This window comes from Panthera tigris, chromosome A1, assembly GCF_018350195.1.
Source record: "Panthera tigris isolate Pti1 chromosome A1, P.tigris_Pti1_mat1.1, whole genome shotgun sequence".
NCBI lineage: Eukaryota > Metazoa > Chordata > Mammalia > Carnivora > Felidae > Panthera > Panthera tigris.
In genome coordinates, this window is record NC_056660.1 from 52,836,319 (window position 1) to 52,980,497 (window position 144,179).

Consider the following 144,179-nt stretch of genomic DNA (forward strand, 5'->3'; position numbering starts at 1 on the left):
AAAACACACACAAAAAGGACCAAAAAAAGTAGATGTTTTACTTGTTCTGAAGCAGCAACCCCTGAAAGAATTAGCAACAATCTTAAAATTTATCCTGTTTGGTGGCAATACATTTCACTATAATATTTCTTCTAAAAGAAATGTTGACATGTTGAGTTCATGATGCGTTAGAGTTCTAGATTTATTTTTACTAGTAATGTTTTGGAGGGCCGTTTCTTGTTGGATGTGGTAGGAACAGTCAATGGGGTATTTTTTAATGTTTTATAAATTACCACATTTGAACTAAGCTGGAAGTGGAGTGGTAGTTTCACAGATAATCACTTCAAGGCACATTTACCCCTCTCAGCCTTAGTTTCGATATCTCCAAAATGAAGGTTTTGGAATAGGTGACAAGGAAGATCCCCTGAAATGCTAAAATTTTATTAATCCATGAAAACACACATTTCTCTCTTTTTCAGACATTTGGGCTCTAAGGAAATTTCAGTGACCTGTGAGCCAAATCATCTGTTGTGTTCAAACTGAAGGAATTAAATTTGATTTTCTATTCTATGTGCTATATTTGTAAGTACACATGTGTTTTTCGTAACATTTATGCTTTTGTTTTTTTTTTTTAATTTTTAAATGTTTTATTATTTTTAAGACAGAGGGAGACAGAGCATGAGTGGGGATGGGGCAGAGAGAGAGGGAGACACAGAATCTGAAGCAGGCTCCAGGCTCTGAGCTGTCAGCACAGAGCCCAACGCAGGGCTTGAACTCACAAACTGTGAGATCATGACCTGAGCTGAAGTCGGACGCTCAACAGACTGAGCCACCCAGGCGCCCCTATGCTTTTGTTTTTAAAAGTCAGTATCTGGATGCTATCTTCTGAATGTTTGTATCTCTCCCCTCCCCCCTCCCCAAATTCAAATGTTGAAAATCTAATGCTGAAGTTGATGGTATTAGGAAGTGGATCTTTAGGAGGTGATTAGGTCCAGAGGCATTGGATTAATGTCCTTTTAGTCCCTAGATAGATCCCTCAGGACCCCTTCTGCCATGTGAGGATACAATGAGAAGCTGGCAGGATGAAACCTGCATGGGGTCCCTCACTAGAACCCAACCATGCTGGTATTTTGGCCTCCCAGCCTTGAGAGCTGTGAGAAATAAATTTCTGTTTATAAGCCACCCAGTCTATGGTATTTTGTTACAGCAGTCTAAACACACTAAGACACTGGATAAAGAAGATTTGAGCTTGATGTCTTTATTGGGGAAATCATGCCAGATTTCTCAGTGATCATTCTTCGTAAGGAGAATTTATAGACATTTCATGGGAGCTTCACATATTTTTGACAGGTGAAGTGGAATAGTATAAATATTTTATTTTTTCTATGATATCTAGCATATATAAAACAACTCCTTTTTTTCATTATCTTGACTTACTTAGGCTCTATAAGGCCACTAAGTTTGTTTGTTTGTTTTTCCCTATTTGAATCTTAAGGCCAGGAAACGGGTATGAATTTCTTCTTAATTATGGAAAGGCAGCATCTTGTAAGTCACTCTGTCTCAATACTGTCATCATTTTGTCCCTTCAGATATTGAATGCCCTTTATCCTCACTACTGAAACGAGGCACCTTTATCATACGGCAACCTTATTGGTAATGTTGTACAATGTTGTTAATAGCGAAGTGGCATTCTGACATCAGATGATTTAACAAATGAGGCCTGGTTCCTGTTACAGAAGGAGAGCAAACAATGTCTTAGATGTTACGAAAATCTTGATATATAAGAGACATTTGTCTCTCCTAGTATTTTATATACACACACACACACACACACACACACACACCCCTACATGCACACAAACATAGTATTTGTCTTCTTCCATGATCATCTTGGAGGTAGTTAGTCAAGAGAAACCTGTCATAATAGGCAATGTACTCAGTGCCAATTCTGTTCTTCTATGATGAAAGTGATTATCAGGCTTGCAGAGAAAACAGGAGACAAATAACACATAAAATCCTGCCTTAAAATGGTCAAAGAACAGCCTTCTGTACTCAAGGTAAAGCAAAGAACATTTTAATAATTTATGAATTAGCCCAATTTTAAATACGTAATCCCTAAGGCAAAATGGCTGTTGATTTGATTTGCTCATGACTAAACAAAAATGAAAATGATAAATAAAAGTAGTGTTAGGACAGCTTATCAAAATTCAAATATTTTCTAATTGTTGCCTGGTGATGCCTCCATATATATAACAGTATGTATTTAAAATAAAGCTGATAGGAAATACTTATTATGGAAATTTATTTTAATCTCTAAGCTAACTCTCTGTACTTCTTTCTCTCTTCTGTTTCTCTCTCTCTCTATTTTATAGAGACAGTTTCAGCTTGTAGTATTTAATAAACATGGGATAGCCAGTTTTCTGTGTCAGCTTGGTTAGGTTATAGCTCCAATTAAAACTCAAACACTAATCTAGGCGTTGCTGTGAAGGTACTTCTAGATACTATGATCAAAGTCCAAGATCAGTTGACTTTAAGGAGATTATCTTCTATAATCTGGGTGGGCTTGATTTAATTTGTTGAAAGGTCAAGAGCAGAACTGAGGCTTCCCTGAGGAAGAAGAAATTCTGCCTGTAGATAGCAGCTTCTAGAATCTTCTAGAGTTCCAGTGGCCTATACTATGGATTTTGGATATTTAGCCAGCCCTCACAACAGTTTAAGACAATTCCTCACAATAAATCTCTTCATATATATCGTCTATTGGTTCTTTTTCTTAGGTTGAGTCCTGACTTATAAAAAACATGAGCTGTATTTTAGATTCTTCCTATATTCTTACTATATTGATATTCAACATAGTGTATGAGAATAAAGAGAGAGACAGGAAGTAGATACCTGATTGTCAAATTGCTCACTCAGATTTCCTCTCTTAAATTATAGAGCTGAACAGATGACAGGAATCTCAGAACCAGTTAAATAAGGAACACTATGTGAAGCTAAATTGAGATACAAGCCTCCAAACTGCTAAAAGATCCACGTACATGGTAATAGAGGTAAAACTTTGGAGTAATAATTATGCTCATTTTCATTTACCAAAATGACACAATAGTTTCTTGTATTTTCTAAAATCTACTTCAGAATTTAGTGAGCAGAAAATAATGGCTACTGAATTTTTTTAGGTAGAGTTAGAAATCTTCAGACAGAGAATGCAATTTTACCTCTTTTTAATCATTCTCTAGATAAATATACAAAATCATACATATTCCAAATGCAATTAACCATTAGGATCTATGGTCACACTAACCATCAGCAGCTACTTGGGGAGTAGTTTTATGTTGTATGTTCTATGTTGTAGTGGAAGTGATAAAAAACTAGAAGTCAAGAAGTAAGGAAAATTTGGAGCATTTGCCTACCTATGATTTAGGCCTGTGTAGAAAGCCATGTGCTGGCAAGGGCACGTCTGTCCACTGCTCTTTAACTGGTGAGAATAACAACAAAGAATCCTGGCACATGTACATGCAGTTTAGCATATCTGGTTTGAACTAGGAGGAGGGTATGGAGGATGATAAGAAATCAGTTTATCTCTAAAGGGAATGGCTTTGCTTCTGGGAAGGTAGGAGGGATTCCCAGTGGGAAGTATATCCCAGGAAAAGGGGTCTCTATGACTAGATAGCATCACTTTACAGAACTTCAAAGTCATTCTTGGTGGGATGACTGTAGATACATTATGCCCACATGAGAAAATGGTAAAAATGGAGGGTAACGGGGGCGGGGGGGGGGGATTATTCTGGGGATGACGCATCAATTAATGTGAAAAGACTATTGTCACTTCATACAATTTTGATATTAACCATGTTTTATCACTTTATGTCTTGGCACGTGTTTAGTTTGGGTTCTCTAGGAAGCAGATGCTGATATGAAGTTATGAGTACAAGAGATTTGTTGGGGAGTTAACATCTGTGAAAAAGAAAAGGATTGGTCAGGGAGAGTCATCACAATATACTACAAAGCTAACAAAGTCTCTGCCAGGTTAGCAGGGAGTTCGGAAGCAAAGATTGCCTCTTAAAAGGATGTCAGGCAAAAGTGGCTCCACCTGTACCACCACCAGTTGATGGCCAGATGCCACCCTGAAAATAATACAACCACAGGTTGAAAACCGAAGGAAAACCGGGCAGAACAGCTGGAGGTTGTTAGTTAATCACACTCCTTATAACTAGTCACAGAGTATTTTCTTGATAGGGAATTCAGGCAGTTTATCTCCATGTCTGCCCCAGTATTGCAATGTGGCTCTGGTAAAATTTTGGGTGGCTGAGTATTTGAAAATGAAAATTGATCAGGCCACAATAAGAGGTGTTCGTGAAGGGCATTAACATTCTAAAATTCCACCTGAAGTATTTATAGTGGTACACTACCATCAATTCCTTAGGTGACTAGAGTTGTCACCACCAAAACATTAGGGGTTGAATACATCAGATGTTGTTAAAAACATCTAAAATGATAAGAATATTGTTTCTCCCATTTCATGCTCCCAGTGGGACAACTCAGGGCTTCTGATTGTGATGGCCTGTTACAGGTCACACTGGCTTAGTTGTGAAATGGGCAAAAGGAGCTCAGAGTGGCTCTTTTTGGGATGGTAAGAAAGCATCATTCATTTCATATAGATCAAAAAGGTGGGATTTAAGAAATTCAGATTGGCTCTTTGTGATGCATCACTATGGGGGAGGGGTATTTTATAGCATAGTGCTTAATATAGTGGAGACTCTGGAGTCTGTGGCCACCTGCTAGTGATTTGGCTTTGGACAAGTTTCTGAACCTCTTGGTGCCTTAGTTTCCTGACTTGTTAAACAAGGATTATAGTTGTGCCTACATCATGGAGTTGCTGTGAGGTTAAAATCACGTAACATATGCAACGCCTGGCTGGGGAAAGGCTCAATATCCATTAGCTGTTATTCTACTTCTTTCCTCTTTTTCTCTTCCTTTTCTTCACTGAAAAAAAACACTTTCTGTTGAATTTTGTTGTCTGCTGTCTAGATTAGCAAAATGTTCACAAAGCTTGGGAGGAGGGTAAAATTGAAAGAATCTGTTACTTTAACAGGATTCAGAATGTTTGCTTTTGGTCTTTGCTTTTCACCATTATGTTCTCAGTACTGTTCTGGGTATGCTAGGTGCAAAAAATGGCCACTGCGCTGAGCAGTAGTCTATTTGAAAAATAACAAATGGGCATATAAATGATTAATGAAAACACAAGCACATATAAAATTAAGTTCTAAAGGAACAGTACAGACCATAAGTGATGTAGGAATCACATTTTTCTGTTTCAACACTGTGTGTTGTTTTGGTTATTTAAAGGTGGTATCATTTGGGGTGAAACTGTGAAGGTGACCTCTTGTACAATAATACAATAAAATGTCCTATGTTTATTGTCTTCGAATCCAAAATACATGAATTTATATTAAAAGAAAACAAGTTTAAAGACATTTCAGTATGTTATTGCCTCCTTTTATTGTTAGTCTATTCATAGTCTCTACCATTAGATGTGTTGAGATGGTAAAAATAGGAAGAACTGGTCAATGCTTTGAATAAAACTATCAACAAAGCTTAAATGTTTTTAGCTGATTATTTCTCAGTGAGTTTGTCTTTACTGTATTTTTGCTATCTTAACTAGCCTATCAGACTCACTCAGTGGCTTTTTTTTATTCCAGGACTGTCCTTTGGAAATTCAGAAAGGAAGTAAAAAGTAAAGGAGATCGCTGGGCCAGCTTATGTGAGATCATAGTTTTTACGGTATAGAAAGGTTAAAAGATACTTTACTTTGTCCCATCATACTCTTCTACTCCGTAGAAAAACATGCTTTGTGGCCTTTGGGAGATACTCTCACATAGTAGGTCACGTATGCCTAATCGGACACTAAGACTGTCTTACAATGTTGCACACCAAGTGATTTCTTACTGTTATTGCCTTTGGCATTACTGAAGTGAGTACGATGACAAAATAGTCCTATCGTACTTCCCTATTTTCTTGTACCCTTCCAGTAACCTAGGGCTCTAGAGGCCTCCTTCCTTGGCGAGACGTGAGTATGGTTGAAGAGTCCCTGTTAAATTCTTAAATCTCATACTACCAAGAAGGGGACAAAACAGTATTTAAAAAGATATCCTTTACCTCACTAATGATTTTGAACGAGCGTTTTAGGAACGTCTTAGAGACGGATCTCCCCGCATTGTCCTAGCCTGGGTGAGCTATAAGAGGAAGTGTTGGGTAAACGGATGACCCATCCTGAGGTGTTCTAGGAATGCGTTCCCTTCCTCCTCGACTCCGGTGTCTGCGTGGTGTGATTGTGTACCCGCCTGTGCCGGCGCCGAAACCCGTCCAATAGAAAAGACCTATCAAGGACGGTGATTTTTTTTTTCCGTCCCTTTTGCCACCGCCCACTCCCGGCAAGCAGACAACCTAGACAGTTCCCCGGACTTGTCTTACTTTTCCATTTCCTCCCACCCAGCCAAACCCCCCCGCTCGCGACGCGAACGGACGCCGGAAGACCCCACGAGCATGCGCGACCACTGCGAGCATGCTCAGTAGCTCGCGCGGCGTTCTGGAGCTTCGCCGCGCGGTGGCCGACGCGGAGGTTTCCGCGACTGCTGCGGGAGCGACAGGAAGTGAAGCGGCCCGGCCGGGCGACCGCGGCGGCAGAAACAGCAGCGGAAGGGGCGCTGCGGCCAGGACGTCGTCGACGGGGGTGGACGAGGGGTCCGAGAGCCGAGAGGACTCGCCCGCTCGGAAGCCGGATCCCGAGCCGGGCAGGATGGATCATCACCAGCCAGGGACTGGTCGTTACCAGGTGGTGAGTTCCTGCGTCCCGGCCCCGGCCTTCTGCGCTGCCCAGGACCCCAGAGCTGCCTCCCGCCGTGGACCCGGGAGTCCCCTTCCTCCGGCTAAAAACTGCCTAATTCTTCTTTTTTTTCTTCACACCTTTCCTTGTGGAGCTTGTCTCTGACTCCTTCGAGACCCTTTCCTCTCAACCCAAGGCTCCTCCTGCCTCCCCATCCCTCACCCGCACCCTGTATTTGGCTGTAAGATACCCTTCTCCCTCCCCCTTCCTAAAACTTCTGTTTGTTTTACTTCTCACCTTCTTGGTCATTCCTTATTTCCTGACCCAGTCACTTCTGAGATATTTCCAGTGGATTGTCTGCTGGAAATGGTGCTGAGTTCACATACCTGCTGGGAAGAGGATCGCCGTCAAAAATGGAGCGGGTAGGGGGGGGAAGGAGATGTAAGCACGATGTAGGGTGGGATGTGGATTCGGTGAAAAATGTGGGTTGAAAAATTGTGTAACTACGGAGTATAGTGGTGCTGATCTGTGTCTTCAGCTCTAGTTAACCTTGCCATTTTGTCCTGTTCCATTTTGTTAGTATTCAGATTTTATTTCTGTTCTCACTTGGGGGGCGGGGGGAGGCAGGAGAGGAAACAGGTTTTGCTAGAAAAAATGCAAATCCTGTTTGAAAATTATTTTTCACTAAATTTTTCACAGGGTTTTCCAGTTCAACCACACAAATCTTTGTATGTTAAATGAGTGAAAAGTGTCCCTCTACATTTTCAGTGTCAGTTTCTCTAATGTAGTTTTTCCTGTAGTCTTAATTCTGGTAGTGTCGTTGGAGATTTCTCTTCTAAACCCTCTTTAAAAAATGGACTCAGCAATAGTTGACTGGTTGTAGCTAGGTAGCATGTTATAAACTTTCATGTGGTAATTAAACCTTTTCACTAAGGAAGAATAGGAAAGCATTAATATGTAGCATTGATGGTGCAATTAATAGTGCTGTTTGTGAAATTTTGCAGATGTAGATATATTAGTGCAGATTTCACCTCTCAAATATGTATTTGCAAATGTGAGACTTAGTTACGAACAAAGAATTCCTATCAATAAGTGCATTTTGACGAATATGAACGAAGGCTACTGAAAGATGAAATTCCAACGTATGCAGTTGTGCATTTGTCTAAGATACAAGCTCATGATGCTTCCATTTCATCTGGTTTACATCCTGTAAACCTTCAAATGATCTATGTTGAATTTTGTGAAAATTTATCTATTTTCAGAACGGTTTAGAAAATGTTGCTGCCACTGTGGAAGGCATTTTTCTTTTCTTTTCTTTTCTTTTCAATGTTTATACTTTTGAGAGAGAGAGGGATGGAGGGAGGAAGGGGGAGGGGCAGAGAAAGCAGGAGACACAAAATCCAAAGCAGGCTCCAGGCTCTGAGCTGTCAGCACAGAGCCTGACACGGGGCTTGAACCCACAAACCATAAGATCATGACCTGAGCTGAAGCGGGATGCTTAACCGACTGAGCCACCAAGGCGCACCCCTGGGTAGTTTTTTTAAAAAAGACCTTTTTTTGCAGATGTTAGCTAAAATAAAATGCAGAAAATATTGAGTACTCTTTCCAGTGTCTTTTTTCTAATCCCTTTCTTTTCTTATTTCTATTTGTTCCCTTAATGGCATTAGCTTTATTTGAATTCTTTCTCTTTGGGGTTTTGTGTGTCAGAATCAACTGTGTTCTCATACACAAGTCACTACTCAAAACATTTTTAACTGATGTAGCTGTGTCTTAAAATAATTTGTTACAGTTGCTTTCAGTAATTATGACTAGTTGAGATTTGACTTAATTATTACTAAAAAAATGTTTTTCTGACATCAGTGTATTGAAATTTACTTACCCAGTTTTAAGATATTTTTCTTTTTTTCTACAACTCCTTTTGCAACAAATGGGTATTTGCAACAAATGGGTATTGCATACCTCCCCCACCCCCCCCACGCCCAACTGGAGATGTGTCCTACATAAACTTTGAAATAGACTTTGAATGGGTGGAAGCATTCCTTCAGAGCAGAGGGCAAAAATTGGTTCTTGTAAAGATACTACTCATGGTAGGATATCAGTTGTTTTCTTTGTAAGGCAAAATGTTTGAGAATCTTAGCATAGTTTAAATTTGGATTTTAATTCCTGTTGCTTTGTAATTACATAGCTATTTCATCTGTCTAGTGTAACTCTGGGTTTTATTGAGGATGGCCTGATGAATAACTATATCTAGGTATTCTGAAGAAGCAGCTGAATTGTTGACTATTAGACTATTTGGGGACAAGTCTGCAGCTCTGGATTATATGATGAACACAACTGCTGTGTAGTTGTCTTTACTCAGTTTTTTTGAAAACTGTGGAATGATTAATAAATTATTGATCAATAAGTAATTTCAGTTGTTAAATGTTAAGAGCTAAGTAGGAGACAGGCAGATATGTTTAGGAGTACAATCGTCTGTAATGTTAATTTATCTCTTATTGATAGAGTTAAAATTTAGGTTTCCATATTGGAAAGTTAGTGGTGATGACCGTCAGAATGACTCATGACCATAAACCAGTGTAAAAGTTTAATGTGGAAACAGCTTTTTCTGTGATGTCTTCTTCCCTTCCATTGTTATAGGAGTCTGAATTTTGTTAAGTAAAGCAGTGGATAATAATGTAGAGCTACAAAAAGCCTGAATTATTACCCTTCTAATTTTAGAAAAAGCTAGATATGCTATATGGTTTCCTTGTGTTACGGGATTAAGTTTTGTTTGGTAGAAAATGAGCAATGTTGCCAAACTATGTAGTTGATTTAGCTTGGAGTTGTTAGGCCACATTCTAACTTTGATGTTTTCTATTGTAAAGGATTATGTACCTATACCAAGCTGACTACTAAGGTTTCAGAGATGTTCTGTATACAGGTTAAGTTAGCACTGTTGATTGTAGCAGTAGTTTCCCAAACTGTTTTCCAGAATGATGGTAATAGATGGTCTTAGAAGATTTATGGCATATATTAGCATGTTAAAACATATATTTGCATATTAAAACAATGAGAGATTCTGCAGTGAAGACAATGGTTTAGATATTTAGTCTAGCTCTTCCTAAATTTTGATCACAGATTTTTAAAGAAAATTTTGAGATTATATTAACATTTCCAAAATGTTAGTTTTCTGTGAACCTAATGAAGTATTCATATGGTAAAGATCTAGATACTTTGGCCTTGTATCTGGAGAATTAGAGTTGTCCTTGATAAATCAGGGAAGGGGATTAACTGTTGATGGTTAAAAAAAAAAAACATGTTTTAAAGTCATCTTGGCTTATATTTAGGTTGTGCTGCTTACAATTTGTGAACTCTTACCTTAGTTAATTTATTTAGCATTTTGAAGCCTCAGTTTTGTCATATCAGTACCTACCTCATAAGGATTATTATGAGAATTATACGTTGTAATATACGTAAAAGGTGTAATACAGAGATTGTTACGTGGTAAATATTATGAATAACATAAGGTATGTAAACTGTAAAGTATTATATATCAGTTTTTGTTTGTGACCACTTTTGTATTTTTTTTTTATACAGCAACAGGAATATCAACTACTTCTTTCTTGTTCATGTCAAGTACTGTGAAAAGTCTTAAGATTTGATTTTATCCTATTTACAGGCTAAGAAGTTAGTTTGCTAATGTTTCATGGTTACTACCAGATGAGAAACAAATAGCATTCTTACTCATAGCACAGCGAGCTGCATGAATGTCAACATATTTGGGTACATTTTCCTTTCACCCACATCCCATTATGGTGATGGGTCTAGATAGATGCACTTGGTGGGTCACAGCACAGGAACTCAGGACCAAGGCTCTAGCACTTTAGCAAGCAACAAACAACAAGCTAGTTAACCTCTCCCTAGGAGTACAGTTATGTGCTGTGGTAACCTTGACCTTCTTTGTTGCCTAGGTGACTTATTACAAGAATCCACTCAGTACCAGGAAATAGATAAGTTTTGCAGACTTTAACACTCAGCAAGAATGTGCACAGACACTTAGGCCCATGGCAGACTGCCATACCCAATAAATAGTACATGTTCTGGGTGAGATAATAGATGGGAATTTTTAGGTGTAGTTATTTACTTTTGTTTTCCATGTTAAGGAAATATTGCAGTCTTTTACCCTATGTTGCTGTCTAGTTTTGCCTTCTTTTCTTGGCCCACCTCTGTTCCTTTGATCCTTAATTGTTTGTTTCCTTTGAATTTATCAGGATTCTTTGGTTTATATTCTTACCACACCACTTTTACATCATCAGAGTTGCCCATTGCTTAATCCAATAGATACTTTTCAGTTCTCATCTTACTTGATTTCTGTTACATTGACCCTGGGAACCTTCTTATTCCTGAGAGGAAGAAGCTTTCTACTCTTTACTTCTCTGACTTCTCTTTGTAACTCATTTTGTACTTACTCCTTAAATGTTAATACTTTCTAAGGCATCAACTATTGTAATAGCTTACTTACTACTTTCTTCCTTCATCCGACCATTCTTCAGAATGTCTTTTGCACTGTGTGAGTCCTATTTGTAGAACCTAAATTTTATTTTCATTTCTCTGCTCAAAAATCTTCAGTGGCCTCTTAATTGAATGACCTGTTCCCCACATTTAATATTAAAACTTTCAAATACATGTATAGAAATGTTGAAAAATTATACTGTTACCCCCATATACCAAATATCAATTGTAGGATCTACAGTTGCCAGCAGTTAATTTTTTGTGTTGTATACCTGTCCATCTTCTTATTTTTTGATGCTTTCAAACTTGCAGATACCTTGCAGTGTACCTCACTGCAAACCACATGCTTATCATTAGCCTAGAGTTTGATATTTCATGGTTCTCTTTCTTTGAGGTTAACATTAACATAGAGTGAAATGCATAAATCTTATGTGCTTTATTGGATGAGTTGTGACAAATGCATACACCTGGTAACTCAAGTCACTTTCAAAATACAGACCAGGGATCACAAACTATGTTCCAAGTACTGTTTTGTAAATAAAGTTTTATGGTAACAGCCATGTCTATTCATTTACAATGGCAGAATCGAATATTTGAAACAGGGCTACTGAAGTATTTATCATTCTGCCCTATAATATAGAAAATGTTTATAGAAAATGTTTATTGACCCCCTGATAGAAAACATTACTATTACCCTAGAAAGTTCCCTCATGACTCTTCCCTGTTGATTCCTATTCTCTAGTTGATCGCTGTTCTGATTTTTTTGACTTCAAATTAGTTTTGCTTATTCTAGAATCATAGAGCATATAGTCAGCAAAACTTCTTTCACTCTCTATGGAGTTTTGGAGATTGATCTGTGTTATTGTGTATATCAGTAACTCATCCTTTTTATTGGGGAATAGTTTTTCATTGTATAAATTGAATGAATACACTAAAGTTTGTTCATCCATTGCTCTGTTGTTGGACATTTGGGTTGTTTACAGTTTTTGGCTATTATGGATAAAGCTGGTAGGAATTTTGTACAAATCTTTTTATGGACATATGTCTTCATTTGTCTTGGGTGGAATTACTGAGTAATAGGGTAGGTGTATGTTTACTTTTATAAGAAACCATCAGACTTTTTTGAGTAGTTGTACTATTTTACACTTCTACCAACAATGTATGAAATTTTGGTTGCTCCACCAACTTCCAAAATTTTGGTGTTGTCAGTCTTTTTAATTTTAGCCGTTCTGGTTGACTGGAATTTTGAAGTATAAATTTCTGTTTTTAATGTACAGACAGAATGGATGGGTCTTCCCATACCTGTACAATGCAATATCTTAGCAGTTCCCCCTCTTAATTTTTATGCACTAACTGCTGTTGTCCAGCAGTACTACTTATTATTAGTTCTGTAGCCATAATGTATTCTCTCTTTTACTTCCTTGATTCTACATGTTTGTTTATCGTCTGACATTCTGTACCACACCCCTCTGATTTGTTTGCCTCGTAAAATACTGTTCTTAAATGTGAAAACTACGAAACCATAATTGAAAGGTAGGGCAAGTTACTTGTGTCTGTCATCTACATCAAGGCAGAGAAAAGTTGAAAATCACAGTATAGTTATAATGAATCACGTTTTTGTATGTCTTTCTGCTTTCTAGACTGGTGTATTTCAGAGGTGCATCAGGGTTCCTGTGAATGTCTGATTTTTATCTCTTTAAAATAGGTTTTAAACTTATAAAAACTGTAATTAAGGAAATTCGCACTCAAATGTATTTTATATCACGTTTCTACAGCTTGAAGATTAGTATTACGTTATTGTGTGTTGTCAGGGTAATTTGTTTTTGAATGGAGGGCGTAATTAGTTTCTTTGGCTATTTCTGTGCTTGTAGTGATATTTACTGTAAGTGGGTTACTGATTTGATTAGAGCAGCTCTTTTTTTTTTTTTTTTTTAATTGTACAAATGAACAAGAAACAAGTTTTGGTGAGGACGTGGAGAAATAGGAACCCTCGTGCACCGTTGGTGGGAATGCAAACTGGTGCAGTTAGTGGAAAACATTATGGAAATTCCTCAGAAAGTTTAAATAGAACTATCGTACAATTCAGTAATCACACTACTAGGTGTTTATCCTCAAAATACGAAACACTACTTCAGAGGGATGCATGAGTCCCTATGCTTATTGCAGCATTATTTACAGTGGTCAAGTTATGGAAGCAGCCCAAGTGTCCATCGATAGATGAATGGATACAGAAGATGTGGGATATGTGTGTGTGTGTGTGTGTGTGTGTGTGTGTGTTTATGTAAATATAAATCAGCCATAAGAAAGAATGAAATATTGCTATTTGCAATAACATGGATGGAGTTAGAGAGTATAGTGCCAAATGAAATAAGTCAGAGAAAGGCAAATACCATATGATTTCACTCATGTGGAATTTAAGAAACAAAACAAACACACTAAAGAAAAAAAAGACAAACCAAGAATTAGATTCTTAACTATAAAGAATAAGCTGATAGATAGTTACTAGAGGGAGGTGGGGGTGTGTGAAATAGCTGATAGGGATTAAAGAGTACACTTAAGATGAGTACTGAGTAATGTATAGAATTGTTGAATCACTATATTGTACATCTGAAACTAATATAACACTGTAAGTTAACTGTACTGGAATTTAAAAAGCTTAAAATACTCTATTAAAAAATTATACAAATGAGTATACTGTATTAGCAGACGTAATTGGAGGTTGAATCAAATGCTAGTCATTACTTAGGGCGTATTTGTTCATTACATGAACTAGTAATTGTAAAAGATTTGTGCAGTAACAAGTAAATGCACTGGAATTGTATCATGAAAATATCACATTGTAGCTTATATGCTTATTTTATGTTTTGAGTGCCTCTTGTCAGATTTACACTTAAGGTATGGGAACAGTGTTAGGTATCATTATTGATTATGAAAAAGAGGTCCTATAACTTATTTATTCAATATATAATTTATGAAGTATCTCTGCCAAATTCTGTTTTAAGTGCTGGTGAACAAAACAGTTAAGTTCTTGTCCTATGGCTTATACTTTGGTGGAGGAGGTAGAACTAGGTAGTTTAAAGAAAATGAAGCAGGCTTGTGGGATAAATAATACATTTCATCAATACTAAAATAGCAGTAAGAGAACAGTAATGACTTTGCATTATGTCAGGAATATGCTGAGAACTCTGCCAAGTGCTTTATGCATATGAGCACATTTAATCCTTGGACCACTTCTATGAAATAATGTCATGATCCTCACTTTGCAGATGAGAAAAAATGAGACATAAAGAGGTTAAATAATAGGCCCAGCTGTGATAGATCTTGTATTCAGATTTAGTTTTAGTTTGTTTTTTTTTTTAATGTTTATTTATTTTTGAGAGAGAGAGAGAGAGAGTGTGTGAGCAGGGGAGGAGCAGAGAGAGGGAGACACAGAATCCGAAGCAGGCTCCAGGCTCTGAGCTTGTCAGTACAGAGCCCAGTGCGGGACTCGAACCCATGGACTATGAGATCATGACCTGAGCTGAAGTTGGACACTTAACCTACTGAGTCACCCAGGTGCCCCTGTTTTAGTTTTATATTACTTTGTAGCAAACTACTCCATACACAAGCATTTTATTATGTTTCAGGATCCCATGGGTTGGCTCTTATCAACAGAGTGGTTTTTCTGCTCCATGCGATGTTAGCAGGGTCTGCAGCCATTTTGTGGCTTTTTTGGATTGAACACTCACTTGGCTAGCAGTTGATGCTGACTGTTGATTGGGATCCCAGCTGACACTGTTGACGGACTCATTTCAGTTCTCTTGTGTATTAAAAGTTAAAGCAGTCATAGGTCCAGCCGAGATTCAAAGGGAGAGGAAATGAACTCCATCTTTCAGTGAAGGAGAGGTATGCATGTACATGGTGGTAATAAATTAGTAGTGACCATCTTTGGAGATGTCACACCAGTTGGTCTGACCCCTTGGTTGATTGGAATCAGGATAATAGAGAACTGTATCCATTCTGAAGGTATGACAGTTAGGATGAGACTTGATTGAACTGTTGTAGTTGGTGAGTATTTCAGGTGTGGTAGTGGCCTATGGTGGAAATGAATTTATTTAAGAAATATGAAGAAAACTGTGGTAGAGCAAGATGAAGGGATTTGGCTCATAGTGCAATGGGACAAACCATAGTAATTTCATGAATTTGATTGAAGAATGGAACTTTCACTTACAACTTCAGTTTATAATTTTTGTTTTATGAAAACAGTGAAGTCTAGCTACATAATTTGCAAGGTCCAATGCCAAATGAAAATGTGGTGTCCTGCCCTGGGGCAGTCCCTTTCTGTAGGTCTGCTGTCTCAACCCACAGCAGATGGACAACTCCCAATGGATTGCATCCTCCATGCTAGGACTTGCTCCATACATGAATCAGCAATAGGAGAAGACCTTGCTGGTTTGCCTGTGAATGTGTCATGGTGATACCAGCCTGGGATGGGGTGCTATCTACTTCGCCCCTCTACTCATGGGGCAAAGGTGGGGAGATCAAGCTGAGCCAGAGAGTTCAGCTGACTGAGAATTCTTCCTTGGGAGGCGGGCTGCTTATGAACCAAGGTTCTAAGCCCCTGGCACATGGTCTGTTGTCCCTTTGGAGTTCACTTATAAAACAGAAGACCATGGGGGAGGGGAAGGGGAAAAAAAAAGTTGCAGAGAGGGAAGGAGGCAAACCATAAGAGACTCTTAAAAACTAAGAATAAACTGAGGGTTGATGGGGGGTGGGAGGGAGGGGAAAGTGGGTGATGGGCAGTGAGGAGGGCACCTGTTGGCATGAGCACTGGGTGTTGTATGGAAACCAATTTGACAATAAATTTCATATTTAAAAAAAACTCAGATTCAAAGATAAAATTATTAAGAATTTTAAGATGGTGACCACAAAGCATTAAACCCCAAGCATGGGGCCTTTTTGAGGCAGGATTCTGTGTGACTACACTGGTCATGTGCTCATGAAGATGTCCCTGAAAGTGGTCTTACTATGAAGGGGTGGTGATGATGATGATGATTATGATGATGATCTAGACCAGGTGTTGTCAAACTTTCTGTAAAGGGCCGAATAGTGAATATTTTAGGCTTTCCAGGGTAATGTGGTCTCTGTCATAACTTCTCCAATCTGCCGTTGTAGTGCAAAAGTATCCATACTTAATATGTAAACAAATTGATGTGGCTCAAAAGCAGTGGGCTGGATTAGACCTGCTGGCTGTAATTTGTCCACCCCTGTTGTAAATGATTTGGGAATGTACCTCAATCAGTCCTGAATTTGGGGCCCTTTGCCAGATGCTTTTGCCAAATTATTTATTTCACCCAGTCTCCAAAACAAACCCTTAGGAATGTGGTAAGGTTGTTTTGTGTCACTTACTTGTAATCGGGCAGCTACCTAGTCTGTCACTAGAATGGGGGTAGAGATGAATGGATAGTGGAATAGAGTATAACATTTTTCTGTGAGAATGGCAAAGACCGGTTTCTCATGTCTGGTAGAATCTTCATTCTGTTGGAGTGGTCACGTCATTGAAGCCATTCTTGGCCCTCTTATTTGAAATAACTACACTTTCTTTACAGTACTCCTAATTCTACTTTCTCAGTTTTTCCCATAGTACTTATCACCAACTGATACTCTAAATATTTTGCATATTTAATTCCTACCTCCTCCTTTCACCACAGGTGTAATCTTCATAAGGACAGGGATTTTGTCTGTTTAGTTCACTGCTGTATCTTTCAGTACCTCGTATATGGGAGGCCCTTAGAAGTATTTGATGAGAACGAATAAACAAATGATGCTAGCTCCAGACCAATTTCGTGCACTCAAAACCTTGCTTATGTTATTTTATTCTATTTTTATATTTGCTTTTCATTGTTACTGACACGTGGGATCTCTAAGGTTGTTGTGGTGGTGTGTGTTTATGTTACCTTCCAACTTAACATGTATTGCCTTGTCTTTCTGTGTATACATGATTGACACCCCCTAGAGTTGTTTATTAACCCATGAAGCCATTTGCAGTGGCCCGGCTTAGTATCTTCATTAACTATGGAACTGTGAGTACTCCTTTGGTTTTCTCATCTGTTTTATATTGGTTACTTAACGACTATTTTCTTTTTATTCTTCCCTTAACGTCAGACTTACATTCTAAAACATTGTCTGATTATGTGTGTATTAATAATATTTCAGAATTTTGTATATATTTTATGTTTATAGGCCTGACAAGTTTAAATAACTATAGAATACATTCTATTCTGCTGATGTTTATTAAATGTAAATTTACTGACAAGATCCTTGTAATTTGGACTAGCCTACCTAGCATGTGATCATAATCCATCCTGTGTCTGTGTTTTCATGTCTTGTTGTTACGGTTTCTTCCAGAGTTTGATTACATAGCTGGAATTAAGGTGTGGATAAAATTCTTGTTAAAGACATGCCAAATGCAAGTTGGGAAATGCTGCAGTAGTCTAAGATTTACTATCAGATTATTTCAACTTGCTTACTTTTAAGATTTGTTTGAACATGAACAATTTAATATTTTAAAGTTAGGAATGTGCTGTCATTTAGTTTGTGATGTTTCTCCAGTATTACCAGTTACATTATATAAAGAGACTGCTGTTTAGCATAGGCTTTGAAAATCAGGAAATAAACTGGGTGGTTTTACCTTTTTACTAATTTTGAGGTGCTTAGGACTTATAGACTTTAGATGTTGGACTGAAGAAATCCAGTAGTGACAGTTTTTATAGAACATTGTTTTCACTTAGAGCTTTCATTTATATCAGGGTAACTTCTGTGTGATTTCCCCAAAAGAGGAAGGGCCTTGAAATAAATCTTGACCCTTTTTGAGTTTTTGTTTAGAGAACAACATGAGCCTCTGCTTGATTTGTTATTGCGCTGTGCACTAAAGATATTTTGAACTCTTTTTACTTTTGTTCTCTTGCTCTGTTCTCTCTAACCACCACTCCGAAGCATGCTCTCTTGCTTTTTGGCTTTTGAACATATTATCCCCCCTTTTTCTTATGTCCCTCCTTCCTCAGGATTAATTTCTGTTCTTTATTCAGATCTGTTTAGATGTGCTTTCCTCCAGAAAATCTTCTCTCACTGTCTGCTTCCTCCCTCCCCCATTTCCCACCCTTTACTACCTACCAAGTTCTGTGTGTTATTTTAATACTGTGCATGGATCCCTATCATAGTTCTTGTTCTTTGGTATGTATTTTGTAAACCCAATGGGAAGTAAAGCTTAGGTCTGTCTTGTTTGTGATAGTGTATATCATAGTTCTGAACCCATTATAGATGCATAGTGCATACTTATTGAAGAAATAGATCAGGCCTTTCTGAATGATTTCAGGTGTATGCATGAGTTACTGGTGTATTATCTTTTATTTGTAAAGTGAACAGTTTTCCAAAGACCGTTACGACCAAAAAACCCAACAACGATGTTTTGCCTAGCCTATACAATGTTGATATTCTTGATGTCCATAATTAGGGTAGGTACTTTCTTTTAGAATAGTGCTGAGGAATCTGTTTAGATGAATTCTGCAATTTTTACATAATTCTTCATCTGACTGGTGGCTTGTATTTGCAAGATAGTGAACCATGGTTAGGTTATTTGATCTACTTATGGAAAGAAGGAGAATAAACTGTTTCCATTTATTGTGGAAGTTAGCTAGTGATCATTTTCTTCAATCTTCTCATTTTATAGATTAACTGAAGGAGGAGGGTCTGTTCCAGGTTGTGCAGCAAAGGTGGGAGGACAGATGTTACTTTATTACTTGTAAACATATCAGTTAAGTTAAAATATATTACATTTTATAATATATGTTACAGTAGTAGATATTAATATTAATGTCAAATACTGAGAAATAGTCCCCTTTTCCATTCTTTGTCCTCTAAGCCATTCTCCTCAAAAAAAAAAAAAAATCTTTTTTAGCTGCTTTAACTCTGCATTTTTAACATATATGTATATTCATTTACTTATTGATTAATTCTACAGTTGATCCTTGGACAACGTAGGTATAACTTGATGTTACATGTATTATATACTGTATTCTTATAATAAAGTGTTCTAGAGAAAAGAAAATCTTTTTTTATTAACTTATTTATTTTTATTAGAAAGTGCACAAACGGGGGAAAGGAGAGAGAGGCAGAAGGAGAGCTAGAGGGAGTGGGGGGTAGAGAGAGAGAGAGAGAGGGAGAGAGAGAGGGAGAGAGAGAGAGAGAGAGAGAGAGAGAGAGAGAGAGAGAGAGAGAGAAAATCTTACGCAGGCTCCATGCTCTGCGCATAGCCCAACATGGGGTTTGATCCCATGACCCTGGAATCGTGATCTGAGCTAAAATCAAGAGTTAGACGCTTAACTGACTGAGCCGCCCAGGAGGCGCCCCTCATTATAATTTTCTTAAGATTTTCTTTCCTCGGGGCACCTGGGTCCCTCAGTTGGGAGTGTCTGACTCTTGATTTCAACTCAGGTCATGATCTCTTGGTTGTGAGATTGAGCCCTGCATGGGGCTCCGTGCTGGGTGCGAGCCTCCTTAAGATTCTTTCTCTCCCTCCATCTCTCTCCAAAACAAAACAAAACAAAACAACACAAAACAAAACCCAAGAAAGTTATAATGGAAATACAATTACAGTACTGTATTTATTGAAAAAGAATCCGCATGTAAGTGGACCCACACAGTTCAAACCCATGTTGTTAAAGGGTCAACAGTATTTTCTTACATGTCCTGCTTTCCCCTTTCAGATCATGATCTTTGTAGTCTCACCTCTAGCGTTCAAATCTTGGCTGCTCACTATAGGCACTGTAACCTTGGGCCAGTTACTTAACCTCTCTATGCTATAACTTCCTCATCTATAAAGTAAGGGCAGTACAAATGCAGGACCTACTTCATAAGATTATTGTGAGGATTAAATATATGAAAGGTACATAATTTTTAAATCAGTAATAGTGTTTACATTTTATGACATGAAAATATTGCTCGTTACTGAGTCAGGTGGTGTATTCTGTGGAACTTTTTAATATTTTTAATAGAGATGCCTAATTTTTATTTCTTTATTTTTCTCTGTATCTGAGTTAATTCTTTGCATACCCAATGGTGGTTTTTCAGAATTTGGTCTTCAGCTGTATTCTTTGTATCAGATAATTATTATTTTGTTCTTTGAAGATAGTCTTTCTAGAGCCCTTCTTCCTCCTTTTTCCATTTGTACTGTTTTCTAGGCTTAGTACAGAGCTATCATACTGAGACTTCTTTGTGTAATACTTTGCTATGTTGGATCCTGTTTCTTGAATTACAAGTCTTACTCTGATTTTGATTTATTCTTTTATTTCATTGTGACATGTTTTCTGGCAGGTTCCTAAGAAAAGATGCTTGGAGGTAAAATTCACTCAAAAATTTTATTGCTGTTTTTTTTCCTGTTTTTCTGCTCAGATTCTCTGTCATTTCATTGATTTCAAGGTAATTTTGCTTTACTTCCTGGAACATAATTATAATAGCTGCTTTAAAATGCTTGCATGGTGACTATAATCTGAGTCATCTTGGAATTGGCATCTCTTGATTGCCCTTTTCCTGGAGAATGTTTTATATTTTCTAGTATTTTTTATTTCTAGTAATTTTGGATTTTATCCTGGATCTTCTGAGTTTTGCTGTGGTCCTCTGGAGAATATAGCTGTTTTGTTTTAAGAGCCATCCTCTCAGCTTTAGATTTTAAGTACTGCTTCACACTATGTGTGCAGTGGTTCAGATATGATATTAAATTTTAGGCCTTTACTAATCTATTTTGGGTTAGTCTTACACCTACATGGTTCCAAAGGTAGTGATGTTTCTGTACTTTCTGGCCGGTTTGGCTGCATTCCATGCTTCTTTTGGCCAGGAATAGGATTTCTATTGGGGTTTTAGTAGCCCAAGCCACAGTGGTTTTCCACAACTGTGGTTCTACCTCAGAGCAAAGCTGCAAAAAGAAATAAAAGGCGGGTGGTGGTGGGGTGCTGGTATTTTGTGCAGGTTGTTTCATCAAGTTTTAACTTTCCTCTACATCCCTATTTTCTTTAGTGTTCAGAGTGCTCAGGCAGTTGGGTTGCTTTGTATGTTGTCCCAAGTTTTTAGTTGCTATCAGTGGGAGGGTTTGACTTTAGGGGGCCTATACTGCCATGCTGGAACTAGATCCAACTGTAGATTAGTGAGATTTTTTATTTTCTACTCCCTACGTTAACTTTCTTTTTAATATTTTTGTTTTGTTTTTCTTTCATGTTGGAGATTTTCTTTAAATTGGGTACTCCTCTAAAGGAGATATTTTTCTAAAAAGATTTGTGTTTTATAAGATGTGTTTATGTGTTCTTGACTTACATAGGTGGGCTTCAGTGTTGTATTATTTCTTGGTGAACCAACCAAGAATTAACAAATGTTAGTGTCTGCAATTTAGTTAGGAAGCTATGGCAATAGTTTAGGTAAGAGATAGTGGTGGCTTGGATTAGAGGAGTGGCACTGAAGGGAAGTAGATGGGTGGATTCAAAGATGGGGTGTGTGTGCGTGCGTGCGTGTGTGTGTGTGTGTGTGTGTGTGTTCGTACTTGAATCAGCATAAGAAGTACTCAAAAAGGTCATTTTGTGGCAGAATGGATTACTACCCCTGATTTTTTTATTGGAGGCATTTTGAATTAGAAAGAGTCTGAATTTAGAGACAGTACAATCTGTATTTGAATCTTGGACTCTGCTTCTAACTAGGTGTGTCAGTTTAATTCATACTTGTTCCACCGAGCTCATTTTAACTCAGCCATACTCAGAGGGTTATCGTAGAGACAAAAGTGGGTGATATATGTAAAGTGGCTTTGTCTTGTTTTTTTAAACTAACACTTATTGGAGTTTTACTGTGTCAGGCATTATTCTAAGTGTTTACAGGTGTTAATTTTATAATTCTTACAGAAACCCTGTGAGTAACCATTTTGTGTTTAAGATGATAAAACTGAAGCCCAGGTAGATCACAAGAATTAGTAAGTGCTGGAGCCTAGATTTGAATCTAGAAAAGTTGATTCCAACCCCGTTGTGTTTAAACCCAGTATGCTTCTTATTTTTAGCCCAATTCAGGTGATTGAGGATGGGCTCAGAACTGTTTGTGCTAGTATTTTATTTCATTTGTCTATACGTAATATATGCCTACACAGTGCTATTCATTGACTCTAGTTAAAAGCAAAATTACTGTATAATGAAATATGTACTTTCAAGTCTTTCACTGTTTTACTTACGCTAACTAAAGATTTCTTTTGAAAGCAAAATTCAGTTTTGCAGAGAGTAAAGCATTTAGATTACCAGGTTTCCCCCTCCCCCCCCCCCCCCCCCGAAAAACCTATTTGGTAAATTTGTTTTATTATGTGTGCTGAGATTTGCTGACAGTTGGAATTTGAGTAACATAGAGAACCACCTACTCAGCTTCTCTCTGGGAAGTAATTTTGCTCTGGTTTCTTCAGAGGCACAAGTTATAACATGTTTTTGTCTTGTGCATCTTTGCTCCTAGGGCAAATCAATACAGTAATGGAATTCACGTGTGTAAATTTTTATTAGAAAATGCCAGCAGTCACATCAAGTTGTGTGGAAAACCTAGGCATAATGGTGTTTCTGTATTGACCATGCCTTTAGAAATGTGGCAATATAGTGATCACTATAGCATGAGAATAACTAATATTTATATGGGAGTAAAGAAATATATAGTGTGAGTCAGTGTAGAAACACATGATTTTTTGAAAGGAACAGAGAGAATGTGTGTGTGTTTGGCTTCTGATATTGTGAAGTTATTGAGATTATGTATTTCATTTATCAGCCAACTTTTGAAGGTTTGCTTTTGCATGTAACACTGATGGATGAGTCCTTTGACTTTTGCCTGTAGTGGCATCTTGGCATTTGCTATCCTTCCTGGATGAATCATTAACAGCTTGTCTCATAATTGTTATTACTGTATTTAGTCTTGCTTGAGGATTCTGTTCATAGCTTCTCTGTGTTTGCTGAGGGAAAATTGATGTTTCAGGCCTGGGTCCTTGCTGGTCTTGGCTCTCTGGTTTATCTGTGATAGACGATACAGACTCCTGTTTTCCTTTATTCTCTCTGTTGTAGCCCTAGTTATACTGTATCATGGCCTTGCCTAGAGCTCCTAGTTGTTAGAAGCTAGAAGTTCTAGGGATTGATGGTTTGGAATTTATACCCATTTCTTGCACCCAGTCTGGTACCTAGAACATATTAGGCACTTAGTAGATGTTAGATAACTGACTACCGAATGAAAATGAATGATTCACAGAAAGAAGATGAAGCCCAAAGACCAGTGAAGATTATGCAGTTAGGAGGGGTAGGAAATTTAGATCTTCTGATATCAGGTTATCTTCTTTTCTAGTTTATTCATTAGCAGCTACGCAGCCATCTAAGAGAATGTAAAATCAGAAGACAGTACACTGTGCTATTTTTTTAAATGATGAATGCTTGTAATAGCAACTTCAGCATTGTTACATGGGGTTAGTTGCTTATGCCCTTGGTAAATGAAACTAAATCATATCAATTACACACTATCCAGCTTCAGTCCAGTCTGTGTCTTCGAGGCAGTCTCCACAGCTCTTGATTCAGTTTTAGCTAAGACTTTTTAAAGTTGGCAGAGTAAAATAAGGACCCCTGCAAAAGAAACAAAATGAGTAGTCAGAGGTAGGAGGAAAACCAGAAGGAAATAGTTCTGTGGAGGCTAAAGAAAAACCAATTAGAAGTACACTCAATCGAGTTGAATGTATTAAAGATTTTCTTATAATGAGGACTGAAAAAAAGGCTTTTGGATTTAACAATTAGGAGGTAGGTGTTCCTAGCAAGAGCTCTTTGAGTGAAAGCCAGTTGGTGATGGATTGAGAGGAAATGAGAATTAGAAGTGCACAGAGTAAGAATAGATCTCTGTCTCTCTCTCTCTCTCTCTTTATAGGGTGTTTGTCACTGAAGGAAGGAAAGAAAGGCAAGATGGAAATACTTCAAAAAGCACAGGGGAAAAAAAACTTTATTTTTAGCTGATGGCAGTTTTTCTCTTTTAACTATGGCATGAATAGAATATACATGTGGGTAGAGAGGCAGAAATTAGTGGAGAAAGGAAGGAGAGACATAATTTAAAGAGAAAATGATCCTTTGGGAGGCAGGATCTTCTCTGTGCAGTTGTCTGGCATTTAGGAGTAAAGAATATGTTAGGATGGATGCCATAATGCTAAATTTAGAGATGCAGGGGAGAGAAGTTGAAGGAATTTTTGCTTGAAAACCTGTTTTCCTCTGTGAAGTAGGAAGCAAAGATTTTGACTGAGCTCCAAGGTCGGAAGTGGAGGATAGGAGGTTGACAGAGCTGAAACACCTGTCGTGGTGAGGACTATTCTGATGGCCCTGCTGAGATGAGAAACTAAATTTGTGTGGCACAATTGTGTGATTTGTTTTCCTCTTTCTACCTGGAGAATAGCAGAGAGACTCATTCCAGATTGGATCTCAGTAGTGTACATGTAGCAGAGGATATAGGAGCTAGAAAATTGAGTGTGTCATGTAAATTTTTCACTTTATAATCCTGGCTGCATGGGATAGAAAGTAAAACCAAGTGGCAGTGAATGGAGGGCCCAAAGAATAGACTTAGTGGAAGTAAGGAAGTGAGAAAGGCAAATGCCAGGAGTTTGTGAACCAACTACTAGATGTAGAAATCTTTTTTATAGAAGCAGGAATAGATGACTGTCAGGTCAGGAAAAGTGGTGAACTGAGGTAGTCTCTGGATAACTCAACTCTGAATATCATCACTTCCTGTTTTATAGCTGGGGTGTTAAGTTGGTTTAGTGATCCTGTAACATAGTAGGACTTAAGGCAGAGGGGATGTTGGGGGTAGAGAGCTGGCTTGTAAGGCTTAACTGGGGAATGATTTTTGACCCTTGTGAATAGTAATAATAAGATGTAAGTGGGTCTAACAAGCTGTATAGATAGTGTAAACTTTGAGAGCCTCTTGATCTAGATCTGGCAATATCCAAGAAAATGTTCCTTTTCTTCTTGTTCCCGGATAAGGAGGAGCTGTGGGAGGATTGACATATTTGTTTGAGAGGCCTTTGAGGGTTGTAATGCCATCCGGGGAAGTTGGATTTTGATTAAATGTGGAGAAACCATTTTCTAAAGTGACTGAAGGTGTGGAGGTTTTTCATGATCTTATAGGATTTCTAATGCTGGAATGGAAATTGTTAGAAGCCAGATTGTAGAGTTTAAGTTAATCTGTTGGTTTTTGTACAACATATTGTTCTATTTTCTTATTGTATAGCATTTTGTTTTTTAACTTTTATTTTAAAATAATTTTAGACTTATAAAAAGTGTGGAAAAAGATTCCAAAGAATCCTGTATACCATGTATACAGTTTCTTCAAATGTTGATTTTTTTATTATATTTGCTTTGTGATATTCCCGTTATATTGTATGTGTATATACAAACATACACTGTTTCCCCCCCCCGCCCCCCCCAAGCATTTTTGAAAGTAAATAGCAGACATGCTGTACTTTTACATCTAAATATCTCTGTGTATATTTTGTAAAATCAAAGGCATTGTCTTATAAACTTATAGTGCAAATTATCAAAATCAGTAGCATTGATATAATAATATAATCTGCAAAGTTCACTAGTTTCCCTAAGATCTTTTATAGCAAAAGAAAAATATCAGGATGTAGCTCTTTATTAAATATTGTGCTTCTGTTAGTCTCTTTTAATCTGGAACAGTTGTCTAATTTTTTAAGTCTTTCATGACAATGTTTTGGAAAGATTCACATCTGCTATTTTGTAGTATACTCCACAAATGTCCATTTTTTTCCTAACAATACTTTCACCAACTGGCTTTAGAATTTACTGGTTATTATTGCCTGAAATAGTTATACCTATGGTAGTCGTCATGGTAATTTTCTAGTTCTTTCATTTCTTCTACATTTATTTAGAGTTGTACAAGGAAACATTTCCTTGCCTCCAGTTTATTTATTCATTTATATCAGTATGAATTAATGGATTCTTATTTTATTCTACTGATTATAATTTGGTACTGTTATCATTTATTATGAGGCTCAGCTCCTCCCAGATTTGACCAGTGGTTGCCTCTTTCATCTCCCATGTCCTTTGATATGTCCCCATCATGTTTGCACTTTCCTACCACACAGAATCTAGATAATGTGAAATATCTGATTTCTAGAGTTTAGTTTGGATTGAGGAAGTACTGTTTACACTTAAACATAGGGCTGTAGTGGAAGCAAACTGACCAGCACAACAGTCACTGCCATAGTAGCTTACTATTGCTCTACTGGGTGCTTACTGAGCATTTTCTCACAGAGTTGTTTGTGGAAAGTTTGCAGAGTCGTTTATTAACTGAGTTGTTGAATAAAACAGAATATTGGCGGCATGTTGCTGATGATGTAAGTGTGCCATAAGGATGGAGTACTAAGGACTAGATAGTGTTCCTGTGCAAACAGAATGACTTTGTAGATGATGTACATGAATATGTAATGTGATTAACAAAGGCAAAGGGACCCCATAAAGCAAACTCTGCTATAGATGGATAAGAGACCAAGAAAAAGCCCTTATGAGTAATTTTGGCCTCTAAAGTGTGTTTTATTAGAAAATCATCACACAAAAATGGGTACATATTGGTATTACTTTATGTATTAGTGCTATTAATACATAATTGTATTAAAAATTGATGGAAAATAAAGATGATCATATCAGTTTATATACCTGACTTTCTTTTCTTGTAAAGATAATGGTTATAAAAGGTTATTGGATGTATGTAGAGTATGTGGTGATTTTTTTTTTAATTTGGTAATGGAGAAATTTTAGTGTCTGTTTTCTAGCTTACAGAAACTTCTTTCTTTAAGCATAGATGGAAATGTCTTTAATATATCACTTTGTGTCTTAAGAATAAAAACGAATGTTTCTTACTTTCTTCTCAGTTCTAGAGAACTTGGAGAAAATAGAAAAGTAAAAAACAAAGAAACATAAAGTACAACTTGCAAGCGCTCATGCTGCCCATTTTGTCACCTGTCAGTTTGAAACATTTTTTCTTATTTAAACATAGAATAATATATAATTTATCCACACAATTTTGTCAGTTTTTTAATACTATATCATGATCATTTCCTTATGTCATTAAGTATCCTGTTAGAAACACCATCTTAAATGGCTCCATTCTTTTGATACTCCTATATTATTTTGGATGAATAGATTGTTTCCAGTTTTCCATTACTGTAAAACTGTGATGAACAGCTTTATAAAGAAGTCTTGTTTTAAGTTTCTGATTAGTTTGTTTGGGTGTAGTCTTAAAGTAAGAATTACTAAAGTGTGTTTTTGTAATGACCTTTTTAATTTTTCTAAAAAGTTATGTATACTTATTTTTAAAAATGTAGGCAGTAAGAGTACAAAGAAAGAAGCAATATAGGCATCCATACCTTAGCAACCAGAAATAACTTATGTTAGCATTTGGTGCGCATAATTTCATTTGTGCTTATAGAAAGGAATAATGTTATAAAAATAGGATAATGCCATTTATGCTATTTTAAAAAACGAAAACATGAAATATGATTTTGTTTGAATTCAACACCAGGGGAACAAAATCTAAATGAACAGCTGAATTCTAGATAAAGGTTTAACACAGAGCTGTTCGGTTATGTAAGATTTCACCAAAATTAAGAAAAAATACAAAAACCAGTAGGGAATTAGGATAATTAAAAAAAACTGCATGTTTTAATTTTAGGTATTAGAGATTAAATCCCAGCTGTGATAGATGAGATAAATGATACTTTCTCTCATCTCTTTTTTTCCTCAGTCCCTCATTTCTATGTTACGTATATTTTTACTTTTTCAGGTTATGTAATGTTTGCTTTTTGGGTTTTTTTGTTAAAGTTTTTTTTTTTTTTAATGTTTATTGATTTATTTTAAGAATGAGAGAGGGGTGGGGAGCATGTGCAAGCAGGGGAGGGGCAGAGAGAGAGAGGGAGAGGGAATCCCAAGCAGGCTGTCAGTGCAGAGCCCAAGTATTCACAAACCATGAGATCATGTGAGCTGAAATCAAGAGTTGGATACGTAACTATTAACTAACTGAGCCACCTAGGCGCTCCAGGTTTTTGTTTTTGTTTTGTTTTGTTTTAAGTTTATTTGTTTATCTTAAGAATGAGAGAGAAAGAGCGTGAGCAGGGGAGGAGCAGAGAGAGAGGAGAGAGAGAATCCCAAGCAGACTTAGCACTATCAGTGCAGAGCCCAGTGTGGGACTCCATCCCACGAACTGGGCAGTCATAACCTGAGCCAAGGTCAAGAGTTGGACACTTAACTGACTGAGCCACCCAGGCGCCCCACCCAGGCGCCCCTGATTTCTGCCAGCAGCTTAGACTTTAGCTCTATGTTTAGCATTAGTTCTGTATTTAAGAGGATTCAGTGCTAACCACCATATCTTTTCCTAATACTTTTCTCTTTGCTTGGTATTTGACTCATTTTCTGATTGCCTGTTTTTCATTGTGGATTAATTTTTTTTTAAGGAGTCGTGGGTGCTATAAATATACATGGAAGACAACTTGGCCAGCTCAACTTTTTGTTTTAAATGTAAATACTAAAATTATGAAACATTTCAAACATAAAAGTACAGAAAATAATATACAAGATAGTTTTATATCCACTGTGGAGATAATGGCAAATGGAGATAATAGCATTTTGTCATATTTGTTTCAAGTTTTGAACTTTTTTTTCCTTTTTTTAAGGAAAGGTATGCTTAAAGCCTTGCATTCATGCCTCCCCCTTCTTCCTCATATGCTGTCTTGAAGTTGATGTATATGATTTCTATGGATGTTTTTACTATATAAAATAGATAGGTTTTAGATTTATGTGAAAATGTACTTATTACAGTTTTTTGCTGTTTTATACTTTTGCAGCTTGCTTTTTCACCTGGAATGTTTTAAAGATTTATCTATGATGATTCATATTGATCGAATTCATCAATTTAAAGTGTTGAATTGTGTTATAAAATCATGAAATAATATTCGTTTCCTGCTGGCAGACTGTTGTTTTCAGTATCTTACTATTACAGATAGTACTGCTGAGAGCAATCTTGTACATGTATTTTTATGTCCTAGTGAGTTTTCTAGTGTTGACATCTGGAAGTAGAATGATTGTATCCTACACACCTTCAGCTTTCATAGGAATTGCCAAATTGCTCTTCAAGGTAGTTCAGTGAATTTATACTCTTACTAGTTTGAGTCCCAACACTATCCTTCCTAACAGTTTGTGCTCTTTTAATTATTAGGAATATTTTCTTTTTTTTTCATTAATAATTTATATTCCTTCTATGTGATGCTGTTTTGTTTCTTATGTCCAGTAAAATTTGTTTTCTTAGAGTTTTCATTTCTACTAACTTTTATCAAAAGATCACCCCTTTTATGACCTGTTTTTGGTTTTGTACTTATATTCTTTCATAGTAAACTATTTTTTGATGAGTAAAAATCCTGTGTATGAACTTTCGTTACTTCTCTGTGCTCTGAGTCCCTGATGCTTCTTCTATCTGTACGTACAGTCTCAGGTAGTTTGTCTGTAATCCAGTGACCCTTACCCTTGCCAACTCATTGATTTGCTTATGGGAGAGGATAGCTGCATGTGATTTTTGTGACTTTCTTTGTTGTTGGTTGTCTTGTCTAGCTGTGGTAAGAAAGGCTGACTCTAGTGTAGTTTTTCTGAAGACTTGGGTGATGTGGGGTTGGAATTTATTTTCTTGTTTAATGTAATTCAGAGATTTTTTTCTGAAAATATGGTTTAATTTTAGTAAGCTTAATAACAAACATTTTCTTATTAACTAATAATAACTGCCCACAAAAGTTGAATGACTAAATATTTCAGGTGTCTGCTATATGTAGAGCACCGAGGAAATCCTAGAAATATATGAAATATGATTCTTGATCTTGAAATGTTAAGTGCATCTATTACTTGACTAAACTCCCTCCCCCATTTTGGTAAAAAAACTCTGGGAGGCTTAGACGACTGTATTTTATGTGAAGCCTACTCAAGCTCTACACTCAGCTACCTGTTTTAGGGTATACCAGGATGGATAAAGCATACCTTATAAATTTCTGAAGGTTATGATCTGATCGGGAAAGTAGAAACATTCCCAAATCTAATTAGAGGTTGTCAGGGTCCCTAAGCCCCCACAGGGCATCATGAAGCACAGTACAGACTTGCAAGTGGTAGTTTGCTGGAAGGAAATGGTTGCAATTAGAATTGACTAGATCTTGTTTTTCATTCTTGTGCCTAAATAGTTTTGATTTTAAAACCTCTTGAATGTTCAAATTCTGATTGCTGAATTAGGGGCTTATTTCATGTGTGGTGACATTTATTTTCATAGTTTCACTCTATTTTAATGTCTGAGATCTCAGTTCTTTTTTTCAGTTGACGTGTTGGAAGCAGACAATAGCAGTTTTGAAATGAAACCAAAACCCTTATTTGTTTAAGAGAAAACTAAGATGTGCCTTGATAAAATACCTGATGACACTTTTTTTTGTTGTTAAGTTTATGTATTTATTTTTCTGTAAGAAAGTGTGAGCAGGGGAGAGTCAGAGAGAGAGAGAGAGAAAATCTTAAGCAGGCTTAGCACTGTCAGTGCAGAGTCCAATGTGGGGCTTGAACTTAAAGTCATGAAGCATGAGATCATGACCTGAGCTGAAATCAAGAGTCAGACACTTACCCAATTTAGCCATCCAGGTGCCCCGACACTTGGTTTTAAATAGTTATTTTGCAGCCTTGTTCAGGTGATGGAGCATCTAGCACTCATGGTACCGTTTGTGGAGCACTATGAAATAATGATACTCTTTCATGCTAAGAAGAAAGGTTTTACTAGCAGAAATATGTTTATATTATGAAATATAAAACAACTAAAATTCTGTACTTTCAAGAGAAGAAGCTGAAAATTAAGCATGATTTGCCAACTGACAGTTTTTTATTAATATTCATTCATTGCTTATACATTCTTTCCTAATTGTTTATATTTTTGCTTTATCATAAGCTAGCTCTCATTAGTGGATAAATGTCCAGAGACAGGAAAGTTTTAGCGAAGAAAAAACACCCTAACATTAAGACAGTTCTGTTACTTTGCTTCATAGTATATTTATATATATAAGGAAGACTGCTATAATTTAGTTTTATTGGTAGAAAATCTAACTTCATATACCAGGCAGCGGTGCTTTGTGGGAACCTGTGTTCCACGCTATTGGTTTAGATCGCTTGTGCTGTCTGCAGGGATTTCGTAGCTCCTGCTATTATCACCTTATCCCTAGAGGCATAGATAAGGTAGCTCATTTTCTTCTTGGGTGATTAAAATGAGTAGCTGGATTCTACCAGTTGATTTTATTGCAACTCTAATCTGTTTTCTCCTCTAATTGAGGTGTTAAGGCAACATAGAATGATAGAGACTACCATAGGTTTTTGCTAGAGTCATGTTATCTTATAGCAGCCTTTGCCATCTATTAATATTATATAAAGGGCAAGAATCCCATTATATGTAGGTTGACTATTGAATTGACCATTCAGTTTTCTTGAGAATGAAAGGGGTGGAGAAAATGCTAAGTTGAATGGAGCCCTGCAATAGTAGATATAAAAAGTAGGATTCTTCTGGGAAAAACAGCTATATGGTGTGCAGCCTTGCCAGAGAATCATCCAAAATCTGCCTGAAAGTGTTGCCCTTCAGAAAAGCTAGCATTCTAATAATTTAAAAGACCTAATTAAGCAATTTTAAAGGTTTTTTATTGAGGTAAAATTTATCTCCTTGCATCTACGAACTCTTCTTCCCAGTTTTGTTTTGTGCTAAAATTAAATGTAAGAATAGGTAGTATACAAAATATACATTAGTTCTTCACGTACTTTTTTCCCCCCAATAACTTACAGTTTTTTTTTTCTCTTTCAAACACTGTTCACTGAACACTTCATAGTACATCCATACGTTCTCATCTTGGTATGTTTAGAAAACATTCATTAGGTTTCTGGCTTCTCAGAAGCAAAGCTCACAGTTATTACGTTAATCTTTTATCACCTTAAGATAGAGTGAAGTGCCATAGCATAGGAGAGCTTAAAGGAAAATAAATAATAGTTTACACATGAGAAGACTGGACGGCAAGGTAGAGTTAATCATAATGGTTAAGGTTGTCTTATCATTAAAAATACTCAGCATACATCAGTAAGGATTAGCTACAGGTATGTTGAAGATAGCCCTCTTGTTATCCTAGTATCCTTCAGGCTAAAAAACTGTGGCTCCCTGTGCAACTTTTCATCACCCTGGTTACTATATAAAAGACATGTTTTAGTTTTCATGTGCTATTTTTTAAAAAAATTTATTTATTTTGAGAGAGAGCACATGAGCGAGCCAGGGGCGGGTAGAGAGAGAGGGAGATAAAGACTCCTATATGGAGGGCGCCTGGGTGGCTCGGTCGGTTAAGCGGCCGACTTCGGCTCAGGTCATGATCTCGCAGTCCTTGAGTTCGAGCCCCGCGTCGGGCTCTGTGCTCACAGCTCAGAGCCTGGAGCCTGCTTCTGAGTCTGTGTCTCCCTCTCTCTGACCCTCCCCCATTCATGCTCTGTCTCTCTCTGTCTCAAAAATAAATAAATGTCAAAAAAAAAAAATTAAAAAAAAAAAAAAAAAGACTCCTATATGGAAGCTCAGTATCACAACCATATCATGACCTGAGCTGAAATCAAGGATCAGAGGCTTAACTGACTGAGCCACCCAGGTGCCCCTTCCTGTGCCCATGTTTTTTTTCAGGAGACTTATAAATAGGATAAGCTAGGAAGATAACTTTGGAGGTGCCTTGTTCATTATTGTATATATGTAGGTCCTACCCTATTTATCCCTGTCTCTTTTTTTGCTGTTTATGGTAATCCTTACAGAATGTAAAATAGAACCATTGCACAGCATGATTAAGGAAAAATTTCCACAAATGACACTGTCTGGTTTGATAAATGTGATTTGGTTTGAGCCCTTGAATGGACTTAGTTAAAAGGCACTCAAAGTAGGTCAATTTACAGAGGCACCAAAGAGATCAAATAAAAAAATTGTATTTTGGAAGTTCTCTGCTACAGTGGATAGACATTATTGACTGAGTTATTGGGTTTTACTATTGATACATGGCAAATGTTCACTGTACGTTATAATTTTTTTTAAAAATAAAACTGGAACTGTAGGGCATTTGAAATAATTTAGGGTATGTTTTACAAGTTCCGAGCTCTACTTCTGAGATCATATATAAAAATATCTGTAGTTAACTCTTTTTATTGCAGTTATTTAAGTACATTTTGATAGGTTTTAAAAATGAGCTGGTCATTCTGGGGAACACATTTATGTATTTGATACGGTAAGGAGTGTTTCTTAGGAACCAGAGGAGAGCTGTTTTGTCATAAGGCGTTTTCTTTAGTATAGTTCACCCACATTTGCATTGTTAATGGTAGCGGTGGAGCAGTGGTTTCATTTTTTGACAGCATCGCTGTTAATTGTTTAGTTGTGAATGTTAGTATATATCCGTACTTCACTTTTATTTGCCTCAATTTGCTCGTCTAACATTTTTGCTTTTCAAAATATGATCAGAGATGACTAAGTTAGGTGTTCCCCTGTGTAACTTGTACTAGGAAACATGGAAGATGCTTTGTGACTCTGAGGCAGTGTTGCTAGTCAGGAGGGTGGTCGTGTAGTGCCTGCTTGGAAAACTGCAGGTAAATACAAAGCTCATGCAAAATTCACTTTATGATTATTTGACCTTACAGTTCAGTTTCTGTGAGTGAATTCTGTCACATAAACCTTGGTGTTATGGAGAAAAAAACTGTCTTAGTAACTTGAGAAGTGATTTTAGGTATGTTTATGGCAGTTCTGTTAAAATTTATGAACTCAACAAAAGTATTGTGTTAGTGAGATCACTTACCAAGACACATGCTAACAGCAGTGAAGTAAATTTTACTTTGCACATATATATTTTTAATTTTTTTACAGGCATATGAATGACTATTGGACTGGTAGCACCGAATTATTTCAGGTCACAGAATAAAGTATATTAAAGGGGAAGAAGGAGGAAACTAGTATTTATTAAATGCCTTCTGTGTGTTAGATGTTAATGTTGGGTGCCTTCCAAATATTATTTTACAATCCTATGAGGATTTTGGCTGCATTTAGAACTTAAACTTGGAGACACTGAGGCACAGAGAAGAGGTTTCTCAAAGCTCCTAAAAGGTAGAGAAAGAATTTGCATGCTCTTTTTAAACTCCAAGTGCATGTTCATTTCACCACATCACAACACTCAGATTTGTGTTTATACAGTTTTGCTCTGTGACAAAATTTGGGGGATTTTTAACATTGAATTTCTTTACAAGAATAAATTAAGATGTGAAAATTGAGTAATATTGAAGACCTGTAGTTTCTTTTCAAAACAAGATTCTAATAGATTTAAAAGTATCTTAAAATATTTCATAAGAGAAGGGGAAATAATAGTTACAAATAGAGGGAGGGAGGCAAACCATAAGAGACTCTTAAATACAGAGAACAAACTGAGGGTTGATGGGGGGGCATTGGAGGGAGGGGAAAATGGGTGATGGGCATTGAGGAGGGCACTTGTTGGGATGAGCACTGCGTGTTGTATGTAGGCAAAGAATCTTGGGATTCTACCCCCAAAACCAAGAGCACACTGTATATACTGTAAGCTAACTTGACAATAAATTATATTAAAATTCTTTTAAATAGTTAATAAGAACTCTTTTGCAAATATAAGGATCAATTATAGTACCTTTTTGGTGAGTCACTTTTTAGATACTGATGCTTTTGGTTGACCTCGAATTAGTTTGTATGTCATTACCATCACCTCCTAACAAATTTAAAGTTTTTAAAAGACTTTTTAAAAGGTTACTTGTAAATGAAGTAAGAAGTCTGCAGCCCTGCTGCTCAGGTTTGAGTCCTGGCCTTACCCGTCCTGGCTGTTGTGATGTCTAGCAAGTTACTCTAGCCCTTTCAGTGTTGTTCCCTTCCCCCATTTTAATCTGTCAAATGGGGATAATACTATTTCATAGATATGTGGTGAGGATTAAATGAGTTAAATACAGATCCAACGTATTATTTTGCAATTCTGAGCTTTTAGTACGTTTGTTGTGTTGAGGAGCGTCTTCCAAGATTTTATATACACATTGGTTCATATTGCTTGATAAGTAATTCTTCTGGTACTTGAGAAGACCTCCTTAGAGTATTCTGCATTTTTGAAATGTTTATATATTATTATTTCATTTTATTAATTCAGGTTACATTTCAGTTATCCTAGATGCTAGTGTAATAGAAATGGTATTGTGGTTGTATTAGTTGTTTTCTTTGTAGCGATTAATACATGGTAGATGATATTAACTGTAGGATTGAATGGATTTGAATGTATTTTAGTCATGATTTTTTTTCTTTACAAATGCTTAATTTGAACCTCAATTTTATTGTAAAGAAACTACCAAAAATACAATTTTTTAATGACTGCTTAGATCTCTTACAAATTTTGTTCATCTTTTTAAATGCTATTTTTCTTTGTTTTTAGCTAAAAAGTGATCCTTTGCCTAAAACAGTCTTTGAAAATCAGCTTAAATTTTTTAAAAATAATAATGAGAATTACATTATTGTTTTCTTTTTCCTTGTTCTCTTAGCTTCACAATGAAGAGGATAATTCAGAGTCGTCTGCTGTAGAGCAACCATCGACTTCAAACTCAACACCGCAGACTGCTCCTTCTGCATCAGTACTTGAAACTGACTCTTCTCCTCCACCTTATAGCAGTATTACTGTGGAAGTACCTACAACTTCAGGTATTGTTTCTAGTTTGAAACGACAAGTAATATTTTTAATATCTCTCTCTTTTTTTTTAACCAGTATGGTTTTGTGTAATTATCGAGTCTATTAAGAGGCTTCCTGGTTTTATGATTTTTTAAAAAAAGGTTTTCCCAAGGATAGTTTGTAAAATTTTTACTCATATATTACTTGCCTCATATTCTTGTTGTTTTCAAAAAAATTATAAGTATAAACCTGCTTATGCTTATTACTATTTCCAACAGAGTAGCATATTGCTTTTGGAAGAAATAAATACATTGTATGTACACAACATATTTTTATATATTTGTGTTTGTGTATATCTACTTACATAGTTGTAAAACAAGGTACTATTGATGCTGAGTGTGAGCAGGAATGTGGTATGTGTGAACGGAGGTGAAGGGTGCACATAATGTTATCACATACATATGGTAGTAATTCCTGGGCATACGACAGTGGTTCCTGCTTCTTACTGTTCATCTTATCTTTTCAGGTCATTCTAAAGAAATACCCTCCTCAGTTTCTCCGGCCACAATTTGTATTTTCCCAGTAATGCTAAGCTAATCATTATATAATTTATTTTTTATTCTTTACTTTTATTCCAGTACAGTTAACATACAGTGTTATATTAGTTTCAGGTGTACAATAATTTAGCAGTTCTGTACATTTCAGTGCTCATCATGATAAGTGTACTCTTAATCCCCTTCACCTATTTCACTCATCCCTTTGCTCATGTCCTTCCGATAACCATTTGTTTGTTGTCTCTGGTTAATAGTCTCATTTTTGGTTTGTCTCTGTTTTCTTTCCTTTGCTCATTTGTTTTGTTTCTTAAATTCCACATATGAGTAAAGTCATATGGTATTTGTGTTTCCCTGACTTATTTCACTTAGCATTATACTCTCTAGCTCCATCCATGTTGTTGCAAATGGCAAGATTTCATTCTTTTTTTAAAAAGCTGAATAATACTCCACTATATACATACACACCATATCTTTTGTATCCTTTCATCTACCAGTGGACACTAGGGCTTCTTCCATAATTTGGCTATTTGGCTATTGTAAATAGTGCTACAATAAATACAGGGGTGCATATATCCTTTCAGATTAATGTTTTCATGTTCTTTGGGTAAATACCCAGTAGTGTGCGATTACTTGATCATAGGGTAGTTCTATTTTTGACTTAAAAAAATGTTTTTTTAATGTTTATTTAGTTTTTAGAGAGAAAGTGAGAGAGCACGCATGAGAGTTGGGAAGGGACAGAGAGAGACGGAGACACAGAATCGGAAGCAGGCTCCAGGCTCTGAGCTGTCAGCACAGAGGCCGATGCAGGGCTCCAACCCACAAGCCATGAGATCATGACCTGAGCCAAAGTCAGACACTTAACCGACTGAGCCACCCGGGCACCCCCTATTTTTGACTTTTTAAACTTCCATACTGTTTTTCACAGTGGCTGCACCAGTTTGCATTCCTATAGCAGTGCATGAGAGTTTATTTTTCTGCACATCCTTGCAAACATTTGTTGTTTCTTGGAGTTAATCATTATATAATTGAAAAAATTTTAGGGGCGTCTGGGTAGCTCAGTTGGTTGAGCGTCCAACTTTGGCTCAGGTCATGATCTCACAGTTTGTGAGTTCGAGCCCTGCATGGAGCTCCCTGCTGTCAGTGCAGAGCTTGTTTGGATCCTTTATCCTCTTCTTTCTCTGCCCCTCCCCTGCTTGCACTCTCTCAAAAATAAATATTTAAATTTTTAAATATGCTTTCGTATACGATTGTAAATAACCTCTACGTATTTTATGTATTCTTTAGGAAACACTTTTTAAATCTATTATAAGAAACATTTTAATATTAGAAGACCCTTCACTAGAGTATTTCATCTTTCTTGTCTCTTATTCTGTAATCAATATCAATACTTCTCAAACTTCTGCCAACTTTATCTTGTTACCATTTCTGCTTCTACAAATTTTATCTAGACCATATGGGTGTGTAAAAAGATCATACCATTTACTTTTTCCATTTACAATTTTATGCAATTGCTGAAAATGATTTTCTTATGAAGGTATTCTCACTAATTTACTAAAGAAGTAAATGCTTACTCCTTTTATTTGTATATAATGTTTATTTGATCAGTGTGCTTGTTTAGTGCCCAGTTTGATGGACAGTTTTTATATTGATTTATGTCAGTTTTATGTGTCTTTGGCCATAGGATTTAACAGCTGGATTGGTGCTAGCTAAAATTTATTTTGGGCTAATTTTTTTTTGATTATTCTACGAGTTTCCAGAATATAGTGCAGTGAATTTGCTATTCTAGTCTAGGTAAAAGAAAAACAAATCTATTTAATGGTAGTCTTGAAGAAAGAAAAGGAGTTATTTTCCTGATGCTTTGCCTGTGTTTGAATGATGGACAATGCTAAGATTGAAATTATAGGTTTTTTTCTTGTGGCCACCATTGCCTGGCTGTATAACAAGCTACCACAAACCAAACAGAGTAAAGTAGCAGTCATTTAGTGTTATCAGTTCTCATGGTTTTTGGGGTGGGCTAGACTCAGTTATGCGATTGTCTCCCAGGATCTCATGTGATTATTATCTTTTGGTGACCTGGAGCTGGAGTCATCTTGAGGCTTCCTTATTTACATATTTGGCAGCTGATGCAAGCTTCCGCTGGGGCCTCCGCTGAGACTGTTGGCTAGAACACCTGTACGTGACCTCTTGTGGCCTGGGCTTCCTCACTGAATGGAGGCTGAGTTCCAAGAACAAGCCAAATAGAATCTGTGTCACCTGTTGTGGCATTACCACTCAAGTCACACAGTGTCACGTCTGCCACATTTGATTTGTTAGAAGTGAATATCTGGGGTTAGTCTTTATTCAAGACAATTAGTCTCCACCTCTTGATGGGAAGAGTTTGAAAGGATAAAGGAGGTTTCAGTACCTTTAAAACTGTCAATGGCTTCTTCCTCCATCACTGAACCTTTTCCTTGTCAGTCGTCTTCACTTCGGTAAATGGCTCCACTAGGCCAGAAACCTTGAAGTCATCTTTTTGGGTCTTTATCACAGAATTATGTTTTTTTCTCCTTTAATTTTTGACATAATGAAATATGTTATTACTAGATTTCTTTTTAAGCCAATTCATTTCTGCATTCATAGACTAAATTGTTACCATATTCTAATCCATTCTGGATTTATATTTGTTAATGTTTTTTTTCCCAAAAGTTTTGCAATTTTATTAGTGGGATCTTTAACCCTTGTACTGTCTTTGTGGTTTTAGTATTAATATTATGTATGGAAGCAACATAGCATGAATTGAGAAGTTTCTCATTCTTCTATGCTCTAGAATAGTTTTGATAATGGAGCATGTCATTTTTTTTTTTAATTTTTATGTATTTTGAGAGAGAGACAGTGTTAGTGGGGAAGAGGCAGAGAGAGAGAGAGAGAGAGAGAGAGAGAGAGAGAGGGAGAAAGAATCCCAAGCAGGTTTCACACTTAGTGTGGAGCCTGACATGGGGCTTGATCTCACAGCCATGAGATCATGACCTGAGCCAAAAATTAAGAGTCAGATGCTTAACCAGCTAAGCCACCCAGGTGCCACACAGATCATGTCATTTTTAGAGATTGGATAAATTTCCATTGTAAGACAGGTTGTCCTTGCTACCTAGGTATTCAGTTATTCTTATAATCTGTATGACTACTGGTCTCTTATTTTTACACTTGTACTAAAAGGCCATTCATGACTGTAATTGAGCACAAGAACTGAGTAATTCTAGAAGTTTGCTTCTCTTTAATGAAAAACATCAATAGTGTTTTTCTTCAGCCTTTTACTGTTAAATTTTAAGCATGGACAGTACGAGTTTTCTGTGGAGATTATGTTCTTCAGTAGGTCACTTTATGACTGGTTTTATAGATCTGAGCACCATCAATAATAATAGTTGACATTTGTATAATGCTTTACAGTTTACAGAGTCCTCTTGACTACTCTTAAATCCTGTCATATAACAGCAAGTAACAGCCTTGCTGAGTCAGTTTTATGGATGAGAAAGTAGAGCTTCATAAAGTGCTTAAGTGATTTGCTTGAGGTCACACAACTTAAGACGAGCAGCTAGGATTGGAGCTCTCCAGACTTTAAATTTTCTGGTTGAGAACTGCCGCCTTAAAGGGCAGATAAAAAATAAGTAAAATTAACCAGTGAAAGTTAAAACTATAGCAGTGCTTTTTCCCAGTTTACATTGCATTTGTTAGTTTCATTTTGCCTTTCACGGGAGTTAAAACTTTTCAAAAATTACATATCTGTTGTTAATGTAAAAGATCTCATCCTCTTGGGTAATGTATGTCATTGTTCCAGTTTTTAAATTTATAATTTTAATGTTACTGCCTTAAAATTTATAACATTGCTTTCACTTAAATTTTGCTTCTATTCGAGGCTTCAGAACTAAAGAAATCTATTTTCCTGACTGTGTGTGGTGTTTTTACATCTGAATAAGAAGTCATTTCTAAGGATTTATGACCCTTGTACCATTTTGGTGGTGCTCAGTGTTCTGCTGCTACTAGCATTACCTGTCATTGGATTAAAAATTGCCTAGCTTCATATCCTTAGCTCTTATTGATAGCATTTAAAAAACTTCTTTTAAAACGAGTATACATTAAAATACAAAAGGAAAAGAATTGCTAGAGTGAAATGTGTTTTCATGTGGAAATGCAAGAAATTCTGATAGAGAAAATTATAAACCGATATAGAAAATGTGCAAATACTGTATTTATAATCGAGGAAATCACGAAAGTGATGTCAGACATTGGGGTGTGGACAGCTTTGAGAGTCTGATTTTCTTGGCAGTGATGCTAGCATGAGTCTAATCAGTATATCAACCTGTATGTATCGCTTTACCTGTACTGCTGAAGTTGGTGATAAGTGATGCAGGTTTTTTTTTTCTAAATTAGCACTCTTTGGGGCTCCTGGGTGGCTCATTTGCTTAAGCGTCCAACTCTTGGTTTCAGCTCAGGTCATGATCTCACAGGTTCGTGAGTTCGAGCCCCGCATCAGGTTCTGTGCTGACAGTGTGGAGTCTGCTTGGGATTCTCCTTCTCTCTCTCTCTGCTCTGTCTCTGTCCCAACTTGCTCTGTCTCTGTCACTCTCCAAATAGATAAATAAACTTAAAAAAAAAAGTAAAATTAGCACCCTCCCCTTGCTATTGTGTTATATTTCTAAAGATCATATTTTAAAAATCATCTAAAAATTGGGGATGGAAAAATTCTTCATAAAAAGAAACTCTGAAAAACTAGGTAGATATGGAAAAAAATGAGAAGAGGGGGAGAGGAGTAAAAAAGAACTAAAAATCACCAGTCTTTTTTAGGAAAGAGAAATGTTGAGTTTGCTGAAGAGATTTGGACAGTTGCTAAAACTGACATGTAAAAAAAAAAATGAACCTCACATGTTATGAGAGCAAATATTGGTAATTAGGAAATCCCTGGACTCTGCCACTTGTTGGTTGTGTAATACTGGGCAAATTCCTTAAGTTTTCTGAACTTGAGAGTTGCTAGGATTAATGTCTTTAGAAGTGGCATATTAAATAATGAGTACTATACAAGTGTTATTATTCCTGATACTTCTACTTTTAGGCTATGAGATTATGAGCAAGTAAATTAAATTCTTTGAGCATAGCAGTAGGTAGAATGGATGCTCATATGTGATGACTTTCTCACCTCCCTTGTCTTGTACAGATTTTCAGATTTCATTCTTGATATTTTTGTTTTTTGTAATAGCCTTTAGATGATATTTATGAGTCTTTTCCCTTTATAATAGATATGGGACTAAACTAACACATAGGATTGAATTAGTAACTTACATACTACCTAGCTTTATAAAATAAGACTACAAATAGCAGTAATAGTCTTTAGTAGCCTGTTGTAAATTATTAAATTATGTTTTTGACTATAAAAATTTTATTAAATAGTTTGTTTTAATGGTTGTCCTTTTTTAATCCCTTTCTTCAGATTCAGAAGTTTATAGTGAGTTTTATCCCGTGCCACCTCCCTACAGTGTTGCTACCTCCCTTCCTACATACGATGAAGCCGAGAAGGCCAAGGCTGCTGCCATGGCGGCTGCAGCAGCAGAAACAGCTCAGAGAGTAAGGCGGTCTGATTGCTTCCTTTTGAGAATATCGTTTAATAATTCTGAGTACATTCAGTCTGTCAGAAATAGTTCTCTAAGAGTGTTTGTGCATGTAGATTGTTTTTTAGTATTTTCTCTACTACTACTTATGTGTGTTGTCATGCTATGGTGAAATTGGCACTCTCCTAGTTAAATCCACCTTCTCCACCGTTTCTGTTTCTGTTTATTTCTATATCAGTCTTCCTCCTACACTCCATCTTAGTTTGTGGACATCCTAGTCCCTACAGTATGTTTACCAGTATGTTTCTTAAGTCTTGATTTGTCTTCCCTCACGTGCTGACTTTTACCCCCCTCACTCTAGTTACTGCATCCCATTGACCTCTTCACTGTTGATATCCTTATTTCCTTCTTTATATAATTTGGATTTTGTGGTCCTTAACTACAATCATAAAGCATCTTTTTTTTCCCTACTCAATTGTGTATATTAGTATAGCCAGTCTAGTGACTCTGAATGAACTCAGTGTAGGTTAAAAAACACAGAGAAATAACATCACAAGGCCTCCAAATTATGTTTGTCAACCAACTTTTTAATATTTTTTGGTGTTTTAACACATCCCACACTAGAATTTTAGAATGATGGTCAAGGATTCCACCTGCCCCTTCTCCCCTTACTGTCTCAGTAGGAGAGCCAGTGATACATATGGATGCTACTTCCTTTTTCTGGTAAAGGAGTGACTATCTCAGTAGTGGACAGTCAACAAGATGCATGTGTGCTATTTTACAGTCCAGTAAAAGATGGAAGTTATTTCATTTCAGCATGGCTGCAAGCCGGGCTAGAGTTTGTTGCCCTTTTTTCTTGCTTTAGACGTTAGAGATGAGTACCATTTCAGAGTCCTAGATTCATCCCATTTTTTTTCAGGAAAAGACACCCAAATTTATGTTTACACAGAAAGCTAGAATGAGGTGAGGCATAAAGGGAGAGAAAGGAGTTTTTGTGTACAGCGTTCTCCTGCCATCAGGCCAGAGCCCAGCAAGTAGAGTATTTGATAGGTGAGTGTTTTCTCCTGGATGGGTTTCTTTTATCAGTACAGCACTTTCCATGCCTGCTCCCACTCCTGTACTCCAACACACAGTTAAATGTCAACATAAATAGCTTTGGGCACATAAGTAAAAACAGCAAGCCTCAAATTTATTATTTATGCCTTTTCCCTCTGAGGGGGAAAGCAAGTCTTTGTTAAGACCGTGGCATAAATACAGCTCAGTCAATAAGGGTTTTTTGATGCTTGGAGGAGAGAATCATAGAGAAGGAGCATAGATCTGTATAGAGTGTGGAGTTTCTATCAAAATCAACTCTAGGTTGCCTGGCACATATGTGGTTGTCCATGCATTGTATACATGCATGCACTCTCCGTGAACCAGAAGGACTCCTTTTCTCAGGGAGTGTCTCTCTAGAGACGTTGGAAATGGCAGAGGTCCTTAAAAGGATGTTAAGCAAGTTTGGGACCTCTATTGCCCTAACTTGCACACAGTAGGGTAGAACTCTCCAAAGAAAGAAGCAAGCCTTGTCTTGCTCTCTGTGAGGAAAAGCTTTTAGAACATGGCTTGTTCACCAGGTAGTCTTATCTTACAACCTAATAGTGAGCAGTGTTTGGTTTTTTGTACCTTATTTTAAAGTTTGTCAGTAACTTGTCTTTTGACACAAAAACTAACACTTTATAAATTGTGAGCAACTCCAGGACGAGGACCTCGTGGTTACATTTCTAGCACCTCGCTATTATCTGGCACATACTTGGTATTTAATAAATTACAGTTTATTAAGTTGAATACTTTTTAAAAATTAGCAATGAAGAGAAAAATTAGGAAGAAGAAAATACCACACTTGTTCTCTTACAGCTTTTCATTTTAAAATATATTGGTGTCTTTTACCAGTTTTGGGATTTATAAAGCTGTGTTTAATGTAGTTGAAATTATCACAGAGTTTCTTTTATTTTTTAAGCATTTTATATAAATGTTTCTCTGTTATTTTAGTGGTTGAGTGAAATTCCATGGAATCAATTATGCTACTGTAATTTAGTGGTCATTCCTCTCTGGTAAAGTTATCAGATTATTTTGAAATGTGTGTTGATGTGTCTATGTTTTACATTGTTAATGTCGTAAAGGTATCTTTGCATATATGTTTTCTTTTTACAAATGATGTGTGATAAAAATATCTGGACTGATATTTAGAAAAAATATGAAATGTTTATATTCTTGCTATCATACTGACTGGTTTGGAGGGGCTTACACTGGGTTTTAATGCTTATTTCTTGAATTCACTTGAAATTATACAAAATCTTACTGTGTGTTTAGTCATTGCCAATCACTGAATTTTCTACGATATATGATTGCAGAGTACTTAAGGGATCTTTTGGCCCAAATAATGAGCAATATGGTTCTGAAAGTCTTTTTCTTTTGGCAGTGTATGTAGTGAGACTGCCATGAATATATTAGCATTTTCTTGACCAGTCTCCTGAGCCTCAGTTCCCACTAAGAAACACAGAGAGGACCGGGTAATGTTTCCACACACAGTGTTGAACCTTGGGTTTAGTGAACCTGATGTATTTTTAATGGTCACTAAACATGCCCACATCTCTGCCCTAGGGAATGACACGCTCTCTCTTCCAAAGCTGTCTGCAATATAAACAGCCTTGAAAAGATAGTACAGAAGAAGGGCAGCCATTGCCTCCACCTGGAAGACAATCAGAAACATGAAGGACTCATCAAGAATTGTCTCCTGACAAGAGTCCACTGTTGGTGGGCGTTTAGATTGTATCTGATCTTTTGCTCTTATTAACACTGCTGCAACAAATTATCTTTAATACATGATTTCTTATAAGTGGGAATATAATAAGTAAATTTGTACAGAGTATTTCAAGAAGTGGAATGCTGGGTCAAAGGGTGTGTGGGTAAATTTTTTTTTCTTTTTTAAGAGTTTTTATTTCAGTTCCAGTTAACATACAGTGTGATATTAGTTTCAGGTATACAGTTTAGTGATTCAACACTTACATATGACACCCAGTGCTCATCACAAGTGCAGTCCTTGATCCCTATCGCCTTTTTGACCCATCCCCAGCCCCTCTGGTAACCATCAGTTCTCTATAGTTAAGTCTGTTTCTTGGTTTCTCTCTTTCTCCCTATGATCCTTTGTTTTGTTTCTTAAATTTCACATATGTGAAATCATGTGGTATTTGTTTTTGACTGACTGCGCTTAGCAAAATACTGTCTTTAGCTCCACATCACATCCACATCATTGCAAATGGCAAGGTTTCATTCTTTTTTATGGCCAAGTAATATTTCATTGTATGTATGTACCATGTCTTCTTTATCCATTCATCAATCAGCAGACACTTGGGCTGTTTTCATAATATGGCTATTGTAGATAATGCTAGTATAAACACTGAGGTGCGTGTCTCCCTTTGAATTAGTATATTTGTATTCTTTGGGTAAATACCTAGCAGGGCAGTTGCTGGATCATAAGAGTTATTTCTGTTTTAACTTTTTGAGGAACCTTCCTCCATTCTGTTTTCCGGAGTAGCTGCACCAGTTTACATTCCACCAACACTGCAGGAGGGTTCTGTTTTTGCCACATCCTCACCAACACCTGTTGTTTCTTGTGTTTTTGATTTTAGCCATTCTGACAGGTGTGAGGTGGTATCTCATTGTAGTTTTCATTTGCATTTCCCTGATGTTGAAGTATGGTGAGTACTTTCTTGTGTCTGTTGGCCATCTAGATGTCTTCTTTGGAAAAAAAATCTATTCATGCCTTCTGCCCACCTTTTAATTGGATTATTCATTTTTTGGGTGTTGAGTTTTATAAGTTCTTCATACATTTTGGATACTAACCCTTTTTTAGATATGTCTTTTGCAGATATCTTCTCCATTCCATAGTTTGCCTTTTAGTTTTGTTTCCTTCACTGTGCAGAAGCTGTTTGTTTGTTTATTTATTTATTTACTTATTTATTTTTGAGAGAGAGAGAGAGAGAGCGCAAGCAGGGGAGAGGGGGAGAGAGAGGGAGACACAGAATCCGAAGCAGGCTTCAGGCTCCAAGCTGTCAGCACAGAGCTGGATGTGGGGCTTGAACTTATGAGCCACAAGATCATGACCCGAGCCAAAGTGGGATGCTAAACTGACTGAGCCACCTAGCCGCCCCTATTTACTTACTTAAAAAAATTTTTTTAATGTTTATTTTTGAGAGAGAGACAGAATATGAGTGGGGGAGGGGCAGAGAGAGGGAGACACAGAATTCGAAACAGGCTCCAGGCTCTGAGCTGTCAGCACAGAGCCTTACCTGGGGCTCGAACTCATGAACTGTGAGATCATGACCGGAGCCGACATCAGATGCTTAACGGACTGAGCCACCCAGGTGCCCCAGAAGCTTTTTATTTTGATCAAGTCCCAATAGTTTATTTTCTCTTTTGTTTCCCTTGCCTCCGGAGAGATGTATCTAGTAAGAAGTTGCTACGGCTAATGTCAAAGAGGTTACTGCCTGGATTTTCCTCTAGGATTTTAATGATTTTGGGTCTCATATTTAGGTCTTTCATCCATTTTGAATTATTGTTGTGTATGGTATAGGAAAGTGGTCCAGTTTCATTCTTCTGCATGTTGCTGTCCAGTTTTCCCAACAGCATTTGTTAAAGAGACTGTCTTTTTGCCACTGGATATTCTTTCCTGTTTTGTTGAAGATTAATTGACCATATAGTTGTAGGTTACATTTTTATTTTTGATAAATATTGCCAAGTTGCCACCCATAGAGGTCATATAATTTAGACTCCACCAATGATCATGAAAATTCCTCTTTCCCATTGGATGCAAATGCACAGTGTCAGTCACATCTTTCTTCGCATCATTTTCATTAATCCAGTGTTTAGTTTTTATCTTTTTTGTTTAACCCTTTTTAAGGGTGCCCATGAAAAATTAATTCTTGCTAATGTTTTTGATTACTTTGTGCCAGATATTGTATTCTCTGTATCATTTTGTCTATACAACAAATTGAGGACATTTGATTTTATTTAAATTTTTATCTTTATACTTAAGATAATAAAGTTGTAATTGGTTTTTAGTGTGCTATTCTAATGTTACATGTTTTACAGATTCAGGAGGAAGAGTGTCAACCAAGAGATGACTTTAGTGATGCAGACCAGCTCCGAGTGGGTAATGATGGAATTTTTATGCTGGCGTTTTTCAGTAAGTGATTTTTCATTTCCACATTGTTTCTTTGGGTATACTGGCTACATGTGTATTTAAAGTAACATAGATAGTGAAGAAAGGCAAATACTGTTAAAGTGTGTCTAATTAGTGTAAAATATAAATTGTTTCTGATATGTGATCATGTGAGACCATAAAAATCCTAGAATTTATTAAACACAACTGTGTATTGCAATCATTATGCTAGATACTGACTGTATAGAGTTATATAAGCATATTTAAGCTAAATATGTTTTTGCATGAAAAATGTTGCATGTCCATGCAGTGATGTAGGACCAGGCAGAATGAAACTATTAACTTCTGCTTGTGGGGCAAAGGACTTCCATTTGAGCGTCTTTATAAGGCACGAAAGAAGGGTTGGAAAAGGAAATATTTTGGGCAACTGGAATAATGTGATTTGAGACACAAAAGAAAGCAAGTATGTCTTCTTTGGGGGAATGGTAAGTGATTAGAAGACCAGAAACCTAAGTAAGATTTTTTTTTAACATGTTGCAGAATTCTTAGTTTAATATCTGAACTTATAAAGTATACTTTATACTTTGAGGGAAGACTGTGTTATAGTTATTATTTAAATTCCTAATACAGGGATTGGCATATAGTATACTCAGTACATAATGTTATGACACCTGAATTGTTTAATTGCTAAAATTAAGTTTTAGAAACCCAATATGCATGTAAGTAAATTTCTTAGACTAGGATATGGTGAATTTCTGCCCTCAACCTGGTTAAATGACCAAGCTTTCACAGAATGCTTATTTCATTCATTTTAAGTATAATGTTTATTTTGATAATAAAACTGAGGAATATTTTACTTATTTAAAGTATCACATTCAAATTTAAAAATAGAAAATTCTTCTTGAGTTACTTTTGAGTCTGGGAAATCACTAATCTTCCATTTTGAAATGGTTTCTTGCTTGCTTGCTTTCATTTCACCTGCTGAAGAATAGAAGTAGATAACCACTCAGAAATGGTAGGTGAGTGGGAAGATAGTTACGTTTTCTCTTCAAATTTAGTACCTTATGTTCTGCTTCACAGCCAGCTAATGTATATGCAATATTTAAATCTTGTGGTTTTAGTTAAAGTTTGTAATTAGATACAATGTTGGGTATAGTAGAAAGGAACACTTTGGCTACAGATAACTACTGTCTTGTGCTGTCAGTCTAGTAAACTGGCTTTTTTCTTAGTTTTAGTTTAACTAGTAAGCCTTTATTATCAAGTCTTCCACATATTTTGCTAAGAGCGTAAATATTAATTCCTCTAATGGTTATAGCTTTTAAAAATCTTAATTGAAAAAGAGAATTTAAATTAATTGCGCTATTTTTAGTATAAAGACCTGTTTCTTAGGAATAAAAATGTGATTTAATACCATCTAGTTATTTGACCCCGAGCTTGTGATTATTTCTCTATTTCTCAATTTCACTTAACCCTGCTGTCTTTTTAACCTTTATTTTTTTTTAGATTTGAAAACATTTTTTTTGATTAAACAGTGTTGTGTTTGGTAACCTAGACACGTGGTTGACCTTATTTGGCCTGTGGTGGTATATAATTTAATATAAATATATTTAATGTATTTAGTGTAAATCACCTACTTTTACTGCATTTTTACTAATGCCTCTACACCTTATTTTTTTATGCATCCCATTCTATAAGTACTGCACCAATATTATAAGAGTAAAAATATATATTATTTTCAGACTTCATTTCCTAATATATTTTTTTGTGGTAGACTGTAGGCCAGTGTTTGAGTTTATTTGCTTTGATGAGCATAGATTTATTTGTGATCACTACCATCTAGTGGCTGTTCTTCAAATTGCAACTTGGTATATTTTTCATGCTTCCACTATCTAATAGTAGCTATTGTCTAGATTCTGTTCTATTTTCTATTTCTGTGGTTCAGAAATAGATTTTTTTTAATTTTTAAAAATTTTTCATTTTAATTTCAGTACAGTTAACATAGTGTTATAATAGTTTCAAGTGTACAATATAGTGATTCAGCAGTTCTGTATATTTTCAGTATTCATCATAAGTATCTTCTTTAATTCCCATCACTTATTTCACCCATTCCCCTCCCCCACCGCCTCCTGTCTGGTAACCATCAGCTTGTTCTCTATAGTTAAGAGTCTGTTTCTTGGTTTGTTTCTCTCTCTTTTTTTTTTGTTTGCTTGCCTTTGTTTCCTAAATTCCACATGAGCGTAATCATATGATATTTGTCTTTCTCTTATTTCACCTAGCATTATACTCTCTAGCTCCATCCTTGTTGTTGCAAATGGCAATATTTCTTTTTTTTTTTTTAGTTTTTTTTTACGTTTATTCAGTTTTGAGAAACAGAGAGAGTGCAAGCAGGGGAGGGGCAGAAAGTGAAGAAGACACAGAATCCGAAGCAGGCTTCAGGCTCTGAGCTGTTGTCACAGAGCCCAATGCAGGGCTCAAACCCATAAACTGTGAGATCATGACCTGAGGCAAAGTCGAACATTCAACTGACTGAGCCACCCAGGTGCCCTGAGATTTCATTTTTTTTTAATGGCTGAATAATATTACTCTGTGTGTGTGTGTGTGTGTGTGTGTGTGTGTGTGTGTGTGTGTATACACATCACATCTTCATTCATCTATCGGTAGACACTTGGGCTGTTTTTCATAATTTGGCTATTGTAAATAATGCTGAAATAAACATAGGGGTGCATATATCCTTTTGAATTAGTGTTTTTATATTCTTTGGGTACGTACTCAGTAGTGTGATTACTGGATCATAGGATACTTCAGTTCTCACTTTCTGAGGGACTTCCGTAGAGTTTTCTACAGTGGCTGCACCAGTTTGCATTCCTACCAGCAGTGTGTGATGGTTCCTTTTTTTCCACATCCTCACCACACTTGTTGGTTGTCAGAAATAGATTTTCTTTAATATGGTTTATAGCTTAAGCATTTCAGGTAATAAAAGTTGTGTGAATACAAACTACGGTGAATATCAGTAAGAATATTTCAGTTAAAACTCTTTGGTGGCTTAATTCTTGCCTATTCTGTTTCAACATCCATTTTTCAGTCTCTTACCATAGGTAATCCTAAAAAAAGTTTACACATAAATTTGTAAAATAATTGAATGTTTATGTTCAGAAAATGTAGAGAAAGAAATGTATGTATCCCTTGATAATTTTTGCTTTTCATAATCCCTTGAAGTGTCACAGCAAAATGTCTCATACATGCCTAACTTGCTTGTTTAACAGACTTCTTAAGACAATGGAATGAAAGTCAGTCATTAGTTAAAAGCTAGAAATTATTGATTGAATTCATTGGATAATTGATAGTCTGGAAATGACCTTGAACTTTAGTGCTTAAAAATGGAATGGACTCTGTTTAGAAAACTTTACTTCTAGGGTTTATTCCTACCTTTTATACTTACTGTAGTGATCTCTGTGGTGTGAACATTTTGTAACTTTACTAAATGAGAGCTTGTTACTACATGGAAAGAGCTTTGAAAACAAAAAATCGAGTTTGGGTCTTACTTATATCAGTGTTCTAACTTTAAATTTTAAATAATTTTGAGCATTAGTTTCTTCATAATGGGCTGGTAACAGCTGCGTTTCATGATTTTTGTGAGGCTTAGAAGTGATATGATTAAAGCATTTGCCCAGTTGCTACACAAATACCATAGATATGATGTGTCCTTCTCAGTGCATCGTATCAGGAGGCAGTGATCCAGTTATGTCTTTTTACTGGTGATGTCAGTTCTCATCAGGTTAAGGTGGTATCTGCTAGCTTTCTTCACTGTTTTTTCCTTTTGTAATTAATAAGTGTCTTGTGGCTTTTGAAAATTTTAAAGTAAAGTCTTATTAATGGATAACTGTAGTGTACAATATTGCTTTCTAGGCTGTTCTGCTACCCTCTTTCTGTAGATGGGAGGTATATGTAAGAAAGAGATCACTGCATAGAAGACATGAAAGGCTTGGATGTGCCTATCCTACCTATACCTCTTACTTGCTTTGTGAGTTTATGTGGCACTTTGCTGTTCTAGGTCTCAATTTGTCCTTCTGTAGAATGGAATTAATTCTGACTTTGCCCTTCTTAAAAGGCTAATGAGAAGATCAAATAAGTTAAAATATGTGAAATGTCATAAATTATAGAGTGCTGTTGGGTGAAGGTAGTTCGTAGTAATGTTCTCCTTCCACATCCTTAATTGAGAATTCACCTTTTACATGATTTAAACTAATTGGCAGCCTTCTTTCAAATGTCATTAACCTGTCTGACTCACTTTCATAGAAAGAAGGCACTGTGAACGTGACTGTGGAGAATGTAATTGGAGCAACACTTGGCATTCTTTACCAACTTTTCTTAATTGCCCTGCTTTGCAGCTGCTCGCTCCCCCCAGTTTTATTTTTTCTAAGGAATATAGGTTTTGGAAGTCTGTTCCTTCTTTGGATTCCATGTTGGGCCTTGACTGTGTGGCAACTAGGTGCCCTATGCCTTTTAAGCTTTGTCCTAAGTTTCCAGGGAAACATGGCACAAATGAAGTAAAGCTGAAAGAAAAGTGTTCCTGTCTTTTTCCCTAGGCATATTACATTCACCTGCCTCTACTACATGTTTCTTTTATGGATTTTACACACTTAAGGTTTAGCATACATTTATTTTCTTTTTTGCCAATTCAGACATGTCATAGAGGATTCAGAATTCAATGCTTCTGCCCTTTCTGTGTTTTAAGACCTGTTCAGCTTTACTTGCTATCTTATAGGCCAAGGCCATAAAAGGTGAATCTGTTGGGGCCCCTGGGTGGCCCAGTTGGTTAAGCATCCCACTTCAGCTCAGGTCATGATCCTGTGGTTCGTGAGTTCAAGCCCTGCGTCGGGCTTTCTACTGTCAGCACGGAGCCCTCTATAGATCCTCTGTCTTTGCCTCTCTCTGCCCCTACCCTGCTTATGCTCTCTCTGTCTCAAAAATAAAATAAACATTCAAAAATTTTTTTTAAAAAGTGAATCTGTCTACACTCAAGTAGTCACCAACTTTGTTTTTTTCCTAGTGCTTAAATCATTTACAGATGGATAAAGTTATGTATTAGTCTCTTAGAGCTAATACCACCATCTGGGTGGCTTAAACAGTGGAAATTTATTTTCTCACAGTTCTGGAGGCTAGAAGTCCAAGATCAAAGTGCTGGAAATTTTGGTTTCTGGTGAGGGGTCCTCTTCTTGGCTGTGGACGGCTGTCTTGCTGTGTCTCACATGGTCTCTTTTCTACATGTGGGTGGAGAGAGAGCTCCCTTAGTGCTCTTCCTCTTCCTATAAGGTCACCAATCCTAGTGGATTAGGGCTCTACCTTTATATCCTTAATTATCTCCATAAAGGCCCTATCTCTAAATTCAGTCACACTGGGGAGTTAGGGTTTTAAGGAGACACAGTTCAGTCCATAATACGTTATATTGCACGAGCATAGCTTGTAGGAATCCCTGCTGCTGGCAGAGTGCAGAAAAAGAAAACATGATGACTCAATAGGTACTTTTTTGTTTTTTGGATCTTATTTCTGGTGTGGGTACAGTGGTATGTGTACTAGATACCAGTAGATCTGATTTTGAAGAAAACAGTGTTGAATTTTCCCCTGAACTAAACATGCTCAGAGGTGAAAATGCACTTTTGGAATATTTCGCTGTTTTGTATTTTCCCCATCAGTGCTTCCTGTGTTTTAACCATGTGACATGCTTGTAAAATGATAGACTGAGGCATCACTGGGATAAAGTAATAAGTTGCTCATGGCTGCTGGCAGTCTGTCCTCTGCCCCAGACCTCACCCACCTGCTGAGGAGGAGGAGAGTAACTGTCTCAGCCAGTCACAGCACACGTATGGCACATAGGTTGGGAATCTTTACTGCTATTTATTAATGTAAATTCTTTATTTTAAATAGACAGGAAGATATTACATAAAGCTGTTGCATGGTTTCTCCACAGATAACACAAATATTAACCCATTGGATGTAGAACAGCTATGTCTAATAGTATATTCTATGATGCTGGAAATATTCTGTATCTCTGCTGTCCAATATGGTAGCTACAAGCCAGATGTGACCATTGAGCACTTGACATGTGGCTAGTGTGACTGAGGGACTAAATTTTAAATTTCCTGTCATTTTAATTAATTGAAGTGTAAATATCCTGCTTTGTAGAGCAGGGTAGGTTCCTGGAGCAAGTGGAAGAAGCAGTGTGGCTGGGGGGCACTGGATAACAGATGCAGAGGACATCGAAGTACTGATCAGTATCTGGGTTTACAAAAAAGAACATGTGGAGTGTAAACAAGTTTTATTTCCAGTAGTGTCACCTGAATTTTTTTTTTTTTTTTTTTTTTTTTTTTAAAGATACAACCTATTCTGTAAAGAGATCATCTTGTATGGGTAGTAATAATGGCTACCATTTCTTTAGGGATCACCATGTGCCAGATTCTATACCATGTTAAACTCTTTAAATTGATTATCTCACTTAATCCCCTTATCAGCCTTGTGAAGTAGTACTACAGATCAGAGAACTGTGGCTCACCAGAGTCAGCAGTGAGTCCAAGGTCATTTATCTAGTGAGTACACTTTGACTCAAACACAGGTCTCTTATTTCAAAATTCATTCTCCTGACTGTTGCACCATATAACATAGCTTACCATAGATGATCAGGAAAGCATTTGGAGAAAGAAATTATAGAAGACATTGGGAAGGAAGAAATTACAGGAGTAGGGAAATTGCTTTGAAGAAACAGCTATTTCATTTAAATTTATCCTAAAATGTTTCCTCTCTGTCTTCAGAATTCTGAAAAAGTCAGCATTTCTCTAGGTAATTTACTTTGTTTACCCTGAGAGTTGGGTGGAGATATTTGGGGTATGAGGATGGGCAGTGAACAGGACAAAGTTCTGTTCAAATTGATCTTCGGTTTTACTATTGTTACTGTTATTATTTGATAATGTTACTCTCTTGGACACAGGGCACTCTGATTATATCTCAAGGACCTGTGTCAGAATGGTTTCTGCTACAAGTAATAGAAAACCCTCATTCAACTATTTTAAATAATTAGGAGATTATCTCACAAAACAGAAAATCCATGAACAAGCAGATCCCAGCCGTAGCAAGTATCAGTGCTATAGCTCTGCTCCTCCTGGATTTCCTTCCTTCTCTAGCCTGTTTGGAGTTACAGTTTAATCCTCAGGCTGATAGCAAGATCCCTGCAGTGGTTCCAGATATCACATCCAAACTAGACATCTGGGGGAAAGCAGTATTTAAAAAAAAAAAATGTATGTATACACACACACACACACACACACACACATACACACATTTAGTAGAAATTCATAAACTAGGCAAGAGTGTAATAAACTTCTATGTATTTATCACTCAGATTCAACAGTGATTAATTTAGAGCCACTGTTATTTAACCTATATTCCATTCTCCATCTCCTTGATGTGTTTTTAAGAACTGAAGAATGGTTTTCAGAAATCCTATTTCAAAAAAAAAATTGGCAGGGAGTTTTGGCCTCCTGTGATTTTTTTCCCCCCCAGACTACTCAGGATTCACCTTTTGGAGTTAAGTATGGAGTCCAGACTTCCCTAAAATAAAGACTTTATAGGTAGGTGGATTCTTCAGGAGGGGGAAAAACAGGTTTTGTTAAGTAGGAGGAAGAGGCAATGAACAGTATCTTCTCTGGAAATACTTTATAATTTATGTGACTCATCTTTAATATTGCTTTTTAAAAAATCCAGTTTGGTTGGCTGATTGCTTAGGCTGGGTTTATTGGGTGGGATCACAAGGGAGCTACCCTGTGACTTGGTTTATTATTAGCTGGTTTATTATTATTACTATTATTATTATTATTATTAGCTGGTTTAAAAATGCAGTTTAACCTAGTGGTGACACATTTTAAGGAATTGATTCCTCTTGGCCATACTGACAAGAAACCAAGCGTACCTGTTTGTTAATGTGTAGTTAATAACTAATACATTTGCAAAAGGTAAACTACAGTCTATAAAGAAGACTTAATTGGTACAGAGTCAAAAGAAAGGGGAGTGTTATTTCCATTGTGCAGTAAAGTAGTGTTAATATTATGTCTTTGTTACTTTGTTTCCGAAGTGTGATCTTTAAAAGAACTTTTTACTTCTCTTGCTTTTAGTGGCATTTATTTTCAACTGGCTTGGGTTTTGTTTATCCTTCTGTATCACCAATACCATAGCTGGAAGATATGGTGCCATATGTGGATTTGGACTTTCATTGATCAAATGGATCCTTATCGTTAGGGTGAGTGTTTTGATAGCGTCTATTACTCTTATCTCTAAAATTAAAATGTATGAAAATCTGTCTGTGGTTCATGAATGTTCATTTTATGTCTAGGAGTTCAATTATTTTGAGACTTATTCTTACCTGTTATTATTGTAGTGATCTCTGTGGGATGAACATTTTAAATGAGAGCTTGTTTACTACGTGGAAAGAGCTTTGAAAACAGAAAAAATTGAGTTTGAGTCTTATTTATATCAGTGTTCTAACCTTAAATTTTTAATTTTTCCTGAGCATTAGTTTCTTCATAATGGGTTGGTAATAGCTGCCTTTCAAGATTTTTGTGAGTCTTAGAGGTGATAGAATTAAAGTATTCACCCAGTTGCTCCACAAATGTGCTCAGTAAACTGTGTCTATGACTATTGTGATCAGTCAAAACATAAAAATTTCTATCAGTTAGTAAATTGTCACAGATTTAGTTATTTTCCCACTCTTTTGGCGGGGGGGGGGGTAGCATTAAGAACTCAAAAGTAAACTAAGGCCCCTGAGGTGGCTATCAGAACTCACCTTTTTTCCTTTATGTTCCTTCTCAGCCTTTCTTCTCATTTCTCTGTTGTTCCTGGGATTCACCCTCTGTCTACTTCTTATCACTTACGAGATGGTGTGTTGGGAGATAATGCCAAGTCCTCTTCTTTCTCCCATCTCAAAGCTTGTCCCATAATAAATTTCTGTGTCCATTCCACCAGCAGTAGTGTTGTTAGCATAGCTTTCCCCCAGCTCTTTGCCTTTTGAAGGCCCCCTTTGGCTCCTTTTTATGAAGCCTTTTCCCTGGTTTCTTTAGGGTAAGGCCTAGGAGAATGATTAGGAGTGCCTTTATTTATTGTTTTAATAAGTTTTCTTACAAGTAACCTATACATTTAAATGCTATTCTACAGTTGATAAAATGCATAATTTCAACAAGTCGTATTTACTTAAACATTGATTTCTAATTGAATGAATGCTCAAATGCTCCTAAAATATTCGGTACAGTCACATAGTAAAATGTCAGCTTCCCTTACGTGCTTCAGACACTTGTTATGCACCTATATTATCAAATTGATTTAAAATAAAAAATTAAAACTGGATTTAATGTGTTTTTGCTTTATTTTTAAACTTACTGCCTCCCAGAGTTTCAGTAATCTTATCAGACCTTGTCTGTGTTCAGACCAGATTAAGGTTTTGGCTATTAATCAGTTGATTCTTGGGTGAGACCTTATTGCATGGCTTCTAAGATGATTAAAACTAGAGCCATTATAAGAATAGCCCCCTGGCAGATTCTTTTTATAATTTCATTTCAGAAGTTGTGGAGTGGATTCCCACGATGAGCAGAAATCTGTTAAGGTGTTATGGACCATACAAATATAAAGAGATGATATAGGAGTAGATGATGTAGAAGTTACTACTAGAGAACCTCAAAAGAGTTGAAGTTAGATATGTCCATTGGTTATGGTTATATTAGTAATAGAACTAATTACTGTTATTCAAATAGGATTTCTCATCTTAGTCACAGAACACAAAATGAGTTGAGGACTGTTTTTTCAGTTCTCCTAAGCTTAATAAATGTGTGTATTCTAAATTTATAAAAAAGAAGGTAGTCTAGTCCATTATATGCAGCCTATGCCCTAGGGGTATTAGCTCCTAATTCTCCCATAGTAGCCCTAGTTGGGAGGGGGTTGATTAGTAATTAACTCCAGTTAATGTGATAAGGTGGGGAACTTAAATTCAAAGACTGCAGGTGCTCAGAGCTTTATAAGGTATATACTAGCATCAAGTTTGATCACCAGGACTATTTAGTTTCCCTTTATAATAGCGCTACTGAAGGGTACCTGACTGGCTCAGTCAGAAGAGCATGTGACTCTTGATCTCAGGGTCGTGGGTTCGAGCTTCACATAGGTGTGGAGATTACTAAAAAAAATAAACTAAAAAAAAAACAAAACCCAAAAACCATAAAATGTGCCTTTAAAAAAAATAAAGTACTCCTACTGAGTTAAGGTTAATGTCATGCCTTTAGTGTATACTGAGAATTGATACAAGAAAAGGATTTTTAAAGATCTTTTGTATAAAGTAATAATGGCAGCCATTCATTGAGTACTTACTATGTTCCAAGCAGAATTCGTTACCAACATCAAATTCTTGACCCCCTACCTGTATCAGTGATGCTCATGACAATGCAGCCATTATATTGATGATGAAGCTAAGAATAAAAAAAAGTCTAGTAACTTGCTCCACATCCCATAGTTTGTATGTGAATTAGAAACTAGCTTGGTCCCAGTTCAGTGCATGTTCTCTTGGTTCTGTACTGCCTCTATGACACTGCATTTTGACTTTTATTATAATGCTCCAAACAATAAATTCCCTGTGGAGCTCAGTGCTGAGAGAAAGGGTTTCTCCTAAAAACCTGTTTTATTTTATTAGACAATAAGTAATTTATAAATCATACTGCAGCTTTTCTTTTTGTTTCTGAGTTGCCATGAACCTCAGATTTAATGTAAATATCTTTAGCCAATTCTGGTATTATTTCTGTCTACGGCTTTTGATCTTTTTATTATTTGTTTGAAAATGCATATGTGTTTTGTTAAAAACTAACAACTCTTTTTGAAAGTAGACAGGATGTAAACAATAAAATGCTGGTGTTACATTAATAAAATAAAATTAGATAAACTCCTATTGTCAGTTAATTTATTTTTCAAAATTTGATTTTTGCATCCTGTGATTGGCCAGTCAACATGATGGATTTATTCATTAAAAAACCCAACTTGGCTCAGCCCTGCGACTGTTGGTATTTTAAACATTTTTGCTCACTCAGTAATGAGTTCAAAAGCTTATTAGTTTATCCTTTTTACGTAGTGGACTTTACAAAGTCTCTCTTCGATTTCAAGGTGAAGGTAATTATATTTTTTACCCAGAAGTAAATAAAAACTAACTTTGGTAAATATTTTTGGTGAAGAATGATGATGTTCTTTTCTGGTTGTCTCTTGCCTGTTAGTATTATTTATTAAATATATTCTACAATATATTTAAATATTAGTTAAATGTATTGCTTTGCTTCTTTATTTCTTTTCGTTCTTATAGACTCTAAAACCCATATGAAAATCTTTTATTTATAATTAGTAATCACTTGATTAAAAAATATAGTGCAGTCCTACTTTTACAAGCTATGTTTTCCTAATTTTTTAGCTCTCCCTTGTACTTATTTTAATGATGTAGGAGTCTGGAATTTGCGTCTATAATGGCACTTTAAAAATTTTAATCTCTGAAATTTTTGAAACTCTAAGCTGAGAATTTAGATTATAGTTGATTTATTAATTATAAATACTTCCTATGGAAATATTTAAGGTTTTAAAAATAGATTTAGATAATCTTTAGTACATATGCATCCTCAGTAGTGATATTTTTATTACAGTTTATAAGCATTTTGGTTATTACCAAACCTATAGGATTTTTAAAAATGCTTCTGTGGAAAATACCAACGGATAGTTGGAAATAATTATCAAAAAAAGTTGGAGATAGATACTTTTAATTTCAGACTTGAGGGCAAGTCTCCATTTGATAAAATCATTTTTAGTTAAGTCAGATTCAGTTTGGAGACCAATGGAAACAGAGTAGATAAAACGACGTAATTTTTAATAGTTTTAGACTAGGTTATATTACTTTCAGCAAACAACTATTTGCAACACTGTTTAATGCTAAAGGGTCATAGAGAAGAATTATCTGAAGTAACTCTGAAGACAATTAGTTTGACTTTTTACAAAAATTTTTTCAGTAATTAAAATCATGACGTCCAGAGTCTAATCAAGGAAAAGATAGCCGTGTTCATTGTCATCAAACTCTCCCTTCCCATCTGCCTGTTCATATTCTCATTTTACAGAACATATAAAACTGTCTACCGTGGTCACTAATAGGAACTGTTGAAATGCCACTTCAAGGTTCATTTAGCTGTTCTCAGCTCACTGTTGAGAGCTGAATACTGGAGCATCTAGTTTGAAAATAAAAAGAGTCTAATGAGTTGGGGGTCTTTATGTGCCTAGTATTCTTGGCAGTGATTAACAGTAGGGGGTGTACAGAAGGTCAAAAGCTCTTCTTTTTAGAGGTCAGCCGAACATCCCCATCTGATAAGATTAAACTAATGTGGCTTTTGGTGTTAATATCTAAAGCAGCGGGTTGCTGTAGTGTGTTTGGGATGGTAGTTGTGGCTTTTAGAGATTATGAAGAAAGAACCGACATGTGAACTCTTTAATGAGAAAGTTGGATTCAGATACAGAGAATTTACCTTTCTTTCTTACAAGCATCTTGAAACTGATTTTTGTTTCTAAAATACTTTGTATAAGTTTGTTAGCTATTGTATAAAAGATTTTAAAGAGTTTTTTCTCAAGTAACTATGTATATATTACATAATGTATTAAGTAATTATGTATGTATTACATAATGTATTAGGCATTTTGTTTTCTCTTTGTGTTAAGTGCTAGAGATTATTTGAGGTACATGATTCTGAAATTGAGGCTGATCTTTCATTTTCAAATTCAGGTACATAAATATGGTTAATATATTTATGTTCACTCCATAGTTTTCTGATTATTTTACTGGATATTTCAATGGACAGTATTGGCTTTGGTGGATATTTCTTGTACTTGGTAAGTTTATTCTTAATTAAATTTCAGTTTAATTTACATTTAGTTTAACTTTGATATTTCCCCAAATTGTAAGATGTAAACCCATTGTGTTGGAACTTAGGTGGTGATAATTTTTCTGTTGTAAAGTTCTCCTGTCCTAGCACTTAAATCATCTAAGCTATTTGGGTAATTATACATAGTACTCTAGATTTTGGATTTAAAAACCAGAGCCTTTCGATTTAAAAAATCAGTGGTTGGATGATAATTAAATATATAAAACTTGAACACCCTAAAGTGATTTTAAAAAATGTCTTCGGCATTTATCTTGGAAAATATACATGCATAATTTCTTTTAACGATCCTAGGAGATGTTGAGAGTAGGATAGTTGTTCTATGCATTTTACTTATTTTTGGAACATTGAAACGTTCTTTATACTTTTGATACATACCCTGCATTAATCATTAATCAGCCAGGCAGAAGACTTCATGCCTAACAACCCCAGTACTTCTGTTGAGTTTTCTTCTTACAAGGCATGTCTTTTTATTAATATTGATGAATTTTATGGATTTCCAATTTTTGTTGCCTGGTGATTTTCACTTTAGATATATGATAAGTTAATCTTAAAATCACATGATGCCTTTAATCCACATTTCAAATTTATTTACTGGCGTGAAGAATATACTGAAGTTTAAAAGCCCACATTTCTCTAGGAACATTATTGTACCAGAAAATAATAGCATTTCAGTAGGTGGCAGTGTTCTCATTGAGTTTTTGTTTAGTCCTGCTATTGGATCTTTAGGATCTTTATGGAAACAAATTCTTGCGATCAGATAAGGTCACTAAAGATCCTGTATTCTTTCTTTAATAATTATAGTGAAATTATTCTGCTGTTGTGATTTTGTTAGGGAGCCAGACTCTTATGAGGGTTTAGGCAGTTTTTTTGCATTGTTAATTGTGTTCTGACTGCCTGAATTCTGTGATCGTTATTGAGCTACTTATTTAACAGTGAAAAAAATATACAGTCTATTAGATGTTTAAGCATATTAGGTGAGTATAGTTGCTTCTGAATATATTATTAACGATTGGACCTTACTATAGGCCTGAGTGGAATGCAGAGGATGACCTCATTTCCACATCAGAACCATAATCTATCTAGCATTTAGGGAAATATGGAAATTTAATCCATGATGAAAATGTTGCTCTCACATATACTCAGAAGAATGTTGAGTACATTGTAGAACACTGAGAAACGATAGCTGCTGAATGATTGATTGGTTTCTAGGTATGAATTGGCTTATTTTAGAAAATGGTTGAGCAGAATAAAATATGTCTTAGAAACAGCAGTTTTCATAGACAAAAGGAGGGATTTCACAAATAATTTTGGTTTACATTATTCAATAATGCTTTTACATTTGGATCACAATAGCATTATCTTTGAACAGCATCTGCAAGAGCACGAGGGTGGAATTCAGAGTGGGAGTCACAAATGGAAGGAGTTAGGATATGGGAAGCAGATGTGATCAGATTTAGCTGAAATTTATACCACTTGTTTAAGTCATTATTTGTGTATCTTCTATCTTTTTCGTTTATTACAACCATGCTCTTTTTTAGTACTTTGGTTACTGTCTTGCATTTGGGGTACGAATTTAGTTTGGGACTTTGCATTTGTATATATTTGCTATATGTATATATATCTTCTGTTTTTGTTTTGCATCCCCTCCCATTACTAGTTAAATATTTACTGAAGTTAGTAAATGTTTCCCTTAGAATTCTATGCGTAATATCAGAGAATTTACTAATAATGCTAATGCTTTTTGTGGTTAACTAATATTTTTCATCTGAAACTTTGAAGCGTTTCACAGGCAATGCTTGCTCTCCTTCAATTACTAAGGAGACCTGTTAGCAAATGGCTGTTATTTAAAATTCCTATTACAGAGAATACTAAATAGATATAGTAAGACCTATCCCAAATCATTTAAGAAATCACTAGAGTGGTTGCTTCATAAGTCTTTCCTGATTCTTCTTATGTAAATTTGTATTATAAATTAGTCTTTTATTATTACTTGAAAATAAGAAGTAATAATTAAAATTATTTATGTAACACACATGTCTTCAAATACAGATTTAACAGATGACAGGCACTTGATATTGCTAGACAGGCTTCTTGGTTTTATCCCACGGTTGTTAGCAAATTACATGCATATATTCCTTCTTGAATACTTTATATTAGCAAATATGTCTTAAGTTTGCTTAGTAGTTGTATTAATTGAAAAGTTTTATATGGGGGTGCCTGAGTGGCTCAGTCAGTCAATCTGACTTCAGCTAGGTCATGATCTCATGTATCTTGAATTCAAGCCCCGTATCAGGCTCCGTACTGACCATGACAGCCTTTTTGGGATTCTCTCTCTCTCTCCCTCTCTCTTGCTTGCTCTCTCTCAAAATAAATAAATAAACTTAAAAACTCAGAAATTTCTTTAAAAACAAAAAAAAGAAAAGTTTCATATAAAAATGGGATTTCTCTGAGTTGAATCACATTAAATGCATTAGGTAACTTTTCTATTTAAAGAAATGGAATGAATGTATATATTTTTTATAATTCTGGATTTTCATGGCTGGATTTGCTTTACTTTAATTTAGATACATCTGGACTTAACAAATTGAAAGAATTTTTGGGAGGCAGTAAACTTTTATTAAATTTTCCCAAGATGACATTATCATTATAATGTAAAATAGGTTATGGAATGAATGGAATTTTACAGATTAAATTCTTTAAGCCGAGAGGATCTTGTTTATAATTGTCTATTTTAAATTTGTGGTACCCCCTCTGTATAAGAACATAATGTATCTGTGATTTTAACCTCTCAGGCCTGCTTCTTTTCTTCAGAGGATTTGTTAATTATCTAAAAGTCAGAAACATGTCTGAAAGTATGGCAGCTGCTCATAGAACAAGGTATTTCTTCTTATTATAGAGGTAAGAAATCTTAACATATTAACTGTTCCCTTCATGTATTCATATTCACCAGATGCATATAATGTGCACTCATATTGTTTGTTTAAATTTAGCATATTTAATATATTGATATACTGTTAATCAACTAATGAAAATTTAATAAGTTGTGAACTTTTTAAAGTAGATTTTAAAAATTGAATTTCTTTGGAAATTTTAATTTTTTAAAAATACAATGAATAAGCAAACTTTAAGTCAGACTTTTTACACTTCTTTTTTAAAGATTAACCACAGGATGTAACCATTAGCACAAAATTTAAAAGGTTGAAAAAATAGGACAAGGCACTTACACAGAAGGGATGGGCACTTTGTATAAAACAATGTGAAAGTCACACATGTGTTGAAGAAAACAAGAAACAAATTTGTGATTGAAAAGTAATTTTCTGTGCACTGATCTTAACAAACAAGATCGGAGAGTTAAAAGCTGTGTGAAGAAAATAGGAGTTCTGATATTGTTTACTTGAAGTGTGTCAGTTTATACTAATAATGAAGGCTTCAACTTGAATAAACAGGAATAAAGAAACGAGCAGGGATTTCTTACTACTTATCCAGTGAGTTTCTGGAGGCTGTGTGTAACCAGTAGTATCTTCACCTGAAGGGACCTTGTATCTCTATTTTCTATAATAGATTCTTTTTTATTGAAATACAGGTAACATACAATATTATATTTGTATTATAATATAATTTGTAATATAATATATTATATTATATTTGTATATATGTGTATAATACAGTGATTTGACATTTGTATATTTTGTGAACTGGTCATCACAGTAAGTCTAGTTATCATCTGCCACCATACAAAGTTAATACAGTATTATTGACTGTATTCCCCATGCTGTAAATTACTTCCCCATGACTTACTTGTTTTGTAACTGGAAGTTTGTACCTCTTGATCCACTTCACTCATTTTGCCCCCCTCACTCCAAAACTCCTTCCCCTTTGATAGTTATCACTCTGTTCTCAGTATCTATGAGTCTGGATGTTGTTTTATTGTGTTTGTTTGTTTGTTTGTTTGTTTGTTTTTTGGTTGCATTTATAAGTGAAATCATGCAGCATTTGTCTTTCTTTGACTTATTTCACTTAGCATAATACCCTCACGGTCCATCCATGTTGTCACAAATGGCAGTATCTTTTTTGTGGCTGAGTAGTATTACATTTTACACACACACACACACACACACACACACACACACACACACCCCACATCTTCTTTATCCATTCATCTATTGATGGGCACTTAGTTCCCATATCTAGGCTATTGTAAATAATGCTACAGTTAGCAGAGGGGTCCATATATCTTTTTGAATTACTCTTTTCATTTTCTTCACACAGATAGCCAGAAGTGGAATTGCTGGATCATAGGGTAGTTCTACTTTTAATTTTTTGAAGAAGTTCCATGCTGTTTTCCAGCATGGTTGCCTTAATTTACTTTCCCACCAACGGTTCACAAGGTTTCCCTTTTCTTCATGTCCTTGTTAACACTTGTTTCTTATCTTTTTGATTATAGCCATGCTGACAGGCATGCGGTGATAATCTCATTGTGATTTTCATATGCGTTTCCCTGATGTATAGTGATGTCGGGCATCTTTTTCGTGTGCTTGATGGCCATCTGTATGTCTTTGGAAAAATGTCTATTCAGACCCTCTGTTCATTTTTTGATTGGATTGTTTGGTTTTTCAGTTATTAAGTTATACGAGTTCTTTATTTTGGATATTAACTCCTTATTGAATATATGGCTTACAAATATCTTTTCCCTCTATACTATTTTTAAAACAAGCACCATATACTTCATGTCTATAATTGATTTGAACTTTTAAAGTATTTGAACTCCATAAGCAAAATGTCTGCTAAAACACTTAACTTTTGTATCTGTCTACAAGTACAAAATGTTCCAAAGTTACTATAACTAAATATCCTTTTTATAAATAAATTGTATGGTTTTTTTATTTGAGCGCTTAAACTTTATAACATGAGTTTTACATTATCTAATATAATTTATTTATTTCTGCTGAAGAGTAGAGTGAATGTAGTTGTATTTCTGGATAATATTAAAGTATACTTTTAAATGTTGTTTTACCTCGGGGCGCCTGGGTGGCCCAGTTGGTTAAGTGTCTGACTTAGGCTCAGGTCATGATCTCACAGTTCGTGGGTTCAAGTCCTGCATCGGGCTCTGTGCTGACAGCTTGGAGCCTGGAGCCTGCTTCAGATTCTGTGTCTCCTCCTCTTTCTGCCCCTCTCCCGCTTGTGCGCACACGCGCTCTCCCTTTCTCTCTCAAAAATAAGCCAGCATTTTTAAAGAATGTTCTTTTACCTCTACCTAGAAGAGGTCAATTTTCTCTTTAGCCACTAAAATGTCTTTGCAAGAAATAACATTGAGTGTATTGTGATTATCTTGTTTGCATTTTCAAGAGTCTATACTATACATATTTTCTAGATGGTTTTCTATAGAAGCTTAAATGTTGGAATATATTCTGATATATGCTGTTTTATGTCATCTTTACCAAAAGAGCATTATATACTTGATGTACTACTGCTATAAAATGGGTTTTTGTACTATCATTTAGATACTTGCATTTTAATATGCTTTAAGACTAATTCTTTCTTTGTCCCTAGACTACATCGACCAGACATTCTTTTCTTATATCAATGTGAAATTTCCAGATCATCTGTAAACCTACAACTTTAATAGAATAGAAGACTACTAAAAGCAGAAGAAAAATTAGTGAAGAAAAGATAGATCTTCAAGATTGAATGGCAGGGTGGTTTATGCTTAAAGGCCAATTCTGTTCATTCTCTTAAATATTTATATTTCATTGGTTTTGCACATTTGCATATGTGCCCATTTAAAAGATTTGCGTATACTTGAAAGAGACCGTAAAGTTGTATCAGTAAAGTCCAGTCATATTTGGTCAGTCGGTGTTTGGTATAATTGAAAGAGCTGAGTAAAAAACAGTCTTCCAGCATGTAAATGCCATTGACTTTTGACCTGACATTTAGTATAATAAAATGAAATTATTAACCATGTCAAATGCTTTATAGTTTCTGGCTTCTAGATTCATCTAGTAACTCTACACATGGAACATCCTTTGTTATATATAGGTTTTTGAAACCTGCAGTGCTGATTATAGAAAAGCTTTGTCAGATTTGTGAACATGATATTTACATTATTATTTAGCATATTCTTTCTGTAAATAACCATGCATAAATTACTTTCTGCTTTGTTTTAGAAACTGTCTGGATATCTTTTAATTTAAAATTAAGTGAACTTAATATATAGAGAAAATTTGGGTGTTAAAGATAGTTTGTTTTAGGACAAATTTTAAGCAAATGTGGGTATTCCACATGTCCTTTATAAAAAAAAAAATCTTCCTGTTTTTTTTTTCTTTTTAAGGGACATGCCAGTTTTAGGGACTCTTAATTGAGAAGCTTGGTTTTTAGCATTGCCATCTTAGAGATTCTTGGAGGAAGAGATTGTATTAGATGTTCTATTTATTTCATTTAAGACGTTTTTGAAAGTTAATTTTTTGAATAAGATACTCTCATTTGCATTTGTCTTTTAAAAAGCCAATAAAAGTATCTTTCAATTATGATTGTAATAATTTTTTCTTTAGAGGTTTAGTTTGTTAAACGAAGCAAATCAGAACTTGTACTAGTAGCTTCTTGCTTTGATTATAGGATTAACCTATAAAAATCCTATCTTGAATTGAGATATGCAGAATAATCTGTCTTCAAGTTATGGAAACGTGTGGAATATGGGGGTGTGGTGTGTGTGTGTGTGTGTGTGTGTGTGTGTGTGTTGCAAGAATATGTGTGTCTGTGACCATTATTACAACTGGAATCTACATTCATAAGCTACTGCCATTTTGCAAATCATTTTATGTCTCATCTGTTTTCTTTTTAGTTATGTTTTTGCTTTTGAATGCCAACATCAAAAATGATGGAAATTATATCCTCTTTTCAACTTAAAAATCATTTAATACGGATATATAGAACATATAAAATTGGTTGCTCGTTTATTATTTGACGCTGACTACTAAAAAATACATCTAAAAGTATTCAGGGACATTTTTCCATTTCTGAAAAAATAAGTTATACTTTATAACTTCTTTTGTATTTCTCTGTATTTTCTGATTTATTTCATTGTCTTTGATAAATAAAACATGCAGTTTTGTTTTGCTAATTGAGCCTGTTGTTTTTCCTCATTCATTCTCCCTGCATGGAATTTCTTACTGTTGATTGAGGTACCTGTGTTACCCCCTTGAGGTCAAACAGTAGCATGGGGTAAAGAAAACAAAATATTTAATTTAGTTGCCTGATTTGCAAATTAAAGTTAGAATGTACTTATAAGAAATATGATCTAATACTAGATCTCTTCTTTATCTCATATTAAGTTCCTGTACACCTGTACTTGTTTTTTTGTGGTAATTTTCAAATGAAATTAAGCTTTCATACATGGTAATTTTAGATTACTAGATCACCTATCACATCACTTTATTAAAATGTAGTATTTTAGTCCTTGTGGTATTTATACTTGGTTTCTGATTATGGATGTGTCACTTTTGGTCCAACATCAAAAACTTCATTTTCTGTTTGGATTTTTTTTTTTTTTTTTTTTTTTTTCCCCTTTCAAATCTATAAGGTTCAAGTGTGCATGTTGCCGGATGCTTTCTAAGTGGTACAATTCAATGGTAGCCTTAAATCTCATTAGTCAGGGGCATCAGAATATTAGTTTTAAAAACTTAACATTCTCTTCTGGATCTGTGAAATCCTGCACACTTCCCTTCATTTGCTGTGAGCTGGGGTAGAGCAGCTGCTGTTGTGCTTGGGGGATTCTGAACCACCTTTGCACTCCGTCCTGAAGTTCACAAATCGGAATCTTTGTTAGGATGTCTAAATAATTTTTGAATGAATATGAATCGGGGCTTGGAAGTTGATGTGAATATTTATTAAATTATATTGATTATATTTGAATAAGCTAGTTATGGCCAGGATAATCCATTTTTATGTATTTATGAAATCAGCTGAATTTAAGGTGAAAATACATTTTTCCGTACAGTGTGTTCAGGATCGAATTAGAAATTTGAAATTAAAAGATCTTATACTCAGTTAAAATAAAAATCTCCATTTAACAGAGAAAAAAAATACTAATGTCTAGCCTTTTGAGACCGTGAGATACCTCCCTTGCCTTTGAGGTTGTTCATAAATTTTAACCTGTTAGGACAGTAATCACTAATTCCCAGCAAAACCTTTCGTCACAGGAAAAGTGAAATCCAAAAAGTCCAATTGGAGAAAAAAAAAATCAGGGTTTCTTAATTTAACATTTCTTTTTCAACTGGTCCTTTCTGTCCCCCAAAGCACAAACATAACAGTGGTGAATGTGATACTGTATTTAACTGGAGTGACATGTCCTGAGCTTGCTCAGAAACAGTCGTGATTATTTGTTTTCTCAGCTTAAATAGTGCCTCTTCTCTGAAAAGTGTCCTAAAAAGGAGAAAAAGTTATATGAACACAGTGTCTATATAGCTGTACCTTTCACTGCGAAGTGACTGCCTAAGCCCACTGCCCTTTGGGAGAAGGAGCTGGCGTATTAGGTCAGGAGTTAATTGTTGTCACAGCCTTTCCTAGCCAGTGCATTTGTCTGGCCTGTAGAATATGCACAGTATCTTTTTTTTTTTTCTTCCTTTTTTCTTTTTAAATAGAAATTGTATTGGAATGACTCCAGCTTATAGTAAAGAGTAAACAATGAGCTTTTATATTTTAAGACTGCTGTTAAATGTTATGTTAATTGTTTATTAGTTATATAATTCCTCCGACATATGAAATGTTAGTGTATTCTTTTAAAAAATCTCATTCAGGATAAAGTTCAACTGTTAGATGATGATGTGCCAATTATTGTAAGAATATCCTTGCCCATATATAAAACATGCTGACATGTGTTTTACTTGTTAATAAAGTTCTATAGATGTGGAAATGTGAACCTGTGCATCCTTTTGAAAATCAGTTTAAGACTGACAACATATTATTGCCACCTTGGCCTCACAAAATGGTTATATGGTAGACGTCATTTAAGATGAAAACACCTGGCATGGAATTAGGTTAGAGTGGGGAACAACATTTAACTTGTCACAGTAATTTGTTGGGAGGTGATTGTAGTTTAATTTTAATAAATGCAAAAAACCAGCTTTATGGAAATAATTTATGTTCATTGCTACTTTGCAAAATATCAGTGGTAACCATGGGCCAGACCTGCCTGTGTTATGGGCTTGTATTTTCATTTGGGACATAAGACCTAAAGTGCAAAAAACTTCAAGTTACTTAGAAAAAAAGAAACCAAAAAGCTCATTCCATACTTCATAAAAGTTTTTAAAAATGTTTATTTTGAACTCCACATGTTTGCATTAACTTTTCTTTCTTGAAGTTTTCAGCTTAGCTTTCATTCTTTGATTTTGGTTTTGAGAGATTGAGCTACCAGCTTTTAAAAACCCACTTGATTTTCATGAAAACCGTAAAAAAATTCAGTAGAGTATTACTGTTTTAGCAGTTGAGGTTATGGCAAGCGAACGTCATACACTCCTGGTTTACAGAAACTTACAGGTGGCTTTCCTATCTCTCACACTTGCAAAATGAGTCACCTCATTATTTTCCCACTCCTTGTGTGTTTGTTTTACTTAAAATCAACATTTTACCTTCAGTGACACAAGAAGGGGTATAGGCTATCCTTACAGCATACTTTCCTCTTTTAGCTTTGTCAGAAGCATAGCAAAGTCAAGAAACATTAAGTTTACTCAAAGCTCCAAAGAAATTTGGAAGAGCCTCTGCCCTCAGCATATGAAAAGTAGCAGATAACCTTGTTGGAAAGTATGAACTCAGAGATTCAAGAACAGTTCTTGTACATAAATCCCCTGTGTGGAAATACATTTATCATTCCTTTCCCATCAAACTTACTTTATCAGCCATCTGAATTCCTGCTTAGTGATTTGGTTTGGCTATGAAATCTATGTATGGGATTTGGGCTCTACAATTTTAATTTTCATCTTATTCAGAGATAAGACCTAAAGACTCTAATTGCTAACAAGCATTGGTGATGGCATAAATGGGAAATATCACTTCCTAAATCCAGCTTTTAAAATGGCCAGCAGATAATGGAAAAGAACATCAGTTCATTGAGAGGTATGAACTTTTAAAAGATAAATGAGTCTTAACATTTCCCTAATCGAGTGGCATCTCCAGGGGTGAATTCTTGATTGAATGATTCTTAGGACCTCTCTTTAGAGCTGTGTATGGTGCATTATAATCACCTGGAAGTTTGGGTAAATTAACATTCCAGCTTCAACTTCCAGAGGGTCCAGTGCAATATACCTGCCCAGTGGACAGCACATTTCCTTCCCATAGTTTGAAGTTCCGGGATTTGGGTCTGATAGTACTGCTGATTCCTTTTTCACCATTGTGTGCTCTCTCTAGCTAGCTCCTAGTACACAGGTGATTAGTTAACAATGTTAGGATCAATGGAAGACTTCTTGCGGGGAAAGGGAAAAGGCACATAAAACAGATCTTAAAGAGTTAATGAGCATTTCTTGAGTTCTTGCTTTATGACCTCTCTGAATGAGAGCCCTTCTGGTTTTCGTGCCTTTATACACACAGCGAGGCTCTGCAGGGCTGTATCAACAGGGCAGTGTGGGAGCGTTGTGGCAGAATAGAACTGTTTGTGCTGAGAAGGCAGTTGTTTTCTCCATAATCCTGTAAAGTGAGCAGAATTGGATTAATTTTCAGACAGTTGATTTTGCCTCAAATAACGTAACTACTTTTCCACTAGCACCTTCCCTTCTCTATCCTTGAGGAGCCTATGGATTATTAAGAGAAGCAGCTTTATGTAACAAAGACTGGGTTTGGGAGCCAGGTTAACAAAACCTGAGCTCAAATATCAACTTCCATGCAAGCTGAGGCAATTTGCTTAACCAAAGCCTCAGTTTCCTCACCCGTTTGTTGAGGGGCACAACATGTACCTGAAGATTAGGGGAGGTTTAAGCAAAAGAAAAAGGTGGGCAATATTATGTCTTTGCTCAGTGTTTCCTGACCAAGACTGCCTGTTAGTGTCAGCAGATGCCTCAAGGATTTGAAACAAGCCCGACCCTTGCCTGATGTGGGCATTGCACCTGCCAAAAAGGGTGATTATAATATCCTGTTGATCTAATGTTTGTTCCTTGTATCTTCTTTGCAGCAAGTGGAATCAAAACAAAATTTCTTAGGTGACAATTGACTTTAAAGGACACAATCATGCCAAGGGGAAGGAAGTTGCCTGTTTGATGAGCAATAAAGCACTCTAGCTGGTGGGGAGAGAAGAAGCTCACACAGATCTTTCCAGGCCAAAGCGTGGAGGCCCCCAAACCAGTCCCTCCAAGCTTTGCTGTTGAATTGGAATGAGGTTACTTTTTTTTTTTTTTTGTATTGATGTTATTTTTTTATAAGTATCCCCTGCTTTTTGAAAGTCTGCAGTATGCCACTTCACTTCTGTGAAAACCTATGTTCTCGTTTTTGCTAACTGAAAGAAATCCGAAGAGGATTTTAGCTTTAATGAAGAAAGGTGAAAAGCAAAAATAGCATTCAGCATTTGTTTTGCAGCAAGCTGTTAAAGGAGCAGCGTGCACCCCAGGTGGCCAGCGTGGCCCCGTCAAGCTGCTTCCCATGACCGGCTCCTAGTATCTCAGCATCAGGCCGCCAGAGCTCTGAACTGTGTCTGTGAGCATCTGTGACTTATCATGGTTGGTTTTGTGCATTTGTTAGCAAGATGTCTCCTAAGGTACCAGAAAAGCCTGAGAGAGATGATTTTTTGGATCCAGGAATACTCAAAAATTAATGGTAATAAATTTAATGGTAATTGCTTTCATATAAATCTATGGTAATTGCCGCTTTATACATTTTGGCTTACAAAAGGTTTCATAGGAATGCTCTACTTTTGGATAGCGGGGGAAACCTGTAATTGGTGACATATTGCTTTAGCTCAGGGGACCCGTGTGCTGAAATCCTGGTTAAGAAGCAATCGGAAGATAGTTTGTGGGCAGGTTGTTTCTGATTCTAGGAATTTTAGGACTCACCAGCTTTCTCTTATGATTATGGTTTCTTAATCTTCAATTTATTTTCGAAAATGTCTATTACGTTGGAAGGGAAATACTTGGATGGGAGTTAAGTCCCCTCCCTAGACTCTACCCTGATTATAATTGGGGTCAACTAAATATTTTTGAATGCTGAAGGGCTGGTGCTGTTGCCTTCACATGAAATCCATCTACCCTATTCATTTTTCCACCTTCTTTAAAAAGAGCTTTTGGGAAGGCCATTCTCTCTCACCATCTCACTCTGATTCTGGTCCTCTTGGTTTTCATAGCCATGTGTATTATTTCTGTCAAGGCACTTAGGACACCGCATTATCATTACTGACTTTCGTGTTTCTATCCTCAGTTGCAGATACTAAATCTTATTCAACTTTGCCTGCCTCCCCAACACCCAGCACAGCTCAGAAAATGGCTGGATGGGATGGCTGCTAGTGCCAAGCTGTGTGTGCATCAGGATACGGGAAATACTTTCTGCCCTTTAACTCAGGGTCCAGTGGAGGAAGATTTATAAACAGAAAAATGTGCTAATATGAGGTAGGGACAGAAATCATGGATCTGAACTGACCTCTGGGAGAACCAGGGCTCCCCTCACTACGGAGGTGACACTGGAACTAGATTTAGAGAAAACAGATGTGCAAGTATGTTTACATGTATTACAAACATTTCATAGTTTGCCGTGTCTTCCATGATGCTCTGCCTTCCTTGGTCCTCCTCAGAAGGAAATAAGCGTTCTTCCAAACCTCATGACACTTCATCTCACTTCATGAGCCCCGTTATTATCAATCTGCTTTCTGCTGTGTGGCAGTCATTTGCATTCATGCCTCATCTCTCCTGCTGGAGGCTGGGCCCATGCCTGCTGTAGCTTCCTAGCCTCCGATGTGCCCGGCACAGAGGAAGCGCTTGCAAAACCAACCTGAGGTTCTCCACATGACCCTGCGAACCACTCGCTTTGCCACTGCAGCTACTACTGGCCTCAGAAGTTAATGATGGTACAGGCACCCTCTTCTCTAATTACACTGGTACAAGACGTATTAGAATAAACTGTGATCTCTCCTTTTCACATACCTTCCAATGTTCTCTCCCTTTCCAGAAGCAATCACTGTTAACTATTACAGAATCCTACAGACTTTTTCCACATACTTTTTTTTTTTTTTTTTTTTTTTTTTTAACTAGGACGGCCCTGTCTTCTATGATGTCAGCAGAACTGGTTTCACATGAAGGTGAGCTGATCCGAGGTACAACGTCTGAGACAATGTGCCTTTTTCTCTGTATCCCAGGAGACCACTCTCAGGGGGAGATTACTGTTTATTCCTGCAAATGTACTTTGTTTCTCCTGAGAAACCAAGGTTTATTTTCTTGGTTCTTTAGTCTCTAGATGAGGCATGACATGTGACTTCAGGGCCTTTGGGAGCTGGGCTATTCCAGGATCTGATATCTGCAGCATTTAGATGTCCTGCTTTGTGATCTTTTGATAGGTCTATTTTTGGTGAGAAGTTCTCTGGAACGAGGTTATAAGGAGGAAAGGGGTCGGAGTCAACAAAATACCCAGGCTGGGTAGGTTTAGGGAAGACCAAAATGATTCTGGGTTTCAAACTAATTCCCCTTGTTTCAGGACCAAAATTGTGTTCCAGGATGTGGCAGTCACTATTCTCTGGCTAAACCAACAAACGTTGGCAACCCCTCACTCACTTTTTCCCAGTTTTTCCTTTCTTGAGCTCAAGTGTGACATCTTGAGCTGAAGCAACTATTGTGCCATTGAAGCAACAGTTGATAGACTTAAGTATGACAGCAGTAAGAAAGGAGGAGCCTTGATTTTGCTGACATCACAGAGCACTGCATGAGCCCTGGACCTGCCTACCTTCCAACTTTCTGCTCAAAGAAAAATAATTGCTTAGGTATTGTTACTCAGGTTTTTGTTACAGATATTTAAGAACAATTCAGACTGATACAGGTGTAACCATCCATTTCCCCAAAGCCACCCATTTTCCCAGAAGAGCAGCTCAAGGTCATCAGAAGCCACCAACATGAGCCTGCCCACAGGATCACTGACCATCCAGTCTCCTTGCACTTGATTTATTGATTGTCAGTCAACTCAATACAGTGGCAGTGTAAGCAGCGGGTTTACATCTGCTTTGCTCACCCCTTCATTCTCTTTTTTTTTCTCTAATTGGGAGTCCCATGGAGCGACTAACTTCCCAACAACTGCTAACAGATAGGCTTAGTGAAAATATCAGTAGCCATAATTCAGCCCCCATCGCAGAGACCATTCAGTGCTATCCACACTTCCTGTCAACAAATTTTGCTAGGGGAAGCAGGTGCCATTTTTAAATTATTGCTTGGTGGAACAACCAATGAGAATGGTTCAGGTGAATTAGGCAAACTCTTTTTACAGTAATCTAGCTCCCAAATTATGATTTTGGTTTGTATATTCAGAAATGAAATCAAGTCTGATCCTTTGGAGCCAAGTAGCTTTCTAGATAGAGACCCTGCTGCCCAAATAGGCCCCCCAAAACACCATCTCCGCTCTCACCTGCCTTGAGTTCTGCCCTCTGACCAGTACAGGAGATATGACTCTGAGACTCATTGGCTGTCCCCACCAGGGAAGTCTGTGCAGACACTTCCCTAATAGTGTATTTGCAATGATTATGTACAGTTTGGAGCTTTGCTTTGCCTTCCCCCTCAATGTTAGCTGGAAATCCATATTTTCTCACTCCAAACTATTCCCCAGAAAAAAACCTATTTTCTCAAAGAGTTAAAGAAAGAATGTGTAATGAAGCCCTATAGAAATACATACCTCTTGCTTGTTAACGTTCCAGATTCTGAAATTGATTTCCCTCTCAACTCTGTGTAGCACAATGCAGAGGAGATGTAGAGAAAGAAGTCTGGCACTGTTTATACCTACTTGTTAACAGCGGTTGCCCTTCCCCTCTTTTGTTTCTACCTCCCTCACTTCCTGCCTTTTCTCCCTTTTCTGCCTTTTCCTTCAATTACCATTTTTTTTTGCTAACATAAACCTAGTTTGTCATTGTCTGAAGTCAAGAGTAAAGGCCAAATATTAAAAATTCTGAATGAGAAATTACTTGTAATGTGAGCTCCATCCTGTGTATTAACTTCAGCCATTTGTCTACATTTGGCAAATCTCTGGGACCTCAAATTCTAGGGAAATGTTTCTAATAATGCTAATATTTTACAATTTGTGAACTAGAGGTGTTTGTTTGTTTGTTTGTTTTTAAGATTTAATGTACTGTTGGAAGATGGGGGGATGTTCCTCCACCACTTTTGATGTTTCTTCCTTGTGGATGAAATGTAATTAGTATAACTTCTGACCTGCCTTTTTATTAGGTCTTCCTCTGGGGAGTAATTTATTGGATAAATTTGAAATGTAAACACCTAGGCATGTTCTGCTCAGCTTCTCTTCTTCCTCTGGGGAGCTAGCAGCTCACAGGGGTTGCAGTTGTGCTCTGTTCTTCAGGGCAAGCTCTGTTCTGCTCCTGCCCAGGGAAGTCTCACATGACCTGGGTAGGGTACATCTGCCTAATTCTGGAATTCTTTTAACTAAACTATACCCTCCAATCTAGTTTTATCAGCAATAAAGTTAGTATTTTAATTCTCCATGTTCCACTCTTTTGTTGTATTGCTTATATGTATATAACCCACGTGGGAAAGAGAAGTGCTTTACTGGGACTGTCAGAAACTCACAATACACATCCCATTAGATTGCTGTTGACTAGATGTCTCATTAGCCATCTTCAATATACATGAGTCAAATGCAAGACTATCTGAATTCTTAAATTTGAAATCTTTCAGAGGAGGATTTTTGGACAGATCCAACAGACAAAATCAGTAAGGATATGCTGAACTCATCACCATCAATGAACTGGATATAATTGATATCTACAGACTACTTCATCTAACAAGACACATTATTCATTCACCAAAGTAGACTACGTTCTTGGCCACAAGGTAGAGCTTAATAAATTTAAAAGAATAGAGATGACACTATGTCTGCTCTCAGATCACAATGGAATTAAGTATCAATAACAGAAAGATAACTGGAAAATCCCCAAATTTGTGAAGATTTTAAATAACACACTTCTAAATAACACATGGGTCAAATAAGAAATCTCAAGAGAAATTTAAAAATATTTAGAACTAAATGAAAATGAAAACATAACTTATTGGGGTGCCTGGGTGGCTCAGTTGGTTAAGTGACTGACTTCATTTCAGCTTGGGTCACGAACTCATGGTTCATGAGTTTGAGTCATGCATTGGGCTCCACAGCTGGCAGTGTGGAGCTTGCTTGGGATTCTCCCTCTTTCCCTCTCTGCCCCTCCCCAGCTCATGCTGTTTCTGTCTCTCTCAAGATAAATAAACTTAAAAAAAAAAAAAAAAAAAGACAACTTAGCAAAATTGGTGGTGAAAGCAGTGCATAGAGGGAACTTTATAACAGTGCATACATTAGAAAAGAAGAAAGCTAAAATCAATAATTCAAGTTTCTACCTTATGAAACTAGAAAAAGAGTGAATTAAATCCAAAGTAAGCAGGAGAAAGAATTAGAGCAGAAATCAGTGATATTGAAAACAGGATTTCAATAGACAGAGTCAAGGAAACCAAAAGCTAGGTCTTTGAAAAGATAAAGAAAATTAATAAACCTATATAAAGCCAGGCTAAAAAAATAGAGGACACAAATTAGAAATGAAATATCAGAAATGAAAAAGGGGCATCATCATTACAAATCCCAAAGGATAATAAAGGAATATGAGTAATACCTCTATACCCCCAAATTTAATAACCTAGATGAAATGGACCAACTCCTTGGAAAACACAATTTGCCAAAATTCACGCAAGAAGAAACAGATGATCTGAATAGGCCTATCTCTATTAAATAAATCAAATCAGCAATTAATAACCTTCTAAAATACAAAGCACCAAGCCAGGTGGGTTCACTGGTGAGTTCTACCAAACATTTAAAAAATTATACCAATTTTCTACAATTTCTTTCAGAAGACAGAAGCAGAAGGAATGCTTCCTAACTCATTCTATGGGGCTGGCAATACCCTAATACCAAAACCAAAGCCATTACAAGAAAAGTAAACTAGACCAGTTGTTCCCATGACCATAGACACAAAAATCCTCATTACAAATCCAGATTAGTAAATCAAATCCGACAGTCAGTGCATAAAAAGTAAGATTTATCACCAGATATGCAAGGTTGGTTCAACATTTAAAAATCAATGTAATCCATTACATCAACAAACTAAAAATGAAAAATCACATAAATATATCAATAGATGCAGAAAAAACATCAGACAAAATTCATCATCTATTCATGATAAAAGCATTCAGTAAACTAGGAATAGAGGGGAACTTCCTCAACTTGATCAAGACTGTCTCCAAAACCCTAGCGCTAACATCATCCTTAATGGTGAGAAACTCCAAATTTTCCCACTAAGATCAGGTACAAAGCAAGAATTTCCCATTTCACGACCTCTTTTAAAAATTGTACAGAAAGTCCATGCTAATGTAATAATGCAAGGAAAGGATATTAAAGCTATACAGATTGGGAAAGAAGAAATAAAACTGTCTTTCTTCACATTTGAGATGAATAGACAAATTCCTGGAACCAACAGGCAATTATAGCAAGGTTAAAGGATACAAGGTTAATATAAAAAAAAAAAATCAATTGCTTTCCTTTATATCAGCAATGAACAGGTGGAATTTGAAATTAAAAACATAGTACCATTTACATTAGCACCCCCCCCAAATGAAATACTTAGGTATAAATCTAACAAAATATGTATAAGATCTATATGAAGAAAATTATAAAAGTGATAAATAAAATTAAAGAAGTAAATGGAGAGATAGTCTATATTCATGGATAGAAAGACTCAGTATTGTCAAGATGTCAGTTCTTCCCAGTTTGACCTATAGATTTAATGCAATTCCAGTCAAAATCCCAGCAAGTTATTTGGTGGATATCAAGCACCTGATTCTAAAGTTTATATGGAGAGGCAAAAGAGCCAGAATAGCCAACGCATTATTGAAGAACAAAGTTGAAGAACTGACCTGACCTGACTTCATCACTTACTACAAAGCTATAGAAATCAAGAAAGTATTGTCTTTTCTTGGTGAAAGAAGGGACAAATAGATCAATGGAACAGAATAGCCCAGAAATAGACCTAAATAAATACTGTCAACTGATCTCTTACAAAGGAGCACTGGCCATACCATGAAGCAAAAGTAGTCTTTTGAACACATGGTGCTGGAACAACTGGCCATCCACATGCAAAAGATGAATCTAGACACAGACCTTACACCTTTCACAAAAATTAACTCAAAATAGATGACAGACCTACGTGGAAAATGCAAATCTATAAAAATCTTAGAAGATAATACAGGAGAAAACCTAGATGGCCTTGGGTATGGTGATGACTCTTAAGATGCAACACCAAAGGCACAATCCATGAATGAAATAATTGATAAGCTGGACTTCACGAAAACCAAAAACTCAATCTCTGTGAAAGACAGTGTGAAGAGAATGAGAAGACAAGTCACAGAGTGGAATACAATATTTGCAAGAGACATCTGATAAAGGACTATGATCCAAAATATACAAACAACTCTTAAAATCCAACAATAAGAAAACAAACAACCTGATTAAAAAATGTGCGAAAGAGGGCCCTTGGCTGGCTTGGTTGGTAGAGTGTGTGACTCTTGATCTCATGTTGGGTGTGGAGCCTGCTTAAAAATACATAAATTAATAAAGGGCGAAAGACCTTCACATCTCACCAAAGAAGATACACGTAGATAGCAGCTAAGCATATGAAAAGGTATTCCACATCCCATGTTATCAGGGAAATTCAAATGAAACCACTACAAACCTATTAACATGGCCAAAATCTGGAACACAGACAACACCAAATTCTGGAGAGGATGCAGACCAACAGAAATTCTCATTCATTGCTGGTTATTATGCAAAGTGACACAGTCACTTTGGAAGACAGTTTGGCAGTTTCTCACAAAGCTAAACATACTCCAGGATCCAGCAATTGCACTCCTTGGTATTTACCTAAAGGAGTTGGAAACTTATGAACACACAAAAACCAGTGCATGGATGTTTCTAGAAGCTTTATTCATAATTGCTAAAACTTGGACGTAATGAAAATGTACTTCAGTAGGTGAATGAATAAATAAACTGTAGTATCAGACAATGGAATATTCAGTGCTAAAAAGAGGGTTTTGCTTTTTGTAAGATTGAACAGACGTCACTGGGATTGTATACAGAAAGCTCAGAAAACATTAGAATTATCCTCTTAAAAATAAGCTATTGTCCCCTCCAATAATTTAACCATTTTCCTGGTTGTATGATTTCTGCACCGTCATCTGGATTTAGGAATCCCAGTAGTCAGTAAATTACACAGTGCCCGTTTTCAGTCTGTTGTTTATGCCAGACACGCCCTAACAGTCTTTGGTGTGAGCAGTAACGTGACTTAGCAAAAGGAAATTTGAGTTGGTATCTATCTCCTTTGAGCTTCCATAGCTGTTGGACCTTCTTTTATAAGATGCTGTGTTTTCTTTTTGTTTTTGTTTGTTTGTTTCTTTCTTTTTTTTTAACCACATGATATGGTCATTTCTGGTTTTAACTTGTCGTCTTTGATGGCAACTTCTTTTGGCAACACTTGGCCAGTTGTATGTCCTTTGTATTCCCAAACTGTGTAATATTTCTCAAATTTCAATAATTATGTTGAAGAACAGAAGAGAAAGTGGGCAAAGAACACAGAAGGAAAGCTAGGAGGGAGAGTGGAAGGAAAGAAGGTAAATACGTAGATGAGAGCTAGGGCATTAGGGTCGCATGGCTATAGACAAGAAGGCAACTACATAGGAAGGGAACGTATGTTGTGCCAATAATTCAGGCTGTGCAGTGACTCTAGCAGCCATGGTAGATGTTTCCTGTCATGGTCCATACGGAGAGCTGCAGCAGCAGGACCAGAGGTCCGTGGTCATCCAAACTCCACAAGTAGACACTCCTGTTGCAAAGCTCAGAAATCTACGCGAGAAAGTTATTAGAGGGATATAGGGATATTGGGACTCAGGAAACCTAAGGGCATGAAATGTGGCTTATATGCAAAACGACCTGAAACTGGGCACTGGACAGTGAGCAGGGGCCAAGTCAGAAACACATTCACACAAATCTTCTCTGGAACCCCATGGTTTCTTGTCTCTTCTCCCTGTGTGTCTGCTTTGTTATTATTTTTTTCTTTCTACAGACTGATTTCTTCAGTTTTTCCTTCTTGTGCCTAACTCATAACAGTCATCTCCAAGTGCCTGCCTCAGCCCTTTACTTGACCTGACCTTGAACTTAACAGAAGTTAGCTTATGAAATCTGTGTCCCAACCTCAAACTCTCTGGAGATGGAATTTCATGTGCCTCTCTCCCAGGCGCCCTGGATTCTGTCAGTCTGTGGTACTCACCCACAGCGTCACCCGGCAGGAGGGAAGGACAGGGTCACAGCTGCTTTCATCTGAAGCCGTGGCAGGGGCGGATTCTTGCATAGAAATGAGAAGGCAATTATTGCATCTTTAGTATACTGCGTACCCCTAGAAATATGATCAAGGTGGAGGATCCCCCAGCCTAGGATGAAATTTCATCTTAGGTCAGAACTGATTTGGGCTTAAACTTAATGGAGTTTGAGTGAAAGTTGTCTTCCTGTCAAAATGGTACAGCTTTTCCAGATTTTGTTCTGGGCAAAATAAGATTGTTAAAGGATTTTTTCTGAGGACCTCTGCTTCTAGAAAGATGGAGCGGACATGCTTTTCTATTCTACCCACTGAGTATAACTAAAAACCTTGAACATTATATAAAACAGATCTACCAAAAAAGGTGGAGAGAGGAAGGCAGACCAGCTAGGGACCTTGGGATTCGAAAACAACACTGGGGTGAATTCCTTGAGCTTTCCTTTGCCTTGTATATCCCAGACATGGAGCCAAAGAAGCCAGCAACTGGAAACACCAAAGGCCACAGACACAAAAAGTGCCCAGCAAAACCGTGGTCTCTCTACCCACAGGACCAGAGAAGGGGCAACCTAACAGGACAGAAAACTTTTGGACAACAGCTACTCTACAGCAACCAACACCACAGAAACAAATTGTGTTCTCCTCCAACCTTGACCAACAAAGCGTGGCGTCCAGACTTCAACGCTCACCAGGTAGTCACGAGGCACTCCACCCTCCACCGGGAGTCAGGACTTTGGTCTTCCAGTGGTAATAGGACCACCCCAGTGTCACCATGTGGGGAGCTGGAACACCCTTCCTGCCAGAGAAAGCCAGCTAAAACAGGTTTCAAGAAGATCCAGAGTCTCATAACACAATATGAAATGTCCAGGTTTCATTAGAAAATCATGCATCAACAAAAGGGTTTCAATGGTACAGTAACTAAAATCTAAACCAGGAAATAAAGGCCAAGAAATGCTCATGTGACTGTTAAAGTATTTAATCTTTTTTAAGAAAATGTTTATTTATTTTGAGAGAGAGAGAGAGAGATAGTGAGCAGGGGAAGGGCAGAAAGAGAGGGAGACTGGATCCGAAGTAGGCTCAGTGATGACAGCAGAGAGCCCCATGCAGGGCTTGAACTCGCCAACCATGAGATCATGACCTAAGCTGAAGTCAGTTGCTTAACCGACTGAGCCACCCAGGTGTCCCTAAAGTATTTAATCTGACAAGTAACTGACATTTTTTTTAATGTTTTTATTTATTTTTGAGACAGAGTGAGACAGAGCATGAGCAGGGGAGGGGCAGAGAGAGAGGGAGACACAGAATCGGAAGCAGGCTCCAGGCCCTGAGCTGTCAGCACAGAGCCTGACGTGGGGCTTGAACCCACAGACTGTGAGATCATGACCAGAACTGAAGTCGGATGCCCAACCGACTGAGCCACCCAGGCACCCTAATCTTACAACTTAGACTGGAGAGAAATCCAAGTAATTTCAGCCCTCAGTTGTTTATTTCAACATATTTCAAGAATGCTAACAGGTAGAAGCAGATAAAGACTTATAACTGAGTTTAGGCCCTGAGCTTATGCTGTGCTGCATATATGAAAGATAGAGCCCTTGGGAAGAGAGTTTGAAAGGAGAATAGAATGGAAGGAACAAGATTATCCAGAGAACCATGAGGATCTTGAGTTACAAGGTCAAAGCATCAAGATGTATGATGGGATCTATACACTAGGGAATTTTTCTGGAAATATCTGGAAAATAAAGCTAGTAAGATTCTTGGAGGAGTATGGTTTTGCTTTTACTGGAGAGGTATTTTATATTTTTCTAAGTAAGTAGATGGCCTATTTAGTTGCCCATGTCAGTAAAAGTTAAAAATGCTTTAAAAAATCTTAAAAATTTCCATCGCTCCTGTATATTGTCATTGCTGATCAGTCCACAGATTTCTGGATGAATTTTGAACATTTTTCAAAAAGCGGAAAAGATATCATTCTTAAGTGAAGAAAAATACTGCCAATTCTTTAAATAATTTATTTTGCACCACTCCCATCCCCCAGGTCTGGCACGCTTAGCGCTCACATATCTGTAATGGGGGTATGAGGGATGAATGAGCTGTTTAATTGTGTAACCAAGTTTGCCTTCTTTTAATGTCTGAGAAGAAGGGGAAGAGAAAGATCAGATGTGTTGACTTAAGGGTAAGTAATAACCGAATGCTTTTTGAGGGGCTAGATGAGTATCAGAGAAATGGTTTATGTAAACTTTGGTTTCTGCCCGCTGCTGATGCCCACCCAGAATGCTCTCTATAAAACCTTCAGTCTTGCTCTCCTCAGGTTCAGCCTTCCTGAATTTACCATATAAACTTTTAATGAGTGCCCTATTTGCAAACCTCCCTTCCGGATTGGCAAACACAAGTTGATAGGGAACGTCTATGCCTTTTTTCTTATAATTTCCCTTTCCTTATACTTCCCCCGCTTAACCTTACTTACCAAGGCAGGAATCACACACACACCACAGAGAGTACACTTAGTGGCTAAAGGAAAACAAAAAGCCAACATTTACAGTGGTAGTTTACAGCATTTTTGCACTGTGATTTCAGAATGAAATGATGTCAAATCATGTTGTACAGCTAAAGCTAGTATGACAGTATTTGTCAATTATGTCTCCCTAAAGCTGGAAAAGAAAAGAAGGGTTTTAGAAAAGGGTGAAATGCGTTAGGCACTTTGATTTAGAAAAAAATTAACTACCTGAAATTTAAATTTAAAAAATAAATAAATGAATAAAAATCGTATCTGTTTTAGCCTATGTGGAAGTTTTTAGACATAAAACAAACGCTTCTTAGTAAATGCTAGAACCTACCTAATTGTTGAAGGATAAAGTGACATATAACGATACCTGGAAACAAAAGGAAGAAAGGGTTGAGATCTGTTATATTTTGATTTAAAGTAAGCAACTAGAATGCATTAGTGCTATTAGCTATCTTGTAAGATAATTTTACAAATAGAGAAAAGATTTGATTTACTGTTCAAACAAAGCAAAGCCACTTAACTCTCAGTATTATTCCCTTCTTATTGTGTATTCTGTCTTTCCTCTGGAATGTACATACAAAATGTGAATTAAATTTAGAATTTGAATGAGGAATAAATTCCGAAAAAATTATTCAGTTATGTTGAATTAGTAGATCAGCCATAATCACACCCCCTCAAATGTGCATGTTTGTAAGAGCAGTACAATTAAAACAGGGTACTTTGAGACTGTGCTGTTACTGTTTGTCAGCTGCTTTTCAAACACTGAAATGCCAGTAGATCATGCAACCAGTACAAATTTGATTATGTCATCGAAGGACTATAATGCTCTAAAGAAAAGCCATTCTTTTTTCATATATTCTTTAAAGAATAAGAATACTTTTTCAATGGAGAACTCACGTGCCCCTATAATCAGAAGATGTCAGTGGTCTTTTCAAAAAAATTCCAGGGGCTTCTGGGTGGCTCAGTCAGTTAAGCAGCCAACTCTTGATAGCGGCTCAGGTCATGATCTCATGGTTTGTGAGGTGGAGCACCCCCTACCTCCCCACCCCCTGTTTGGCTCTGCACTGAGAGTTCGGAGCCTGCTTGGGATTCTCTTTCTGCCCCTCCCCACTTGTGTGTGTGCACACGCACACACTCTCAAAAGAAAGAAATAAAACATAAAAAAATTCCAACAAAATTTAAACATTGTCAAGTTTTGAAAGAAAAAAGAAATCACTTCTTTTTTTTTTTTTTTTTTTTTTTTGAGAGAGAGAGAGAGAGAGGGAGAGAAAGAATCTCAAGGAGGCTCCACACCCAGGGTCAAGCCTGACGGCGGGGTGGCGGGGGCTCAATGTCACAATTGTGAGATCATGACCTGAGCCGAAATCAAGAGTCAGACGCTTAACCGACTGAGCCACCTACACACCCAGAAATCATTTCTAATCTCATTATCTTGATAAAATTTTCATTTTGGCTCATTTTTTCCTGATTTTGACCCCATGCAGTTGTTACTATTTTTCAAACAAATTGTGTTCTCTTTTTCCTTAACAATGTTTTACCCTAAAATCTATTTTTTATACAATTATCATAATTACTGTTTGTGATAGTTGTAATAATCTCATTTATGGGAACTTATCATATAGAAAGTATTCAGCAAAGAAAAAATACTTTATATAAAGATGTTCATGATACCCTTACATATAGTAATACTTAAAGTAATGATCACATAATAGTAATATATTACTGAATAATATAAAAGTAAAATAATGAATACAGTCACTGTCCAGCAATGGTAAATCATGGCCTATAAACTGCATGGAATATGACATTAGTGTTTTCAATAGTGGCCGAAAGGCTGAACACTCTGATTCACTCTCTGGTCAGCTCCATGGACTCTTAATGGTCGAGTGTCAGGGTTGGTTGAGTAATATTTCTGTGCTGCCTTCTGTGTTATGTTTACAACAAAACGTCTTATTTGACAGTCAGAACGTGAGAAGAAATGAGTAAGAGAGGCCCGGGGATGGCAGTTAGAACAAAAGTGAAATACACCCTAAAATGTGGCAGTGCCACAAGCAGAGATGAGTTGACAAATTGTAGACGTTTTTCTTTCCCCTCAGGATTTTCTATAACGAGGGACTAAAATGCTGGGCTGACTTAGGTCACCTGGCTCCGGAAACCAGAATAAGGGAATCTGGATATAGGTCAGAACGGCAAAGATACCATGTGGAGGGACTGATTACACTTCACTGAGGTGCTGAATTGAGATGCTGGCTGCAGGCAGCCTGGGTGGGGCAAGTCCCACACAAATCAGAATGTCCAGCTCCCAATGCAAACTGCAAATGCTCCTTCAGTGGAAAGAGCCAAGGCCATGGTTGATGCCCACAGTATCCTTGCCGTTCTGACCTATATCCATACAGGCAGGGCAGATTGGCCAGGTCAAATTTGGACTTTGGGTTTTCACTGGGTATACTTATTCCACTGGTAATATATTTAAGAAATGTCTTAAAGTTTATTTATTTTGAGAGAGAGTGGGAGCACCAGTGAGGGAGGGGCAGAGAGACAGAGGGAGAGAGAGAGAATCCCAAGTAGGTTCCATGTTGTTAGCGCTTGATCCCATGACCCTGGGATCATGACTTGAGCCAAAATCGAGTTGGATGCTTAACTAACTGAGCCACCCAGGTGCCCCTAAGAAATGTCTTAATTTCATGTCATTATCTTTAAATTTTTAAAAAATATTTATTCATTTTTTGAGAGACAGAGAGAGAGCACAAGCAGGGGAGGGGCAGAGAGAGGGGGAGACACAGAGTCCAAAGCAGGCTCCAGGCTCTGAACTGTCAGCACAGAGCCTGATGTGGGGCTTGAACTCATGAAATGCGAGATCATGACCTGAGCCGAAGTTGGATGCTTAACCGACCGAGCCACCCATGCGCCCCTCATGTCATTATCTTTAACAAAGGTTCCTCAATATATGTAAAAATTAAACTAAAAATAAAAGTGGATTAGGGTTTTCCTGAATAGGTTCATTGTTCATTGATACTTCATTCATAAATGTTCTATTTCAGGGGTGCCTGGGTGGCTCAGTAGGTTGAGCGTCTGACTTAGGCTCAGGTCACGATCTCGCGGTTTGTGAGTTTGAGCCCTGCATCAGGGTCTGTGCTGACAGCTCAGAGCTCGGAGCCTGCTTCGGATTCTGGGTCCCCCTCTCTCTCTGCCGCTCCCTGCTCATGCTCTGTCTTTCTCTGTCTCTTAAAAATAAATAAATGTTGAAAAAAAGTAAAAAAAAATAAAATAAATGTTCTATTTCACTTATTCATCGGAAGGTAAAGGAAAATATCTTACATTTTAAATGTCATACTTATTTTGAAATGAATATCAAAATGATTGCAAAATATTTTAGTGCAATGAGATAGTAGCCTACAGTATTAATCTATGCATTTTTTTTTGGTCTCCCCTGTGACCCCTACCATGTGCCCCTCAGTCAGGCAGCAGGGAAGGTTAATATTAACATTTCTCGGTGTATGGTTATTAGAACAGCAAGGCGAGGACTAATAAGTAAGGGGCTCGACTAAAAAAAAGTGAATGTTCGGTTTCATGTTCTCAAATAACACATTCATTGCAGGAATAGCAGTTGGAAAGGAAAAGTTTTTTGAGTTGTAGGAAAATCAGTGTCAAAACTCAGAACTCTGGAGAACTGAAGTATATAAAATATTATGCCACAAAAACAAGGTAGAGAGGGCTATTACACAGATCCAGGTAGCCCACCTACCAAGACTAGACAAAGTTATATCTCTCTAGGGGAAGAGGAGAGTAAGCAAGGAAAGCCACGATTAGGGGATGAAAGGAGGGAATGAAGGACTCCATGCAGGAGTGCACTGCAACTCTTGTTTCCTTGGTGGGAACTGGGTGACAGGCAAGGTTCCAGATTTCTCCTACATTACAGCATGGGTCATGATGTCTAGGCAAAGTGGCAAGGAGAGCATCGGAAGCCTTACCCTCTCCCTAAGATGGACACAGAAACAGGCAGAGAGGGCTGTTGAACATACGGAACCCCACAGTTAGGACATGAGTGATGCAGAAGAACTGCCAAGGAGTTTAGGCTGCGGGCCAGGTGGGACTATGGCCATGGGACTACGGACTATAGATGTCCCACATTAGAGACCAGTGAGAATGAGGACCAGCAGGAAATGCCAGGATGAGCAGATGACAGCTGGGCCCCGAGGCACACCTGCTGCCTATGCCTGGATGTTGTAGATCTTTCTGTATCTTTGATGCAATGTTGGAGAAATAGAAAGGGGATGGGAAGGGCATTGTGCATCGGCCAAGGAAATTCTGCCGGACTAGCATTAATTTTATGTCATCAGTGAAACGAGGGCTCGAGAAAGAAAATAAGTTTAGTTATAGAAAAATAGATATGTTTTTGCCTATCTGAACTCGCAGGCTATGAGATTCAATGTCTCTACATAGTTATTAGTACAAAGACCTCTTCAAAAATTTATATCAGAACCTGACATATCCAAATAAAATTAAGCATCTTAAAATAATCACATGTAAAAGGTTAAATATCAACCCTTGGAGGGAGATTTTCATTTTATAAATTCATTCCATCAAAATGTAATGCATTTGGAAGGGGATCTTGCTCAGTTTCCACAGCGTTCTTATGACATAAATGTCAGCACTGTTACAGTAGTTTCCTTTGTGGAAAAAAAATATTGTAACATTTAAACTAAGTTTAAATGAGGACTTTGATTCAGGGGAATCAATAGGTTAGAACTTTGCCTTTTCTCTCTTTGCGGAAACAGGTGTATTCCGAATACTGGGTCACTGTTAAGCTGAATCTGTATCTAGTTCTTTGAGAAGAGCTTTCTGCTTTGAACATGGAGGTGCTCTTCCAGCTATCATGGTTCTTTTTTTTTTTTTAAGTTTATTTATTAATTTTGAGATAGAGCACGAGCAGAGAAGGGGCAGAGGGACAGGGAGAATCCCAATCAGGCTCTACCCTGTCAGCACGGAGCCCATCCTGGGGCTCGAACCCACGAAACCGTGAGATCATAACCTGAGCTGAAATCAAGAGTTGGAGGCTCAGTGACTAAGTCACCCACGCGTCCCCCAGCTATGGTGTTTCTGCAGTCCCATGGACACAGCTAATTTGTCCAAAGGTATACAACTGACCTAGGCCGGGCCAATCAGATTCTGTTCCAGAAATTCAGAACTTAAAAACAGAGACTAGGAGTTTTTGGTAACTGAGACACTGGAAACTCATGTGGTGAGGTTCCCAGAGCAGCCCTACGTGGATCCTGAAAGCTTGTTTTTCATCAATCCTTGAATTTCATCAGCTTTTCTAAAAACATCCTACCATCAGTTTTGCTTAACTAGATTGGTTTCTAGTCCTTAAAAACAAAAGGGTCTAAAATCCTACTTATAAATTTACTAGAAACAATTTAGGCAACAAGGCCCTACTCCAATGACCTGGGTGAAATCAGGTCTTGCTTGGGATGCTGGCCTCTATTTTCCTGACTGAATACACATCTCACATTAAGCATGTAAAAACACACACACACTAAACAAAGTGTTCTTCCTGAAATCAGCTCACAAAGGTTGTTGAGGCAACCCTGTAAAACTTAGCCCTTGTTCCTGGAGTCTTTTTTTAAAGAGAAAAATAATTTTCTGTGTTCATCTAATTTATTCTTAGATCATCACAATTACTTACCAATGGCATGTATGCACCTGTTGGGTACTATAGAACTTCTCAAACCTTGGAATCAGATTAGACACCACCACCCTTGTTTCCTGTTCTAAATTGATGTTTCCAAGTCATGCTTGCTTATTTTTTATCACAGCAATCGCTGACAACTCAGCTTCACAAGGTATGGTGTTATGGAAACAGATATAGTGTGATCTCATGTTAACGTTGTGAAACTAATTCGAATGAGCTGTTTGTCCATTGTCCGATAAATGGTGCTGTATTTCTCTCAAAAATGTAAACAGCCCGGGGGCCCCCATTGTGACTTGGCTGCTGTAATTCTGTCAATTTTTTGTTTGTATACATTTTGAAGCTAGGTCACTGGGCATCTAGTATTATAATTGTTAAGCTTCTCATAGCGGGTTGGATGCTTTTATCATTCAGGAAAATCTGTCTCTCAAAATGCTTCTTGCCTACATTATTTGATAAGAGGATTTCTGAAAACGTGTCTTTCTGTTTCAGCGAAACTGTTCTTGACAGCATTTGAAACCTGTTCTAGAGAATATTTATATGTGCTTCCTGATGAGAAAATATTAGGGCTGCTTGAAAGTGAAATTAAGATTCCGGAGTACTCTTTTCTGGCTTATTCCTGTCGATTCTGTAAATGTTATTTAAAATAATTCATACCGAGTTTTAGAGAGCCCTAAGTGGCCCACACACCCTTTTGCACAGGTCTGCTCTTTGGAGTCCTACTCTGTCCCAGGGAGTCTGCCCACTGGAGGAAACCTCTCATCCCGGCCAGCACCATGACTTTTCATTTTGCCTCCCTTCCCTTTTCCCTTGGAGACCTGTAAGTGTACTCTTTAGGTCGAAGGGAAGAAACTCAATGTCTTACTCACAAAGTTTTACTTATAAAATTTAAAAGTCTGCAGAGTGAACTGTGAGCTGCCCATTTCCCATCAGACATGTAAAGGGCTTGCGTGTCCCTCTTGTCCTTATAACAAGAAAAAGCTGAACAAACTGAAAATCAAGACCTGCACTTAGATTTCTCAGAGGATGCAGGTCACAAGGCCAGACATTGCCTCAAGCATTGAAGAGATAGGTGAACACAGAGAATTACGGTTTAATGGGAGCAGAAGGCAGTCCCAGGGTAGAAAAACTTACACTAATTGATGAATTTCTGGAGGCTTAGTGCAGATGAGCTAGAGAGTTAAAATCTCTAGGAGGCTCAGTTTTAGGAGTCTGCCATGCTTTTGTTAGATTTACCTCCCAGTGCCCCACCAAGTTCTCAAGGTGAAGATCAGAGAAAAATCTGGTGCGTCTGGTGGCAGGAAGGGGTAAGGTCTCTTTGAAATCTGCCCAGAGCATTCTGTTCTTTTGAACAAAATCCTGCCTGCTGGAGACATTATTTATCAGAGGCTCCCTGACTTAGGGGCAGGGAAACACCCAACTATACCTCCCTCTAGCCTTCCATGTGGGAGAAGAAAACACCCAACTACTGCCCCCTCTAGCCTTCCTGTTTCATCTGAAGTTGAGGAGCATGTTTGAAGATCACATCCCAGGGGCACAGGCTCACTAAAAGGTTGAGACCTGGTCACAGGACTAATAGAATACTTCCCCTCTCCCCACCTGTTACTACCACATGGCCTGTGCCTCTGTATAATAACTAGGGATTACAACAGAAGGGACTGTCTGCCTCAGATCCTATGTAAGAAGGAGTGTCTAGGGAAACCCAACAGACAACAGGGGAGACAAAAAACAATGAAGGTAGAAGGAATTTTAGCCTCTGACACCTGCAGCCACAAGAGTAAACACAATCTGACTTCTATACAGACAAACATGAAACCTCGCACTGACAGCCCATTTAACTGTGAGTTGCCTTGACCCAGGATCTGATCACGCAACCTCAGATGAAAGTAGGAGGCCTTACCCTTCTCAGAGAGTCAAAGGAACTCTGTTCTCTAAATAAAAATATTGCAGTATTTGCAAGTTCCTAACTGGCCACTTGACAATATTCTCTTTATTTTGCAAATAGTTTTTTTTTTAGAAATTACATATTGAATACTATGCAGGGATATTTATAACCTGCAATGCATAAAGAACAATAGTAACTAGAACACATGAACACCTGTCTCCTGCCAACGGGCCTGTGAATAGGATTATCCTAGGGCTCTTCAAGGCCTAGTGGATAATCCTGGACCCTAGCCTTCTACCTGTACCACAAGGGAAATTCTCCTGAACTTTGTATTTGTCATCCTCTTGCTTTTCTTTATAGCTTTTCTGTAACTTTAAACTTTTATTAATTTTTTGAGAGAGAGAGAGAGAGACAGAGACAGAGAATTTGTGGCAGAGGGGCAGAGAGAGAGGGAGACACAGAATCTGAAGCAGGCTCCAGGCTCCGACCTGTCAGCACAGAGCCCGACCTGAGGCTTGATCCGCGAGATCGTGACGAACCGCGAGATCATGACCTGAGCCGAAGTCGGACGCTTAACTGACTGAGTCACCCAGGGGCCCCAACTTTTCTGCAACTTTATAACCAAGAGATGTTTTTTAGTTTTGCACAGTTTTGAACGTTATATAAATGCAACCGTCCTAGGTGGATTCTTCTGCAGATATTTTATCAATGATGAGATTCATCCATAACAATACATGTGGTTGTAGTTCATCTCTTGATTTTCTTGGCACTAGTTTCTCTTTTGTTAAGGTGTATTATTGTTCTGTAGTTTGGGTTGAGTCATTAAGGACCTATGTCAGCCTGTTATTATTGTACATTTTCATGTATGTTTTATATATGTTTATTTTATGTATATTGTCCACTGGTCATAAGTATTTTCCCTTTTTAGTCCCTCCCATTCACTCCCATTAACACATGGGGCTTGGGCCCAATAGTCTCTCATGGGCTCCCTTTCTTCCTCTGTGACTACAACATTCAGAGGCAGGAAAAGAGAGAGGCTCCCCCAGGTGTGTTTTAAAACCTCTCCAGAAGCCCCTCAGAGCCTTCCCTCACATCTTTTTGCCATTCCTAACCCGTTCACTGGCAAGAGCAATATAATTATGATGGCCGAGGCTAACAAGATGGAGGAACAGCCAGCTTCCTTGAAGCGTACCGCCTCCCCAAATGCAGACTGAGGTAACACTCTCTCAGACAGAAGTGAACAAGGGGAAAGAGAGCACTTGCCACACAACCCTGCCGCCTCACAGGGTGACAGTGGAGATGAAATGATGGAAGACAAGCAAAAGATGAACAAATGATGTAAGAAAAACCAAAAAATATAAGATGTCATTAGATTGAGAAACTTAAAGCATAAAATATGTTATTTCCTAAGAAACTACTATCTTCGCAGTTTTCAAGAATAACTAAGAACAAAATAAAAAATAGTATTTTTATAGGTGTGTTCTGAAAAACCAGTATTTGAGATGTGCCTTATTTCAACAACTACCATCCAGGACACAGTGGAATCCAGGGTCTATGAGATGAAAGACCCTCTAAGTTCTGGGGTCTTACTCTTGTAATAGACAGTTGCTGGCATTCTGTTAGATTTGTAAACTGAGGTGGTAGACTAAATTTCCTGTTCTTCTTGGGACGCCTGCGTGGCTCAATCAGTTAAGCGTCCAACTTCAGCTCAGGTCACGATCTCACAGTTTGTGAGTTCGAGCCCCGTGTCGGGCTCTGTGCTGACAGCTCAGAGCCTGGAGCCTGCTTCAGATTCTGTCTCCCTCTCTCTCTATCTGCCCCTCCCGTGCTTATGCTCTGTCTCTCTCTCTCTCAAAAATAAACAAACATTAAAATTAAAAAAAATAAATTTCCTGTTCTTTGTGACTTAGGAAAAATAAAACTTAAGAAGGAATTTAATAAGATACTTGAGGCTTAGGCTTTTATAAAGGAGTATCTTTCCTATGAACATTGCCACATTATTTAAAAATCAGCTTTGAATTTAGATTTTAACTTTTTTTTTTTTTTTTTTTTGTCTAATATTGTCTTGAATGAGAACATGGTTGACAAGACTCACCCATTTGAAGTTTTCTAGGAGAGATTACATTGGTTAAATAATTTGGAGAAATTAAAGGCTTTATATTAGATATAGTAATTCTACAATTATTAATTGATAACCAAAATATCATTATATTAAGTATAATAAGCTTTCTAAATATTTATATTGTCTTCTATCTCTTAAGTTGGAACTTTGGTAGCAAGATACGGTTTAAATATTTGATTTGTGTTACATATAAAGATAGAAGTTATGTCTACTGAAAGTGACTTTATATTGTGGAAAAAGACATTTTTGACACATTTCTTTTACAGTTTACTTAGATCTGAGCTTTTGGTCTTGAGAGCATTATGGCCAGTTTTATAAATCTACTAAATCTACAAGGCATTTTGATGCAAGAGTAAAGAATGGAAATAATATAAATAAATTTATAATAGAGTTTTATAAAAGCGGTAGCTGGGAATGAGGCATTGTGGTAAAACTGAGCAAAATTACACACCTTGTCCACATGCTGTGTCCATTTAAAATTGGAGATCATAAAGAGAAATAAATCTTTTCTTCTGTTAGGTCCATAAGTTGTTGTTTTGCTTTTTTATTTAATTTTTTTAATTAAAAATTTTTTTCGAATGTTTATTTCTTTTTGAGAGAGAGACACAGAGTGCAAATGGGGGAGAGGTAGAGTGAGAGGGAGACACAGAGTCCAAAGCAGGCTCCAGGCTCTGAGCTCAAAGCCTGCTCTGAGCTCAAAGTCGGCACAAAGCCTGATGTGGGGCTTGAACCCAAGAGCTGCAAGCTCATGACCTGAGCTGAAGTCATACGCTCAACCAACTGAGCCACCCAGGTGCCCCTGTTTTCCTTCCTTCCTTTCCTTCCTCTCTTTCTTTCTTTCTTTCTTTCTTTCTTTCTTTCTTTCTTTCAAGTGAAGAGAGGAGGTAGAGAAAAAGAATTACAGAGAAAAGATCCTGAGCAATGGTAAGAAGGGGAGAGAAAACAATAAATGTCAAAACTCAAGGAATTTTGTGTGGTGAGCACAAAGTCAAGGGTAGTGTGTAATGGGAGAAGAGCCTAGAGACTCAAGCAGGGGCCAATGATGAAGTCCTAGTGGGAAACGAGGGAGCCAGAATAGCTCCCCAGGAGAGGGGAGAGGGGAGATTCCTGCTGGATCATTTCCTCGTGGGACAATGGGTGACAGAGTTAAGATTCCAGGTGGTGGCATCTCTGGGCTGTAGCTGCAGGCCAGCTTGCAGAGGCTGAGCAGGTGCCTTTAATCTTCTCATTTACAGAGCACAGTTTTCCAAATTATAGGACACTTACATAGGGTAATCATCTTAAGTGGTGTGTGCATGAACATTTTTAATCATTGTGTTCTACAAAAAAGTATCTCCATAGTACAATTGGGACCTTCTGAATGTTATTGCTCATACATAAATTAAACATTTTAAATAAAACGATTCGTGTTTTAATTTATTATTATTTTTTAAATGTTTCATTTATTTATTTTGAGAGAGATAAAGACTGAGCAGGGGAGGGGCAAAGAGAGAGGGAGAGAAAATTGCAAGTAGGCTCCACACTGTCAACCCACTAACCCTGAGATTATGACCTGAGCAGAAACTAAGAGTCCCAAGCTTAACGGGCTGAACAACCCTGGTGGCCCTGAACACTGAAACATTCCTAATGAGAAAAACTGTCCTCCAAAATAAGGTGGACTTGGACAGTATTACATTATGTCTGGCAAGGGGGAACCTATGCCATTATCCAAACAGAATATTTTGTGTTCCTACATACTAATGTATCATCTTTATTAAATCACATGAGGACACAAGTAAATGTCCTGAGGGATCCAATTCCCAGCCTAGGGGACTTAATAAATCAGAGTTCAGATCATGAGGCTCTTAATGGACAAAATTAGTACTCACTTTGTGAGTCATGGTCTTAATCTTTGTTTTCTCTCGCAGATACTAAATTGTTACTGTGGCGTCTGCCTCCGGCGCAGCCAGTTAGCTACCAAAGGAGGCACCCCCGTGCCAAGAACGCCCCCTGCGGACCGCTCGGGACACACTTCCGGGGTGGGAGGGGCGTGTAAGAGTGCAAGCGCAGGCCCCCGGGCTGCAGTGTTGGAGGAGGAGGTCATCCAGAGGACGTGACCGCTGGTTGACCCAGAGCTGGATTGGTACTCCGAATTTCCCCACCCTTCCGCTCTCCGTGGAATGTACCTTCCGCCCACCAGTTCCACGGCGGGGTCTCTTTTCGAGGGCACAGCCTTGAGGGCACAACGTGTTGTTTAGACCATCTTAGATGGTATACGTGGCTGAACCCCGTTAAGGCCTCTATAAACGGTCCGATCTTACGGCTGCTGAAGACAAGCCTCGTAAGTAGGCTTATTTTAAAACTGCCCCCCCTGGCTTTTTTATTTTTATTTTTATTTATTTTTTAACGTTTATTTTATTTTTGAGACAGAGAGAGACAGAGCACGAACGGGGGAGGGGCAGAGAGAGAGGGAGACACAGAATCGGAAGCAGGCTCCAGGCTCTGAGCCATCAGCCCAGAGCCCGACGCGGGGCTCGAACTCACAGACCGCGAGATCCTGGCCTGAGCTGAAGTCGGATGCTTAACCGACTGCGCCACCCAGGCGCCCCGCCCCTTGCTTTTTTAGAAACTGCCGCCTAGCAGCCTGGAAGGGTCTGCCTCTTTCTTCCATCTCTCCTACCCCTCCCTCCACCAGGCCAGTTTCAAATTTCAGCGCGGAAGCCCCCACCCTAGAAGAGTCGTAGGTGGAGGCAGGAAGTAGAATAGGAGTGACCAGGGGCAGGGGGAGAGGGAATGGGCCGTTACTGCTTAATGGGTGCACGGTTTCGGTTTGGGGTGATGAAAAAGCCCTGGAGATGGATGGTGCTGATCACTGCACATTATTGTGAATGTACTCAATGCCATTGAGCTGTACAGTTAAATATGGCTAAAATGGTAAATTTTATGTTAGGTCTGTTTTGCCGCAATAAAAGAAAAAACCCCTAAGGGCGCCTGGGTGGTTCGGTCGGTTAAGCCTCAGACTCTTGGTTTTGGCTCAGGTCATGGTCTCCCGGTTTATGGGTTGGAGCCCCGCGTGGGGCTCTGTGCTAACAGTGTGGAGCCTGCTTGGAATTCTCTCTCCCTTCTGTCTCTGCCCCTCCCCTGTTTGCGCGCGCTCTCTCAAACATTAAAAACAAAACGAAACATAGACTTTGTATTAGTTGAGTGAAAAATCACTAAGGTGGTCACATCATACTTGCAGTCTTACAGACTGCACCTTTACCACTGGACCTCTGACACAGTCTTGCCAGAGCTGAAGGTCCTGCAAGATCTTTCAGGAACTTAAGTCTTTCTACTTCTCAATTTACCCCTCTCTCAGAGAGACTCAGAATCAGGCCTGCTCTGTGTAACACATACCAACCCTCATTCTGTATCTCTTCCCTTCTCCGGAGCTTCGGTGCACTGAAAACATAACTTCTGACTCCTTCTTTAGCTACAGTTCCGGTCGGTACCCTCACTGGATAAGCCTGGAGACTGCATGCCCATCAGTTCAAATAAATAGGGGCCCACAGGGACAGGGGAATTGCTTCCTGATTTAGGATACCAGTTTCAGCCCGGAAGTACCTACTAGTGTAAGATATATATTATATATTATAGTATAAGATAGATCATATTATTCTGAAATGAACTTTAAAAAAAAATTTTTTTTTAACGTTTATTTATTGAGACAGAGAGAGACAGAGCATGAACGGGGGAGGGTCAGAGAGAGGAAGACACAGAATCTGAAACAGGCTCCAGGCTCTGAACTTTCAGCACAGAGCCCGACGCGGGGGCTCGAACTCACAGACCGCGAGATCATGACCTGAGCCGAAGTCGGCCACTTAACCGACTGAGCCACCCAGGTGCCCCCTGAAATGAACTTTTTACTTTGTGTTTAATCCCTTTACAGGAAGCTGGTGGAAGGGAGGGGCCATGTCTTAACTGTGTATGTTCCTAGGGCCTAACTCTGTGCCAGACACATAGGAGTAGGTATTCAGGAAATTTGTGCAGTTAAATTAGGGATCTTCAAGTCAATTAAACCAGTTAAACTAACATTTAGTAAGTACCTGTATTAGTCATCTATTGCTGTGTAATAAATAACCCCAGACTTAGTGGTTTAAAACACTAATAATCATATGCTACTATTTACAGTTTTGCTGAGTCAGAAATTCAGGGTTAGCACAGGAAAGAGGGCTCCATGAGGACTAGGTCCACAGGCAGATGACTTGAAGGCTGGGGACTGGAATCCTCTGAGTCGCATTCACTCCCATGTCTAGTGCTTGATGTTGGTGTGAGCATGTCTGGCTTCTCCACGTGGCCTGGGCTTCTTCCCAATATGGTGGCTGAGAATCAAGGGTAAGCATCCTAAAAGAGAGAAAGAGAGAGAAGCTGAAGCCATATGTTGCCTTGTCTGACTCAGAAGTTACACAGCATCATTTTTGCAACTTTTGGAACAGTTGCAAGGTATGCCTAGATTCAAGAAAAGGAAACAGACCCTAGTGGAGGTGTGTCAGTCTCACTTGGTAAGAACATGTGGGAGGGGTCATGTTAACTGTGGCCATCTTTAGAAAATACATTTGCCACAGAGCTTGTAATGTGTCAGGGACTGTGTCAGTGCCTTTCTCTAGGCTTTTTTTTTTTTATGTTTATTTTTGAGAGAGAGAGACAGAGAGACAGAGTGCTAGTGGGGGAGGGGCAAAGAGAGAGACACACACACAAAAACACACGAAGAATCCGAAGCAGGCTCCAGGCTCCGAATTGTCAGCACAGAGCTGGACGTGGGCCTTGAACTCACGAACTGCAAGAGCATGACCTGAGCCGAAGTCAGACGCTTAATTGACTGAGCCACTCAGGCACCCCTCTAGGCTTTTCTTTAGAATATCTATTTAAGTTCTTTTAGGTGATTAAATAGTGATCAATGAAAGCAACATTCTTTTGCTCTCGTTCTTCTACTTCATGTTCTCTTAAGTCTAAAAATGCAGAATATAATTGGTCATCGTTTTCATTATTCAAGGTTGATTTACTTATTAACTTGTTTTTTTGGCGAGTATTTATTGAGCACTCACTGCCAGGAAATAATGTTTGGTGATAAGGGGAGAGGTGCACAACACAGAAGTGGTTTCTGCCCACGTAAAGACTGTGGTCTGGTTGGTGATGGAAGAAAGCCTTGTACCATCATTTTATCCATGTGCAGAATGAAGACTAAGTCAGATAATAGACTCATAGATCGACAAGGGTATCATCAGGGCCACCATTCTTAGTAGGCCATGTTGACCAGATAGCTGACCATTCTAATTTTAAAGCTCTCCAGGATATAAAAGAGGAAATTTCTGATGATAAAACCTGATGGCAATTCAAGCTCAATTCTCTCTTGTCTGGTTTTCTGTCAAACCACAGAAGTGGTTAGTTCTCTCCTTATAAAAACTTGTTATATATTGAGTAATTATTATCAAGTCACTTAACAGCTCTTCCCTTTTCTAGCTAAACTTCCTCAATTTTTAAACATTTCCTCATGGGGCCATTGTTTATTCTGTAATCATTTTATTATTTTGTCTCGTTTCTGTAGGGAATCTCAAACTGTATTTTGGGTAAAGCCAAGAAGCCACGGGAGTGAAAGAATAACGTGTGGGCTCCAAATGCATTTCTGTGAGTACACACTGATAACACTGACTTTTAATGCGACACCAGCTTGTAGCTTAGAGTTCACGGACTCTTCTTTTCCTCTTCTTTGCGATGTGAGTTCCAAATCACATTTGTAGCCTTGCTGTAGTTTCTGCTTTGTTCTTAAATGACCATGCTTACCACCACCATTGGAATTAACACTTTACCAACTGAAATAGGGTCTGGGATTTTATTTTCTTATTTTGATACCTTAAATAGTTTAGCTTTTTCTCTGACCTAGGGTTGAGTGTTTGAATCTAATACGTTTAGACAAACCAGTTCTAAACACCCTTGAACCTGGTTTCTTTCATTCCGCAAATATTTATTGAGTACCTACTATGTGCCAGGTGGTGTGCAATGCGCTAGGGGGTCAAATGCCCAGCAAAAGCTGACATGGCGCTTGCGTTCTCAGAATCTAGTGCTTGCCAAGGGAACTAGATGTTGATTGAATTGCAGACCAAGAAGATGCCTGCTTAACAAGAGGTAGAACTGTATGCTCTTATAGAAAGTTGTGAGTTGGAGGGGCGCCTGGGTGGCTCAGTCAGTTGAGCGTCCAACTTCAGCTCAGGTCACGATCTCGCGGTCCATGAGTTCGAGCCCCGCGTTGGGCTCTGGGCTGATGGCTCAGAGCCTGGAGCCTGCTTCCCATTCTGTGTCTCCCTCTCTCTCTGCCCCTCCCCCGTTCATGCTCTGTCTCTCTCTGTCTCAAAAATAAATAAATGTTAAAAAAAATTATAAAAAAAAAAAAGTTAGTTGTGAGTTGGAGCTCAGAGCCTGATATTTTAGTTAAATAAACTTTTAATTTTTGAACAGTTTTAGATCTACAGAAAAACTGGGAAGATACTACAGAGCAGTCCCGTATACCCAGTGCAGTTTCCCTATTATTAACATTTTACATTAGTATGATCTGTTACAATTAATGCATCAGCATTGGTACATTTTCATTCAAGTCCATAATTTATTCAGATTTCCTTAGTTTTCACCTACTGTCCCTTTTCTGTTCCAGCATCCCGTCTGGTGTACCACATTACGTTTAGTAACTGTGTCTCCTTAGGTTTCCACAGGCTGTGATAGTTTCTCAGATTTTCCTTGTCTTTGATGACCTGGAAAATTTTGAGGGACACTGGTCAGGTGTTTGTAGAGTGCCCATCAGCTGGGATTTGTCCAGTGTCTTTCTCATGATTAGACTGGGGTTATGGGTTTTCGGGAGGAAGACTATGGAGGTAAAGTTCCATTCTCATCACATCAGATCTAGGGTACGTGCTATCAACATGACTTATAAGTTGATGTTGACCTTGACCGCTTGTCTGCGGTTGTGTTTATTAGGTTCTTCATTGTGAAGTTATGCTCACCGTTCCATGGCAGCTTCTTTGGAAAGAAGTCGCTATGCACAGCCCACACTCAAGGAGTGGGGAGTTGTGCTCCACCTCCTTGAAAGCAGAGCGTCTCGGTGGATTATTTGGAATTTTTCTGCATGACAGATTTGTCATTCCTCCTCCAGAAAGTTTATTTTATAATAGCTAGCTTTGTTGTTGGTTAGCCATGTGACCTCTGGCAAGTCGCTTTGCCTCGATGGGTTTGTTTCCTTATCTTAAAAATCTGTCTTCTTCACATAGAGTTTTGAGACATGGTAGGCCAAAATGCTTTGTGCTTTATGAACTGTGACTATAGGAAGGACTTGATGATTGTTTCTCTTAGTTCAGCTTTCTTGTCCCCCCTGGGACGGCCTTTCCTGAAGTTTATCTACGTGTGCTTTGTGCCTAGCTGTCAGTGGAATGGCCACTGGTGGAGGGGGATCTGAGGCCTCAGGGGGCAGTTGCTGGCTCTGGAGGGACCCACAGATCCCAGTAGGGAGTCCTGCATTGCTTTCCATTTCTTCTCTTCCTGCCAGGAAAGTTCCTCATCTGGGGTGATTGCTGTGGTTAAGATTACCCAATATCGCTGTTTTAAAGCTGCTAACCAGGTCAGAGGGATGAGGAAGAGAAGGGCTTTTTCTAATCAGGTGACACGAAGAGAGCCCAGAGCATTTTGGTCCAAGGATTTCAGTACGCCTTGCCTACTCTTTCCTCTCTTTGCTTCTCTCTCAGTCTCTCTTAGGAGTATTTTTGGTTTCAGTTTTGTGCAAGTTCCTAACACAGTTGCAGGTTGTGATTAGGATGATTGTCTTTATACAAGACACTTGAAAGTCAGGTTCAAACACAGCACATGCACGTTCTTTGCAGAAGATGTCAAGCTTGTTGACTGGAAGCCTGCCTGCCAGAACAAGATCCTTCTTCGAACACCAGAAACAATCTGCTATTGTCTCCTGGGATGAAACGGTGCCAATAAAGAATGAAAACTCTGAGCCAAGAGGAGGAATACCGCATTAACTGCTTCACCACTAAAAGTAATTATGGGAAGGGAGAGACGGGGTAAAACCCTCTCCTTTGTTTTTAGCTTGCAAGGACACACAGAGCACAGATGTGACCAGAGCAAAGCCTGCTGTGTGTCTTGGCCCAGTGGAGAGAATGGTTCACTCCTGTGTGTGCACTGGTCAGGGTCAGAGCCCCTGCCTGCCTTCTGAGCACACTTGATGCTGCCGGTGGAGAAAGCTGGGCACCCCCTTAGTTTCCTTTCCGCTTGGTTGTCTTGGTTCCAGAAGATGTTACCACAGGGACAGGCCTGTGCTGGGGCTTAGGGGGAGGGTGGGGGGAGTGCGCATAGCTTTAAGGGCACCTTAAGAGAAGAGGATAAAATGCATTATCCATGGAGGGAATCTGGGAAGAAGAAACGAGAGGGAAAAGACCAAAGAAAATAAATTGAATTAGGTAATGGGGAGGCTTATCTTGTTTTTTTTCTAATTGTTTTATTAATTTTTTTAAATGTTTATTTTTGAGAGACAGAGGAGAGAGAGACAGAGCACAAGTGGGGGAGGGGCAGAGAGAGAGGGAGACACAGAATCCAAAGCAGGCTCCAGGCTATGAGCTGTTAGCCCAGAGCCTGACGCGGGGCTCAAACCCATGAACTGTGAGATGGTGACCTGAGCCAAAGTCGGCCGCTTAACCAACTGAGTCACCCGGGTGCCCCAGGCTTGTCTTAGTTTTATTAATTCTTTGATTTGTGACTGACTGAACATGGGGACAAGAGAAGACAGGGGTAGGGGGCTAAAATTCTCACAGCCCCTCTTCATGTTCACCCCTAGCCTCTTATGAATAAAAGTAAAGGAATATTAATTAAATCTTTGTGGGATCTCCATTTTCTTCCGTCCTACAGTCCTGGTCAGCAGCCAGCCTGCACTGCAACTCCTAGCAAACTCTCTGCTGATGTTCTGAGCCCCCTGCTCTTCTCCTGACCACAAAGCCGGTCTACCCTAACGCCTGTCCTCGCACAGAGTTCAGCTTTACTTAAAAAATTCAGGGGCGCCTGGTTGACTCAGTCGGTTTAGCATCTGACGTCAGCTCAGGTCATGATCTCACAGTTTGTGAGTTTGAGCCCCGCGTCAGGCTCTGCACTGACAGCTCAGAGCCTGTAGCCTGCTTGGGAATCTGTGTCTCCTTCTCTCTCTACCCCTCTCCTGCTTGTGCTCTGTCTGTCTGTCTCTCTCTCTCTCAAAAATAAATAATCATTAAAAGAAATTTAAAGGCTGTGCAACAATTCAAGACTCTAGGAGATTTGGGGAGGTACTGGGTTCATGTGAGTAATCACTAAGGGTAATGAATGAGCCTCTGGGACGGCAGTCAGATTTCCCTGCTATTATTCAAGGTCTCTCCACACACATGTCTTCCAAGGAGAAACCCATTTCTGAGTTACCGAGATTCCTAGCTGGGCAGGGCCCCATTCTAGTTTTAGGCACTACAAGTTTGTTTGTGGTACTTTGTGAATGATCTGTGGTAGAGGTGGAGGGGGGAGGGGAATCTGACCTTGTTTTAACATTGGTTTGATAATTTCGATACCTGAATCACAACTGCGTCTGTTTCTATTTTGATTTTTTAATCGTAGTTCTCCATCTGGGTGTGCCTGATAATCTTCCAGGGAAGTTTTATGAAACATTGTAGAGGGTCTAGATGATACTCTCTTTGGAGAGGTTGTTGTTTGGTTTCCGGAAGGCAGTTAGTGGAGATCACCTTAATCCATTAGAGGGAAACCAATTTGAGCCTGAGTCTCCCTCTTATAGGCTTTGACTATTTAAGGTTTGACCCCCCCTTTTTTTTAATGTTTATTTATTTATTTTGAGAGAGAGAGAAAGGGAGGGGCAGAGAGAGAGAGAGAGAGAGAGAGAGAGAGAGAGAATCCCAAGCAGGCCCCTTACTGTCAGTGCCGAGCCCTGTGCAGGGCTCAAACTGGACAGTTTGCCTGGGCACTTCCACTTTGGCGACCCTGAACTCTTATTATTATTATTATTTTTCCTAGCACAGTGAGACTCTTAATAGCTCTGCTTAGTGTTTCAGTCGCTTAGCAAGCACTTTCTGGATTAGCTTCTCTATCTCTTGGCCAGCACCACAGACAAATGGATGACTATCCAGAGGAAACATGGGTCAGACTATCAGGCTGATTTTCCTATGGATCCCTTCTGTCCAGGATCTTGATTTCTTATATCTTGGGTTTCTTGATAGTCCTGACCTCCCAGTTTTGACTCTCCTGTTCCATCAGACTGCTAAAAGTTTTGCTCAGTTTCTCTGCATCTCAGCAGCCACTTTCTGCCCACCCTCTTGATTAACTTTTCTTCTTTCAAGGATCTTGATCTCTTCAAGGAGCTACTTTTATAGTTCTTCAACACATTAAATAGGTGTGGGTGTGGGGGTGGGGGTGGGGGATGTGTGTATGGTCCTGCTTGTCTGGTTTTTCTTTTTTAAAATTTTTTAATGTTTTATTTATTTTTGAGAGAGAGAGAGACAAAGAAGAGTGTGAGCGGGGGAGTGGCAGAGAGAGATTGAGACACAGAATCTCAAGCTCTGGGTTCTAAGCTGTCAGCATAGAGCCCAATGTGGGGCTAGAACTCACGAACCATGAGATCATGACCTGAGCTGAAGTCAGACACTTAACTGACTGAGCCACCCAGCTGCCCCTTGTCTGGTTTTTCTAAGTGGAATTAGTCTGCTCAAAGCCAGATAGCAAAGTTCTGCCCTTGTTTTTTTAATTAATTAATTAATTAATTAATTAATTTTTATTTTTTAAATTTACATCCAAATTAGCATATTGTGCAACAGTGATTTCAGGAGTAGATTCCTTAGTGCCCCTTACCCATTTAGCCCATCCCCTCTCCCACAACCCCTCCAGTAACCCTCAGTTTGTTCTCCATATTTAAGAGTCTCTTATATTTTGCACCCCTCCCTGTTTTTATATTATTTTTGCTTCCCTTCCCTTATGTTCATCTGTTCTGTGTCTTAAAGTCCTCATATGAGTGAAGTCATATGATATTTGTCTTTCTCTGGCTGACTAATTTCGCTTGGCATAATACCCTCTAGTTCCATCCACGTAGTTGCAAATAGCAAGATTTCATTCTTTTTGATTGCCGAGTAATACCTCATTGTATATATATACCACATCTTCTTTATCCATTCACCCATTGATGGACATTTGGGCCTTTCCATACTTTGGCTATTGTTGATAGTGCTGCTATAAACGTGGGGTTGCATGTGTCCCTTCAAAACAGCACACCTTTGTCTCTTGGATAAATACCTTGTCAAGTATTTAGTGCAATTGCTGGGTCATAGGGTAGTTCTATTTTTAGTTTTTTGGGGAACCTCCATACTGTTTCCCAGAGTGGCTGCACCAGCTTGCATTCCTACCAACAATGCAAAAGAGATCCTCTTTCTCCGCCTCCTTGCCAACATCTGTTGTTGCCTGAGTTGTTAATGTTATTCATTCTGACAGGTGTGAGGTGGTATCTCATTGTGGTTTTGATTTGTATTTCCCTGGTGATGAGTGATGTTGAGCATTTTTCATGTGTTGGTTGGCCATCTGGATGTCTTCCTTGGAGAAGTGTCTATTCATGTCTTTTGCCCATTTCTTCACTGGATTATTTGGTTTTGGGGTGTTGAGTTTGATAAGTTCTTTATAGATTTTGGATACTAGCCCTTTATCTGATATGTTGTTTCAAATATCTTCTCCCATTCTGTCAGTTGCCTTTTAGTTTTGCTGATTGTTTCCTTCACTGTGCAGAAGCTTTTTATTTTGATGAGGTCCCAATAGTTCATTTTTGCTTTTGCTTCCCTTGCCTCTGGAGACGTGTTAAGAAGTTGCTGCGGCCAAGGTCAAAGAAGTTTTTGCCTGCTTTCTCCTCGAGGATTTTGATGGCTTCCTGTCTTACCTTTAGGTCTTTCGTCCATTTTGAGTTGTTTTTTGTGTATGGTGTAAGAAAGTGGTCCAGGTTCATTCTTCTGCATGTCGCTGTCCAGTTTTCCCAGCATGACTTGAAAAGACTGTCTTTATTCGACTGGATATTCTTTCCTGCTTTGTCAAAGATTAGTTGGCCATACATTTGTGAGTCCATTTCTGGGTTCTCTCTTCTGTTCCATTGATCTGAGTGTCTGTTTTTGTGCCAGTACCATACTGTCTTGATGATTACAGCTTTGTAATACATCTTGAAGTCTGTGATTGTGATGCCTCCTGCTTTGGTTTTCTTTTTCAGGATTGCTTTGGCTATTCGGGGTCTTTTCTGGTTCCATACAAATTTTAGGATTATTTATTCTAGCTCTGTGAAGAATGCTGGTGTTATTTTGATAGGGATTGCATTGAATATGTAGATTGCTTTGGGTAGTATCAACATTTTAACAATATTTGTTCTTTCTATCTGGGAGCATGGAATCTTTTTCCATTTTTTTGTGTCTTCTTCAATTTCTTTCATAAGCTTTCTATAGTTTTCAGTATATAGATTTTTCACCTTTCTTGTTAGATTTATTCCTAGGTATTTTGTGGTTTTTGGTGCAATTGTAAATGGGATCAATTCCTTGATTTCTCTTTCTGTTGCTTCATTGTTGGTGAATAAGAATGCAACCAATTTCTGTGCATTGATTTTATATCCTGCAATCAGTTCTAGCAGTTTTTTGGTGGAATCTTTTGTGTTTTCCATATAGAGTATCATGCCATCTGTGAAGAGTGGAAGTTTGACCTCCTCCTGGCCAGTTTGGATGTCTTTTATTTCTTTGTGTTGTCTGATTACAGAGGCTAAGACTTCCAATACTATGTTGAATAACTGATGAGAGTGGACATCCCTGTCTTGTTCCTGACCTTAGGGGGAAAGCTCTCAGTTTTTCCCCATTGAGGATGATATTTGCGTTGGGTCTTTCATATATGGCTTTTATGATCTTAGGGTATGATCCTTCTATCCCTACTTTCTTGAGGGTTTTATCAAGAAAGGATGCTGTATTTTGTCAAATGCTTTCTCTGCATCTATTGAGAGAATCATATGGTTCTTGTCCTTTCTTTTATTGATGTGATGAATCACATTGATTGTTTTGCGGCTATTGAACCAGTCCTGCATCCCAGGTATAAATCCCACTTGGTTGTGGTGAATAATTTTTTTAATGTATCGTTGGATCCAGTTGGCTAATATCTTGTTGAGGATTTTTGCACCCATGTTCATCAGGGACTGCTCTTGTTTTAAATGCCACTGATAGAAATGTTCTAAAGTTTCCCTTTCTTCTGCCTTGTTTTGAGTCTTTAGTTTTAACCCAGGGACCAAAAAGGTACTTGTTTGACTTTACTTACAGTTTAAATATGACTTGTCTCATATTTGTGATTGTGAATGTGTTTCTATAGGACAGGAGTTCACATTTCTTGCTTCTCCCATTGTTACTTACAGAGTAGGCACTCTAGAATAACTGGAAAGTAAATGGATTTTATAGTTACCATCTTACTGGCAAGAAATATCCCCTCCACACCTCTGGGAATCCAGCTGAATCATTCCAGGTGTCAGCCAGACAGAGACTTCCTGCCTGAGATAGGACAGACCATCTGCACCTCACTTGAGGCAGAGGAGAAAGGGAAGCGAAAAGACAGACCACATCAATTTCTTCAGCTGTAAAATGAATTGGATGAATCTTGACATCATCAAAATTTCTGCAGGCCTTAATAGTTTGTGAACCTTTTAGCAAACTCACCTCTGTTCTTTGGTCCTTTTATTGAGGACATTGTTAAGGCCAGCGCCCATCTGTACCTTTATTTCCTCTGGCCACTCACATGCTCAGTGGCACTCTGCGATGAGAGACTGTAGTCTGCATGCTGATTTTTGCATTAACACCACTGTATTAGTGTCCTTGGGCTGTCATAATGAATGGCCATGGACTTGGTGGTTTAAAACAGAAATTTTGGGGCGCCTGGGTGGCTCAGTCAGTTAAACGTTTGACTTTGGCTCAGGTCATGATCTCATGCTTTGTTGAGTTCGAGCCCCGCGTTGGGCTCTGTGCTGACCGTGCAGAGCCCAGAGCCTGCTTCAGTTTCTGTGTCTCCCTCTCTGTGCCCCTCCCCCACTTGTACTCTGTCTCTCTCTCAAAAATAAATAAATATTAAAAAAATTTAAAAAATAAAACAAAAAAATGTATTGTGTCATAGTTTTGGAGGCCAGAAAGTCTGAAATCAAGGTTTCAGCAGGGTTGGTTCCTTCTGGAGGCTCTGTGGGAGAACCGTCCCATGCCTCTCTCTTGGCTTCTGGTGGCTGCTGGTGGTTCTTGGCCTTCCCTGGCTTGTGGCTCCATCACTGCAGTCTCACCTCCATCTTCCCATGACTGCCTTCTCTCTGTGTCTACTCCTCCTATGAGGACAACAAACACTGGATTTCGGGCCCACCCTAAATCTCAAAATCCTTAGTTACAGCTATAAAGGCCATATTGCCACATTCTGCGGTTCTGGATAGGCTTGAATTTTTTTTTTTTTTTTAAGTTTAGTTATTTATTTTGAGAGAGCATGCATGAGCTGGGGAGGGGCAGAGAGAGAAGGCAAGAGAGAATCTCAAGCGGTCTCCATGCTGTCAGCCCAGAGCCCAATGTGGGGCTCAATCCCACGAACTATGAGATCATGACCTGAGCCGAAATCAAGAGTTGGAGCCTTAACTGACTGAGCTACCTAGGTGTCCCTGAGTAGGCTTGACGTTTGGGAGAACCCTATTCAACTCACTATAACCACCAAAATCAGTCTTAAAATAAGAAACTTTGTGAGGGTGGTAATTCTGTGTCTTGTTCACTGCAGTATTCTCTGTACTTAATTGAAGGCATTTAATACTTGTTAAATAAATGGATGGATAAGGTTGAAATTGGGTCTAAGTGGTAGAAACTCAATATATATGGCCAGCTGCATTCAAATTAAGATGTCATTCATGGGCTAATCTTGTAGAGTGCTTGCTTTTTATGAGTTTTCAGTGTTTTTATATAAGGTTCTATACCTCAAGTGGGTTGATGGCTATGCAATCCATTAGTGAAAAGCGTATTGCTGTGTAGTCTACTTTAAAAAAAATTAACCTTTTTTTAAAAAAAAAATTATTTATTTTGAGAGAGAAAGAGCAAGGGAGGGGCAGAGGGAGGGAGAGAGAAAGAATCCCAAGCAGGAGATAGCATGGAGCCTGACATGGGTCTCAGCCTCACCAACCATGAGATCATGATCTGAGCCAAAATCAAGAGTTGGGTGCTTAACCAACTGAGCCACCCACGCTCCCCCTCAATATTACCTTTCTTTATATTTGAAGTTAAAAAAAAATGTTTGTTTATTTTTGAGGTGGGAGGAGGGACAGAGAGAGAGGGAGACACAGAATCTGAAGCAGGCTCCAGGCTCTGAGCTATCAGCACAGAGCCCAACGTGGGGCTCGAACTCACAGACTGTGAGATCATGACCTGAGCTGAAACCAAGAGTCAGACACTTAACCGACTGAGCCACCCAGCCCCCCGCCACCTCCAAATTACCTTTATATTCTTTACTTTTACTTTCTTTTTTTCCTCTTTCTTTTGTTTTCTTCCTATTTTCTGTTGGATTCGTTTACTGTTACCAGTTACAGGTCCTCTGTTTCCTTCTCATTTTCTTTCCGTTTTTGTGTTTTTTCCTTTTTTCAACTCCTCATATTGTGCTTTCAAAACGTATGGGTCTGCGATGTAAAAAAAGAAAAAATGTATTTTTTCTATGACTATATATTTCAATATATTCAGTAAATATATATTTCAGTAAGATTTAGATGAAAGAGATCACAAGCCTTCAGGTAGATTAAGCTGAAAAAAGAATGATACTCAGTGATTTTTTTACTGTTCCCCTGAAGAAAGGAGACACAGCTTATTTTGTATTTTATTTTATTTATTTAAAAAAATTTTTTTTAACGTTTATTCATTTTTGAGAGACAGAGACAGACAGAACATGAGCAGGGAAGGGGCAGAGAGAGGGAGACACAGAATCTGAAGCAGGCTCCAGGCTCTGAGCTGTCAGCACAGAGTCCAACGTGGGGCTTGAACTCACGAACTGCGAGGTCATGACCTGAGCCGAAGTCGGACACTCAACCGACTGAGCCACCGAGGCTTCCAGTATTTTAAATTAGTCATAAGAGGAAGGTATTGTGTCTGCAGCTCTTCTAATAAACTAGGAACATAATGAGGGTGGTGACATTGTACATAATAAGCCTCTAGCTGTCCGACTAAGGAATCCTTTCTCACGCTGTTTCCTGCAGAGTGAGATTGTGCGGATGCCTGCAAATATGTAAACTTGCTGTACTGTTTGAACATCCCTATTACCTTGCTGTGCCTCAGATCTGGTTCTTTGATTTGTTCTCTCAAGCTCCCTAAAGCTTCTTCTATGGCAGTTTGGATAGTATTTAGGAATCTTCCTGCATATGCTCATTATATAACACAAAGTGACATAAAACACTGCCACATAACCGTCCCCTGCTCAACTCCCGTGATTCACTCGGTACTAGGTTAATAGCATTTATGTTATTCATAGATCTCAGTTGACCTTGATCTGCTAGAAACTCCTTCCTTTTTATCTCTGTTCCATACTGGGGAGATTTTGTCCTACGTAAACAATGGTTCTTTTGTACATCAAAGCACATACCCCCCTTCCCCAACATCCAAGTTTTAATTTTCCTGGCATGCATAGTATGTATCTCTCTTCTGTTCAATGTCTGTTACTTCTTACCTACGTTTAATTGATGGATAATAGAATTTTCTATTTAGTTTGCAGAAGAAAAGTATTTAAAAATTAAGTTTTTGGTATCTGAACAACAACAAAAAGACTGCAGCTTTGTGAATGAAAAAGTTCACAGGAGTGATTTTTCTTCTTTTTTTCCAATTTAAAAAATACAGATTAAGTGGGGATTTAGTCTCATATACCTCCGTTTATCCAGTATCTTTCAAATAATAGTATTTGTCTTGGAAAACAAAAGAGTTTTAGTCACACTGAAATATCCCTGTTTGGGTTGAGAGTTTAATATTTCTCTATGTATTTTGTATATATGTGTATATATTAAACATATGTATGTATGTGTATGTGTGTGTGTGTATATATATATATGTAAACCCACACACACAGTCTTTCTGTGAGTAATGATACAGGCATTGGATAAAAGTTTGTGGGTAATAATTGAGAATTTAATTCACAGAGTCAATTCTGCCATTCCTTTTGGGAAACTTCTTGGAAAAGCACTTACCAAAACACAACAAACAAATGAACAAAACAGAAAACAAAATCTAATAACAAAAACCTCATTTCTTAGGAATTACTCTGTAACATAAATCTCACCTCTCAATAAAACATCTTATTTATAAAGTACCCCCTTCAGTTAGCTTATTTTTTGTAATCAGTGAATACTGATCTGGTATTAAGTACTTCTGTGTAAAACATTTACAACTCTGTTCTCCATCAATTACCCAATAGGTGGGTAAAATCTTTTAAAGCCTTCTTTCATGGAGTCCAATTCGGAGTGTTCAAATCGTCTCTTGTTTTTACCTGAGGATTCAAATATTTATTTATTTATTTATTTATTTATTTATTTATTTATTTATTTAATGTATGTATTGTTCTGGTGTATTACTTTTCTGTGAGGAGATATTCCGCAATTATTTGTGGTAGCAAAATGTGTAATGAGAATTATTTACCATACTTAAAATGTTTTTCCACATTCTCAAACTTTAGTTTGCTTAATAGTGCCTGGACAGCTTTTTTCTTTTTTAAATGCAGACTCCGGGGCCCCATTTTGAGAAATGCTGACTTAGTAGATGGGGGGCATGGGCCCAAGCCTATGTTTTAAGAAAGCGGCTCTGTTGATTCCAGTGTGCTTGGGTACAGATTATACCTTGAGGAACATTTTTCTGAACGATTATGGAACAAAGAGCTTAGTCCTTTTGCTGGGGAACCTAGAAACTGAGGGTTGAAGGGCGCAGTGGAAATGTATTCTGGAACGCTAACGGTGCACCTAGATACACAGTAAAGATAACACAATGAGTATAAGCTAGGTGCAAGAAATACTCGACAGATCTGGCCTTTAATACCTTGCCAAAAGTAAGAAGGGGAAGCCCTTACAGAAATTGGTGTAGAAGGTCATGTGGGTTGAGGGGTGTTGTTGGAGGTGAAGGTGTTAGGACATTTCTTCTGTACCTCTACTTGGTTTATTTAAAATGAACTGGGCCCTGTGATTATTCATGCAAAAGACCAGGGGCACCTAAAACTCTTCTTTGGGAATAAAATTACTCACCAGCCCATCTATACTTGTTTTTGTTTTTTAAGTGTTCCTATAATCATACCATAAGGATACTTTGGAACTGAAGTGACTCAATCATTACACAGTTTTTTACTCCTTCAGGATAAAATGCTCATTTCCCTGGATGAATAGGTATAGGCTTCTCATAGTCCAGATTACCATAATTAGTGTGGAGCCTACTTTAAAATTAGGTCATATAGTTAATGGTTTTGATTTACCTTTGGCTTTAGTTAATTACATGAGATAATACATGTGAAAATGTCTGGCATGGAATCTGGCATGTGCTAAGTACTTAGTTCCTATTGCCTACTTAGCATCTCCTCTCAGATAGCTTGCAACCACCTCGCACTCAATATAAGCCTCTGAGTCTTATTGATTTGACTTCCTACGTGTCTCTTAAATCAGCCACTTCATTCATTGCTCAGTGGACCAGTCATGGCCTGTGTGAAGTTTCTGGGCAGGTTGTGTGGATGGCCCTCAGGTCCAAAGAACTTCATGCATAAAAAGAACAGAGAGGTCAGCATGCAAGGGGAAGGAGGCCAAAACATGAAGTACCCTTATAAGTCACATTAAAAGTTTTTGAAATTTTATTCTAAGAACAATGGGAAAAGTTTGAAGAGTTTCAAACATGGGAGTGGCATGATCAGATTTGAGTTTTACGAACATTGCTCCCTTCCATCTCTCCAACTCCTTTTGTCCTAACATAAGACCAGGTCACAAACATCTCTCCTCAGGAGCATTACATCCAGTCCCCTTCCCCCTTCCTTCTCCTCTTAAATGCGTGCTCCACATTTCAACCAAGCAAAACCCACAGACAAAACCCCTAGGAATCTGATTATATCATTTTCCTCTTTCAAGTCTTTTAATGGTTTCCCAATGCCCTTAGGATAAATTCCAAATTCCTTGACAGGGGTTCCATGGCTTATGACTAATATTTACCTTCCCAGGCTCTTCTCTCAACCACTTTCCCTCAGACATTCCAGGTACACTGAACATCTTTCAGTTATTCTAACGAACCATGCTGTCTCTTGCCCAGACCTTCCTGTTCTCCATGCCTGGGCACCAATCCTGCCCAGCTCTGTTTGGACTGGTGAATTCTTACAGCCTTTGACTATGTGGAGTACCCTGCTAATGATTGCCATCTTTCCCAGTTGAGACATTTATCACACGTTCCCCTGCCAGACTGAAGCTCCACCAGTGTCTGACCTGGTCATTCCTTCAACCGTAGATAGCACTTGCCCCTGGTGGGCTCTCAAGATGCCTGGAAGATTCTCAATAACACACTCCTACGGAATGGATGAATGAGCGGTACCTATCAGCTTCCTTCACTTTGCCTTTTATATCATGTCCTCTTTCTGAAGAGCTTGTTGGAAAAAGGACTAACTCAATAATGACACACCTGCTTTGGGTTTAGATGACAAATTGGAGTCCTGTTACAATGTTAGGAATAAAAACAACCAAGTTAAATTTTAGACAGGGATATAGAATCTGATATTAGGCAAACAAGGAAAGACCTAAGGGAAATATTTTTATTGTAAATGGGAGATGCTAAATAATTGTTGAATACAATCAATATAATCAGTTGCTTAGTGTTGTCCCTGATTCCTTTTACAACCATAATTAATATTTGAAAAATGCTTTATATTTTATAAAGTGAATTTCACCCACATGATCTCATTTTCCTAACAATACTATATCATCATTACCTGTCTTATGAAATAGGAAATGAAGGCCTACCTGTGGTGCAAAGTGACTCCCCAGTGGTAAGTGGTAGTGCAGGACTTGAACCCCTGTCCTCACCTCAAATCTAGTGCTCTTCTAATATATCACATTCCTTCCCTAAATGTCTGCAAGCAAAACCAAAATTGTTGGTTACTTCTGGGCATGGTTTTGTGTGCATTATTTTATCCGGTCAGAGTTGCAAATGATTGGGAGGACAAGAAAAACAACAGGGAACATGACTGTTTTGGCTGGGAATGGAACCCCTCTCCAAAATATTTGCTCATAGAAGGAGCAAGAGCAGTGTGGCAGACGTGCCCCACTTGACTGTGATTCTCTTCACAGTTTACCACCCGAGGAGGGAGACCCTGGTGGAGGGAGGCCTCCAGCTGCTGTAAGACTTTTCCATTTTTAATAGCTGATCAATCACCAGAGAATACTGAGATTCAGCTAGGTATTTCGCAAGTCTAAAGGGAAGATAGAAGGCAGAGGTTAAAACATTAAAAAAAAAAAAAAAAAGGAAAGAAAGAAAGAATAGAAAAAAGAAGAAAAAAAAGAGATCACTCTTGCCCTGATGAAACTTCTGATCTATAGGGGAAATGCATAGACCTTCAAAACCTCTGCCAATATGATGAGAATAGCTACAACTAAGTTAATAGCAGATGATTTAATGAAGAGCCTAGCCCAGGGGTTCTCAATCTTGAGAACCTCAAAAATGCCTCTAAGGTTTTGCTGCCCAGACTGCAGCCCAAAACAATGAAACCAGAATCTCTGAAGATGGAACCCAGGCAACAGTACTTTCCAAAGCTTGCTAGGTCATTCTAATGTTCTGGCAAAGCTAAAGTAGGAGAAAAACCTTTTACTAATTTGATAGGAGTTATGCCAACCTCAGATTCATGACCGCTGGTGTGGTGGTTTTGATTATTTTGAGAAATGCTGAAAAATCCCTGATTGGAACCAAAAGTTCACTGAGTCTTCTTTAATTCAGAGGTGCCTGGTGGGGGCACCTGGGTGGCTCAGTCCGTTAAGCGTCCAACTTCGGCTCAGGTCATGATCTCACCACTTGTGGGTTCGAGCCCCACATTGGGCTCTGTGCTGACACCTCAGAGCCTGGAACCTGCTTGGATTCTGTGTCTCCCTCTCTCTGTCCCTCCCCCACTTGCACCCTGTCTGTCTCTCTCAAAAATAAATACACATTAAAAAAAAATTCAGGAGCGCCTGGGTGGCTCAGTTGGTTAAACGTTGGGGTGGTTCTGTTGGTTAAGCATCCAACTTTGGCTCAGGTCATGAGTTCCAACCCCATGTCGGGTTCTTTGCTGACAGCTTCAGAGGCTGGAGCCTGCTTTGGATTCTGTGTCTCCCCTTCTGTCTGCCTCTGCCCTGCTTGTGCTCTCTCTTTCTCTCTCTCTCAAAAATAAACATTAAAAAAGAAATCTCCTTACTTCAGTGAACACATTACAATAATCAACATCCACTAGAGCACTCAGTAAAGCTCAGCATAGAGCTAAGGGAGATAAATATTATATGATTGCACTCATGTGTGGAATTTAAGAAACAAAACAGATGAACATAGGGGAAGGGAAGGAAAAAGAAGATGAAAACAGAGAGGGAGGCAAACCATAAGAGACTCCTAAATGCAGAGGACAAACAGGATTGCTGGAGGGGTGCTGGTGGGGAATGGGCATTAAGGAGAGCACTGGGTGTTATATGTAAGTGATGAATCACTAAATTCTACTCCTGAAACCATTATTACACTAAATGTTAACTAACTTGGATTTAAATAAAATTGAAAAAATAAAAACAAATAAACTAATTGAATTCTCACAATTCTAAGGTTTCATTATTAGCCTGTTTGAAGATGAATCAACTGAGGTTCCGATAAGTATATTATCTGCCTGAAGTCATGTAGCTGGTAGGGGGAGTAGTAGAGACAGAATTTGGGCTTTTCTTGCCGAATTTTGTAGTCATCAGTCTCTAAACCATTCTGTATATCCACTGGGGAGTGAAGAGATGCTATTAAAACAAATAGCAGCAAACCTCACTTCCAGAAAGGCTGAGCCTTGCTGTACCTCACTTTACAGCTAGAGTACAGTAGACTTAGGTTGTATTTCTACTATTGTTTTAAAAATCTGTGAGTTTTTTTTTAGGCTTCAGGTTTTTAAATTAAAAAATGGAGGATGGGGATGCTGGAGTGGTTCAGTCAGTTAATTGTCCAACTCTTGATTTCGGTTTAGGTCATGATCTCATGATTCATGGGGTCAAGCCCCGGTCAGGCTCTGCATTGACAGCACAGAGCCTGCTTGGGATTCTCTCTCTCTCTCTCTCTCTCTCTGTCTCTCTCTCTGTCTCTCTCTCTGTCTCTCTCTCTCTGTCTCTCTCTCTGTCTCTCTCTCTCTCTGTCTCTCTTTCTCTCTGTCTCTCAAATAAACATATAAAAATAAATAAATAAATAAATAAATAAATAAATAAATAAAGGATAAATTATTTAAACATTTTATGATTTTTTTCCCCATACATACATGTCCTTGTTACAAATCCAAAGAGTTCAAAGGGGTATTTCAAGAAAAGTAAATCTTTCAGCCTCTAGCCATTGGTTTCCTCCAGAGAGAGTAGTCTGGAGATTTTATTGTATAAATGAAAAGACCGCGATTGATTTAGGATCTTCAAGATTAATCTCCTGGGGTTGTGGAGAGGATTAGAAAAATATGGCCCAATAGCAAAAAAAAAAAAAAAAAAAAAAAATTGGGAATGATCATAGGATAGACAAGCAAGAGTGTTGTCTGCCATGGTTTAGATGACTTGCCACTTATTTAGGCCCAATTGATGGCACTTTCCAAACTCCTGCTAATATAGGCAGTGCTCCAGTGAAGAGCTTTATGTGAACGTCATTTTGCACATGCCTAAGTATTTCCATAGGATAAATTCCTAGAGGTAGAATTTCTGGATCATAAGTATGTGCATTTAAATTTGATAGATACTGGGGTGCCTGGGTGGCTCAGCTGGTTGAGCATCCAACTCTGGTTTCAGCTCAGGTCCTAATCTCACAGTTGGTGAGTTCGAGTCCCAAAGTGCAGAGCCTTCTTGGGATTTCTGTCTCCCTCTCTCCCTTTGCTACTCCCTGGCTCGCTCTCTCTCTCTCTCTCTCTCTCTCTCTCTCTCTCTCAAAAAATAAATAAACTCACACACACACACACACACACACACACACACACAATTTAATTTTTGATAGACACTGCCAGTTGTGCTCCATGAAGGTTGGATTCATTTGCACACCCACTAAGCAGCAACATAACTCCTGGTTTATTATATACCCGCCATTATGGTACTTCACCAAACTTGTTGAACTTTGCCAGTCTGATGGGTGACAGACAACTGGAATTTCAGTATAGTTTTAATTACCATTTTAGAATTATTCTTCATTTGAAGATCTTTTCATATTTTTAAGAGACATTTGTATTTACTCTTGTCTGTTTCTAAATTTTGCTTACTTTTTATTGGTCTTTTCTTATTGATATCTAGAAGCTCCTGGTGTTAAAGAAATCAGATGTTTTTGAGTGTGAATTGCAAGTATTATTCCCAGTTTGGTTTTGGCTTTTTAAAAAATTTGCTTACACATTACCTCTCTGATTATTAAATAGACTACAGATTAAAATCTTAATTCTTACTCTTTACAAACATTTAGAAGGCAATATTTTCAGAATAGCTATAAAATTTCAGCAAACCACATTTGTGTTTAACCATCTACAACCATAAGATCTCTAGATGTGTTACTATAAGGTAAAGTTTCATACTGTTTTTAAAAATTTTGTTTCAATTTTAGTAACTTTTATTTACTTTTGTATAACTTACCTTTGACTCAAATTCCTTTTTCTTTATTACATTTAAATAATGATTAGATCCAAAATGAGTTCCTTACCACTGTAGATACGATGTCTCAAAAGCATTTCCACAAACCATTTTATATCACAACACATAATAAATTAGCATACTTAGTGTTTTTATTTCCCTACCTGTTATGAATATTCAGCCTCTCCCAAGAATGCCACTTTTCTTTCTCTCTCTTTTTCTTTCTTTCTTTCTTTCTTTCTTTCTTTCTTTCTTTCTTTCTTTCTTTCTCTTTTTCTTTCTTTCCTTCTTTTCTTTCTAAATATTTTAATACCCTCTTAACTGATTTCGCACACTACCCCTGCAACCACCAGTCTGCTTTGTGTATCTATGAATTTGGTTTTTTTGTTTTTGTTTTTGTTTATTTGTTTTAGATTCCACATATAAGAGAAATTGCATGGTATTTGTTTTTCTCTGATTGGCCGATTTACTTAGCATGATACTCTCAAGGTCTATCCATATTGTCACAAATGGCAAGATTTCATTCTTTTTTGTAGCTGAATAATATTCCATTATGTTTATTATATATATATACCACAATTCTGTTATCCATTCAACCATTGATGTATGCTTAGGTTGTTTCCATATCTTGGGTGTTATAAATAATGCTGCAATAAATGTGGATGCATATATCTTTTTGAATTAATGTTTTTGGTTTATTTGCATAAATGCCCAGAAGTGTAATTTCTGGATCATATGGTATATCTATTTTTAGTTTTTTAATGAACCTCTCTATACAGTTTTCCTAGTGGCTGTACCAATTTACATTCCCACCCAAAGCGCACAAGTGTTCCCTTTCCTTCACATCCTTGCCAACACTTGTTATTTCTTATCTTTTTGATGATAGTCATTCTAACAGGTGTGAAGTGATATCTCACTGTGGTTTTGATTTGCATTTCCCTGATGTTTAATGATGATAAACATCTTTTCATGTACCTGTTGGCCATCTCTGGGTCTTCTTCGGAAAAAGACTGTTCAGATCATCTGCCAAATTTTTTTAATCAGATTGTTTTTTTCCCTGTTAAGTTATATAAGTTCTTTATATATTTTGGATATTAACCTCTTATCTGATATGTGATTTGCAAATATCTTCTCTTTCATTTTGTTGATGCTTTCTATTGCTGTGCAGAAGCTCTTTAGTTTGATGTTGGTCCATTTGTTTATTTTTGCTTTTGTTGTTTTGCTTTTGGTGTCAGATTCAGAATATCATCGCCAAAACCTATGCAAAGGAGCTTACTGCCTATGTTTTCTTCCAGAAATTTTATGGTTTCAGATTTTATATTCAAGTCTTCAATTCATTTTGAGTTAATTTTTGTATACGGTATAAGATAGTGGTCTAGTTTCATTCTTTTGCATGTGGCTATCCACAGTTTCCCCAACACCATTTATTGGAGAGTATTCCCTATTGTAAACATGTATTGCAAACATTATTCTCAGTTTGTGTTTGGCATTTTGACTTGATTTATGATATCTGTCTATCTATCTGTCTATCTATCTACCTACCATGTAGAAATGTTCTGTTGTTATGGCTTCAAATTTAATTCTGGACTTCTTATCAACATTAGAAAGATTTTCCTGCTCAAAGATTACTTAAATTTTTAAGTATTTTTTTCGTAATGCCCTTAATGTTTTATTTTTATGTTTAACTGTGAACTGGCATTTTTTTTTTTAATGGAAGTTATGAAGTAAGGAGCCCAAAAATCTTTTCCCTAGATTGCTACCTGGTCGTATCTGACATCTTTTATTGAACACTTCTTCTCCATTGATTTGAATGGAGAAGAATTTGAATTTGCTTTGAATTATTTTATCAAGTATTAAGCACTTTTACATTTATTTCTGCAATTTTGATTCCGTTCCATTGCTCTATTTGTCTGTTCGTATAACAGGATCATATTGTTTATAATAACTGTAGCTTCATAATTGACTTGATATCAAGGAGGCCTAGTCTTCATTGACTGTTATTATTTCAGAAATTTTGTAGTTCTTTTTGTTTTATTTTTAAATTTTTATTTTTTTGTTTAATTTATCTAATTAAAATGCTCCATGTGTATGATTATTATAATTAAACTACATTTATAAACTAATTTAGAAAAATCCTAGTTGATATTTTACCTTTCTATCAAAGGACATGGTGTATTCTTCCACCTTTTTTTGGGGGTCGAGTTTTTGTTTTTAAACTCAAGATGTTTGATTCTCTTTTTCAGAATAAATTTATCGTCAGACAGTAGGAAAAAGTATAATTTGAATTTTTGCTTTTTGGTTTTTGGTCTTTAGATTTGGTCAAATGTTCCCTGAAGTCACTCATCAACTTTGTGACTATCAGTATATAGTGTGGGGGGTGGGGGTGGGGAGGAAGACAGTTTGTTTGCTCTCATAAAGTTTCTGGTCCTGAAAGTTTGAGCAGGTAAATGAATCCTAGCAATGCCAAGTCTGTTTTTTTGTCCCAAGAGACCTGGCCGCGAAACATAAACTGAAGCAGTCCTTACCATTTCGCAACACTGTTTGGAAAGTCCTGCTAATGAATTGTGTGGCCGTATTTCCAAGGGTTAGTATGCTTTGTTGTGGCCTTGGAACTCCAACAGCAATGCCAGGTCACCCAGTGCAGGTAACACTATAGCAGTCAGCATATTAACATTTCTTAACCAGCCTCACTCTCATGCCAATATTCAAAAAGAACAAACTAAACGAATATTTATTTACTGGTTTCAATCTTGTCTTAAATTCTGCAAATGAAACCTGCAGCTTTTTGAAGCCAACTCCCTGAGTAATAAAAACATGCTTATCAATGTTGGGCATGTGCTATAATCACTTGTGTCGTTGTTTTGGGAAGTACATAGATTATGGCCAAATAGTCCTTTCAATTTGTAAGGAGCCACTGTGCAAATCTTATGAAATAGTTCTGACTTTTCTGCATGCTCTGACTTGCCATGAAGTAAAGAACGTCTCACAGTTAACCAAACTTTCTGGATTCCTCACTGCTTTGAGTTTGAAAAGTGCCCGTTTCTCAGAGATGTACTTGTTTTACTTGAAATTATTCCTGTTTGCAACACATATACCAACACCTGCATTCTAGGGATCAAACATTTTTTTTTCTTTCTTTCTTTCTTTCTTTCTTTCTTTCTTTCTTTCTTTCTTTCTTTCTTTAATATATGTTTAATTGATTGTATATTGGGGATGAATGGTAAATTCAAGTTTAGTGGTAAATTAACTTTATTAGTTTGTGCAGATATTTAATTTGGGAAAAACATCTTGAAATGTATTTGCTACATTCTTACTTCTTGCTGTGTGGCTGCATTGGGCCCAATAAGTTCCCATGATAGCGTCAGAAGTCAACATGAATTTCATGACTAGATAAAGGCTGACTGCTCTTAATTTATTTAATATTTCATAATTTTGGAAACTCATTCTACTATCTGCTCATTAATTTGGCCAGCTCTAAGTTTTTTTGCTTGTTTGTTTTGATTTGATTGGTTTTATTTCTAGTTGTCTAGAAAGAGTCAGAAAGGAGTGACTGTTTTAGTGACTCAGTCCCAAGCCCAAAATGAAACAGGATTATGGGATAGAGAGGGACCGGAGGGTGGTCATGGTGATACCTTTAGCTAGTGTGTTCAGGAAAAGGCAGAATATCTGAGCAGAGACATGGACTCTTGTGGTAACTAGTCCCATGTAGATCTAAGGAAAACATTTCCCAGGTAGAGGATGATAATAGCTAGGGCCAGGCCCTAAGGTAAAGTCAAGCTCCGTATATTCAAAGGTAAGGATGAAGGCCAGTGTATCTGGGGTCTGAGGAACAAAGGTGAGAGGGCTGGGAGTTGAGGTTAGAGCAGGTATGGTGTGCAGCTTCTGACAGCTCCCAAGGATACTCACCTCCTAGTATTCACACCCTTGTGCAGTCCCCTGCCCTTGTGTATAGGCTGGACTTAGTGACTCACTTCTAACACATAGCATATGGCAAAAGTGATGGAATATCACTTCTGGGACTAGGTTGTGAAAAACTGGGACCTCTTCTCTCTCCCCTTTCCTCTGCCTGTTTTTGACTCACTCCTTCTGGTGAAGCAAAGTGCAAAATTTTGAGCTGTCCCCTAGAGAGACCCACGTGATAAGGTTTAATAAGGGGTGGCCTTTGGCTTCTAACCAGTAGAGAAGTGAGGTCCTCAACCAACAGCCCGCGATAAATGGAATTCTTCGAACAACCATGTGGATGCTCTTGGAAGAGGATTCTCCCCAGTGGAGCACTGAGATGGCCTGCAGCCTTGTTTAATACCTTGAACGCAGCTCGAAAGAGCCCAAAGCAGAGAACCCCGCTAAGCTACACTTGGATTCGTGGCGTACAGAAAGGTAGTAAATACTGTTTCAAGGCAGTGAGTTTTTGGGTAATGTGTCATGCAGCAATAGATAAATAATACAGGTGGGTAGGGCCAGATCACATAAAGATTTATAGGCCATGGTGAGGAATTTGGATTCTCTTTCATGCAGTGCAGGGAAGGGTATGACCACTTTTAAACAGATCACTGTGACGGCTATGTGGGGCATGGGCAGCACAGGGACAAAAGCAGAAGCAGGAAGACCAACTAGGAAGCTCTCAGGGAAGGATAAATGCGAAACGGTCAGATTTAAGATACATTTGTGCACGATAATGCTCATATGTCTTGCTGGGGATTTTATAGAGGAGATAAGGGAAATAGGAATTACAGATGAATTGTACATTTTTGGCTTGATTAACTGGGTAGATGGAGGTACCAGTTGCTGAGATGGGGAAGATTAGGGGAAGAGTAATTTTGGGGTAGAGATGGAAATATTTATGTTGAAGATAATAAGTCTATGTGGAGATGTAAATGGGGAAATGCCAGGGGTTCAGATGTGTCCACCCATGTCTGGAGGATAGGTGAGGACGTTCCTTGGGGGGATCTAGTTATATGAGTTCTCTGAATCCTCTTGAGAAAGAAATATCCTAAGAGAAGTTGAGATGCTTTCATTTGGTTGAAAGAAAACAGGCCAGAGTTAGAGACTGGCCTGTTAGTTGGTGATTCTGTATATAGCATCTTATCCTCTGACTTAGTCCACATGTTCTAGGGTAAAGGGAATACAATAGCAGCCTCAATAAACATTAAAATAAACACTTTCCATAAATCTTCATTGCTTCATTTATCACCTCTCGTGCCAACAGTTCTGCAGAAATGGGAGATGGCAGACTGAGCACAGACATCAACACTGATAATATGAGGAAGCCTTGACTTGGATGTTGATGAGTCTTACCATTGTGTCAGTGTCCTTGTCAGCCATTAGTGATGACCACTTCTGTGAACCACACTGATGTAGCTGCCATTTTTGGCTTCAGCAGTGATAGGAGCTATCACTACAGAATAGAAGAGAAAGAAAATGACAAATATCAAATTACAGCCAAGAAGGCCCTTTTTGGAGACTTTCTCTTGTTGAGAAATTTGAAATGGGTTGCATTCTCTCAACTGGGATGGATTTGGAGGGTACTGTTGCCATGACCGTATTTTTATCTCCAAGATATGTTCTCTGGAAAACTGGGATTATAAGAGTGATTTAATAAGGACTTCCTGTATTTGTTGGAAAGTTTTATTCTCAAATATGTTTTTGGAATATTTGCTTTCTTCTTAGTTATGGTTTTTATTTTGTAATTTCATTTCTTAATATTATTATGAGGTTATGAAGTCATTTTCTGTGAGTTCTTTCAACTTTTTTTTTCTTTTGAGAAAGATGAGGAACGTAAATAAAACATTTTAAGGTAACACGATATTGTATTATAAGTGTCCTAAGTGTTTTATACACCATGCAATATGGCTCAAGGATTTTTCCATATGGCATTAACCCTTTATTTTAAATTCTCACTCCTAAATAGGAAAAATAAATTCAAATCGTTAGATTGAACTCGTCGTTGTCTTTTGCCATTTTTGTCAAACATGAATGTTTGGGACGCTCAGCTGTTTGAGAGCTGAATGCTCTTAGATAAATTATACAGCCTAAGCAAGTTTAGAGATTTTTTTGGAATGAGAAAGTTGTTGATTGAGTAGAAAGAGTTGAAAGAAAGTTCTAAACTAGAAATACTATCACATGAATTCCAAACATTTGCTTTAATATACTCAGAACAAAAAATTTTTTAATGTGATATTGAGATCTGTTTTTTCCTGAACCATTGTTTTCTTTAAAAATTTTCCTGGCATAGTATATGCCACTGTTTTCCCTGAATACAGTATTTATTACTTCTGATATGGTTCAGGAATTAATAACCAGCAAACTTGATGGCATAGAAAAAAATTACTATTTCTTGAAACTTCAGATACAAGATGAAATTACTAAATCAGTAATAGGAAGGGTACACATTGTCTTATGTCACTATTTAAAAAAAAAACTTTCCAAACATCTACCTACTATTCTTGTGTTGAAAATTAATTAATATTATATATAATTCACTTAGGACGGCTGATGGGAATAAAATAATCTGGAAAGGGCTACTCTTGTTAAAACTAAATGAGGCTCAGGGATCTCTTCCTGTCTGGTACCCCTAGACTTGACCCTATATCTTAACCAGGGTGAGTTAGTTACTGCCTACAAATGCTCCATTGAGTTATGTACTGCCTAAAAATCAAATGACCATATATTCAAATGACCTCTGGAATCGTGCCAGTGCAAAAGATTTTCTAGCTCTTTTACATATGGGGTGATCTATTCCTTGTTGATTTTGTACTTGTTGCAGTTGGTTTTGACTTTAGACTCAGAGGGCAATTTATTTTCCTTATTTAGAAAATCTCAGAGGACAGCCTCACTACAGTTCCTAAATAATTGTTTCAGTAATTTCTATTGTATGAACCATTAGCTGAGAATATCTTTTTTTTTCTTCCTCCAAGTCAATTTTCAGACTGAGCTAATAACTTTTCTTTTTCTAGTTTAGTAAATCTCAGTCAGACAAGGCTACATTATATTAACTTGTTAACTCATCACCAGAAGGTTCCAGATTTAAGTTTCTAGCTTGGATTTGTAATGAATGTGCTTAATATAGTATTATCAGAAAATGAATTAATGAGCAAAAGAAATAATCTCCCTTCAAACTTATCCTTTCAGAGTTCTACCTCTCCATCTGTTACAAGTTGGAAGTTCACTGACTTGTTCAGGAATATTTCCCCCACAGTCTGAAGCATAGTTGACCAATGATATATGCTACCTGAAATGTGCTTTCAGGTTTTATAATTAAACCACAACCCTACAGACTTACAGTAGAAGATCTGTTGTGAGCATTCTGTCCCTGGCCAGCTTCATATATATGCTAAAAATGTCCAAAGTGATCTGGGATATGTTTCATACTGAATCTTGCCTTGCACAAATTTAGTCTGAACTTGACAGGTTTCTTTGGAGTATTGCTATATAAAGTAGTCACATACTATAAGCTACCTAAGGTCACAAGTGTCCTCAATTAGACAGGCATTAAATATTTAAAGATAACTTTATTTTTTTATTATTTTATTTTTGAGACAGAGAGAGACAGAGCATGAACAGGGGAGGGGTGGAGAGAGAGGGAGACACAGAATCTGAAACAGGCTCCAGGCTCTGAGCTGTCAGCACAGGGCCCGACGCGGGGTTTGAACTCACGGACCGTGAGATCATGACCTGAGCCGAAGTCGGACACTTAACTGACCAAGCCACCCAGGCTCCCCTAAAGATAACTTTTAAGGACTAGGATAATTTTGCAGTGTATTTATTCTTTTTTAAAAAACATATTTATTTTGAGAGAGAAAGAGAGCACAAGCAGGGGAAGGGCAGAGGGAGAGCTAGAATCTCAAGCAGGCTCTGCCCCTCAGCATGGAGTCCCATGCAGGGCTCCAACTCACAAACCGGGAGATCATGACCTGAGCCTAAATAGTCAAACGCTTAACAGACTGAGCCATCCAGGCACCCCAATGGTGTATTTATTCTTGATGTTATAAAAACTTACACTGTATACAAATGAACCAATGTAGGCATGTCTACAAAAAATGCTATGTCAGTTTCACTTGAGATAGAATTCTCTTGTAAACCAATAACTAGTGTTCTTTTTGAACACTAAGTTGGTTATGATTAGAAGGTTACATGTTGTGGTTAGATTCACTAAGAAGCCTTGGGTGTTTCCTGAAAGTAAACCTGAGCCACAAACCTGCATCATGATCCACTCTATTTTAGAATATGCTCTATCTTAGGGGAGCCTGGGTGGCTCAGTTGGTTAAGTGTCTGATTTCGGCTCAGTCATAATCTCAAGGTTTGTGGGTTCGAGCCCTGTGACGGGCTGTCTGCTGACAGCTCAGAGCCTGGAGCCTGCTTTGGACTCTATGTCCTCTTTTCTCTCTCCACCCAGCTCATGCTCTGTCTCTCTCCCGAAAGTAAACATCAAAAAAAAAAAAAAAAAAAAAAAAGATGATTCCTGCAGCCACTTATAAATGTATCTTACAGAGGAAAGGTATGATGTTTGTTCATTTATTCTTAATCATTTCCCCCACCCCATGAGGTTCTGAACAATTGCACCATCTACCTGTGTGAGCAGCTTTCTGTGCTTCTGCACTACCAGGGATCCTTAAGCCCAGCAGGCCGGCTGCTCATCAGAGGCAGCTTTCTTGGACCATACCTGGTCCTTGGAAAACAGAATCTAAGACTGATGCAGGTGCAGGGAGTTTATTGGAGAGCACTCGAGTTCAGCATTCAGGGGGAATGAAGGAAGGTGAACCACAGCACACCTGAGACCAAGGCCTCAGCCTGTTCCAATGCCTTTAGCGTCTTTAACTGACCAATCATCGGATGGGTGGATAGGGTGGTGATCTCTGGGTGAAGGGGTGATCTTCAGGGCAGGGCAATTACTGGAAATGGATACAACTGAGAACTGTTGGTCATTAACACACCCAATAAATAGGGGAGCCAGGGCTTTGGTCCCAGCCCGGGATCTGCGCTGGTGTCTCGCACGTTCCAGCGGTCGGGGAAGTGGAGCGGTGAGTAGGTTCTCCTTTTCTAGGTTTGGTCTTTCTCCTGTGGAAGGCTGTGCAGGAATTACAGATAGACTGATAACCCCAACAAAAAGAGTTTTAAAGCTGGTGAAGAATGTGTCAGAGAAGATACGGAAAAGAAATGCTTTTGCTCTTGAACAAAAACTGAGTGTGTTCAACATTGGGTATGTTCTGTGAAATTTTTTTTTTTTTAAAGCTAACTATAGCAACTACCTTTATTTAAAAAATTCCTGTAGGAACTGTGAGAAGTGAGAGGATTCATTTTCAGAAATACCAAATAAAAGCTGTGCTGTCAACAGTAGGTTTACAACCTATTGGAAATATGTATGAACCCCTGCCCCCCACAGTGGAGTCCCAAACCCTTAGACACTTCACTTCCTGGGTTTTTTTCCTCTATTTCACGGCCTTACTTTTCTTGAGCTTTACAATGGACACGTGCCAAAGAACTGAAGTTTCTGCGTATACTTTCATAAGTTTCTCTGTAGTACTCAGCCAATGAGGAGTCGGGGGAGGGACTTGCAACTAGGAGATAAATTGCCTGCTGTAACCACCCTGAGTGTGCCTGTCCATCGGACACACCCGCTCTTGCAAGAACTTTGATTAAAGCCTTGCTTCACTGCTCTCCCAGTCTGCATGCCCCTCCTTTGATTGGGGCAGTGGTCTTATTTCTCACAGGAACCCTCTCCTTCTCCTCCCCCTCCCCCCCCCCCCTCAAGATTTTATTATTTTTGACTAATCTCTACAGCCAACACGGGGCTTGAACTCACAGTCTGGAGACCATGCTCTACCACTGGAGCCAGCGGGGTGCCTCAACCCACCCCTTTTTAAAGGAGTCTGATAATCTGTACACTTCAAGTTTCTTTCCCTTTAGACCCCGACTGAAAAGTAGCTATTGTAATATGGTTTTTGAAAACATGAGGCTACATAGATACCCAACGCCTTCTTTTTGTAATTTAAATATAATTTAAACTTCAGTTAACATCACAAAACCTTCTCAGTAATGGAAGGGACAACATACAGATGCTAAGGAGTGTGCTGAAAACTCTTCCCTTATAGAACTGGAGCTGATTCAGTATATGTTAAAATAACCAGTCCTCAATGACTTTGAAAACTTTTGAGGAAGAAAGCATGAAGTCTGGATAACTAGTAGCATTTCTTCTTTATGCATTGTTTGCTTTTGCTAAGGCATTTTGTTACCTAATGTTTTAAGAAACCTGACTTAAAAAAAATTTTTTTTAATGTTTATTTTTGAGAGAGAGCGTGAATGGGGAAAGATCAGAGAGAGAGAGAGAGAGAGAGAGAGAGCGAGCCCCAAACAGGCTCTAGGCCCTGAGCAGTCATCACAGAGCCGTATGCGGGGCTAGAACCCACAAACTGCGAGATCATGACCTGAGTCAAAGTCAGATGCTTAACCGACTGAGCCACCCAGGTGCCCCAACAAACCCTGACTTCTAACAAAAGCACAAAAGTCTTTATAGAATTCCTTAGGTGCTAAAAATAACTTGTATACGTTTTCTTAGTTTTACATACATTTTCTTATCACCTGCTTTTAAAGATGAGGATGCTGGGGCTTTTGGAAATGAAACGAATTGCCAGATGCCATGCTTCTGCCTTCCAGAGCTTGTGAACTTTCCAAATACTACAAGACGCTGGATTTATTTACGGTCTCTGATAGCCTGATAAGTTAGCAGAATATCTATAACTCAGAAGCAAAAGTGGGAGCGGGGTGAGGAGAGCCTGTAAACCTTTCTGAAATGGATCCAGTTACTGGCAGAGAAGGAAAGCAGTCTCCTTTTGCCTTGGGCAGTGAAATACCTTGGACCCACCCTGGATGTAAGAACAGGGGAAAGGACCAAAGGGATGCGAGGAATTCAAGAGCTTTACCTCAGGGTAGGGAAGTGAATCTGATGAAATGGCACCTGAAAACCACATTTGTTCTGGGAGCCTGAGACCAGGAAAGATGTGGACATTTTCTTGGAAAACGTTCAGAGGAGAAATCAGGAAGATGATGGAGGAGGGTGGAGGGATAGGTTAAAGGAATTAAGTAGGTTCACCTGGGCTTAGAGACAGCAAAGCTAGGCCTTGTTAACCATCTGCAATTATTTGGATGTAGAAATACCAGGAAAGGTAAAGTGCTACTCGGGGTGGAACAAAGAAGTAGAATTACCTGAAAATTAAGGCAATGAAAACGAACCTGAATATGAAATAATTCATGTTTACAAGAATGTTCATGGCAGTTCTATTACAAAACTTCTTAGTGTTAAAGGACCAAGATACCTTAGATGAAAACTTAGTTTATTACCTCAAAAAATAATCCTGTTTTTATGTTATAAATTGTATCAAACCTGAATCCAAGTACTTTACATACTCCTCCCCGCCCACCCCCCGCAAAAAAACCCAAAAAACAAAAAAACAAACAAAAAAACCCACGACGGAATTTGTACTGAGCAGATCACACTGTCATTCAGCTGGGTGCCAGGGACATCGCTAATGCCATTTATTCTTGACCCATGGGTTGACTCAAGGTGATGAGGAAGGCACTGGATGTTCTCTCTAGGAGAGAGGTTCAGTGGCCCAAGGGAGTGGCTGGCCACCAGAGGTCACCTGGAGAGGTCCGTGCTGGGGCTGTGGTTTTATCTATGTGCCATGAAGAAAGAACTAGGTTCTTGTCAAACTCCTGCCTCCTTACTGGTAACATTTAACCTTGACTTTCAGATTCTGTCCTTGGCCCTTCAGCTATTTTAAAGTCCAGTCTTTATGCCTTTGTGCATTATATGCTGCTTTTATAAGATAGAAAATTCTTATTTGGGAATATTTGCTTTCTTTAACAAAGTATTTTGAGATGGTATCTAGAATTCCTAGTATATACTTCTTTCACCTATACACACATAAGGGTTAATTTTGATTCAGGGAGAGATTTGATTTAGAGCTGGACAGTGTTTCTCAAACTTTCTGTGTTGACGGATCAGTTTCTTTTTCAAGATCTTGTGGACCGATACTTTCTAGAATCCAGTTAAATTACTCAGGTAAAGGAAATAAAAAACTGAAGACCTGCAAAGTACAAACGCTAACTTACTTTTAGATTTTTGCTGACAAAATTCACTTTGGAAATTGTTACAGAAGTCACTAAATCCTTCTCAGTTCTGTGCTCCATAGGAAAGTCTGTCTAGGGTTCTACTCTTGACTCTGCTGTTTCCTGATCGTGTTGCCTCTGGCAGCACATTTACTCACCCAGAGCATGAGTTTTCTTATTTCTAAAATGGATATAATAATTTCTGTTCTTTCTCTCTGGGCACGGTGAAGATTGTGGCAGGAAGGAAGGAAGGAAGCTTGGTTTGTAACTAGTGAGGTGCTAATTACATATTGTAGACCATATGGGTGAAATGGTTCCTGTGTGATGTGCTTGAGAAAGTTTTCGTTTGTTCTAGCTAAGAAGTGAGTTTTTCATCCAGTTAAATTTTTTAAAGATCTTAAGTTCCAAACTGCTTGAATTTTGAATGTTTTTATTCCAGGAATATTTTGTGCATTTGACTGGTCAGCAAAATCGAAGAGCCAAGGACCAGTGGTACAGGTTTCAAGAGGTTATATGCTTCAAGATAACTTTGGGGCTTTTTCATGCCATGTACGTTGGCCCCTTGCTCCAGATTCGGAGCTATCCCCCTTCTCGCAGCCTGGGATATAATTTTTCAAAGTTCATATGTTATTTCTTTCTCCTGAGATTTTTCCAAGTGTCTTATAGTTGGACATCAAAACCAGAAGATGTGTGGAGTTGTAGAAGTTGAAAAAAAAAAATCTCATAGGACATTGATATTTCACCCATTCAACTCTAGCTTGAGAATAATCACTCTCTACATAGTGTTAGTTTGTGAGTTTTACAAATAGATTTGAGGGACTAGGAGGTTGAGAATTTAGGAAATAGAGGTGCTAATAATAGCATGAGAAGTGCCTATAGATTAATTGGGAACAATTCAAATATGGAGGCCATCTGCTTGGCCTGAAATATGGCGGATTAAGATAATAGACATTTGACATTAAGATTTAGGCAAGCTTTCAGTGGGCAGAAACCTGCTAAACTACTGAACTTTCAAGAAAGGCTATAATTTTTGCTTGACTGTTTCTTGGATTTTCTGTGCTTCAAAAATCTAGAGAATCTACAGAATATTTTGTGTTCCCTAGATCCTGCATGTGTGTCATAATAAGGGACTCCTGACTACTTCCATAGAGGATTGTTAAGTGTAGATGATCACATAGTGAGAAGATTAACACATCCTTTCATATACCACTATCTGTGATTCTATAGGACAAGTGGTACATATACCAGAAATCTCCAAGTACATTCTAGAATAATTAATGATTTAGAATTATGCCAGAAAATCATACATACATAGTTTAATCTCACATTTGTTTTTTAGCACATCATTATTTGATTCTTATCAGTCAAACTTTGAAGTATTTGGAAAAAAGGTGTAGCTAAGAATAAAGCTACTTGACATATAACCATCTACTGCAGTAATATTGGAGGAAGACTTTGTAAAACCTGAAGATCCTGTTAAGGGAGGAGTGTGGGTTTGAGATTCAGATAGAACGGAGTGTTTGTCTCTCCATAGTTGCCAGCTATGTGACCCTGGGCAAATTAAGTGATTTCTGTAAACCCCAGTTTCTTCATCTGTAAAATGGAGCTAATCTCGTCTTACTTGTAGTGTTGTTACAGGATTAAATAAGAAAGCCTATAAAGACCTCTAATCTTGTCCCTAGTATAGAAAAATTGTAAATAGGGGTTTCTCTTCCTTTCCTTTAGTGACCTTTTGAGATTATAGATTTGTACATGTTTGTCTGTTGACTAGACACTTCTACTGAAATGATAATTGTGAAGTCCAGTGAGATAAAACAAATACCATAATACCATATGATTTCACTTACATGTGGAATCTAAACAAACAAACAACAAAAAAAACCCCATAAATACAGAGAACAAACTGGTGGTTGCCAGAGGGGAGGGTGGTAAGGGGGATGGGCAAAATGGATGAAGGGGGTGGAAAGTACAGGCTTCAGTTATGGATGAAAGGTACAGCATAGGGAATATAGTCAATAGTATTATAATAGGGATGGATGGTGACAGGGTAGCTACGTTCGTGGTGAGCATAGCAATAATGTACATAGTTGTCTGATCACTGTTGTATACCTGAAGCTGATGTAACATTGTGTGTCAACTATACTTCAAGTTAGAGTCCACACACCCTTGAACAAAAGGTAACAATGTCAGATTTCTACTTCTGATATACCAAGACTATATTTCAGAAAGTGGTTTCTTGACTCCAAACCTAATCATTTGATTTAAACTTTAATAGCTGTTCTTAACCTTTTTAGGTTAATCTTAAGCCCACAAAAATGTGCTGAGATTGATTAAATTTGACTCATTTTAAAGCTAATTTGAAGGTTATAGTCAGGGCCTACCGTCCTGAATCATGTAGAAGTTTGAGTGCTGACAGTTTCTGGCAGGTCTTTTCATGGATCCACATAGAAAACAGAAACTATGCTATTCCAACAATTGTTTTAGTGATTTACTGTAATATGAGTACCGTTTTATAGAAGTCTGCCTTTTAAAAATGTGTATCTGTTCTGATATGGTTACATTTTTCTTTGAATGACTAGTGAGTAGAATTTTTCAATTCTATTTCCTGTATGTCCTTATATTCAAAAAGATCATTGTATCTACCTGTTCTCAAAAGCCTTAGTGTATCATGATAATTGTTATGGTGTTTGTCTTCTCTCAGAGAAACATATAGTTAGCAGTCTCCCCTTCTTACAACCAAGGGCTCACAAGCAGACAAGACCTAACCAATATGTATTAAGTGTATGTTGACTTGAAATATTTTGCAATGATACAATGGAAGATCTAAAAAAAAAAAAAAAAACCAAAACCCAAAATAAGCATTTCTGAGCATGGACTGTGTTTGGGGACTCTGCCTTTCTTTACCGTTTTAGAGGACATACCACTTTTTTTGTGGTTAGTCTTTCCATTCAGCAGGAATGTAAGGGACTTGATGTTGCCATATTTTCACGAATGTGGGTTTGAGGCACAGTGAAATGGGATTTTAAAACAAAGACTAGTTCATAGAAGCACTATTCAAGGGTGGAAGCAATCCAAGTGTCCCTCTATAGATGAATCGATGAACAAAAGGTAGTATATGTATACAACAGAATATTCAGCCTTAGAAAGGAAGGAAATTGACACATGTGGAACATGAACACTGAGAACATCATGCTGAGTGAAATAAGCCATTCACAAAAAAACAACTATTGTATGATTCTACTTATACCAAGTACCTAGTGTGGTCAAATTAATAGAGATGAGAATGGTGGTTGTCAGGGGTTGAGGGGAAGGAGAAATGAAGAGTTGTTTAATGGGAATAGCAATAGAGTTTCAGTTTTGCAAGATGAAAAGAGTTCTGGGTTGGGTATACATCAGTGTGAATGTACTTAATACTAAAGTGTACATTTGAAAATGGTTAAAATGGCAAATTTTATGCATACTTTACCATAATTTTAAAGACTATAGTAAAAATTTTAAAGACTAAAGTTAAAAAAAAAAGAATTTTACTAGAGTGTCAATCTTTTGTCTCTAACTTATGACCTTACATGGTCCACTATACAGTTTTTGAACTGGAATAACCTCGGTATTAGGACATCAGGAATGTAATTTGCACAATTTGAAATGTTATCTCTCCAGATGACCCTCATTGCCCGTCATCAAGATTGTATAAACAGGTTTAGAAAGGTTAAAAAGGCTGTTGGAACTTACCCGTTTGCTAAAACCTAAAATACGTAGATCAATTTTTTCTGATCTTGGCCATGGAGGAGTACAGACCTCGTTAACTTTTTCACTATCTTCTCTGTTTTTTTCAGTTTTCACTGCTGTCAGTCCGTGTTCTATGGCACTTCTGGTTTTATCCCTGCTTGACAAGGTTAAGCCAGTTGATGATTTACAGTTCTGTTCAGCTTTCTTTTCCATAGATTTCTCCTGATAAGCGTAGTGTGAACTCTAGACTATGTGTGAAGAGCTGAAAAGAAGCTGAAAGGTTTTTATTAGTGTTTCTATTTTCATATTCAGTAATTTTCTAAGGGCAAAAATGTGTCCATGGACCATGTCCTCTATGGAAAAAATACAGGATGAAAGTTTTGTTTGTTTTTGTTTTGTTTTCTTTTGGTCCTACATAAAGCAAAATTCAAAGTCCAACCTTCCTGATGACCTTTTATGCTGTCTCCAGATAAACCTATTTAGTATTTCCCTTAACTATATTCTAAAAAGTGAACAAAGTATTCTGTGTGCTCTGACATATTCTAAGCTAATATGGGGGATTGCGACAATCATTAAACTTCAGTATATTAGGAGTACTTGCATTCTGTAGCAGGTGTTAAAATGAAGGCAATGCTTTCTTTACTCTTGTGTTGGATAGATCTAAATATGACTAGTAGATGTTTTAAGTTCAGATCATAACAGAAATAAATACAAATCCTTTATACTAATCCTAGCTCTTTACCTATTGCACTGACTGCTGGTTAGTTGTTCTTTCCTTTCAGAACACTGTTGACCTTTGTCCTCCTCAGCTGATCCATCATTTTGTCCATATTTGGAGATAGCAAATATACATATTTTTAATACCTAGAGCAGATTATGAGTAATTTCCATAAATCAAAGCCCAAAGCTTTCTAATGGTTTGTAGGACTCCTGTCTTATCCTGAATTAAGAGATTTGGAAGTAAAGCAACTTTTGAGAACTTGTATTTAGAAATAGTCATCAAGATAAAGGCCTATCACCTGCATCTCCTAAGTAGTCATGAAACTGGCTGTGAAACAAGATGGTAAGTCCTACAAGGCTCTAGAGAATGGAATGTGGAGAGAGAGAGATCCAGGACATGGAGGTGATGGAGGAGAGAGAGTGAAAATTGAAGATGGGACAGTGTGAGGCAAAATTATTCCTCATAAATTCACAAATCAAGGAATACATTTAGATCTAACCTCAGTGAGGAGTTCTTACTGGCCAGGGAGAGGTAATGGTGCATCTGGATACATTCCTTTTCAGTGATAGCAATCCTTTGTATCAAAAGGCAATCAGGTTATGAATTTGGGTTTTGTATCAACTACAGGGCCACCCAAGACTTGAGCCCTTAGGAGCACAGGTTAAATTCTGGAGAATAGGCTGGAATTATAAGCTAGAGTCCCGATTCCACAGTGAACTTAATGAGAACCAGGCTCTGGATACCTGGAGAAAATGGTTTCACAGCTCGTTTCTGAATGTACCAGGTGCCCAACATTCACCGATTGGGGACTGAGGTTGCAGGTAGAAAAGCATTACAGGCAGCTGGAATGGGGGTAGGATTGGTGGACACATTTATGAAGGTAAAACTGAAAGAAGGTGTGGGCTTGCAGTTGGTCTCCCTCCCCCACTTCCTAGTTCTTTCTCCCTGGTAGTGAGGTTGACTGCCACCTGCAGGTCAAACCTTACCTGAATTCTATGGTCCATTTTGGACTGTCAGTAAAAGGTCCCTTTAGGATATTGTTAATTGACTCAGCAATTCGACTTACTGCCAGTTAGGAGGAAGTGACCTTTTAGTTCTGATAACTGAGTTTACTACCTTAGTAATTTTCTAGAACTGTCTTCTTGGATCTCCACATTTATTTGATAATTATTTGTGAGCATCCACTATCTACCAGGCAGAGGGAATGCAGAAGTGGATAAAAATATTTCCTGTTCTGTGATCTCTGACCCAAGACAGAGGTCCCACTCTCTGCTGCTGGCTTCCTTCTGCTGAACCACATTTATCTGTCTTGGCTGCAAAGCCTCACCTCTGGGCCCCTTGTGGATGACCCTTCATCCTGATGTTTTATTCCTTCCATTTGGATTTCCTACATTTATCTGAGTGCCGTCCACCTAGCTCTGGCTCTCTGATGGTTCTTCCAGCACTGGCTTTGCCCTCACATTCTCCCCACTCCCCAACTCAGCACATCTGCATCCAGGTCTGGCTCCCTGAGTCCGTGCCATTCAGCATGGTTAACATGATCTGGGATATAATAAGAGGTTAATAAGTTTTCCCAAGTTCAACGTTATGAGAAAGTGTGGACTGGAGACACATCCAAATTCAAACCTAACTCTACCATTTTTAGCAAGTAACCAAAAACAAGTTACTTATACTTTTTGAGTCTGTTTCATTATATGTAAGCTGCTCAAAATCCATCTCCAGGTTTTTGAGAGGTCTAAATGGGATGATGTATATCTGGCAAGTGACTCACAGGAGGTACTCTGTGATGGTTCTCTACTTTTGACCGCTTCATTGTCTCATTTGATACTGACCATAACCATGGACAGAGAATGAGGCAGGGAGAGAATTCCTATCCTGCAGATACAGACCTTAAGCCTCAGGAGAGTTGAGTTACTCACATCAAGTAGCTATTAGTTAGAGGAAGAGCCGGTATAAAAAGCTAAGACCTAACTTTGCTCAGGGCTTTTTTTTTTTTCTCCATTAAATGGTGCCACTTTCACTTAAAAAAATAAAATGAAACAATATAACTAAAGAAATTCTACCACCACATATATTAAAAATGTTGGTCAACAGCTAAATAGCTTATAGTTCTTTTTTTTCTTTGCTCAATCTTGCTGTCCATCTTCTGTTAATTTGCCCATGCTGAATATAAAGGCTATGTGGAAAGGAATAACAACCATTTGGCAATAGCCAAAATATACTTCGTTTTCAGTATGTAGCAAGTGCTGAATGTATTTTAAACATTTACTCATTTATATCCTGTGTTTACATTTCAGAATGATAGAAATAAAACGGAACTCTTGTGAGCCCATATTATCATAGCTAGCAAGTGGCAGGTTATGCTTTTGACTGAAATCTGACATCAGAGTCTAAAACTACTTACTTCCTAAATGTTTATTTGTGTGTATGAGAGAGAGACAGAAGATCTGAAGCAGGTTCTTTGCTGAGAGCAGAGAGCCCGATGCAGGGATCAAACCCACAAGCTGTGAGATCCTGACCTGAGCTAAAGTCAGAGGCTTAACCAACTGAGCCACCCAGGCACCCCTAAAACTGCTTATTTCTTAATTACCCCCTTATATAAGTGGTTAGTGTACTTGTAATTTATTGCTATCTGTCTTAGCATCTTATATTAGTAAGTTAAAGATCTGCTTATACTAGCTTGGACTCAAGGGGGCAGAACCAGCACAAAGTGAAGAGAGGACTTTGGATTTCTAACTTCCTGCCAACAGGAACAAGCTTAGAAATCTACTCTGCCATGACCTCAGGCAATTTTTTATGAAAAAGGAAGAATGACTCAGAGGGCAGAACCAACAGCAGAGAGCCAGGAGTTCTAGAAAATTATTCACAGGGGGTGAGACTGGACTATGATCAAGAAAGTGGTTCCAGCCTGTGCTAGGACCAGAGTGGCAGATGGAGAAAAAGGAAGGAAGGAGAGAAAGAAGGTATTGAAAAAGGAAGCAAGAAAAAGATAACTTCTTTCAGAAGATGTGATAAGTTATTTTAGGTTTTACATATAAATCAAACTCTTAGATTTCAAAGGTAATATAAACTTGTCAAAGCCTTCAGGTAAAACATTCAACTTTCAAAGGCAAAACTATTAGATTGACATCAGACTTTTGTTAACTCCTACAAAGAAAAGGCAATAAGAGGGCATATTAAAGAGTGAAAAAGTAAATGCTAAAAAGATTGGAGCATGTTAAAAGGATCCAGGAACTAAACTGAAGAAGCTCCAGTGTCCAAAACTGGACCAATTGGAAGAACAAAACAGCAAATAGTGTTGAATTATAGCCCATAGACTAGATATTAATGAGTCCATACAGCTGAAATGGGGATAAAGAATAGCCTTTTCTTATGGAAGAATTCAAATGAATATAGAAGGAATGATACAAGCACTGCATTAGGCAAAAACCTTACCAATAATTATTGCAAGCCAAATCTTCCAGTGGATGCTAAAATCAGTGGGCAAAAGTTTGAAGAGAAATAGGACATTAACCTAGTCTAAAGTAACTCCCCAAATATTTATCCACCATAGAGGGAAAATAGTACAGTGGACACACCTGGAAAACGCTTTTACAAAGTGATCATGATTAAGCTATTGACTTTATAAACCCTTTGACGTGAAAAACATGAAGGCCACAACATCACGTCTAGGATATTCTAAGCAAGAATTTATAATCTCCTGAAAACACCAGGAAGGCCACAACTGAGCTATATTTTACAAAATAAGTGACCAGTACTCATTGAAAGTATTGAGGTAAGGGGAGACTGAGGAGCTGTCACAGTTTAGGTCTAAGAACAACACAACTAAATGAGATGTCTGATTGTGGATTGGATGCTTGAACATGAAAAGGATCTTAGTGGGGGCAAAATTGATGAGATTCTGATAAGGCTTGTAGTTAGTAGTGTTGTGTGGTCTTTCAATGTTAGTTTTCTGGCTTTGATAACTATACTCTGTGTAAATAACATGAGGGGAAACTGGGTGAATTCATTTCAGTGGACTAAAAATTTCAACGTGTAAGGCAGAACCATAAAACTTCTAGAAGACAATATTGAAGCCATATGGCCTTTGAGTAAGAAGGGTTTCTTAAGACCCCCAAAATTTAAACCATAAATAGAATAACCGATGAAACATCACATTAAAGTTAACAACTTTTGATACTACAAAGAAAACAAAGATGAACAAAAACTTAGAAGATGTTGCAAATCTACTGCCAGGAAAGAATTGTATTATAAATATATAAAGTATATATAAAGAGTTACTACTAATCAAGAAATGAAACAGAAATCCCACTAAATAGTGAAGTAGGTAAAAGACCTGAATATCTTAGAAAAGGATACATGAATGGCTCATAAACATATGAAGAATTTTAATTTCATTAGTAATCAGTAAAATGATAGAAAGCTCATTTTAACACTTCTCAAACTTGGGGAAAAAAAAGTTAAATACTAGAGTGTGCGAGAGGATAGGGATTAATGGAAACCTTGTTCCCTGCTGGTGGGAGTATTAATTGGTAGAGTCTCTTTGCAAAAAGTTTGGCTCTATCCATTAAAGGTAGAATTTGTGTTTCAGACTCGATATAACTCCTAGAAGAATTTCTGCACAGGAACATCTTGGGATATGTGTAAGAATGTTCATGGTAGCATGATTCTGAGGAGTCAAGAATCAGAAAAAGTCCAAATGGTCGCTAACTATAGAATATATAAATAAGTTGGTGTATTTGTAATCTATGGCAGTATATATAAAGGACTGAAAGCTACAATGTCAGTCTAGATGAGTCCTAAATATGTGAGAGAAGCAATGCATACTTTGTGATTTTATTCACACAAAGCTCAGAAAACTGGCAAAATGAAACTGTTCAGTGATTCACACATAAAAAGCAAAACTATAAAAAGAAAGGAATGATTTCAGGATGGTGATTGCCCTTGGAGGGAAGGGAGAGGTGATGGAGAGACACATCCAGGAGTCCGTTGATATATTAGCAATGTCTATTTCTCTATATATAGTCTATATAAAACATAAAAGAATGTTATATCTCATACATACCAAGTAGTATTATAAAAGGAAAACGTTCTTCAAGAGAAGAAAAATATTGCCTGGAAAATACCTATTTATCAAAAACCTCTGCTCTTATTGAATGTTCTTTGCAGCTTAAAAATAAACACCTAGAATAGTTTCTCTCTGGTTTGTTACTTCAAATGACCCCAGATTTCTTTTTTAAAAGACATTTCACTGCTTAAGAATGGGGTCATGAGTTTCAAGGCTGTTTTTCTGATGAAGGAAAAAAAAGCAAAAGTGAACATCATAAATTGGCTTCGGTTCCATCCCACACTTAAGTTACTAAAGAACATTAGTCCTTACTCGGCCATCTGCTGTGCAGTGTGCAGGCAGGGTTGGGAAAGCAACGCGTGTGAATTCAGAGACTTATCTCTCTCCATTCTGGCCCAGAAAAGAGAAACGGAAATCTAGCACTATCCATTGAGCTGACATTTTCCCACAGTCGGTCTCAAATTTCATAGTCCTTGTTAAGTAAGTTGATCATCTCAGTCCTGTTCCCAGTGAGCAAATGTTAATGCATTTAAATAGAATATGAAGAGGGGATTTGATGAACCAAAAACCTCACTGAAGAGACCTCAAAGATGGAGGATGTCTGAGGACAGCAAACCTGCTTTGGCCCACCATTTTTGCAAATGATTTAACCCTGTGCTTGAAGGAGGAGAGGCAAAGAGGATCCACCTTCAATTTTTTATTTTTCATTTTATTTTTTGCTTTAAGCAGATGCAATCCTGTGTGGAATACCTGTTCTACTTTGTTCCCCTTTCCCCTTCTTCTGCCTTTGCTTTATTCCTTAAATTTTAAAATACCCTTGATATCAATTGAGTTAGGGACAAAGTCAAGGTTAAAGATTAAGTGGGGGTGATTATGGATTTTTTTTTTTCCCTTTTGCTTCAAATACTGATTAATGCAGGCCGGGTGGGAGAATAATTGGTTTTCACTGCCACTTGCGTGAAGACTTAGCTTGAGCAAAATATGTAACCTAAATTGTACCCCCTTGATGGAAAACTTTTCTATTGATTATCTTTTGCAAATATTAAGTCAGTGTTAAATAAATGACAGTATTTGGAGAAACAACAAAATGGGAACATAATAAGGTCCGTTTTGATGTGTGAGGTCCTGGTCCCACAAACACAGACGTGGTTGTCTTCTATTCATACCTGCATACATTTCTATGCAGCACAAAGGGAAGGAGGTATATAAGAGTATTTAGGATTTTTTATGTACTAAATCAAATGGTTGGGCTCGTGACTTTGGTCACGTAAGAGGATTTAAAACCTTCATGTTCTAACTTCTAAAACAACACATTCTGTGATTTGGAAGTAAGGTTTTTTTGTTTTGTTTTTGTTTTTGGTGTTTCATTTATAGCTAAATAGTAAAACAAATCTGCATGGTTACTAAAAGGTATAGCATATTGTATCAGTTACATTTTGGAAGATGTGTATTGGTGCTAAGTAAAAAAAAAAAAAAAAAAAGTCACAGTAATTCTACTTGTAGGAAAAGATTGGTATAGCTTAAAATTTCCTAGGAAGTTTCCATCTCAAACTTTGGTTCTCCAAAGCCATATGCTAATCCATAAAAGTGTTATTCAAGAGATCGAAAGAATATTTTGTATTGGCTTGAAATTTTTACCAATCAGAGTATATTTCCAGACTACTGATAAAATAAAAAGTAAGGACAAGTAAGACTTGTACAGGCATCTATATTAACATTCCAGCATGGATTTGTTTCTTAAATGAGGGAGCAAAAGTGAGAAAAACATGATTAAGAGCGCATTCTACAACCAGATAAGAGAGAATTAGTACAAGTTGCTGTGAAAGCCATCCAGCCAGGTACTTTGCTTTTAAATCCTTTGTTCCTCTTCTTGCAGGGTTTCCTGTGCTAACACAGGATCAGATTTTTAAATTAAAGGGATTAAAGTTCTTATTGGGAGAATTTCATGCTTCACCCAGTGGGTGAGAATGAATGTTATCTGGAAGGGCATTGAAGTGTTTTCATGCCCCCAAACTCACATGAAGGAGAGAACTGCTCACTCTCATTGTGTAGGGTGATTATAAGCTTGAGACTGATTTTTTTTTTTTTTTTTCAGCTTGTAAACAGGCTCTGAAGACAGTTTCCAAATACAACTGTATTTCAAAGTATTTACTTTCCAAAAAATCTCCAAGTAAATATTTTGAAATATAATACCTATTTTGTATACGTTCTGGTATATCTGATAAGAGCCCCATTAAAATATTTTCCTTCTAAGGAAGATTGCCAGATGGAAATAAACAGTAGGAAGAGTTGTGAAGAAAAAGACAAAGATAAAACTGTTTGCTCCCACGCTTGTTAGTTGGGTGACTGGTTTAGTCTCAGTGCCTCTCTAAGCCTCTGTTTCCATATCTATAAAATGGGAATAATATCCTTTGTTGTATGGGTTGTTTTAATATTTATTAGAAAACACTTCATGAGGGGTAGTTCAGTTGGTTAAGCATCCAAATCTTGATTTCTGCTCAGGTCATGATCTCTTGGGTTTGTGAGTTCGAGCCCCGCATCAGGTTCTGTGCTCATAGCACAAAGCCTGTTTGGCATTGTGTGTCTCTCCCTCTCTGTCTGCTCCTCCCCTCTTCATTCTCATTCTCATTCTCATTCTCTCTCTCTCTCTCTCTCTCTCTCTCTCTCTCTCTCAAATAAACTTAAAAAAACCCCACAAAAATACAAGAAACATTTCATGAGCTAACATGGTGTTTGTAACAGATGGAATTCTAATTCTTAGGAAGAATGACCATGCCTTACTCAGAATAGGCAAACAGTGAATTCATATGTGAGGTCAACACAGAAAAATTACTGTGTATCTTCAAATTTCTTTTTTTTAAAAATTTTTTTTTTAACATTTATTTATTTTTGAGACAGAGACAAAGCATGAACGGGGGAGGGTCAGAGAGAGGGAGACACAGAATCTGAAACAGGCTCCAGGCTCTGAGCTGTCAGCACAGAGCCTGATGGGGGGCTCGAACTCACGGACCACGAGATCATGACCTGAGCCGAAGTCAGCCGCTTAACCGACTGAGCCACCCAGGTGCCCCTCTTCAAATTTCTTTAATTTGTGATATATTACTTTTCATTGATGTTGTCTTCAACTAAAATATGTTGAGCAAGAGTAGATCTTTCTCAAGGAAATCCTCAATCCTGTCTGCATTAGCTATACATTCAGTGCCCGTTGGCACTTTTCATAGATGTATTGATGCGGGTTTGTTCTTTTTTTTTGAAATTGGATTTTTGTAATTTTCTTATGATGAGGTGTATATACAATCCTATGCTACTTTTATTGGGAGCCATGGCTATGTCCAAGAACACTGCATGCGAGCTATCCTTGATATACCAACTTTAAATCTAGTCCGAGTCGCTTTTTTTTAGGGATAGCGAACTCTTGCTTATATCCATAAATAGATCATAGGTGATGATGAGCAGCATAAACTTGATAGAAAGGATGATGTTTCATAGGGGTTTTGTTCTATCAAAATTCTGGTTGCTTTGCTGAATTACATTCTCTACACACCCACCCAGCCTCCAGTCCAGCTCAGATCCATATTTAATTGCATTCCATCTCTAGGCTTCTTCAATACTTCCGAAATAACTTCTTACTCTGTACTCACCTGGCTCAGTCCCACACCACAGGTCATCTCCTACTCTCACATCAGTACCATACTGTGTCCTTCTGCACTAACTGGGCTGCTAGAACACCTGCTCTGCATGCCAAGTGGCACTGCTGCCAAACATGGTCCTCCTCTGCCTAAGCTCCTAGCAGTCGCCACTGGGGCAAGGTGTCCAGGACCCTGAGATCTCGAAATGTGCAATTAGATGATGGCTAAGACCATACATCAAACAGAGCTCTGATCCACAGTCTGTAGCAAACAGCCCAGGAAGCCACCTCCTCTCCGTTAACCAGCCCAGAAGCCAGCCTACTGTCTAGAAGTTAGACTTCCAGGAGATCAGACCACTATCTCTAGTGACCAGCCCAGAAAACCCCCAAAATGACAATCAGCCTCCTAGGGTCAGGACTTGATCAGTAACTGACAGCTTTCCTAATTTGTTTCTGCCTCCAGCCTAGGACCAACCAGAGAGTGCTAAATATACATCCCTAACCAACAACATATGATGCCCAGCTTCTAGTTAGCCTATCTCCAGCTCCCCATGCCAACAGCCCCCAGTCAGGGCATACCTGGAAGTCTTCCTTTTTTCCCCACTATAAAGCTTTCCCACCCCCTCAGCCTGCCTTTGAGTCTCAGCTCAAGTGCAAGTGACAGTGGCTGACTCACTTGTTGTAGGAAGCTCTGAATAAATAGCCTTTGTTCTCATTTGGTTGGCCTTTATTTCCACACCCAGTTCCTGGCACAGGTAAGTATGGTTTTTTGAGGTTGGTCCTTACAGCAGTGTTAGGCCTGATCAAAGATGCCAGTTCTCTGTGCCAAGTTTTGCCTGAATTATGGTGTGGTTATGATGTACATGATGGCTGCTCTTTACCAGCTCTGGTCACCTACCTGGAGATCAGGACGAATTAGTCCTCTGAATACAGAGCGTTGGTTCTTTCTCTCATTGTCATGCTTGATGGCCTATTATGCAGGATTTATATGGTAGACACCCCTTGTCTATTCTATTTAGCTTTCTTTGGGGGTCTGCCTTTTCTGCAACAAAGCAGTCAAGACCCTTTTTTTTTCCTCTTGCTAGGAAAGTGAAAAATCAAAGTATGCATGAAATGTCTGGCTTATCTTACAATAATTAACTGAATTTCATCTCGCTAGAATTCAAATAGTTTCTTTGAAAGTCAGTTGGACATTTTAGTCGGATAGATACTCAGGATCCGAATGACTCAAATTAACCTCTCCTTGAATTGAAAATTCTATGATGAAATCCTTAGGATTGAGCAATTTATACTGCCTTTAATACATTACCTGCTTTGTGGCAGGCAGTACATTCGTACATATCTCAATAACCACTCTTCCAGCCACTTCTCCTACCTCCTTAGTCCCAGTTTATCTTCTTGTGGCTCCTTTTAGGTTTTAGAGCCTAGAAAATGCTAGCTCGTTGTTTTATGTTAAAACAAGCAATTTTCCGGAGTCAAGTATGTGGTTCATCTACGGTAAGTGTGTGTCCTCCAGCTTTATTTCTTCTGAAGCCACAATCTTTCCAGACTGCTTTATAGTATAATCTCAGTGCCCACATGTTAAATAAGCCATGTTAAAATGCACCATTTGTGGTACAATCAGCGCAAATAATCTGGGTGACAGGACAGCCTGATGAGCAGATGCCTTCTAGGTTAAGTTCATGTATTTGAGTGATGACCATGTCGTCGCAGCTCACTTCTCTGGAGCTCTCCTTTGACAGGGATGTTACGACCCATCCTGACTTCAGAAATCTTAAAATATGGACAAAAATGCATCTTAGAATTGAGAAACGCAGTCATTGCAAAATGAGCCAAGTCCCATCCCTCCCCACTTCAAAAGCTTAGCCAAGTTGTACCATCAGGGTAGGCGAGCACCT

General features: G+C 37.9%; 1 protein-coding gene and 1 long non-coding RNA gene across 5 annotated transcripts; both read left to right on the forward strand.

Moving 5' to 3' along the window:
* Window positions 1–1,848: 1,848 nt before the first annotated feature.
* NDFIP2 (Nedd4 family interacting protein 2) lies at window positions 1,849–67,060 on the forward strand. 4 transcript variants are annotated; one of them, XM_042978987.1, is made up of 11 exons: window positions 1,870–2,036; window positions 2,914–3,026; window positions 5,676–5,737; window positions 6,470–6,811; window positions 35,971–36,127; window positions 42,108–42,241; window positions 47,356–47,449; window positions 55,588–55,712; window positions 60,292–60,358; window positions 63,204–63,309; window positions 65,962–67,060. In XM_042978987.1, the coding sequence occupies exons 4-10, from the start codon at window positions 6,539–6,541 to the stop codon at window positions 63,305–63,307; spliced, it is 954 nt and encodes a 317-aa protein (XP_042834921.1). In that variant the 5' UTR covers window positions 1,870–2,036; window positions 2,914–3,026; window positions 5,676–5,737; window positions 6,470–6,538; the 3' UTR covers window positions 63,308–63,309; window positions 65,962–67,060. The 4 variants fall into 4 exon arrangements, 3 of the variants coding, with proteins under 3 accessions (XP_042834914.1, XP_042834921.1, XP_042834925.1); XM_042978991.1 differs by having other exon boundaries at window positions 2,914–3,017; XM_042978980.1 differs by lacking the exon at window positions 5,676–5,737 and having other exon boundaries at window positions 1,862–2,036; window positions 2,914–3,017.
* Window positions 67,061–89,135: 22,075 nt separating this feature from the next.
* LOC122236653 lies at window positions 89,136–101,631 on the forward strand. Its single transcript, XR_006214793.1, has 4 exons — window positions 89,136–89,308; window positions 95,069–95,481; window positions 98,725–98,804; window positions 101,042–101,631. It is a non-coding gene; the product is annotated as an uncharacterized LOC122236653 (long non-coding RNA).
* Window positions 101,632–144,179: the final 42,548 nt, after the last annotated feature.

Coding starts and splice junctions, on each gene's coding strand:
- NDFIP2 (XM_042978980.1), top strand. Junction 6,812..35,970: donor GGACTGGTCGTTACCAGGTG/GTGAGTTCCTGC, acceptor TTGTTCTCTTAG/CTTCACAATGAAGAGGATAA. Junction 55,713..60,291: donor AATGGATCCTTATCGTTAGG/GTGAGTGTTTTG, acceptor TTCACTCCATAG/TTTTCTGATTATTTTACTGG.